This window comes from Acomys russatus, chromosome 3 (assembly GCF_903995435.1).
Source record: "Acomys russatus chromosome 3, mAcoRus1.1, whole genome shotgun sequence".
Lineage (NCBI taxonomy): Eukaryota > Metazoa > Chordata > Mammalia > Rodentia > Muridae > Acomys > Acomys russatus.
This window is the reverse complement of record NC_067139.1, coordinates 36,992,245-37,133,173: the sequence shown is the minus strand read 5'-3', so window position 1 is coordinate 37,133,173 and position 140,929 is coordinate 36,992,245. Positions and strand designations below refer to the sequence as shown.

Genomic DNA, 140,929 nt, shown 5'->3' with positions numbered 1-140,929 from the left:
TCCCCCTCAGCCCGCCTCGAAACCCAGGTGAGGCACAGGGATAGGGAGCGAACTGGGAGTCCAGAGGGAGGTAAGAACCGGGACGGAGACTGCCTTGGGGAGAAACGTGGGCACAGAGATGGAAAGCACTGAGCGGGCACGGGCAGGTGCACTGCAGGATGCGTTTGTCTGTCCCCTCTGATTGCTACAGTCTGGGTGGACGTGCGGACGTGTGTCCGTGCCCGTATGTCAGAGTGTCCATGCGCTTCTGAATTCCCGGTGTCCTGTGTGTGCACGTGAGCATGCCCATGGTGTGCGTTTGTATGCAGACTGTGTGACTGTCGTGTGTACAGACAGGCCCCGATGTTCGCTCCGAGCCTAGCTTCCGGTTCTGCGGGCCTGCAGGTTGCAGATCTCCGGATAACCGAGGTGGTGGCCCCTCCCGCGTCCCGGGGTTTCAAGGACGATAGGACTCACCGCAGCATGGCCCTGAGGCCTAGAGCTGGGGGTGGAATGAGTAGGAGGGGGCTCCAGGCCCAGAAGCGCGCCAACTCTCAGGGAGAAAGGGAGGGGGCACCAGGTCCCCCGGGAGGGCTGGAGTGAGGGTGCGTGGGGAACCAGCGCCCCGGCACTTGTGTATTCGCCCTCCCCAGGCCGCCAGGATGGACGTGTTCATGAAGGGCCTGTCCATGGCCAAGGAGGGCGTTGTGGCTGCAGCCGAGAAAACCAAGCAGGGGGTCACCGAGGCCGCAGAGAAGACCAAGGAGGGCGTCCTCTACGTTGGTGGGCAAGGGGCTGCAGGGCTGGGTGTCTTCTGAGGTACCAGGAAGTGTCCTTAGAGTGACTGAGGGGTCTGGGCATAAGAATATGAGTCAGCAGATGGGCGAGGTCAGTAGGGGTCACTGGGGACACAACCAGCCCATGGAACTGATTAAAAGGAGGTGAAAACATGGTGGGAGCTAGTGAAGATGATGTTCAAACTAAAGACCAGGGACCAGCATAGTGAGCTCACTGGTTTCTGTTTTCTCATCCTGTCATCACTGTTAATAGTGACCTGGTGGGGAACCTTTACTTGGGGCCAAGCGATGTGAAATGCCATAGCATCTAATACTCCTGGCCTATGCTACAGATCAGGGACACTGGGGGCCTCTCTTAACTACGCTGCCCAAGGTCACACAGCTGGTAAAGCCTGAAGCTCGGGGTATGAATCCAGCTGGAATGCCCCACCTTCCCTGGGTATTGGCGGGCTCTCTCCAGCTAACCAGTATCACACACACACACACACACACACACACACACACACACACACACACACACACCCTGTGGTTTTACCATGGCAGTCCCTCCAGTTCATCCTCCTGCCAGCTGCCAGCTGGTGTCAGGACAAAGGTCAGGCGGTTAATATCTCTCACCCAAAGCGTGAAAGGAGTTTGTAGGGTTATTTGCATAATAAGAGAAAAGGCTGGGAATGGAAGTTAGCCGACTTGTTTTGGTGCTCAGGTCGTGGGTCAGGACTTGCTCTTGTGGAAAAGATATAGAAGACCAGGATAGTTTGCCCAAGGTCATGGCAGATTTGGGTTGTGATAATTAAAAGCATCCCAAGTACCAAGCATTGTGTGGATGCTAAAGAGACAAAGCTGTGGTCTCCTGATGGTGAGAGATGGCATGTGACATCAAGCAGCAAGTGTGGGGATCACTTTGGGGGAAAGAGCAAAAAAAGGGGGGAGCTCCAGGCAAAGGTGATGTGTAGGATCAGCCCTGAACACTAAGGAGCCTGGGAAGGCAGGAAGTTGGGATGCAAAGAACATAGAATGGGCTGAAAAGCAGAGGGCAGGAGTCACGCTGGAAGAAGAGCTCAGATTGGTAGGCAAGGTCCGATCCATAAGAAGATGTTACATGCCAGGCTGAAATATTGTTAAAGTTGCCGTTAGAGGCTATAAGTGAGGGACAGGCATGATCTGACCAGTTCAGAATGGTCCCTCTGACCTTCGGGGACAGAGCAAATTGCAGAGGAGATAGGGCAGGAGGCATTGGCACCTGTGACAAGAGCAGTAGTGATTACACTCAGCAGAAGAGTGTCTTGATCCCACGTCAGCCTAGCTAAGGCCTGGCCTCCCTCCTCACCCCCGCACCCCCCTCCCCCGCCAGTCTCTTTCACTCCTTAAGCCCTGGAACCTCATTAATGTCTCTCTGCTAATGGGCTCTGCCTTTCCCAGCCATGAGGCCTTTCCTCTTAGAAGGTCTTCCTACCTCCTTCCCTTGCCCAGGAACCTCTGTGTCATGGCCTTGGCACCTATAGCCACCATGCCTACCTTAGCCTACATTTCCAGCACTGTTTTCACCCTACCCAATGCTCCTGGGACTCAGGTGGTGTCATGCCTGCCTGGCTCCATGCTTTTGGTTTCTCCTCCTTAATCTCCTTTTAGAATATCCATTTCTCAAGGCCCAGGCAGTGTCCGCCCACCTCTTGCAGTCCCTGGAATCTAAATATTTTTTCCCTACTACTCAAGGACAGACAGTGGGCCATTAGCCCAGGCCTTGAACGTAAAACGTGCAAACAGTTTGTTGGTGAGTGAATGAATAACCTGCAGCTTGACTCCTGCCCCCTCTGCATCCAAGCTCTGGCTGGCCTTAGCCTTAGGGTACACTTCATCCCACCCTGGCCTCACCGTTACCTCTGGCTATCTTCGCCTCATCCCCGCTGTAGAGGCCTTAGCCTAGGCTTACCAGCCTTTGGTTGTTAAGTCTTCACATAACAGCCCCGCCCCCCCACCCCCACCCGCACTGCCGCCCCAGTGCTTGGAGGATACACACCCTATGGTCAGAGTTTCTTGCCTCTCCCAGTGCCTTTCCAGCATCCTAGTGAAGACCCAGCCAATGTCGTGAGTGCCTCCTACAATCCGTACATCACCTTTAGATTCACTTGCACCTAACAATCTCCACTTTACTCAGAAGGAGGAGCTGGCCCCTTGTTTGGAGGAGTCAGGCTAGCAGAGATGCAGCAGGGGCAGTTCATGAGGCAAGGGCATGGCTCTGTTCCTTCCAGTGCCCCTGCCTCCCATCCTGGCTACATCGTAGCTGGAGCAGGAGTTTCAAGTCAGCCTTGAATGCTCATTCAACCACTAACTGACTGCAGGACCCTTACTGAGCTTCTCTCTTCCAGTTATGAAGAACGGACTACACCACCACCACTGCCCAAACTGTTAACCAGCTAAGAGCTTTGCACTGGTCCTCAGCCAGCCCCCACTGGGGAGGGTATGGGCTCTGGGACAGGAGACCTGAAAGCCTGTGGAAATAAGTCTAGGGACTGAGTGGAGTTAGCATGGGGGTGACAGTTAGGGGGTGTAGGGGTCCTGGGAGGCAGTTCAGGGGATCCATTGCTAACTTGGTTCTCTGCACAATGTGTAACCCCTGTGCTGGGTTGGAATCTGCTCCCTGCGCACAGACTCCTTAAATATGCTCCTCTTTCCTCCCATAGGAAGCAAGACCAAAGAGGGCGTGGTACAAGGCGTGGCCTCAGGTACCAGACCAGTCCTAGTGCTTTATGTGGGTGAAGGGGTGGGGGTCTCCTGAGGCTTCGGTGTGGGGTTGACCCTGGAGAGGGGAGGCTCTGGGACGCAATGTGGAGGCTTCTGGCACCGAGCCCCAACCCCACATCCCTTCCTGCTCTAGTGGCTGAGAAAACCAAGGAGCAAGCGTCACATCTGGGAGGAGCAGTGTTCTCAGGGGCTGGGAACATTGCAGCAGCCACAGGCCTGGTGAAGAAGGAGGAGTTCCCCACAGACCTGAAGGCAAGTGGTTCCCCCCACCACATATCACACATAGGGCGCCCACATATCTGCTGCCCTTCACTCCACCTCGACTCCCCCAGCCTGGGGCACAGGCTTGCTCACCTCCCTTCCTACAAGTCTGTGCTATACTTGGCTCAGGATGAAGCTGTGGGGAAGTGTGTATAGACGCCATGCTCCCTGTGAAGGGACCCAGAAGGGACTTTCAGTGCATAGGCCACTTACCAGCATGACCCCAGATATTCCTGGCCACGGCTGAACATGTCACTGCTTGATCATTCATTTCCTTTCATTGACTGGATGTCCATATCAGTGGAGATTTGTTCTTAGTGGCTCCACAGCTGCATTCATGCTACCGAGGCAGTGAGAAGACACAGTGCAAAGCCAGCCAGTGAGCATGATGATTTCAGACAGGGTATGTGTGTGCACTGTGATGGGATAGAACACTGTGAGAGAACTACTCAATCCAGGAGCGGTTTTTCCCCCCTGGGGAGATACCATTTGAGCTGACAGCCAAAGGATGAAGGCAAGACGACCCTGAGAAGAAGTCCTGGAACTGTAGTAGTTTTGAACAGTAAACACAAACATCCTGTGGCAGAAATGAGGAGTTAAAGTCCACAGGGGACTTTAGTGCTGCAACTCCAGAGACCACACCTTGAGAGCTACTGAGATAGAAAGTCTGGCCTGCAAACTGTGAATGCTGCATGAACAGGTCAACAATGAACACGGGGCCTGCCAGGGGTATAGATAGGACTGGAGAGATGGCTCAGCAGTCAAAAGCACTTGCTGCTCTTGCAAAGGTCCTGAGTTAGGTTCCCAGCATCCACAGTGTAGCTCACAGCCATCTGAAACTCAAGTTCTAAAGGACTCTGTGCTCTTGAATTCTCTGTAGGTACCAGGCATGCACATGGTACACAGACATATACACAGACAAGCACTCATACACATAAAATAAAAATAAATTTGAAGACTGCTTTAAACACAAACACACACACACAAACACACACGCGCGCGCGCGCACACACACACACACACACACACACACACACACACACACACACACACACTCCAAAAAGAAAGACATCTTAGAAAAGAGTCTCCCCAATGAAGCCAGAAGCCAGGTCAAGACACAAACCACCTCCAGAATTCCTGCACAATGCCGTCCTTAAAGTCCCTTATCCTTAGCCAGGCATACATGAGGCAGTGGGACATGCCTGGTTCACGGAGAGGATGTCTCCCAAGCACTTGCATCCTGTGTGCTCACTTAGCTCCCTTCTGTCCGGGCCCTGCCTACCCCCTTCCAACAGTGCCTGCTTCCTGACTGCCATCGCTACACACTGGTTGGGTGCCTTTTAATCTCATGTGCATGTATGCCATCATGAACAGCACATGTTCTTCTGTGTTGTTCTTTCTACTCCACAGTGTGACTTCTAAGCATGCTGCTGTTTGTGCCACCACTCTCCATTGCCGCTGAGCTGTGCTCCACTGTGGTTAGGCCACATGGCCAGAGCCATGCTATTGTCCTGCTGTATTCATTTCTAAGCAAAGGGCTCAAGTTGGGATTCGTTTGTGAACAGGAGTGCTGCAGATGGAGCCCAAGGCTTTTAGCATGCTAGACACACACGCTCCAGCAGGAAACTACCTTCAAGGCCTTGAGCTGGGTCTTTGAACATGGCATCACCTTTCCTAGGTTCTGATCACAGCTGGGTAACTTGGGACATTTTTTTAAAATCACTTTGGTCATCTCCACGAAGAGAGGAATGAGCCACCATCCTCATTGACAGGAGCTGTATACCCCTGTACCCACAGAAGCAGAGAAAGACAACACTCTAAGGGGCTAGGGCAAGTGAAAGTGCCAGCTTCTCAGTACCACAGCTCCAGGGTCCTGGTCCTAGAAATGTGCCAGCCCACATGTGGTCTTCCACAGCCACGCATATACCCCAAGTTATCATGTGTTTACATATATGTGTTCGTTTGCAGGTGGCCAGCCATGTGTCTAACAGACCTCTACATCCATGCTCATTGGTCTGTGCCCATCTGGGCAGCAGATGCAAGGGGGGAGGGGAGAGTCTTAGCTCACACATCCAAGCAACACCATGAGCTGTTGCTTCCAGCTTATCTTAAAATAGCTACAGTGAAGAAATCAGGCCAAGCTCAGCCCTGGGGGAGGGAGGGATGGGTGGAAGGCAGTGGCGGGAATGACAGAGAGCCCCTCTCCAGCCTCTAGTTCCCTTCTGCCCTGGAGGAAAGCTTCTAGAGCTCTCTCCTGGGTCCTATAGTGAGTCTAGCAGTTTGACTATGCCTAGGCAGGGACTGGTGTGCTATCTCGGGGGGGGGGGGGGGTAGAGGGGGTGTAGGGGGGACTGAGTAACACAGGGCACTCAGCCTTCTCTACACTCTTACCCGTCCTAAAGAGTGGGGTGGGAATTCACACCTCCATCTCACTTCTCAGACCTCCAAGTAAACACCTCACCTCAAAGCCTTCCTAGTCGGCCTCACTCTTTCAGGCAACCAGCAGCACCCTAGCCTGGGACTTTAAGGGGTGTCCAGCCACCCACATAGCCCTGCTCTTCTCTGTTCACAGCCAGAGGAGGTGGCCCAAGAGGCCGCTGAGGAGCCCCTGATTGAACCCCTGATGGAGCCTGAAGGGGAAAGTTATGAGGAGCCACCCCAGGTGAGTGGGCAGCAGGGCTGGGGGAGGGGCACCCCTGAAGAGTGAAGCCATCCCTAGCTTGGTGGGAAGTCTCTAGCATAATCAAGTTGGGCTGGGGGTGCGGGGCTTGTAAGTAAGGAGGGGAGGACAGAGAGGATAGATGGCGTTATGCCGGGCCCTAGGCACAACCGCCTAGGAATGTCTCAGCTGGCCCCAACTCCAGGTTTCTTCCTGCCCAGTGGGTGGGACAAACCTTGTTCCTTCTTGATGGGGAGGGATGTGGTAGACTACACTTGACCACTCAGTCTCCAACTCTTCCTTTGTGCTCTTCTCTGTCCCACCCCTCCCCTGATACAGGAGGAATATCAGGAATATGAGCCAGAGGCGTAAGGGTCCAGAAGGGCCCCCGCACCAGCAGCACAATTCCTTCCCTGCCCCTGTCCCTGCCACACCCCTCACCCCCAGAGCCAGGGCTGTCCTTATACCTTCCCCCCACCCCCACCCCCCGACCCTCACCCCAAACACGAGATCTTCCTTAGGCTCCGAGGCACCTCCTCTGGGCCTGTGTTAGTGTCTTCCCTGCCCTTCTGTCTGTCCTACCTGCCAGTGTTATTCCTTGAGGCGTGGACTGCAGTCGGGCAGAGGTCCGGCCGGGAGCCCCGCCCCATCAGTGTTGCCACTCACCCTCCATCTGGTCCAGTGTCTGCGCGGATGTAGCATGTTCTGTGTATTTTTAAACCAAGATGGGAAAGTTATGGCTCCTTCCCCATCCCAACAGAGGTTCTCCGAGGGGCCCCCGGGCAGCCCCACCTCGACCCCTAAAATGTTTTTTTTAACCCAAACCAGGAGCCAGGTCGTGCCATGCCCCCTCCCTTAGCCCGCTCGGTCCGAGAGCGGGCGTCGTGTGTTGTGATTGTGGCATGGAGAGCCCCCACCCACCGTGTGAGCGTGTCCGGGATGGGCAGGCCCAGCCGCCCCCCCCCCTGCGTGTCCATGAATAAAGCCAATCTGTCTGTAGCTGGCGCCGCCTGGGCAGGGATGGGATTTGGGGCCCCAGACTGCTCCTTTGATCCTTGGGCTCAGGCACACTCAGCCCAGGTACATCTCCTACTTCACGTCGGCCCACGACCCAGAGGGTGATTGTCCCCACCGCCACTCGCTCTGGGGTTGAAGTTGACTTGGAGGCGGGAAGTTAGCATTGGGCGCCACCTCCTGGCAGGAAAGGGGGTGCAGGGCCAAAAGAAGCAAGGACCGCACAGGCTCGGTGAATACTCATGCACGCGCTGCGGTCTCTACTCGCGAGCCCGGATGTCTGCACCAAAGCCAGAGCGCACGTGCAGACCTGCGCTCTCTGGCCGGGCTGCAGCTGTGCGGCAGAAAGACTTCACTAACCGTTGGCAGACCCCTCCCACTCCAGTCCACACACATCTACGCACACCTGCCCAACGCAAACAAACAAAACCTTTTGAGGCTTTAGCCCCGGAGAGGGCTGAGCTCCCGGCAGGCACCACTGAAAGTTCGAGATTTCAGTGCGAGTAAAAGAGGGTCTGCAGAAAACTGAGAAGCATGCCAGGCAACCTGGAGGAAACCAGGATCAGCACTAGGGGGCCCCCGCCGACTCAGATTAAGAAGGGAACCTCGATAAGACCCGCTTTGAGTGGAGGCAATGAAACGTAGCTTTTATTGGCACAGAGCGCCTGGCTCGAGGCTCCGCCCCCATCTGTGCGGAGCTTCCATTTGCAGTAGAAACGGTCCGGTCTGCGTCTGCGTACGCGCCGCAGGAGCCATACTCTGTTTACTGCAGAAAAGCCCCTTCAACATCACCTTGAAGCTTACTCTATTCAGTCCTCCTCTTTCCCCTTTTTGGCCTCTCCTCAGGAGGGAGAGGAAATGGCAAGTCTGAGAAGGCCGTTAACCCTGTGGGAGACCAATGTGTTCTGGTCACCAAGGCCTTCCTGTCTGGAAGCAAGAGCAGCTAACAGATGATGACCGCATGAAACAAACTGGTGGGCTTGGATGACTGAGAGTTCTAAGAGCTGGAAGTCCCTTCCGGTTCAATTTCCACGCTACTTACATCTCGCTGACTTCTGGAGAGAATGCAAGTGCATGGCCCTCCGGCTGAATTTTGGCTTCTAGATAGGGTTAATTTACCAGCACGACATATTTTTCTAAGTGTGAATACCTGTGGTTTATGCACACCTATTCCATCTGGGCACCAGCCCTGTCTGTCCTGATTTAATTACACCCAGCCTCTGTGCGTGTGTGTGTGTGTGTGTGTGTGTGTGTGTGTGTGTGTGTGTGTGTAAGAGAGAGAGAGAGAGAGAGAGAACCTTAAAGCCTTATATATTTATTGGCTCTACCTGTTATCTTCAGCCCCTGATCCGCATTTTTATATGTCAAAACCAAATTTACCATCTGGACTGTGAAGAGATTTATTTCCTTCTTCCCAAGTGCCAAACCCTACACCTGGCCCCGCTGAGAAGGGTTCTGCTTAGAGATCAGCATTCTCCCCTGCAGGGTTCACTTTAAATGTATTCCAGGCACAAATCCAGAAGTGTCCGCAGAGATGCCAGCCTATGTCTTATGGCTGTGTGTGTGTGTGTGTGTGTGTGTGTGTGTGTGTGTGTGTGTGTGTGTCCTGAGCTCCCACTGCATCCCCAGCATGTGGTGCTGATCTTTATTAGTCTCACTTGAACCCTACTCTCATTATTTCATGGCTACAACCTCAACCTACAGAGGAAAAACAGGAGCTGGAGAGGCAAAGCTACCTGCCAGGGCTGATGGCTGAGAAATGTCAAAAGCCACATTGAGGCCTAGGCCTGATTAAGATCTTTGGAATTTCCAAAACCTGTGTCCTCTGCCTTTGAAGAGAGACAAATGGAAAAATATGGATAACAGCCAAAAGTGGAAACAGAAATGTGGAAATAACAAACACTTGTGCAATGTCATGGAGAATGTAGTGACACTGTGTGCCTGTTGAGCCATGTGTGATTACTACATTCATGGTATGGCTGTGCATATATGCTGTGCTTGTATCTGTGCTCATGTGTGCTTAGGGTGCTTATGGTCCATATGTGTTGCATGCTCCATGCTCTGGTCTTTCAAGTGAGAGCTTTGCCGAAACCTCAATGTTGTGATAACTCAAATGCCAGATGTGGGGTTGAGCCAGGAGATCCATGTATTTGAGGCAAGACCATGACCTTCCAAAAAGAGAAGAAATGGAAAGAGGATAAAGATCGATTCAAGCTTTAAGGAAACATCAAAGGATGTGATAGGAAGTCTGAAAGGAATGGGTGCCTAGCAACATTAAAAGGTAGCCACTGCAAAGCCAGGCGTGGCGGCACACGCCTCTGATCCCAGCAGAGGCAGAGCCAGGCAGATAGCTGTAAGTTCAAGGCCAGCCTGGTCTATAAAGTGAGTCTAGGACAGCCAAGGCTACACAGAGGAAACCCTGTCTTGAAGAGCAGAAGGGGAACAAAGAAGAAGAAGAAGAAGAAGAAGAAGAAGAAGAAGAAGAAGAAGAAGAAGAAAGAGAAGAAGAAGGTAGCCACTGGGCAGTGAGATGACTCACCAGGTAAAGGGGCTTGCTGCCAGGCCTGATGACCTGAGTTTGATCCCTGGGACTCACATGGTAGAAGGAGGAAAAAACTAATTTTAGAAAACTGTTCTCTGGATGTGCCTTCCTACCCACAAATTAATAAGTGTGAGAAAATTATCATAAAATTTAAAAATAAGTTGGCCAGGTCAAGTGTTGAGGTGAGGTAGAGCTGAAACCGCTCCCCGCCCCCCCCCCCAAAAAAGGACACCAGGAGGCTATCTGGAGAGAGTAAATGTTCCAGGTAGGGTCTGCCTCTGTGTATGTAGGAGGCTGAAACCAGCCAGGCCTCCCAAGAGCCCCTGCTGAGCCTGGCTTTTTCTCCATTTGCCTGCCTTCTTTTCTCCTAAGCACCTGCTCTCGTCTCTACTCTGCTCAAATGAAACCCTTTCTTTTCTGAGATTCCCTATGGCTCTGAAGCCATTTCTTCTCAGTGCCTCATGATGCTTGTCCACATCAGCACCCTGGAGACTCCTGCTGAGCAGCTAGCTGGGAAACTGTCTTGCTCCCCCTGATGAAGGGTTAGGGGCTGTCCCCATGTCCTTCGCCTGTCTCCCCACCCCCAGCCCCAGGGATTTCTCTGGAACCTTATTTTTGTTTTCTCCCTTCCCTATTTATAGCTCTCTCCCCTCCGAACCATCTCTGCATCCATCCGGTTGCCTAGAAACAGGCTCCTGGGCTGAGGTTGGGGGAAGGCCAGATAGAGCCCAGGCAGGGGAAAGGAAGAGATGCCATCCATTCCCTGTTCAGCACCGCCCCCAAGCCTCCAAAAGCCCATTCTGCCCTCTGCCCAGCACCTATCCATGTTTGTTAAATGGCAAAGCAAAGTGTGAAAAATAGTAGCAGGCCTTTGTGGAGTCCCTCACAGCTGTGAAAGGGCAGGGTGCTGGTTTCACTCAAGCCTCCTAATAGCTTATCATAACAGGCCTGGAGTCATTTTTTTTTTTTTTTTAAATGAGGAAACTGAGGTATCCAGAAGCAAAGTCACCAAGATGAAAGCCTTTTCCAAAGAAACTCCATGCTCTCGATTTTTTGGTCTTGGAATATTGGTCTATGACAGTGAAAGATTTGAAGGCACAGAAATTCCACAATCCATTAGTTACAGGGAGGTTAAAAAAGTTATAACAATCTTGCATATACCATTCTCCACCAGCCACCACTACTCTGCTCCTGACCCAAGTATTCCACACCACACTGCCTCCCCACACACACCACAGTGCCCCCCACATACACTACAGTGCCCCCACATACACAACAGTGCCCCCCACATACACAACAGTGTTCCTTTGATGCCCCATCATGTCCTCTGGTGCTCCCTCCTCCCCAGTCTTTTCCATGGCTACATATCACCTCATATACCCACCCGCCATGTTTCCACCAGGTCATTTGCTCAGCCTCTTGGTGCTTCCCTTCCACAGGCCTGGACTTTTGCCCTGTGTCTGTCATCTCACCAGCTGTGGGATACTGGCCAGGGCATACAAGCTTTCAGAATATTGGTCTCCTCTGCTCCAGAGTGAGGGAGTTCATTTCCACCTCCAGTTAAACTGGTGCTTTATAAACTGCAGAGTGAGAGCAGTTAACTGGGAGTGAGCAATCAGAATAGGTAATGTTGTCAGCGTTGTTTCATTAGGACTATGAGGTGGGAGAAGGGAGCCAAAATGAGTTCTGGGACTAGCCAGTGAGCTCCCGTCCCATTTCCAAACAAAAGGGGCCACATTCCTGCATAAGGAATAGGCTTCCAGAGAGGCTCTTTTGCACTGTCTGTTTCTTAAGTACTCTGTCCCCTCCTGTTCCCCCATCTGCTCCCTGTTCCCCTACAACACCAAGGCCCACCCCTGCCTTCCAAATAGGCTCTCTGGGCAGAAGGGGGAGGGACTATCATGGAGCAGCTGGGCCATGATTCAGCCTGTCACCCATCCAAATCCTGGGCCACCCCAGCCTTCAGCTGCCGGGGGGGGGGGGGTGGGGGGGTGAGGAGGGGTCTGTGTGGGCATCAGATCGTGATATCACTCTCTCTCTCTCTCTCTCTCTCCTCTCCTCTCTCTCTCTCTCCTCTCTCTCTCTCTCTCTCTCTCTCTCTCTGTGTGTGTGTATGTGTGTGTGTGTGTGTGTGTGTGTGTGTGTGTCTTTGTCTCTCTCTTTGTGTCTCTGTCTCTCTCTCTCTGTTCTTTTTCAGTCCTGAGGATATAACCCAGGCAGGATCTTGCATATGCTAGGCAAGTATTCTATACCTTATACCTGCACTACAACCACAACCTGTTTTTGTGTTTACTTTTACACAGCCAGAATCTTGCTCAATTGCTGCTAGCCTAGAAGTCATCATAGTCCAGGCTAGCTTTGAGCTCTCAATCCTCCTGCCTCCCTGAACAGCTGGGATTACATGCCTGTGCCACCATGTCCAGCTGGTTGTGCTCAGGCCTAGGACTCTGATGACTCTTGGGGAGCATAGTGAGGCCTGGGAGCAATCATGTGAGGATGTCAGGAAGGCTTTGTCAGGTGTGAGTTATCTGGGCTAATGGGGGGTTGGGGAGGGAACATGCACATGGGTTCTGCAAGCATATGTGTCTGGCCACAGTACAGCTCCCAGCTGTGGGTCTAATAATTGTCCATCTCAGTTGGCTTTCCTTAAGAATTAAATAAAATATAAGCTAGGCATGGCAGTTCACGCCCAGCACTCAGGGAGGCAGAGGCAGGTGGATCTCTGTGAGTTCGAGGCCAGCCTGGTCTACAAAGTGAGTCCAGGACAACCAAGGCTACAAAGAAACAAGGGGAGGTGGATAAATAAAGTATGGTGACAACTATGGAACATTCAAGGAGCACTACCATCATCATGGGCAGGGGACATGGTGTGCAGGAGAGGCATGGAGCCTGAAGGAGTGTGTGGTCTGGGCACTTCTGGATGAGCTTGTGGACATGAGCTGTGTATGTCTCCCTGAAGCACACGACTATGTACAAGAATGGTGCCCAAAGATAGGCACACAATAATCCTAACTTCAACACACACACACACACACACACGTACAGACACACATGAACACATTCATACCACACATACATACATACACAGACACATACCATACACACCTAGAGACACACACACTCAGTCATGCACACACACACTCATACCACACACACACACATGTACACCACACACATACACACCTAGACACACACACACACCCATACACACACACACATACACCACCACTAGAGGTTGTGATTTGCTAAAAACTGAAGTTCAGCCTAGTTGGCAGCTAGTGCACAGGCAAGGGGGGACAGGAACTATGGATGTTATTAATTGACCATCTCAAAGCTTCTCCAAAGCCTTTAACTTCTAGCAAAACTGGAATGGGGTTATCTGGCTAGAGCCCAGGAGTGGGCAGTCTTGGGTGTGAAAGACAACTGTGTTTGAAATAGACATGAACATGATATGGACATGATGGAGAGAAAGGGGAACATGAGCTACACATTGGGCCTCTGGTGAGCATGTGTGTACAGCCACTCAGCGTGGCACTGGGGGCTGGCTGCTGTCTCTGCTCTAATACAGTCTGCTTGTCTCCATGGTGCCGGTTGCCACACACGCTCTCTTTTCAGAAAGTCACTGGGATTGTTTATTCCACCCCCGGCCTGGGCACCCGCCAAGGAGCTGCAGGCACTTGTTTATCTTCTGGTGCATACGAATGTGTATGGCTCCCCAGCCGCAGTCCAACCTGAGGCACAAGCACATGTGAGAGCGCGCACACACACACACACACACACACACACACACACACACACACACACACACACCCCACATGGGTGCAGGTGGCCACATAGGCTTATTACAAGGGAAGCCCAAGTCTCAGGCCTTGGGAGATTCTCCATAAAGGGACACAAATTGCTCTCCAGGAAGCTCTAGGTAGGCATGTCATTGATCTAGCAACACGTAAAATTTCAGAAGAGTATATGAGAGTAGCTTGCCCTGGGTCTGGTCACCTGCTCTCACCCCCATTCCCAGAAGGAATTACTGGGCAGCGGTTGGCCATATCTGGGTCACTACCCATGCCATATATGAATGTAGAAGTCATCCCCAAAGGGAAATGGAGGTGTCTCATGAAAAAAGACATCTGCATTAGGCTTACTGTTAACAGAGGTGCTCTCCATAAGAGCCATACTATCTATGCTGGGCACATGCAGGCCTCTGGAAGCCTAGAGTTACATACAACTCTGAGGTACAGAGACCTCGCAGTGAGTGGCAACGCCAACACTGAGCACACAGGAACTGCTTTCTTGCCCGTTTTCAGCTTCTCATCCGCTCTAGCAAGTGTTTGGTTGCCCAGTAATTTTAAATTATGTTTTTATTAACAAGTCTCTTTGGAACAGAAGCAGTCACAGGGCACGGCAGAGGACACAGATGCAAAGAGATTTTGACCATGACCCCATAGCAGACACAGCCACCAAGGGGTCTCTATCAAAGAGAAGCACTCACACTGCTGGAACCATTTTGCCTGAGGTGCCCAGGGAGATCCCCTAAGCAGAAGGATCTTACACTATATACACTTACTCCTGTTTCTAATATTTCCCTGCAGAACTAGGCTCCACTCATCCACCGAGGCAGCTGGCTTAGTAACCTCCTCTTGGCTGCTTCCCCTTCCTGGGTCACCCCCTCCCTCCCCTGCTGGTGTTCTAGCACCTCACAAGTGAGATGCATGCCTTTGTATCCATCTCAGGCATGCATCTCAGGCACCCCAGGGATCTATCTGCATCTCACTCCTCCCTCCAGACTCCTGCTCTCCCTTCCTGGTATTTTGTTGGTTCCTTCAGCCCCAGCCCCTCCCATTTCAACCCCAGCTGCCTCCGGGGAAGCTGTCACATTCATTTATGTTCTTTCTTCCTTTCTTTTTTTCTTTTTCCCCCACTCTATGACAAGATCTTTTTTTTTTTTTTTTTTTTTTTTTTTTTTTTTTCTTTCCGAGACAGGGTTTCTCTGTGTAGCCTTGGCTGTCCTGAACTCACTTTGTAGACCAGTCTGGCCTCACATTCACAGAGATCCACCTGCCTCCGCCCCCCACCCCCTGAGTGCTGGCATTACAGGCATGCACCACCGCACCTGGCTGTGACAGAACCTTATGTAGCTCAGGATGACTGTGAACCTCCTGATCCTCCTGCCTCTATGCCCTGAGTGCTGGCATTACAGACATGTGTCACTGTACCTCTTTTCTGTCTCAGGGTCCAGACATCTTAGGAAAGTTTTCTCCTTTCTCGTTGCCCTTCCTTCCTCTCATTTTCACAGCAGCCTGTGTTCCTTGAGTGTGGCTAGGGCCTCCATGTTTGTCTGTTTAATATGTTTCCTCTATATGCTGACCCCAACCCCAACCCCTGTGACCTCCACCATCAGTCGATGAGCTTCCTAGTGTGCCTCCAGCTGCCAAGCATGAGAGCTCAAGTCTGGACTCATCTCTTAGGGTAACCATCCCAGAAGCAAGTCTTTTCCCCAACACACATCCACCCACAAGATGGAAGGAATATCAGAGGACCAGCAGGAGCCTCTCTCAACATCCACCTCATGACCAAGGCCAGTTGGTTTCCTCCCGATAGTCACCTGCTCTGTGTCCCAGCAAAGGCTTCTGGGTTAGTTTGTCACCAGCCCCCACCGGAACCACTGCCACAGCCTCTTCTCAATATGCTTGGTTCTGCTCCAGCGACATTCTGCCTCTGGGGAGAGGGTTGTAAATCAAAGCGTGTTCTTGCCACATTCAGTGTCTCATGGACTTCCTGCCTCAGTTGCTTCCTCTGTGTCAGAGAGCAATTGTACTCACCTTGATGTGGCAGCCGGTGCGCGATGAAAAGGCGGATGAAGAACGGGGTTTGTAAATTCTGAAGCAACTACTTAAATGGGCAGTGGAAGAGCTGGGTTTTTTTTCACTACCAATTGTACAAGAGAGCGACTCTAGTTGCGCTGTCCGTGGTCCTGAAAACGGACCCGCTCTCTGTATTCACATCTGTATCGTGACTGTCATTGTTTTGAGGTTTTTTGGAAACAGTCTTGATTTTACTAGATCACTCTTGCCTAGGCTGATCTAGCACTCACTATGTAGCCAAGGCTGGCTCAGAACTCGGGGTTATTTACCTGCCTTAGACCCCTGAGTCCTGGAATTACAAGAGTGTCCCTACTCTTGGCTTTTCCCGTGGATCTTAAATTCTCCCTTGCCATCTAGATTTTTATTATGATTAAGGTAAGGAGATTAGATAAGTGATGGCTCCTAAGACATAAGCCCAAGCGTGGGGCTTCCGGAAATGATCTGTATGAATTTGCAATCCCAATTTGACCGACTAAGGAACGATGCGATCACAAACAAGAAACTTATCCGTATTTGAAAAACGTGGACAGAATATTCACTGCCCTGATTGGACATGGAAATCATTGACATCTATAAATCAAATTTTAGCTCTGTGTCTTTCCCTAAGAGCTTCATTTGCCTTAGTTATTTAGCAGGTGGCTTCACAGTTCAGGCACAATAATCTTTTATCACTTCCGAGATATCACAGAGGTCTCATCTGAGAAGTCGAAGGGGGAGGGTCTCACTCTTCTGCTCAAATGTAGAGGAAAATGGGCAGTGAGCCTTCAGCAGCTCACTCAAGTGGAAGGCCTGGACATCTACTTTAGGCATCTTCCTTTCTAAGACCGCTATGAGGCGACTTAATACTGGTCCCATTTAACAGACCAAACAACTGAGGGTTGAAAAGGTGAGATGACTTGTTGGAGGAAATCCAGGCGGAGGAGAACCGGGTATACCCCGACCAGAGAGGGTGGGCGGACTCCCCGTAGGGGAGGCTGCTGCAGGGAGGACGCAGAGCGCCTCCGAGCCCCGGGCTGCCGCTCGCCGGAGCGTGGGCAGCAGCTAGACAAAGGGCCGGGGGCGGGGCGGAGGGGGCAGAGGCCGGAAGTGCGGCCGAGGGGGAAGCGGGAAATTTTCTAGCTGAGGCAGCGGGCTGAGAGGGACGACCCGGGTTCCGGTGCCGCCACCGCCCGTGTGCCCGCGGTGCTCCCAGCCAAGCACTGGGAGGGAGCGCAGACCCCGGGCCGGGGCGGCGTCTGCCGGCCCTCGCGCGCCCCCGCGGCGCCCCCTCCCTGCTCCCGAGTGCGCTCAGCGCGCATGCCCGGGGCGGGGCGCCCGGCAGACCAGGGACGGCGCGGAGTCGGGTCCGCCCGCCAGCGCGGCCGGGAGCACCCGGGTGGTCTGCGCGGCACCAACGGGAGCTGCGGGGAGCCGGCGCGGGTAAGCTGCGAGCGCGGGTGGGGCCGCGGGGCGAGTAGGCTGGAGTCGCTGTCCAGGGTCCTGGGCCGCGCCGGGCTCGGGCTGTGGGGCGGGGGCGGCGGGGCGGGGCGCGGTGGGGCGGGGCCCCGGGGCACGGCCACGGCCTGTGGTGTGGGCAGGCCACCCCGCTTCCAGCCCCACACCGCTTTGTTCCGCACCGTCGTCCGGGAGGGGACGATTCCCGCCAAGGGGGGGGGGGAGGGGCTGTTTTCATTGATTCATCCCACCCCTCAAACACCCAGTGTGACACCCAGTCCTGGACGTGGTCACTCACGGCATTCATTCCTGGGGACCTCATTTTTGGACGAGGCTACACACACACACACACACACACACACACACACACACACACACACACACACACACACAACCATGGTCTTTGGTCATTCCATTAGAGTCACACATCCGGCCACCTGTGCACCCACCCAATGCTCCCAGTGGGGGCTGCGCCATCCATCCTGCATCCAAGTCAGCAATACTCTTATTGACATCCAGCCACCCTGCTCTGGCCCGCATGTGCTCATGCCCGTCCTGTACCCTGCACCCTGGGAGTAGGCTGTGACCCTGTGCACACACTTGCTTTGTCTCATAGCTTGCTGCTCTTCTTCAACCCACACTAGCACAAGACTGCACACCCTTGAACGTCCGTCCGTTCTTGCCCTTCTATGGATTGGTGGATGAACAAATGGACAGATGGTCTGGGGAATGTTTTTCAAAGAAGGCCTTTTGTTATAGACTCCTTCACCTTTGGCAGTTGGCAGGGGGCTTGTTGCTTTGTGGGGGCACTAGGAGATGAGGGGACAAGTGGCAGAAGACTGAGATTTTCAGTCATACTCACAGGCATACACAAGCCTTTGTCAGTCTTGTTACCATAGCAGGAGATGTTTGCAGGTGCCTGGCAGCTCTGGCCCTAACTGGGGATGTAGAGATGACTCCAGACTGGGAAGAAATCCTAGAGGGAAGGGAATGGCCAGGCTAGCCATGGATCTTTGCATTCGCAGGATTGCCTTGTCTATGAGCCAAACACAAGGAAGGGCCTATGCACACACCGAGGCTAGCTCTCCCAAGGTGAGACTGTAAAGGCCATGTGATGACAGATGCACATGCCCACAGGGTCCCAGTGGCCAACGGTCTACTTACTCATTTGCATACCAGGTGAGCTGGCTCATTCACCTAGATGCTCACCTCAGCCAGCTACCTATACTGGACGGCACACTCCAACTGTGAGGGGAGGAGAGAGAAGAATCAATAGAAACAGCCAGAAGACCTTGGGAGTCAAGGACTGGCACCCAGGGTTGCCCTTCAACTTCCACGTGTGTGTGAGAGTGCCCACCTTCACACATATACAAAGATTAAAGAAAAGAACCCAGAGTTAGTGCCTAGTTCTTGATTGATAGACTGGGAAGAAATCCAGGCTTTAAGCTCAGACTCAATGAATTTTGGGCCCCAGCCTTCCTGTCTTCAGCTTCATGCTGTTGTGGTCTTTCCTTCTGACTTTGGTGTCCTCGTCTGTGCTACAAAAATGATAAGGGACGCCGTTGCGAGGTTGTTGTGGATAGAGTGTAGACAACAAAACAGGCCTAGAGTGCTGGGGCCAGGGCTGAGCATGCAGTGGGATGGTCCTGGAGGTATGTTCTGGAGGCAGGGCCGAGGGAGAGGATGTGGGGCTCCAGGCCTGGGCTGCCTTACAGTAGTGACTGGAAGCTATGGAGTGTCCCTCCCAAACCAGGTAGGCTCAAGTAGACCTTTCGGAATTGTCTCTGGGCCATTGGAATGAGAGACTGAGGCTCCCAGAAAACCCCACACAAAGTCACAGAACAAGCGAGCAACTATGCTGGGGCTTTACCGGCATCTAGCTGAGCTGCCTGTTCGCTGTACTGGACGCAACCCCATCTCAGAAGCTGAGAGCTTGGAGCTGGGGACTGGTACACCAACCCCTTCCAGGTGGGCTTTGCAGAAGGGGCGTGCTAACATCTGGCCATGCCTGCCTGTCAGACTTTCTGCTTCCTTCTTGGAAAACAGGAGCACTGTCTCCTGCCTGACAGGTGTGTGGGCTTTATATGTAGGAAGCACTTGGGCAAAGTCACTTCCTGCTTTTATTGGCATGTGAGAAAAGTGTCAAAACTTAGAGGCTATGAAGCAGGAAGGTGACATACATGAGGGGCTGGTGATAATAAAAAAATTATCCACACTCAGTGATGGGTAGCAATGCACAGTTAGCTTGTGTGTCCAGGTCGCCATAGGGAGAGGTGGGCCTGTGGCTGCTGACCTCCTTCAGGCCACTCAGTTCAGCTCCAGCTGCTGTTGTTCCGCAGGAAGCGTGCTCAGCTTGCCACATTTTAGTCTGCCACAATAACCTGGGCATCAGATTTCCACATGAACTCTGTCAGTGTTCAGATGTTGGTGAGTTTGCTCCTTTAGTTAAAATTGGCAACGGACTAGAGAGAGTTGGTGCCCAAAACCCAGAGACCAGAAAGTCCTCTGAGCCTCACTGGGCAGCCAGCTTAGGAACTGCTTAGACCCAGGTCCCAGTGAGAGATCCTGTCTCAAAAACCAAGGTAGGCAGCTACTTAGGAACACCCCAAGTTGACCTTTATTGTCACACGCGTGCACGCACGCACACAGACACACACACACATACGCACACACACAGATTAAAAATAATAATAATTTGTTAGCATTGTAGGCCAAACAAGTGCATCCTAAAGGCAGATTTTGCTGAATTTTGTCACTGCTGCAACCATTTCAGACTCAACCCCCCACCCCCACCCCGCCCCCTCCTGGGAGCACAGCTGGGCTCTGACAGGCTGAGTAGATAAAAACAGGCTTTCCATGTACACAGCCTGGCCCTAACGCGAGCAGAACCATGCACACCCCTCATCTTCTCTAATTCTCACAACAAGCCTGATGGGGAAGGAGGAACTGAGCCGGTTTGGGGGGTGGGGTTAGTGAGAAGGACCCTGCCTGAGGTCCCGGTTGCTGAATGGTGAGGTGTTCTGCACAATCTGCCCAGGCCACACACAGGAGGCAGGAGCTGCTGTAGGGAGGCCCCTGGGGCTGGCTGGGTTACCAGTATGAGGTGAGAAGTGGTGGGGGCCCAAGAAACCCCCCTTTAGCCTTTTCTGACCCTTGCAGGCTGCTCTTCACTACTTGTGTAATTGCTGGGCAGTTGTTAAATTCCCGTGTTCCAACAGAGGAAACAGGCCTTAGTCTTCAGTGGAACTTGGATACTTTCTCTTGCCTGTCTGTCCTGTCCCAAGGACATGATAAGTCACAAAAATCAACCTATACAATTGTTTTGTTTGGTCTTCATTGTATGGGGGAAAAAAGAGCCACTATTTAAAATATTTTTTTTTAAATCTGTATTTGTGACTTTGCTCTGGGAATTAAGGGACCTGGCCACAGAATAGTCACATACACACACACACACACACACACACACACACACACACACACACACTTCCTGCTTAAAACACAGCAGTGTTTGCTTAGTACCCTTAGGATAAGTCCCTCACCACTCCCAACATGGTTGACTGCCACTGCCTCTCCCCACCATCCACTCCCTCTCTGATTCCAGCCTCTCTACCTTTTCATGGCTGGCTCAGATGTTAGGGGCCTTTCTTGACCAGGTATCCAGACCAGCTGCCCACTTCTCACGTGTCCTCACAGCATCTCATATCAGAAATGACATCATTTATTTGCTACTGGCTTATTGTGCTCCCCTCATTCTTTTTTTGGGGCTGGGGAGGGTTTCTCTGTGTAGCCTTGGCTGTTCTGGATTCACTTTGTAGACCAGACTGGCCTCGAACTCACAGAGATCTGCCTGCCTCTGCCTCCCAAGTGCTGGGATTACAGGCGTGCGCCACCACGCCCAGCTCTTCTCTCATTCTTATCTGTATCTGGAGGCCAGGGACCACACGTTCTGCATTGCTTGTCCCCAACACATGGGATGTGCATAGGTGTCCAGCAAGTGTTGCATGCATTCTCATTTGCCACAGTGGCAAGCACCGGGTGCTCTTACCTCGTTTCTAGTCTTGTCACAGTCCCCACCATGACTCCTTCCAGTCTCCCTTACTTGGGGGTGTTGGGATCTCTCTTGCTTCGAGATCTTTAGTCGGATCCCTTGCTGTATTCCAATATCACTATCAATGGACAAGAGAAATGAAGACAGAACCATCCATGCCATGCATGCCTACGCCTGTCTGATCCCTGCAGGCTGGTGACCTTCCACACCCCCATTTCTATGCTGATGAAAACCAGATCCAAGAATTCAACCAGACTGCTCCTATGCTGTAGACCTGTGTTCCACTTGACATTGTGCACTCCCTGGCTAAATCACAGAGGTACCCAGTGCAGCTCTCTAAAACCTGAGCCCTAAAGTCCTCAGCAGGACGGCCCTTCTGTGTGTCCATCCTCCCAAGCCTCAGACTTGAGTTATGGGGCATCCAGGGATGAGCAGTGCCAACAGAGACCTATCAGGAGCCTGATGTCTATTCACAAACTTAATGGACATCATTACGTTAAACGGACATGTGCAGAGTGACAGGAACCTGGCTGAGGCATAGGAAGAGGCCATAGAACCCCCGAGGAAGCTGGAAGGCAAAGGCTTCCTGGAGGAGGGAACAGTTAAGCTGAGAACTAAAACTTTAATAACACACAGTCAGTCTAGGAGCTAAAGATTCCCATAGGAGACGGTGTGTGGTGACTGAGACAGGAGAAAACTTTGTGTGTGTGTGTGTGTGTGTGTGTGTGTGTGTGTGTGTGTGTGTGTGTGTTTGTATGTAGGTATTGTCAATATATGTTTGTGAGTGTGTGTATGTATGTATGTGTGTACATTTATGTGGTGTGTGTATGTGTGTATCTGAGTATGTGTCTGTGTGTGCGTGTATGTAGTATATATGTAAGTGAGTATATGTGTCTGGGTGTATATGTGTGTGTATGAGTTTGTATGTGTGTTTGTATGTGTCTGTGTGTGTATATATGAGTGTGTATCTGTTTCTGTGTGTGTGTGTTTGTATGTAGGTGCTGTCAATATATGTATATGAGTATGTGCATTTATGTGGTGTGTGTATGTGTGTATCTGTGTGTGTGTGTATGTGTGTATCTGTGTGTGTGTATGTGTGTATCTGTGTGTGTGTGTGTATCTGTGTGTGTGTGTGTATGTGTGTATCTGTGTTCTGTGTGTGTATGTGTGTATCTGTGTTCTGTGTGTGTATGTGTGTATCTGTGTGTGTGTGTATGTGTGTATCTGTGTGTGTGTGTATGTGTGTATCTGTGTGTGTGTGTATGTGTGTATCTGTGTGTGTGTGTATGTGTGTATCTGTGTGTGTGTATGTGTGTATCTGTGTGTGTGTGTGTATCTGTGTGTGTGTGTATGTGTGTATCTGTGTTCTGTGTGTGTATGTGTGTATCTGTGTTCTGTGTGTGTGTGTGTATCTGTGTTCTGTGTGTGTATGTGTGTATCTGTGTTCTGTGTGTGTATGTGTGTATCTGTGTTCTGTGTGTGTATGTGTGTATCTGTGTGTGTGTGTATGTGTGTATCTGTGTGTGTGTATGTGTGTATCTGTGTGTGTGTGTGTATCTGTGTGTGTGTGTATGTGTGTATCTGTGTGTGTATGTGTGTATCTGTGTTCTGTGTGTGTATGTGTGTATCTGTGTGTGTGTATGTGTGTATCTGTGTGTGTGTGTATGTGTGTATCTGTGTGTGTGTGTGTATCTGTGTGTGTGTGTATGTGTGTATCTGTGTTCTGTGTGTGTATGTGTGTATCTGTGTTCTGTGTGTGTATGTGTGTATCTGTGTGTGTGTGTGTGTGTATCTGTGTGTGTGTGTGTATCTGTGTGTGTGTGTGTGTATGTGTGTATCTGTGTTCTGTGTGTGTATGTGTGTATCTGTGTTCTGTGTGTGTGTGTATCTGTGTTCTGTGTGTGTATGTGTGTATCTGTGTTCTGTGTGTGTATGTGTGTATCTGTGTTCTGTGTGTGTATGTGTGTATCTGTGTTCTGTGTGTGTATGTGTGTATCTGTGTTCTGTGTGTGTATGTGTGTATCTGTGTTCTGTGTGTGTATGTATGTATCTGTGTTCTCTGTGTGTGTGTGTGTATCTGTGTTCTGTGTGTGTATCTGTGTTCTGTGTGTGTGTGTGTATGTGTGTATCTGTGTTCTGTGTGTGTATGTGTGTATCTGTGTTCTGTGTGTGTATGTGCATGTATATATATGTGAGTGTGTGTATGTGTCTGGGTGTGGATGTGTGTATCTGTGTTCTGTGTGTGTATGTGTGTATCTGTGTTCTGTGTGTGTATGTGTGTATCTGTGTGTGTGTGTGTATCTGTGTTCTGTGTGTGTATGTGTGTATCTGTGTTCTGTGTGTGTATGTGTGTATCTGTGTTCTGTGTGTGGATGTGTGTATCTGTGTTCTGTGTGTGTATGTGTGTATCTGTGTTCTGTGTGTGTATGTGTGTATCTGTGTTCTGTGTGTGTATGTGTCTGGGTGTGGATGTGTGTATGAGTTTGTGTGTGTGTGTGTTGTATGTGTCTGGGTGTGGATGTGTGTGTATGAGTGTGTATCCATGTGTGTATATATGTGTATAAGGATGTGTCTGTGTGTGTGTGTGTGTGTGTGTGTGTGTGTGTGTGTGGTGTGTGGTATAGGAGTAGGTAACCAACAAAGAAAGAATGCATATGTAGGGCTGAGAACTGCATTGAGGCGATGGACTGGCCTTCACATAGAACCATTTCACTCTCCTAGTTTTCAAAAAGGTGCAGCCACGCAAACTAGAATGTGAGTCCCACCACCTCCTAAAGCCTCAGCACAAGCCTCTCCTCACCTGTTGTGGTGACGCTGGAATTAAGCAACCCATGGTGCTGCCAACCTGAGACACAGGACAATGCCCTGGGATGACACCTGACAGTGCCAACTGTCCAGGTTACTGGTTTAGGGGTCTATAGTATGATGGTGGTGTTTTGTTGTTCTCTTGTGGAGCTGAGATGGAACCCAGGGCTCTACCCCTGAGCCACATCCACAGCTCTTTATTGCTATTTCACAAATGAACTCTTTTTTTTTTTTTTTTTATAAAAAAGTACATATAGAGCTAGAGAGATGGCTCAGCAGTTAAGAACACTTACTGCTCTTGCAAAAGACTCCTGCTCAGCACCCATGTTATGATCACCTGCAATTCCAGCCTCAGGGAGATCTGATGCTTCTGGAAACTGCACATATGTGCACACACCTTTATGCAGAAAAATACCTACATGTAATTTAAAATAAGCTGTTTTTCTTGAGACATGGTTTCTCTGTCCTGGTCTTGCTTTGTAAACCAGGCTGGCCTCAAACTCACAGAGGTCCACGTGCCTCGGCCTCCCTGAGTGCTGGGATCATAGGCACATGCCACCACACTGGCTTAAAGTAAGCATTTTGAATTGATGATAACACCTGCAGCATCTCAAGTTCACTGCGTCCCCTTCCTGATTATATCAAGAGGCCACCGGGGAGTTGCTGACCAATACTGCTTAGCATTGTACTAAGCACACCACATGATATTCAGGCAACCACAAGATCATCAACAGCACACTTCTCAGGATGTGCATCCACTGTCACAGCACACGTGCTATGTTCACCTGCAACCCACATTCAGACACCACAAAGGGGCATACAAAGAAAAGGCTCTTCCAGCCTCAGACCCCTGGTCGCACTTTAAAGAGGACATCACACTGAAAGTTTCATGAGATTTTATCTTGGAGTTTTCTGCCTATACACAATCCCATGAGCTTGTGTGTGGTTTTCCTAGGCCACATGCTAGAACCCTGGTGGTTGTGCTGTGTGTCTGCTCGCTCTGTCTATCTCGGGCATCTCTCCTCATCACTCTGCATGTTCCGGTGCCTGTGTGGTGGTCCGTGTGGATGTCTCACATGCCCTCACCTCTTCCTGATGTTCTCACCACAGGTGCTCCCATGTACCCTGGTGTCATCAGTGTGTCTGCAGGAACATCCCTGGAAGGGGACTTCTTGGCTAAAACACCATGTGTCTTGTAAACATATGTAGAGATTGACCAATACCCTTCCTAAAAGATTGCAAGTGATGTAGTTTCCCAACAAGAATAAGGAGAGCCTGGGTCTAGGAGTATCATCACTAGATGTCAAAAGGCCGTTCAGTCTTTCACACAAGTATTAAGTACTGGGACTTTACTTCCTGTGTGCACGCCAGTCATTCTTGACTCTGATATGTGCATGAGAACAACAAAATCGCCATCGCTTAGAAGTGTGTGTGTGGTTTATGATTTATTTTGAGGTCTTACTATGGAGCCCAAGCTCCTGCTTTTGTTGCCAAACACTGGGGTAACAGGTGTGCCCCCACCACGGAGCCAGCATTCAGTGAACACATATCTATGACACATCAGGCAGTGAGAAGTATTCTAGATTTTAAAAATCCAATAAAACAAAGCTGGGTGTGGTGCCCTTAATCCCAGAACTGGGGGAGAGGCAGTCAAATCTCTGAGAATTTGAGGCTATCCTGGTCTACATATTGAGTTCAAAGCCAACCACACACAGTCTACACAATGACACGCTGTTTCAAAAAAACATTAGAGAAGGTAGATGGAGGGTGACAGGCAGAATTGGAGATGGCTATTTTATACTGGATGGACCAGGAAGAACCTCAGAGAATAGACCGTGGAGGTGCCTAGAGTGAAATGCCTAGAGGGCACTGTGTGTAGTGGAGGAACCAGGAGGTAGCCCACTGAGGCAATAGTAGCACACAGAGAAGGGAAGAAGGAGGAAGGATCAAAGGAGGCAACAGAACCAGCCAACATGGGTCTCAGAGCCAGATACTGGATGTATTTTGAAGACAGATTCATTTTATTTTGCTGATAGGTGATTCATGGCATATGAAAGCCAAGCAAGATTCTAGAGCAGGGGTTCTGAACCTTCCTAACCCTACGACCTTTTAACACAGTCCCTCCTGTTGTGGTGACACCTCCCCCCGCCATAACATTATTTTTGTTGCTACTTCATAGCTGTAATGTTGCTACTGTTATGAACTGTAATGTAAATATCTGACATGCAGGATAGCTGATGTGTGACCCCTGTGAAAGGGTCATTTGACCTCCCCTAAAGGGGTTTTTGACCCACAGATTGGGACCTGCTGCTCTAGCAGTTCTGGGTGAGCACAGTGGTCTGGGGACAGGTTAGGGCAATCACCAGTCAATGACAGTGTCTCCAAGGTCCGTCTACCTGCTGCACTCTCTTCCCAAATGTTTCCCAGGCATCACAAGTTCAGCTCATCCCAGACAGAGTTGCCCCTCTCCCCAGCTCTCCAGCCCAGCACTCCTGCCCAGCAATCCCCACCCTACCCAGTATTCTGCAGACTGTTCCCACCATCGCTCACTACAGCGAGCGTTATCTGCCAGCACCTCTTCAGATCTCATTTCTGCCTGAAGGGCCTTGAGGGTGTCTCCCACCCAAATCACTCGCTGTAGCTGGCCAGGGCCCATTGCATAGGAGGGGACAGTGAGAACAAACGATCTCTTGAATGAGAGGCTGGCTGGCCTCCTTCTGGGCCTTGGCCAGCTCCTCTCTCTTTTTTTTCCGGCCCAATTGCCAGGCTATCTCAGAGCAGTCTTTGAAAGCACATTACGATGTCCTTTCCTTGAGAGATCACTCACAGTTCCCCAGGGCCTACACAGACACAAACTGGTGGCCTTCAGACATGTTTTCTCTGGCCCACGTCGTGTTTGGGGGTTTTATTTAAATCTAGAATTAGTTAGCATATTTTACATCAAAGCCTGGGCTTCTCACTTTACCTAAGACACTGGAAGAGCTACAGTTCCCAGGTTTCATTTCTCCAGGACAGCATGAAATGCCACATCCCCTAGAATTTGTCACAGTTACACTACACTACACCCTCTTGTTTTATATGCAACCTGCTTCTCTCACTTCAATGACCCATCTGGCACAGTGAGATCAAAAGTTTGCAGCCACTGGCCTTGAAAACAAATGCATCACTTTTGGGAGCATGAGGTAAGGCTGACAAAGGTGGAGAAATGGCAGTGCAGTTAATAAGTCAGAGTGTAGTCAAGCTGTGAAGGGTCATTCTGTCAGTCTGTCTGTCTGCCTGCCTGTCTGTCGAAGTTTGGTCTTACTGTGTGGCCCAGCTTGGCCTCATACTGGAAATTCTCCTGCCTCAGTATCCCAGTGCTGGGAGTGCTGGCTCCTTGGACACTGCTGCATGTGATGAAGCACAGCAGGAAGAGGTTGGATTTATGTTTTCAGGTGAGGCTTTTTGTTTGTTTGCTTGTTCTTGTTTGAGACAGGGTCTCTCTGTGTTAGCCTTGGCTGTCCTGGACTAGCTTTGTAGACCAGGCTGGCCTCGAACTCACAGCCATCCGCCTGCCTCTGCCTCCCGAGTGCTGGGATTAAAGGAATGCGCCACCACACCCAGCCAGGAAAGGCCTTCTTGACCAGAGGACTAGACAGGGACAGAGAATCCATGAGGGGCCTGACAGAGCTGAGTCATTCCCCCCTGAAGTGTCTCCTAAGCCTGAGTCTGTTGTCTATGTTTCAGATCCAGACAGCTGTCTTGAGTTCAAACATGGCTATGAGGGTAGATGGTCAGTCCTGAAGACCTAGCCTGGCTCCAGCTGCTTCAGGAGATCTCCAGCACCCTCAAGACTCCTCTGCTCCCCACAGGATGGGAGCCCGGGCACTGGGGACCTGGTCATGAGGGACTGCTGCTCCTCCCCAAAGGCCAACCCTGCACCCCCAAGGCATACTCTTGACCAAAGCCTAGACATGGACTCCAGACACAGCAGTCCCAGTGGGGCTGGGGCTGGGGCCTCCTGCTCTGAAAGCCCTGCCTCAAGTTTGGCCTACCCCTCTGCTACCTGCAGCCCACTCCCAGAGACAGTGAAGGCACATGGAGCCTTGACCTCGGAGGCCTCTGAAATGACATTGGTTGGGAAGTCGGAGCCTATGTCCTCAGCAGAAGCTGCCCTCACAACCTCAGAGGACAGAAACCCCGTGTTCTTAGAGAAGATGGATTCCAACTCCTTGAAGCAGACAGATTCTACTTCTGTGGGAAAGGAAGAGGCTGGGTCCTCGAGGAAGGAAGGGTCTGTGTTGATGGGAGAGGCAGACCCTGTGACCTGTGGAAAGAGGGAGCCTGGGACTATGGGAAGAATGGATTGCATAGCTCCAAAGAAGGAAGACACTGGGTCCTTGGGAAGAGAAGATGCAGTGTGCTCTGGCAAAGTGGATACAGTGTCCCCAGGAGTGGAAGGTCCTGGGTCTTTAAGAAATGTAGAGCCTATATCCTCAGGCAAAGTGGACCCAAGAAAGGAGGACCCCATGTATTCCAGAAGAGAGCAACCTGGATCGACAGGTGAAAGAGATCATGTGCCTTTGGGGAAAAAAGATAAGGAACCCCCAGAAAAGGCAGATCCTATATCCACAAAAAAGGCAGATCCTGGGGCCTCGGGAAAGCTAAGTCCAGGATCACTAAGCAAGACAGAGCTTCTATCCTCAGGAACAGTGGCTCCCGGGACCTCCAAAAAGGTGAATCCTGTGTACTCTGGGAGGGCAGATCCTGTAGCTGTGGGGGAAACAGAGGCTTTGTCCTCAGCAAAAGAGGGCCCTCGGTTCCCTGGAAAGATAGACCCTGCCTCCTCAGGAGAGGGTGGTTCTGTGTCTGTGAAAAAGACGGAAACAGTATCTTCTGAGCAGCATGAAGGTGTGTTTCCAGAAAAGATGAATCCCACATCTGTGAATAGTACAGAGCCTTCAGGCAATGTGGACCCAGCTTCCTTAAAAAATGTAGAACTTGTATCCCCAGTGAAACCAGAACACTTGTCTTCTGGGCAGGCAGAACGTGTGTCCTTGGTAAAAACAGAAACCCTATCCTCAGGAAAAGAGGACCCAAGGTCCTCTAAAAGGGCGGATCACACTACTGTCACAGGAAACATAAAAACATCCCCAAAAGGGAATCCCGAGTCTTCAGGAAAGACAGACCCCGTGTCTTCAAGTTCAGGAGATGCCAGGCCTCTAGGGACTTGGGGGTCCCTGTCTGCGGCAAAAGCTGAGGCAGTGACCGAAGGGAAAGGAGACCCACAGTCCTTGGAGAAGAGTCCTACATCCCCTTCAGAGAAAGCTGATCCTCTCACTGTCAGCCAGGCGGTCTGTGCAAGCCAGGGAAAGGCAGAAACTGGAAAAGTGGTCCCAATAAGTTCAGGAAAAACAGCTTTGGTGTGCCCGGGGAAGGTGGATTTCATGGCCTTGGAAAGAGCAGAAGGCATTCCAGAGCCGAAGGCTCCAGAGAAAAGGAATCCTGGGAACTCAACAAGAGTGGACACCAGAGCCTCAGGCAGTGCTGAGCCCACATCTGAGGTCAAGGTGCCACAGCTTCCCAGTGCCACATCCCCGGGAAAGGTGGAGGCTCCGTCTTTGCAAAAAGAGCAGCCACAGTTGTCTGGGAAGATGGATCCCTCAGGAAAAGCCGACCCCACCGCGGCTGTGGAGCCAGTGTCCCTGGGGAAGGCAGACTCTGCATCTCCATCTTCTAGAAAAGCAGAGCCTCAGACCTCAGTAAAGACTGCCCCTCTGGCTCCGGAGAAGGTCGTGTCCTCTTTCAGGCAACCAGATGGTACACCCTGCAGCTCAGCCCAGCTTCGGGGAGATGGCAGGAGCGTAGGAGCCCTGCCAGAGCCAGAGCCCTCTGCCAGCACCAGCCAGAAAGACCTAGCGGCAGCGGCGGCTCAGAAGAGCCCCCGCGCGGAGGGTACAGCACCCCCGCCAGGGCCACGGACTCGCGACAACTTCACCAAGGCGCCGTCGTGGGACGCGGGAGCGCCACCGCCGCGCGAGGACGCCGGCACGCAGGCTGGCGCCCAGGCCTGCGTCTCGGTGGCGGTGAGCCCCATGTCTCCGCAGGACGGCGCGGGCGGCCCGGCCTTCAGCTTCCAGGCGGCGCCCCGCGCCCCCAGCCCCGCGCCCAGGCCGCCATCGCGCCGGGACGCAGGCCTGCAGGTGTCTCTGGGTGCCGCCGAGACGCGCTCGGTGGCCACCGGACCCATGACTCCGCAGACCGCAGCGCCGCCGGTCTTCCCCGAGGTGCGGGTGCGGCCCGGCTCGGTGTTGGCGGCTGCCATAGCGCCCCAGGAAGCGGCCGAGCCGGTACGCGACGTGAGCTGGGACGAGAAGGGCATGACATGGGAAGTGTACGGCGCCTCCATGGAAGTGGAGGTGCTGGGCATGGCCATCCAGAAGCATTTGGAGCGCCAGATAGAGGAGCACGGCCGCCAAGGGGCGCCGGCGCCGCCGCCCGCCGCCATTCGCGCGGGCCCAGGCCGTGCAGGCTCCGTGCGCACTGCGCCTGCCGAGGGCGCCGCCAAGCGCCCGCCCGGCCTCTTCCGCGCGCTGCTTCAGAGTGTGCGCCGGCCGCGGTGCTGCTCGCGGGCTGGACCCACTGCGGAGTGATCTATTCCCATTTTGTAGGCCCCGGTTTCCAACCTTCTCAGGCTCCCTACTTGATGTCAGGCTCTTGGAAGCTACGCCCCACCCCGCCACCCCCATGTGCGCCAGGCCTCTGAGGAGCAGCCAGCCTTCAGGGGCTTCTTTCCAGTCCCTTCCTTCCCTAACACTGATGAACCCCCCTTATCCGGCCCCATTGTGGCCATGAACCCACACACTCAGCCCTGATAACCCCACCCTGGTACCCTCACAGCCTTTCGCTCTGCTCCCTCGGGTAATACTAGGAGAGCACAAGGGCCTGTTCCCACCCCTCCACCCTAGAGCTGAGGCGGGCTCCAGACATAGCCAGACTGGTGCTTTGAGGCCTGCAGTGGGCCAGGTCCCTAGAACTGGGAAAGACTGCATGCAAATTTTTAAGTGTTCTTTCATGTGTGCCAGAATTGATGTAAGGCCACCAGAAAGGCAGGCTGGGAGGGAGGTGGGGTGGGGGGCAGTGAGTCTCTGAGCAGAGAGGGGTCTCCTCCTGGTGCTGGCCCCATGGCCAGGGCATCTGTTGCATGCTGTTGGTAGTCCTACCCCCATTCCTGCCTCTCCCCGCCTAGCCCAGTGCCCTAGCCCTATTTCCTCTCCTACCCAGTCACAATGCTAGGAGTGCACTGGGGCTCAGCTGAGAACGGAGACTCATGGGAAGGTCAGAGGCTCTCAGACAGGATTGTAGGTGATAGTAAGGTTTCTAGAAGGTCTCAGGCCAGCTGGGCGACAGCTGCTCTTGGATATTGGGAACAGGGTGGAGGGCCCACCTGACATCCACAGTTGTCTTTTAAAGGTCCCCCTCTTCTTCCTCTCCCCCTACCACAATGCTGTGAGCCCCAACAAGTTCCTTGTAACCACTCAGTGCCCTGGTCCCTATCCAACTAGCCTCAGTTTTTGGCTACTAACTGTCACAGTATACATTGGTAATAAAACCTTTCCCCAACTCTTGTCCATGAATGCAAGTCAGGGGTCAAGCAAGGCCATATGTTATATTTAGGGAAGGGCAGGCAGTGCAGTTTGAGCTTGAAGCATAAAGGTCGCTATCACAGATCTGTGGTGTCCAGGCCATGGTTGGTGAAGGACAGCTGCTGTCCGCTCCCGCCCGCCGGCCTTCCTGAGAGCACTGCACTCAGGGGCTCTGGGTCCGGTTCAGACGGGTTGTGTGGAAGCGTCTTCTGGAGGAACAGGAGGGAAGGGTGAAGATGGGGTTCTCTCCCCACACCCTAGGACAGCCAACAAGCCTTCAGACTCATCGCCAGATGGAGCTTCTCGTCCTCACTCCTGAGGCTTGGTGAGGCCTCTGTCACCTTGCTGTATCCCAGAGGCAGCCATGGCCCAGGGTGGTCCAGGTGGGGTGGCCCTAGAGAGTCATCTCTGGCTCTTCCCTAACCCCAAGAGAGCAGTGCCCGGCATGTGTTGGGCAAGGTCCTCAGTTCCCTGACATAGCGGTAGAACCCCTGCTGAGGGAGGTGGAAGCCTGGGACCATCCTAGCAGGAAGAGGTGGAGCAGGAGTTGGTCAACCTTTCTTGTGGGTATCTACAGTGCAACACTACATTCTGCTTGAGTTTGTCATCTCCTGTCTCTTTCAGAATGTCACCCAGCATTATACGTGTACCTTATCACACACATCTCTGTTGAACTTCTTCTCCCCGCCCCCATGTGACATCACACACACAGCCCACCACTCACACATTCCTCCTCACTATTGCTCACACTTTATATGCGGTGTTTAAGAGCCCTTATGGGTCATGTCAGTCAGAGATTGCTGGGAAAACCTCCCTATGTCCCCCAGCCAGAGCATTACATCCTTTCTCTAGACCCTTTTCTCAGAAGTCCTGTTCTTTCCCAGCCCACAAGGCAGTCGGGAGCCCTAACTCCATTCTTGGAGGGAGGGCGCCACATTGAGAGTCCATCTCTGTGAGACTTTGCATCATGATACATCTGGGCCCTTCTACAAGCCCAAGAAAAGCTTTGATTGACCTGATCTATCCGAGAAATAAGTCTTCTACTTGGTGGTGGTGCACACCTTTAATCCCAGCACTCATGAGGCAGAGGCAGGCAGATCTCTGAATTCAAGGCCAGCTTGTTATACAGAGAGAGTTTCAGGACAGCCAGGGCTACACAGATAAACCCTGCCTTGAAAAAAATTTTGAAGAGAGAGAGAGAGAATGAGAGAGGGAAGGGCTGGAGAGATGACTCAACAGTTGAGAACACTGCTCTTCCAGAGAACCCGAGTTCAGTTGCCAGCACCCACATGACAGCTCACAACTGTCTGCAACAGTCTCACACATACACATGCAGGCAAAATACCAATGCATGTGAAATTTAAAAAGAGAAAAGAAAAGAGTCCTCAAGAGAAAAATAAGGACGCCTACATGAGGGCAAGCTGGGTCCTGTCGGGGAAGGGTCCAAAGAACTGGGTGGTGTGACAGTGCAAACACCACTTCTTTACAAGAAAGGAATTATTGCAGCTAATGGACCCCAAAGATCTTCTCCCGTGGGAGGAGGGGGAGGGTCTCTAGAGTGACCATCCTCACTTCACTCAGTACTGATGATCCTTCATTCTACCTGGACATTGGAATTGCCTGAGAGTCAGGCAAGGCAACATGTACGTGCAATCCCACCACTTAAGAGACTGAAGCAGGAGAATAAAAATTTGAGGTTGGTCTAGGCTACATAGTAAGACCCCATCACAAAACAGAACCAAAGCTAAATCAGAAGAAGCCCAGTGGAGAAGCTGGAATACCCTGGGCCGTCAAGATCAGCTCCTCGGGCAATTCTGAAAAAGGAACCCATGCTGGGAGCTCTCAATCTCATCTGCCCAAGCAACCTAGTTAAACAATGGCGCTGCCGTGTATTGAGCTTCCTCTCTCCCTTTGCTCCCTTCGCTCATATGCAGATTTCTTCCTCAACTACTAGCATTTAGGTAAAGGTCAAAACAGGACAGAACCACGCCTTTAATCCCAGCTCTCGGGAGGCAGAGGCAGGTAGATCTCTGTGAGTTCAAGGCCAGCCTGGTCTACAAAGTGAGTCCAGGACAGCCAAGGCTACACAGAGAAACCTCATCTCAGAGGGGAAAACAAAAACAAAACAAAACAAAACAAAAAACCCAGAACCAGTTTCTGACTCTATGTTTTGGTCCAGGATTTTTTCTTTGCTCTTTCTTGTTGTTTTGGGTTTTGTTGGTGGTGCTGGAGACTGGCCCCAGAGCCCCAGCAAGCACTCTACCATTATGCTACGTGCTTGTTCTGACTTGCCCCACAACAGCCTTATCACCACTTTCAGATGAAAAAAACTGAGAGCCAAAAGCAGGGAGTAGTTCACCAAAGGTCACATCAGGGTCACAGCGTTGGGTCTCATTCATCCTGAGTTCCACCCCCTCAGAGAAGAGTCTCAAGTCAGGACCCCCAAGGACCAACTCATCCCACATCTTGCCTTCAATTCCTTACTGTCCTTGTCCAAGTCCACGGAGTTTTCGTCTAGGGAATTGAGGCTATGAGGAAAGTGACACAGCTTAGGTTGTTAGCAGGCTGACCCAGCCTTCCCAGTCTGTGGCACTGCCACAACCATCATCACCAACACTATTACCACCGACATCATTAGCATCACTGTCACTCTCATCAGCATCACCACCCACACCACTGCTGCTGTCACCAGCATCAGCACCGTTACCACTGCCATCCCTACCTTTGCCGTCACCAACATCAGCACTATCACCATTGCCGTTATCACTGTGACTACCACCATCACAAGTGTCATCACTGCCACCACCATTATCATCATCACTTCTGTCCCCTCTACCAACGACTAGTCCAGTAGTTAGAGATCTTCACCTGTTAGAGTCCAAGTCACTGGAGGAGAGGTACTCCAATCCAAGATCCTTGGTGGAGAGGTCCAGTACAGGGTTGGCCCTGGAAAGAAAATGTGGTCAAGCATCATAGCTCTCAGTCATTTTTACAAGGTTTCTTTCTTTTCTTTTCTCTTTTTTAAAAAAGATTTATTAGAGCCGGGCGTGGTGGCGCACGCCTTTAATCCCAGCACTCGGGAGGCAGAGGCAGGTGGATCGCTGTGAGTTCGAGGCCAGCCTGGTCTACAAAGTGAGTCCAGGATGGCCAAGGCTACACAGAGAAACCCTGTCTCGGGGAAAAAAAAAAAAAAGATTTATTATTTATACAGTATTCTGTCTGTATATGTGCCTGTATGCCAGAAGAGGGCAGCAGATCTCATTATAGATGGTTTTGAGCCACTCTGTGTTTGCTGGGAATTGAACCATTGGAAGAACAGCCCGTGCTCTTAACCTCTGAGCCATCTGTCCAGCCCCTTACAAAGTTTCTTGCTCCCTTTTGACTCCTGCTCACCGCTCAGTGTTGTACATGTTAGTTCCAGGGATAGCAGCAGTTGAAGTTGTTGCCTCTGTTGGTGTCTTCCGGGCCTCCTTGCCAGCCTTCATAGCTTGAAGCTTCCGGTGATAGCTGTTGAACCAGGAGGAAGTCACATTTTTAAAACTATATTCAACCAGTGCCTAAGGGGGCCTTTCAACTGTAGCTTTTACAAGGATCCTGGCTAGTGATCATCTTAACTGCATTTTGTGGGCAATGGAACTCCAGTAAAGCGAATGTGTTTCCAAAGGCCGCATAGACAGCCAGCAGTAATACTTAGAATAAAACTCAGGGGAGGCTACCAACTGTGTTCTGGGAAAGGGAAACAGCAACTGTTGGAAGGGTTCAGCATTTCCACCCTAAATTCATGAAGAAGAGATCTAGTGCCAAGCCCATTCTTCAGTTAAGGAGACCAGGTCGGGAAGGGAAGGTAACTCACCCACAACCTTGCACATGTACCCGATGCCTGACCCCAAGTTCTTTCTGCCCACCCCACACACATCGGGCAGCAGGGCCAGAAGAGAGCCGGAGACCCAGGGAGAAATGCAAACCATACCTCTTCCGCACACACAGGAGGGCCGTGGCCATAATCACGAGGACCAGCACCAAAGCCACTACCAGTCCTATGATGACACTGGTGAGCAGTTTCGGCTGATCAGACTCCTGGCTCTCCTGGGAGCTCTGGGGAAGAGGGAGGGTGAGGAGGCTGTGGGAGCTGTGTCCCTCCCCCACCTGTAATCTCTGTCCCCCCCCCCCCACACTCACCACCACCACCAGCCCTTGTTGCAGCAGCTGCTTCAGTGCATCCTGGTCTTTCCGGATCATCCTGCCACAGAGCCCTGCTTAGACCCAAGGGTCACTGACCTCCCTAGGGGGCTTCTTGTTCTGATTTCCCCCTGCCCACCCTTACAGGCAGCCCCACTCACATATTCAGTTCGTTAAGTGTCAGGGCTGACCCATTGGAGAAGACAAAGTAGGCATCCATGTAAGAGTGGACTTGGGCCCTGGAATAGACAAATAGCAGCCCAGGAATGCCATAAACTTCTCTAACCTCTGCTGTTTACCTCAGCCCAGCCACCGGGCCTGGGGACACTCACCGAGCCATAGAGTCTATGTTCTGGATCGTCACAACATAGACAGATGTCCTGGTCGCCTGGATAAGAGCCCTACAAAGAATGTAGGTATCACAGATATTAGCTGAGGACTGTGGCCAGGGGGGCATTGCAGTGGAATCAGGAGTTGTCTGGGTGGAAAGGGTGTCCTCACTAAGTGGCTGACACCTCTGCACACACTAGAAATGGAAATCCTTTCTTCTGGGCCCCTCGTTTCTCTCCAGGGCATGGCTTTCACAGCTGTACATGATAATGCTGTTCACTCCTCATTCTACCTTTGACTGAGCATGGGCTTCTGGGAGTATCAAAGATGGGGATAAGTTCAAGTATGGGTCAAGGACAGGGTAGAGAGGTATTTCATCTGGTTCTTCTCCAGGACCAGCCCCTTAGGCCCTGTTTTTCCCAGAGCTCCTTCTTGTACTTCCCAGACCTACGCCTTAATCTCCTCCACGTTGGCACCCACATCCACTTTGTCGGTGGAGAACTGCAGCCTGACGCGATAGCTCTGGTCCACAGTGAAGAGCTAGGGTAGAAGGGATGGGCAGAGGAGATGTCAGAAACATAGGGCAACTACAGGATCAACAGCACACTTCTCAGGATGTGCATCCACTGTCACAGCACACGTGCTATGTTCACCTGCAACCCACATTCAGACACCACAAAGGGGCATACAAAGAAAAGGCTCTTCCAGCCTCAGACCCCTGGTCGCACTTTAAAGAGGACATCACACTGAAAGTTTCATGAGATTTTATCTTGGAGTTTTCTGCCTATACACAATCCCATGAGCTTGTGTGTGGTTTTCCTAGGCCACATGCTAGAATCCTGGTGGTTGTGCTGTGTGTCTGCTCGCTCTGTCTATCTCGGGCATCTCTCCTCATCACTCTGCATGTTCCGGTGCCTGTGTGGTGGTCCGTGTGGATGTCTCACATGCCCTCACCTCTTCCTGATGTTCTCACCACAGGTGCTCCCATGTACCCTGGTGTCATCAGTGTGTCTGCAGGAACATCCCTGGAAGGGGACTTCTTGGCTAAAACACCATGTGTCTTGTAAACATATGTAGAGATTGACCAATACCCTTCCTAAAAGATTGCAAGTGATGTAGTTTCCCAACAAGAATAAGGAGAGCCTGGGTCTAGGAGTATCATCACTAGATGTCAAAAGGCCGTTCAGTCTTTCACACAAGTATTAAGTACTGGGACTTTACTTCCTATGTGCACGCCAGTCATTCTTGACTCTGATGTGTGAGAACAACCAAGTCCCCATGATTTAAAAGTGTGTGTGTGTGTGTGTGTGTGTGTGTGTGTGTGTGTGTGTGTGTGTGTGGTTTATGATGTTTTGAGTCCAGGTCTTGCTATATAGTCCAGGCTGGCCTTAAATTCAAGCTCCTCCTGCTTTTGTTCCCAAGTGATGTGATTACAGGTCCATCTGACAGTGACAAGTATTCTGGATAAACATTCAGTAAAACACTCCGTTAATCTCAGCACTCAGGAGCCAGAGGCAGGTGGATTTCTGTGAGTTCAAGCTCAAGAGCCTTGTCTATATAGGAGCTCCAGGCCAACCAGAACTACATTGTGAGAGTCTGTATTCCAACAACAACAAAATATAAAAAGAAAAGGAAAGCATGGGCTTAGCCTAGAGTGCAGGGCTGGAGACAGGAATGGAACTCACATTCAGGGTGGTCTGTGCTTCCAGTGCAGGATCTGCAGCAGGCTGGTCCTGGGCCTGGACTGTCACCTGGTATGTGCCTTGGATAGTGGAATCAAGGTTGGTCACCAGACTATAAGAGAAGGAAAGAGACAGCTTTATTCTGCAACTCAGTCTGGGTCCTTATAACCCTCTGGAAACCCACCTACACCCCTTCCAGCATGGAGACCCTGCCTGAGGTTTGTCATCCATGCCCCACCCAACCCTTCCAGACATCCATCGCCACATTACTAGATGCTGCCAATGAACAAGTCAGCTTCCATTGAGGACGTAATCTGGAAGGCCTGAACAGGGTTGATAGCCCCATCGTTGGAGACAAAATCTGCTTTCAGGATGGAGAATTTGATGTTCCCATTTTTTCCTGAGTCTTCATCTCTGGCCTGGGAGCAACAATGGATGTCTGAGGTGAGACCAGGAAAGGCCTCTCCATTCATTCCCACCATGATCAAAAGCTACAATGGCCACTCCAAATACGTATGTGCTTTTATATATATATCAGGGCATATATATATTTCAAGGCATATATAAGAATACACACACACACACACACACACACACACACACACACACACACACACACAGTCTCACTATTTAGTCCTGGCTGTTCTGGGATCCTCATGCCTCTATCTCAGAAGTGCTAGGACTACAGAAATGTCCATCACACTTCACTCGGGCTTTTTAAAGAAGAGGTTCACTGTACATCCACATTTGCCTAAGTCCTTTCTCATGTACCCCAATATAACAGATCACCACTCAAAGTCCTCCTACACTGAACCCTGCCTCACTTCCTACCCAGTTGCAAGCACATACATACCCACTCACAAACACAGCAACACTCAGCTTAAGTGTATCTATACTGTGCACCCTGCCTTTAAAGCCCTCATTTCAGGGTTGACTGATGTGAGCCTATGTTCCCTAACAAATCAGGAATAGCAAGGAGTAGGAACAAACATCTTGGTCCATTCCAGTGCCTTTAGTAAGAATTTAACAGGTCCACAGGGCTGCATGCTCAGGGTGAATGGTTAGGTTTCAGGTTGTAAAAAGGAGTTAAGTTTAAAGAGCACCAGTTCGGAACTTGGGTGGTGGTGGTGCACACCTTTGACCCCAGCACTTGGGAGGCAGAGGCAGGCAGATCTCTGTGAGTTTGAAGCCGGCCTGGAGTATAAAATGAGTTCCAGGACAGCCAGGGCTATTACATAAAACAACCCTGTCTTGAAAAAAGAAAACACCATACCAACCAACCAACCAACCAACCAAACAAACAAGCCCCTGTTTAGCCACGAAGAGCTCTTATTCAATAAAGTGCTTGTCATGCAGGCACAAGGCTCTGACCTGCATCTGGGTCCCAGAACCCACATAAGAAGACATGGTACAGTGGGAAGCACTTGTAATCCCCAGCGCTGAGGATGTGGGGACAAGCAGGTCCTGGTGCTTGTCAGCCTAGTAGGCAAGCTCCAGGCTCCTGAGAGATCCTGTCTCCATTTTAAAAAGAGAGGGTGAGAGGTAGCTCCTAAGGAACAATACCCTACATTGCTTTTATCATGCACGTGCGCGCGCCTGTGCACACACACACACACACACACACACACACACACACACACACACACACACACACACACGAGCCCACACACACATGTGTACCCGTGTACAATTTAAAAAAAAAATTCAAAGCCATGGCTAAATCAAGACATTCATACACAGTTAGTTGAGGATTGGAAATTAACCCCAGGAGAAGTCCTGTCCTGAGGACATAGGGAAGGCCAGGCCTCCAAGCCGAGTGCATACCGCTCATGTAATACCAGCCAGGAGCCACCAGCCTCTTGTCAAAGAGGGAAAGTGAGCTGTGCTCACGCCTTTAATGTCAGCACTGCAAGGGGATCTGAGGCAAGCCTAGTCTACGTAGTGAGTTCCAGAATAGCCAAGGCTACATATTTAGACCCTGTCTTAACACACACACACACACACACACACACACACACACACACACACACACACACGCACACGGGGGGCTTAGGGGGATGGACTTAATCCCAGAGAAACATGGTGGCTCCAGCCCCAGGACCCCGCCCCACATGGCCTAGCCACTTTCTAGTCACACACCAACATCCATCACCATAACAAATTGAAAGCATTGCTATAATTATGCTCAGGAAGCTATTTCAGTAAAAGAAACCCTTTTAATTTACAATTGGCTATGGGTTCTCGATTACACTCAAAATTTCTGGAGAATGTAGCCTACAAGTGGTGTTTCTGGTCATGAAATTTTTATGAATAGTAAATTGAACAATTAGCAGAATGGGAGCAAATTGATTGGGCAAGGGCCACTACAGCCCAGGCTCTGCATTAAAACGTCTCAGGGGCAGTTGAAAAGCCTGAAGCCCTTCGTTCTTTCCCCTGGGATTCGCTGGGCTGGATAACAGCTGGCGCCTAGGGGACTCACCCGGACAGAGGCCACCTGCTGGCGGGGCAACACAAGCTCTGGGATGATCACTACAAATGCAAGCAGGAAGAGGTCAGTACAGCTGGGACAGCAGTGGCACCCACCTGGCCCACCGCTGCCCGTACACTGAGTCCACTCCACAAGCCCATCCCTAATCCCTCTGCAAAGGCAACCCCGTTGCAGCTGTTCCTGAAGCTACAGTTGGCAAGGCATCCATCTCTCATTGTACAGATGCAGTAATGGAGGAAAGGCTTGCCTCCGAGCCAGCCATCAGCTCATATGGAGCTGCAATGAACACTCAGGTGTCCCCTATAGCTGCAACCTGGGGTAGAGGTGGGCTGGATCTCTCTGTGGCACAGAGAGGGTTCACAGGAGTGGGAGTGGGAGGGTGTCTGAGGGTATTCCCATGTTATGAGGTGTGTACGTGGACACAACAGGATGAAGGCAGGTTGCTATGCTCACTCACCAAAAGTCTGGTTGTCAGGCAGAAAATACGGAGCATTGTCATTCTTGTCCTCAATGTTGATGAGGAGGTTTCCTGGGTAATATAGGTCGTGTGGGTCAAAGCTCTGAGCAAAGTCCTCTCCCAAAGAGCCTGTTCTCACCAGACTTTCTGGAGCCTCCTCCCCTGCCCTCCCCATCCCGTGTCCGTCCCTGCTATGCCTGCCATGTGTTCATCCCTGCTCCTCAGCCCTGAGTCCTCAGTGTCCTCCAGAGTTCTTGGCTCTTAGTGTTGTTCCCACCCTCCCAGAAGGCAAATGGCTACTCAGAGCCATGCAAGAGAGGCCTGAGTCTGCCCCAGCTGCCCAGAGCATTCTATACATGGACGAGTGTCTTTCAGAGGCACCACACTTGGCTGGCACAAGCAAGATCCAGGGCTCTATTCTCAACACACCTGAAAGTGTGTGTGTGTGTGTGTGTGTGTAAATAAATAATATGAATGTCTGTCTATATTCATATATAAGAATGATGTATACTTTTTATGTCAGTTGGTCATTTAAACACTCACCCTGAGCCAGTAGTAGTAACAGACAACTGTAAATCTCAGTACTTGGGAAACTGAGGCAGAAGGATTATAAATTTGAGGCTCACTTGGGCCACAGAGTGAGACCCTGTTTCAAGAAAACAAAATCAAAAACTCCTACCCACTCTGTGCCTGGGCTTCCTCGTCTTTAAGTTGGGTGGCCGGCACTAGCTTATGAATTGTGCAGGAATAAAATGAGCAAATGCTTTAAGGTGGCCGGCCCAGTGCTATGCTCTGTTCGCTGTTAACACGGCACTGGTGCCTGTGCGGAGCGGGGATGAGGATGCAGTGGATGCTTCCAGGCATCCCACTAAAACACCGTGTACGCATGCGCTCACACTCTCCGCAGCCTACCCCCTGGCCAGTCCCCACTAGACAGGTGGAGAACAGAAGCCTCAAGGGGACATGGCCAGTGACATAGCTGACAAGGGCTGATGTGTGTGTCCCTGGACCCTAAGCTGCAGGCCTTGGTGGCCCTCTCACCGTTGCTGCTGTAAGCCTCAAAGCCAGGATCTGTGGTGAGGTCTTCTGCCCGCACCACCAGAGTGACCAGGTGACAAGCCTCATAGTCGATGGCCTCACTCTGATTGATGTACACAGAGCCGTTGGCAACCACAGAGAACCAGCCGTGGCACACGCTGCCCACATCAACACCATCCTTGGTGCAGATGACGCTCACTAGCTCTATCTTCAGCAAGGCTTTAGTATCCACGTCGTGGGCTATCACCTGAGCCACCTGGCCTTGCTGGGAGCCATTCTCGGCCACAGAGATGCGCTGGAGCGAGTCTGCATCTAGTGTAGGCGGTTCATCATTCACGTCCATCACAACCACAGTGATGTTTGCTGTGGAGCTGAGGCCCTGGGGGCCTGGGTTCTCAGCACTCACTACCAGATTGAGGAACCTCTGGGTCTCATAATCGAGGCTCACATCAGGGAGCAGCCAGAGGTGACCCTCTGCCCACCCCTGGTCCAGCACATCGCCTCGGAGCATGAAGTTGTTGACGCCAGTCCCAGACAGGCTGAAGCTGATCCGGTTGTTGGTTTCTGTCTGGTCAGCATCCCAGGCCTTCACTGTGCCCACCAATGCTCCTGTGGACAAGAGACAGAACTTGGAAGGATACCTATGCAGGCCCGAGGCACTCAAGGCTGGTCCTACAATGGGGCCCTTAGCATGGACCTTACTATTTGGTGTCAGAGATGGGATGTAGACATGCCTCTGCTTCAGTGTATCCTTCCCCAAGTGCTGCCTTACCAAAGGATGACACCAGCAGGGGCATCCTCATGTACCTGAGGTGCTAGGATACATATTTCCAGACACCCCCACCCATCTGCACAGCCAGCCTAGGTAGAGGGCCCGACCAGACAAGAGGGCACAAACCTGGATCCATCTCCTTCACTTGGAATTCGTAGGAGGACTGGTTGAATACAGGCAGGTTGTCATTGATGTCCTAAAGAAAGAGGCAGGTCTGAGTCCTAGGGACCCGAGCAGCCCCAGGTTTACCCTCCCTGGAGCCATCATAGAAGCCAGTAATATCTCTACACAGATAGAGCCATCGACTCTGTGTCCCTCAGACTGCACTGTCCGGTTTCCAGAGGTGCAGACAGCCTTCCAAAGAAGGCTGGGATTTCTGTTTGTCTGTCCTCAGCCTGGAACTACTCTAGTTCCGCTTTCTAGAATTGTTCCAGGTCCCTGTCTGTGTCCCCATATGGCTTATCCTGAGGTCCCATTTCTCAAGCCTGTGACACTGGCTCTGATCAGTCTGCACTGGATTCTGATGCCATTGGACCCCTGACGTTTTCTGCTCTTGCCCACGATGAAAAGCTGAAGCCCCGTCTTTCACACTCTCCACAGTGCTGAGATGTGCCTGGGGGGTGCCTTGAATGCCCTAGCCCCTCCCTATCTGGTGCTCAGATTTCTCTATGTAACCATAGAATGGAGACCTGGGAACAGAACTCTAGCCCCTCAGTAAGGTGTGTCTTCCCTATTCTTCCTTCCTTCCCTCTTTCCTTCTGTCTGTCCGTCCATCCATCCATCCTTCCTTCTCCTTTGCCTTTTTCTGAGGTATCTCATCGTGTCACCCATCTCCCGAGCTCAGGAAATCCTTCTTGAACTGCAGAGGGAGCCTCTGCTCGCTGCGGTGCATGGTGTGACAGTGACTCCTCAAGACAGGCATCACTGGATCCCTCCCCACCCCCACCCCCCTCGCCTCGCACAAGGCTGCTGAATTCTCATCGTCATCCTGACTCCCAAGAGAGTGGATGAGACACCAGCTCTAAGTCCGTTCCTGCCCTCCTCTCCTATGGCTCTGTCCTATTTGGGCTTCAGTCCCCTTATTTGGAAATAGGGTAGTCCCCAACACTTACAGCAAGAGTGTGAAAGTCACAGGGGCAAAGGGACCCCTCTAATACAGTAAGTATACATCTTCATTTCTCCTTTCGTATCATACCTTGTTTCCAGGATGCCAACAAGTCCTAAATCTCCTTCAATGTCTCGATTATCCCGTGAGGTCACAAAGTTTTCTATGTAGCCCAGGATGGCTTAAAACTCTCAATCACCCTGTCTCAGTCTCCCAAGTGTTGAGTTTAGAGGTGTGCACCACCATGCTTGGCCCCAGAGTTCCATCTCTTGGTGTGCAGGAAACACAACTGGAGAGCTTCGCCTGCCCTTGGCCTTTGCTTGCCAGCAGTCAGGATGGCTCCAGACAAGACTTAGTGCACGGCCATCAGAGCTAAGGCATCGTGCGCCCCACCCCCCTGGGTGACACTCTGTACAGAACTTTTCTACTCATTCATGCTGATTTCACCCCCAGTCTTTCTGACTTAAGGGCTAGGATTGCCAAGGGCTGCCCAGCTGAGTTCTCAGCCTCTCCTCTACCACGCATTACAAGGTAGGAAGTGTAACGTGCTAGAGCCAGGGAGCTAGGCTGTGCGAGAGTACCCTGCCTTACCTCCACAGTGATGGTGACATTGACTTCAGTGCTGAGGGAAGGCACACCGCAGTCGGCCACACACACAGTTAGTACGATGCGGCCCTCTAGAGCAGGGTCAATGGCCTCTCGGTCCAGGGGTTTCAGATTCCTGAGGAGCCCTGTGTCGGGGTCTAAGGAGAAGTTCTGGCTGTAGGGCCCAGGCAGCAGGCTGAAGAGCAGGCGGCTATTGTTAGTTTCTGGCTGGTCATCATCATGGGCCTGTGGACAGAGTTGGCCTCCAGTCAGGTATATAGGCCTCAGGCCCATCCCCTCCCTCCCATATTGGTCTAAATGGCCATTGGCTGGAATAGGGGGGATGTAGGGGGTGGGAGTAGCGGGGGAGGCAGGCCATGGCTTCCTGCTGAGATGTGGGACACAGCCAGCAGGAGCTCCAGATAACTGCTGGGAGCATCATGCAAATCTGGACCTGAGCTAGACCCTAAGGAGAGACCTGACTGGGGGTTCCCATAAAGCTGATACTACAGAAAAGGGTGTGGGAGAGGATAGACAGAGACTCAACAGGTTCTTTTGTTTGTTTTTTAATGTAAAGGTGTGAAAAAAAAGACTGATTTTCCCACAATTGCTACAGCCAGCATGCTCTCTGTTTCTGTCTTTTTCTATACACACACACACACACACACACACACACACACACAGAGAGAGAGAGAGAGAGAGAGAGAGAGAGAGAGAGAGAGAGAGAGAGAGAGAGAGAAAGGCAGGCATGGTAGGCTATTTATTTATTTAGAGACATGGTCTTATGTAGCCCAAACTAGCCTCAAATTCACTATGTAGCCAAGGATGACTTCAAACTTCTGATCCTCCTGCCTCCACCTCCAGAGGGCTAGGATCACGGGCACCCACCAATGCACCCTGTTTATGTGGTGTTGGGAGGAGAACACAGTGTTTTGTGCATGCTAGGCAAGCACTCTATCAACTAAATTACACTCCTCTCCCAGGACCACTTTAAAATTTTAAGGATTTTTTTATTTTATATGCTTGAGTGTTTTGATGCATGTAAGCGCGTGCATGTGTGTGTGTGTGTGTGTGTGTGTGTGTGTGTGTGTGTGTGTGTAGTGCCCACCAGAAGCCAGAAGAGGGCACTGTCCCCTGGAGTTAGAGACAGTTGTGAGCCACCATGTGAGGCTCTAGAAATCAAATCTGGGTCCTCTACAAGAGCAGACAATTCTCTAAATTTCTAGGACACCCCTCCACCCCACCCCAGCCCCCACCCCAAGTTTTTTTTTTTAAACAAGGTCTCATTATGTAGCCCTGGATGGCCTGGAATTCATAGAGATTTGCCTGCCTCTCTGCCTTTAAAAGGTAAAATCAAAGGTGTGCATCACCACATCCAGCTGTAGTGGTATACTTTTTTTTTTAAGATTTATTTATTATGTATACAATGTTCTGCCTGTATGTGTGCCTGCCAGCTAGAAGAGGACACCAGATCTTATTATAGATGGTTGGGAGCCACCATGTGGTTGCTGGGAATTGAACTCAGGACCTCTGGAAGAGCAGACAGTGCTCTTAACCTCTGAGCCATCCCTCCAGGCCATGCTATACTTTTAAACAGCTCATTCTTCACACGAAGTGTGTACGTGTGTACAAATGCATTCTTGTCTTGTCAGGGCCCCACACATGCTAGTCTGTGTTGGAATGAACCAGCACAAGGAGTGCATGTTCTTCCACGCCCCTAGCCTCCACCTGGGGCCTTCTGCCCGCCTCCTAGCCATGCTGTTACCCCTGGAGCTCCCTACAGCCATACTGCCTTTGATAGCACAGGTGACACCATCACTAAAGGTCTGTGACTTGCTTTAGTGGGAGCCCCCAGGAACAGGAGTCAGAGTGGCCTTCACCTCTGAGCACCGGGGTTCAGCAGAGGACATGGTGGGAAGCTGGTGCTCAGCTAGGTGCTGTGGCCGAAGCTCTTCTGTCTGTCCTCCCTGCTCACCCCACCATCTTTGCCTTCACTTCAGTCCTGCTGGGTCTCGCTCCTTAAAGGCATCCTTCATAAGCAGCCAGAGAAGGCTCTTCCAAAGGCAACGTCCACCCACAAAGGTGCTCTGCATTTACCCAATTATTTCGCCAAGCACTTCCCTGCATCCGTAAGAGTGCCACAGTTCTGACAAATCAGAAATGTTCCTCCTATGAGGATGTTAAAGACCAGCGCCAGACCACTGAAGAGATGGCTCAGAAGTTAAAAGCACTGGCTGCTCTGCCAGAGGACCTGAGTTCAATTCCCAGCACCCGCACGTGTATAGCTCTAGTTCTAAGGAATCTGACACCCTCACGTGGACACATGCAGGCAAAACAGCAACATATGCATGTGCGCGCGCATGTGCGCACGCACACGCACACACACACACACCCAGAAGGAGCAAACCCAGTGAGATCTGGAGCACAGCTCCACCACTGCTAGAAAAGCTTGAGCTTGGAACATCTGCAGGGAGCCTCAGGCCCTGAGGAATGAGTGACAGCCTTCTGAGGACCTGCAGGCCCTTTCTCGCAAGGTGTTCCTCTGGGTCAAGCCAAAAGGAGAGGTTCTCAGCTTCATGTTCTAACTGTACATTCTGGATTTTTTTTCTTTTTCTTTTCTTTTCTTTTCTTTTTTTATTTATTTTTATTTTATTTTATTTATTTATTTATTTTTGAGACAGGGTATCTCTGTGTTGTTTTGGATGTCCTGGACTTGCATTGTAGACCAGGCTGGCCTCGAACTCACAATGATCCGCCTGCCTCTGACTCCTGAGTGCTGGGACTGCAGGCGTGAGCCACCATGCCCAGCGCATACTGGATTTTAAGGCTACGCTGGCCCCTTTAATAACGCCTAGTAATGTTATTTGTTCTCTGTTTGGCTCTTCTTCTTTTTTTTTTTTTTTTTTTTTTTTTTTTTTTTTTCTTTTTCTCAAAACAAGTCCTCTCTGTATAGCCCTGACTATGTCAGAACTATCTCTGTAGACTGGGCTAGACTTAAACTCAGAGATCCCTCTACCTCTGCCTCTGTCTCCCGAGTGCTGGAATTAAAGGTGTGGCATCTTACTCTTTATGAAAGCCATGTCAGATCTTTTTGGAATGAGTTGGGAGTGTGCGTATTAAAGAGCGATTTGTTTGGGAAGGCCTGTTCCACACCAGGCCTGTGCAGAGTGCCATGGGTCCTTTATCTCATTACCCCCTGGGGACCCTGTGAGTAAGGACTATGACTCATCATTTCTAAGAGGAAACAGACGTCCAGAGAGACTGAGCAACTCCCTCAGATCCACGCTGTAGAGCTCAGACTTCGTACAGGGGTTAGCATGGTCCCCCTCCCCCACCTCCTGTTAAGTCCAGGGTGGCTCTCACCTGGATGGTCACAGAGACATTGCCATCCTCTTCTGGCACAAAGATGTTGTAGGAGCCTCGGACCACGGGTGGGTTGTCATTAATATCCTGTAGAGTGATCTGCAGTGTAGTGGTGGTCGACTGGTTCCCACCGTCAGTGGCCTGCAGCGTGAGGTAGTACATAGCCTGCTTCTCCCGGTCCAGCAGTGTGCCATTTTTCACTGTCACGTTCCCTGAGTTTGGATCCACCTCAAACAGGCCTTCTCTGCTCGGGGTGGCCAGATTTAGTCAATAAAACGACAGGATGTACACTTATGTTTGAATTTCAGACAAATGATAGCACAGACTTGAGTGAATTGTGTGCAGTATTTCCAGCATACTTGTAAACATGGACTGGTCGTGTTGTGAGCACTCTCAAGCCTCTAGGTGTTGGACACTTGAGCCAAAGTGTGTGATGATGTCAAGAGGTGCAGGGACCTCTGAGAGATGGAGCCTTTGGGGAAGTTGTCTCTAGTTTCCTATCTTGTCATGTGATCTCTCCATCTCATACATGGCCCTACCATGTGATTCAATATACTAGAAGTCCTCACAGGGCACAGTGAATAGCACCCCTTGCCTCTGAGCCTCCAAAAGTAAATAAACCTTTCTTTTTATAGAATACCCTGCCTCAGGTATTTTATTATAGTTACAGAAAAGCTAATTAAAAAAAATTTTTTTTCCTCTGGAATGGATACACAACTGAACACTTTGCCCCTTTGCAGGCTGCTCTTCTCTACCCCCAGCCCCATGGCAAGGCAGAGAAGCACACGCACCCGCATCCCCCCCCACCCCCCACCCACACACACCTTCAGAGCTTACCCATTTCCGGGAAGCAGACTATAGGTGATACGACCCCATTCACCCTCATCTAGGTCTGTAGCCTATGAGGCAAAGATAGCAGAACACTAGAAACAGAGCCATCGGTGGCATCACACAAGTCATTCGACAAGGTTGGGAAGTCGTGACTGCAAAGCTCACCACACTTTTGGATTCACACAGAGATGCTCCACACACCCAGTTATATCCATACATGTATGCACACTGGCAGCGACCCAGCGACCTCAAATGAAACAAACTCTGAAACAGCCTTCCATTGGCCCTTTTCAACACCTCTTTCCCAGCATGGTCCACCCTACATCACTTACATGGATGCTGTCCGTGACCAGATAACCTGCTGGACAGTGTTCTGGCACAGTGAGTTCATACAAGCTCTGAGAGAACATGGGCCTGTGGTCATTAATGTTTCTAAGATGGATAGTCACTAAGGCAACAGAGTTGTTCCCGCTGACTGAGTCCGTGGCCACAACCTGAGGACAGAAAACGTGTGGCAGTCCAGGAGCCTGGCTGTCCACACCCTCTGTATCATCAGCATCCTGGCACACCGTACCTGCACTGACATCACCTTTGCCTTCTCATAGTCCACCGTCTCTGAGTTTCTCACCACCACCTGCACATTGACCGACCCTGCCGCTCGCTCTGGGGACACACTGAAGGCTGCAGCATCTGGGCCATCCAGGGCCAGCAGGAAGATACTATTGTCGCCCTGTAAAAGAGAGTGGTATAGTAAGTAAGGGTGGATGCTGCCTGCAACTGCCTCCCTGCATCCCCCCTGCCCCATCTCCAAGCTCAGGCCTTCTGCAGAAGCCCTGGCCAGTGAGACCCACAGAGGGAGTCAGAGAAGACTGAGACAATAGCGCAGGCCCTAGGAAGTTAGGCTGGCTGCTCAGCTCTGCAACGGCAGCCTAGACAGTCAAGAGCATCTCTCAACATGATGGGTCGCCAGGTCTAGGAAAGGCAGAGCCACACTTACCTCATTTCCTTAAAATATTCCCAGTACCTTCCTTAGCGACTGCCACTCTGGACTCATGCCACCCTCAGTCTGTTCCCTCAAAGCTGCTCTTCCACACTACCAGCTTAGCACACGTGTCGCCATTGAGTACCCTCTCATCGAACTGTGGCCTTACCCACCACTTAGTACCATCCTCTACGGCGGTTCCTTCCCAGTTGACTTAACTCAGAGTGCTTTAAACACAATACTGGCCACTTTTCCCTGATGTTTTCTACTTCCCCCAACCACAGACTACCCAGGGCCAACAACCACTTACTGTTGCCTAGCACCTAGCGCCAGCCTCCATCCCACAAGGCTTCTACTCAGCACCACCCAGTAAACCCCCTCCCCCAAGATTGCCAAACAGTTCACAACAACCTCCATTTTGCACGACTCACATACTGGCGCCGCCATCGCTGCCTTCGTTCCCCGTGGACCCTGACTCACCATCCTGCCATGTACCCTACAATCCGTCGCCCAGCTCGACCTCAATGACCACCACTCTCTCTCCCTGCCTTCCTTCCCACTTCACTGCTCCCTTCTCCCATCTGTGGCCTCCCCCGCCCCTCCCCAGCCCTCCTCCATCACTGCCCTTTTCCCCTGCCGTGCACCTGCCTGATCTGGGTCATAGGCCACCATGGTCAGGTTGTCAATGGAGATTCGGGCTGAAGCATGCTCATCCACATAGCCTGTGAAGTTGACCTGGGCCTCTTGGGGGCTAAAGGAACATCCTGGGAGGGTGCAGTTGTAGAATTCTGGCTTGTTGTCATTGACATCAGTCACCCTTATTGTGACCCATATGCTCACATTGGCCTGCTGACCGTAGATGTTGAGACTCTCCTCAGTGGCCTGAGGTACAAAGCAGAAGCCAGAGGGCAGAGACCAGTGCTCAGAGAGAGTAAGAGCCAAGGCCAAGGGTTAGAGAAAGGGAGTGGCACTCACCGTGACCTGTATCTGTACTTCCTCATTATCCTTAGGCAGCTGCTCTCTGTCCAGAGGGGCGTCGACAATGATGACTCCATTTTCCATAATGTTGAACCACGTAGGCTTCGTGGAATCTGACAGGGAGGCACTTGCAGCAGCTGTTTCCAGGGGTTCTGACCACCCCACCCCACCCTTACCTAAGCCCTCTTCAGGGGACACCCGAGTTCTCACTGGAGATGCTGTAGGTCACATTGTCATTGATGCCTTTGTCGCCATCCACCGCCTCCACCTTCAGCACCGAGGTTCCCTGGGAGGAAGTTTGGTGAGCATGCGTTTGACCCTTTGCTCAGGCAGTCACCGCTACCCAGCACCCTCATCCCCGGCACATACCACAGCAGCGTCCTCAGCCACAGAGGCTGAGTAAAACTCCCTGACAAACTGGGGGTCCAGATCTGGCATGTCAATCACTGAGATGGACAGGAAGACTGGCTGGGAGCACTGGATGATGTAGCTGTTATTTAAAAGTCCTCCTGAGTCCTGCAGGGAGAGAAGGCGTTCGGTGAGCCAGCACCACAACTCTGAGCCCCCTAGCTCTGCCTACACCCCTACTCACACAGGCCTTCAGCTGCAACTGGTAGAAGGCGCTCTTGTTGTTATAGCTCAGACTGCCGTTTAACACGATGGAGCCGTTTTCCAGGATGTGGAAGAGAGTCTTGCTGTTGTCTGTGCTGGGGATGACCTGTGCCAGGGAACACTTGGGTGAGGCCTGAGTGACACCACTGCCCTTCACTCTTCATGAACCCTACTCTGAGAGACATAGGGTCAAATCCTGGCTCCACCATTGGCCAGAAACGCAAATGTTTCCGAGCCATGTAATCTCTCCGAGCCTTGGCTTCTCCTCTTGGCTGGTATAAATGCCTCTGTGAGTTGAAAGTAAGTTTTTAGTTGATGTTCCAAAAGTGGTGGGGTCACTAGCAAAGCTGCCTTCACAACACATACACATGTCTCAACACAGACACAACATGTCTGGATGAACTTGGGCAAGACCCAGGCCCTCTCTGGAGCCTTGATCGCTCCTAGGAGCTGTGAGTTTGCAGGAGGCCTTGACAGTGCTGGTGAAAGGGGTGAGATCCAGAAACTGGGCAAAGAGACTTCCGGGGGGGGGGGGAACCACGGAAGGGGGACGTGGAGAAGGGGTGATCAGAGAAAGGCTGAGGAAAGAGGACTATGGTTATCTGTGGGGATGCTGCCCCCTGGTGGACATAAGACACGGTAAGGCCAGCTCCCACCTGGGGTCTCAGGAACTCTCATACTCACATTATCTATGAAGTACTGCACTACACCGCCTGTCCCGGTGTCCTTGTCCTCAGCCAGCACAGAGAACACCACAGAGCCGACCGGCAGGGTCTGTAAGAAGGGATTTTCCATCTGTGTGTCCTTCCCACCCCAACCATGGGCTGGGCCTTCAGAGGAGGCATCAGATGGTCACAATGGGGCAGGCAGCATGAACCCCTTCCCACAGTGAGCATGCTCTGGAAAACTTTGCAAACACAGCTTCATACCCCAGAGCTGATTTGTACAGTCTCTCAAGACTATAAGAACATTCTAGAAGCCAGCCTGGCTGTGCCATGCCTCTGCTCAGATACTCCTGAGGGATCCTTATAGCCCACAGCCTGAGTAGGACTTCCTCACTCTTGGCTTCTGAGACTTCTCATTCTTCCCAGAACATGGTCCAAAACAGCTTCAGCGGTCCTCAGAAGTCAGTCTGATGCCTGTTCCCCCCCACCTCTATTTTATTTCATTATGTATACAGGGCTCTGCCTGCATGTATACCTGCAGGCCAGAAGAGGGCATCAGATCACATTATAGATGGATGTGAGGCACCTTGTGGTTGCTGAGAATTGAACTCATGACCTCTGGAAGAGCAGACAGTGGTGCTCTTAACTGCCAAGCCATCTCTCCAGCCTGATGCCTGCCTCTACCTCTCTTCACTCTCTCCCTTCCAGCCTCTGAGGCCAGTCTCATCACTGCCTGAGGACCTTTGCACATGCTACCCCCCCAACCTGGACCATCCCTTCCCTTGGCGATTTCCTGGCAGGCTTCTTGCTATTCAGGTCTCTTTTCTGATGTCACCCCTTCAGAGAAGCCAGAAACAGCCCCTTTCACGGGTGTTTTCTTCCGTTCTTCCCTGTCTTGTCATCTTTATAGAGTGTCACATCTCTGAACCATGCCTCACAGTTGGTTTTTCTGGTTACCATCTGAGGGCGAGACCATGAGACCTACAGCATCACACCCAGGGAGTCTTGCTCATCAGGTCATGTGAGGACCCAGGACTGTGCCTAAAACATGGGTGCTGGGTGGGGCCTGTCAGGTGGATCTTATACCTGACCCCACACAACCACATGGTCTTGGGGGACTTAGGGACAACGCCCTATTTGTTACTCAAACACAGCACTGGGGAACCTCCTCCCACTTGGTTACAGGAGTTAGAGTGGAGGTTCCCTCAGACTGAGGAAAGGGCCAGAGCACAGACCAGCCACTCCAGACCTCTGAACTGTCTCTGGGACGAACACATGGCCCAAAGTGAGCGGACGCAAGCAGGTCTGTGCATGCTGAAACCACAGAGAAATGACCAGTCTTTCTGCTTGAAGTTGCAGAGGGGTGAGATGCTAGCTCAGAGTCATGGCTGCTGGGCTCCACACCTCAGGACGGAGGCAGCAAGTGAAGCAGAGATGACAGGCACAGGTGACAGTCTGATCACTATGTCTAAATCAGCGTTCCTCCAACTTTTCAGAAACACGAGGAAACCAAGTTCCTCAGATTACTTTTCCTACCACAACTGAAAGAATCCTAATCTGAGGTGGTTGCTTGTTTAAAAAAAAAAAAAAGTGGCCCTATCGTTCATGGCTTTGCACCTCCCAAGGGCTTCCTGATCCCATGTTGCTGAGTGATGCTCTCAGGTGCCCTCCCCAGGCCCTGTCCCACAAAGGCTGGGGATACCTCGCTGATGGTGGCGGTGAATTCCGTGTTCAGGAAAACAGGTGCGTTGTCATTTCTGTCCTGCACAATCACGCGCAGGTCCTTCTGCACCTGCAGACGAGAAAGCCCAGGTAAGGACAGAAAAGGTGATTTAAGATGCCAAAAGAGTTCTGGGGACTCTACTTTTCCTCTAGCTGTAGTCCCCTTTTCCCCCTCCCTCTCCCTCCTTCATGAATATGCATACATCTGCACTAGCGTGTGTGTGTGTGTGTGTGTGTGTGTGTGTGTGTGTGTGTGTGTGTGTTCTAGGTTAGCTAAATGTGAAATTGCAGGAATTCATTTTTTAAAACCTAAAATGTGCTTGCTTCATAACAGAGGCACACCATTTAGCTTCTCTGTGTCCCCACCCCCACCCCCACCCCCACCCCCACCCCCACCCCTCACCCAGCATAAACTATGAACAGCCTGAGTGTCCATTAGAGGGGATCAGCTAAAGTATCCTAAGGTGTTCCCATGTGGGAAACAGACATTACAAAGATGAACAGGGGTCTCTGTCTTGTGCACGTGATGTTCTACTCAACCTTGTGATTGCCAGCAGGAAGTCCTTTGCAAGTTTTTTGTTTGTGGATTTTGTTTTTGTTTTTGTTGTTGTTGTTTTTCGAGACAGGGTCTCTCTGTGCAGCCTTGGCTGTCCTGGACTCACTTTGTAGACCAGGCTGGCCTCGAACTCACAGGAATCCACCTGCCTCTGCCTCTCAAGTGCTGGGACTAAAGGCGTGCACCATGATGCCCAGTTTTCTTTCTTTATTTAGACAGAGCCTCACCTATCCTAGGCTAGCCTAACATACTATGTGGCCAAAGACGGACTTGTACTATGGATCCTCCTACTTTCACCTCCCAAACACTGAGATTACAGACATGGGCCATCATGACTTGAAGGACAAGAGGAAGAAGGGGCTGGGGTGCCACTCAGTGAAAGAAAGAAAGAAAAATAGGGGCAGGTATAGAGATCTGGAAAGAACATCACGCTAGTCATCGCACAGACAGAGTGACTTTGAGACAATAGGCACGGGCGAGAGAGACAGCTGGGCAGTTACGCCCACTCTGCTGCTCTTCTAGAGGGCCAGGGATCAGTGTGCCATGCACACAGTGGCTAATGACTGACTGCGACTCCAGTCCCAGAGGATCCAACACCCCCTCTTCTGCCCTCTGCAGGCATCAGGCATGCACATGATATATACAAGTATGCATATGTGCAGCAAAGCACATGAATCATTTTGCCAGGTGTGGTGGTGGCACGCCTGTAATTCCAGCACTCAGGGAGGCAAGAGGCGGGCGGGTCTCTGTGAGTTCAAGGCCAGCCTGGTCTACAAAGGGAGTCCAGGACAGCCAAGGCTACACAGAGAAACCTCATCTCAGAAAGCCAAAGATAAATAAATAAATAAAATCATTTTAAAATCAGTATTTATATTAATATAAACCAACACTGTAATTTTATAAACAAAATATGTATATAGTCAATAAATATCAAACTCTTTGTCATATTGTATGACAAGGTGAGCACCTAAAATCAACACTCAAGTATTATCAACTGGGGTATCCTCTGCTTACCTAAAATAGACACATGATCAGGAGTGGTCACTTGGCACCCTGCTTGTCCCACCCCTGGTCACCCTCCCTCCCTTCTTTCAACTCACTGGATGGTAGTGACCGTCACTCACGGAGACGCTGACCTGGAAGTGACTGAGTGTCTGTAGCAGCAGGGAGAAGGAGGTCCTGTTCAGTGTGAGATCCCAGCCATGCTCCCAGGAGTCCCAGGGGCTCCAAAGGACACCCCTGCCTGTCCCCTCTCTCCAGGCTTTCCCTACCCCACCACTCTTTACCTCATAGTCCAAAGATCTGTTCAGCTTCACCTCCCCAGTGTTTGTGGTGACAGAGAAGAAGTAGGCATTGGGGCCACTAATCCCGTAGGTCAGCTGGTCATTATCACGGTCTGTAGCCACTATCCAGAAGGCCACAGCACCTGCAGATGAACAGGGATGACCCAGGTTCATGGCCACCTCTGTTAGGATGGTCTGACCCAGCTGCCCACAGGGCAAAGATGCAGATGTGACTTGAAATCTGGGATTCTGATCCTTCAACTACCACCCAGCCTCCTTTCCTGCCTCTGGGTTTTGGTGAGACTAGAAAAGGCTGCACAGAGGCAGGCGTGGTGGTGCACACCTTTAATCCCAGCACTCAGGAGACAGAGGCAGGCAGATCGCTGTGAGTTCGAGGCCAGCCTGGTCTGCAAAGGGAGTCCAGGACAGCCCTTGGCTGGAAGGTACACTGCCCATTTAATGACTGCTTTTAAACTTTATTTCTTTCTGGAGTAAGACAGACCAATGTTAAACGACTTCCCCATGATAAGAGAGGACACTTTTGATTCGAAGATACTAAGATGCCGGGCATGGTGGCACACGCCTTTAATCCCAGCAGAGGCAGGCAGATTGCTGTGAATTCAAAGGCAGCCTGGTCTACAATGCGAGTCCAGGACAGCCAAGGCTACACAGAGAAACCCTGTCTCGAAAAACAAAAACAAACAAAACAAAAAAAGACGCTAAGATGCGTGAAGACATGTTTCTCACGCCCAAGGAAACACGGGAGATAAAGCCAGTGAGTGGCGATCTTGTCTGAGGTGCTCTGTCCTCAAGCTGTGAACAGGAGTCCTGACTGAGGTCCTCTGTCCCCTCCTCCACAGCCTTGCAATCAACCAGTCACAAGTGGGTTAGCAAAAAGATTCAACATCCAGAGACACTGGTTTCCTGAGATGCTGAAATCGATCGGTGCAAGGGACCCTCGTGGAAAGTGATGGAGCATTTTGTGCGGAGCCCAAGCCTGTCTTCCCTGGCCTCAAATCCCCTCTAGATGGCTGTAACACGGAACTTGGTGGAAAAAGTTGGTTTATGAAGTGAGGACAAGAACAAACGTTATCACAAATCCCCAAACCCTCCCCCTTGGAGGCTGAATGTGAGATGTGAAACTGCCAATGCAGAGGGCTGACCTCGCATGTGGTCATCCAGGGGCTGCTCCTCAGACATGGGTGGGGGAGCCTGAGCCTATGTGACAACCTTCAGATAAACACTCACCTCTGTCCCAGCACAGGGACCATTACTCACCCACTGGTAAGTCCTCTGCCAGAGTCACTACTGACATATTGCTCCCAAATACTGGTGGTACATTGGCTGTCACTGTAGGGACACACAGCAAAGAAAAGCTGTACACACTGCATCCCCACACCAGCGGGTCCTTCGGATGCCCATTCTAACCCCTATAGCCAGCCTTCAGGCCAGTCACCCAAGATTCCTCTATAGTCCTCTCAGGGCCATTCAATCTTGGCATTAGCTAGTGAGGACTGGGTCCCACAACGTTCCGCTGGGGGGTCCCCAGTTTAATACCACTCTTGTAGGGGAGAGAGGTACTCACCAGAGACCATGAAGGCAGGAAGTATTGCACAGAGGAGCCACAGCCAAGCCATCTTGAAGGTACCTAAGAGAAGAGGTGTCAGGCAAAGGTGCTTGGGCACAGCCCTCCCTCCTAGCAAAGCCCACTTGCCTAGATCTGACCGCACACTATCAATGGCCTTCATTCTCTAGCTCTGCCAGAGCCTCTGCCACCCTTTGTCCATTTTCCACAGGGAAGTCTGGGGGGTAGGAAAGATACTTGAGCCTACCCTTAACCTTAGCACCTACTGAGTGCTGAGTGCTGTTCAAAGTACCCTGAGTGTGTGATTACCTTGTTTCTGTAAGTGCAGGGCAGCTGTTAAGCACTGGGCTGAGTCAGTAGCATGCCTGAGGCCACATAGATAACAGTGGGACAAGATGTGCTTTGAAAGCAGGTCTTTTGACTCCAGACTTCACATCCTTTCCCGCCACTCTACCTCCCCTGTCTCACACACAGAAATGGCACCAGTCAGAATCAAGGGTGGGGGAGAGAGAGTGAGGCAGGGGAGGGGACCTTCATGGCCGTGAAGCATGTCACTGATGTCCTCTATCACACACTCAGGGACTCACCCCTTCATCTCTCTGCTCTAGAACTGTCACATCCAATTTGTTCCTCCGCCGTTCGACTCCACTGTGCCACACTGGCCACCTTCCCCTCTCTGTTCAATGTTGTCAGTGTCTCCAGAGACTCCCTCTAGCTCAAACCCCACTCTCCAGCAATCTCATCATGACCCCTCGTCCCTTGCTTAAATCCCTGTGATGTCTCCTGGTTGTCAGAGGACAAATGCAAAACAGAGCTTGCTGAGACCCCCCAGTGGCCTCCCCAGTCTCACAGCTAACATCCCCGTGCCGTTCTTCCCAGCAATGTCTGTATTGCTCCTGCGTGCCACTCTGTCCTCTGCATACAAAGCACCTGCCTTCCCAGCCCCTCTCCTGCTAATCTCCTGGGCCACCTTCTGTGCACACACCTCAGTGCTTTCCAAAAGGATCTGAGTCCTCCTCCTGTCCTTACTGAAGTGAATGAATGATACCACTAATCCCAAGCTACCTACGGCTAACACAGGACACCTAGAGACTCAGCAGGGCTGTCTGTGCAAACCCTCTGACCCTGGCTCCCCTGCGGGGAAAGGCACACTGGCCTCTACACTGCAGTGCCAGCTCCCAGTAAGCATAGAATAAAGATTACTGATTACTACTATGGAAAGAAACTCATGTCTTGGTCCTTCGCAACTGGGTCTCTCCACTCCTGGTCCCTCACTTCCCTGAATTCTGCCATGGCTGGCTGGCTCCCTTGCACTCGATGTCCCCTCAACAGTCAAGTCTGGTTCCTACCTCTTTGTTGTCCACCTTCTCTGAAGCCCCAGTATAAGCCTTCTGCTTTGATTGAGATTGGTTTAGACACCATAGTTTCAGATATTTGCATGCTTAGTTACTAGGGAATGAAAATGTTTGAAAGGATTACAAGGATTAGGAGGTGTGGCCTTGTTGGAGTGGGTGTGGCCTTGTTGACAAAGTGGGCTTTGAGGTTTCAAAAACCCAAGCCAGGGCCAGTGTCTTTCTTTTTCTGCTGACTGTGGATCAGGATGTAGGACTCTCAGCTACTACTCCAGCACCACGTCTCCCTGCGTGCCACCATGCTCCCCACCATGATGATAATGGACTAAAACCTCTGAAACAGAAAGCAAGCCTTTTATAAGATTTTTCCAGGGTAGTGGTGTCCTTTCACAGCAACGAAACACTGACTGACTGAGACACTCAGTTTTCCACAACCTGATAGAAGACACTGAAGTGTCAGGAGCTGGGGGGGGAGGGGCTGGTCATTTTAAATGCCTGCTGCCATGTCCTGGGTGCCTGCTACATGGTGAGGGCCCGGACTTACTCTCCCAACAAGTACTGGCTACCATCTACCATATGCCAGACCTATTTCCGGCCCTGGTAGTACACAGTGAGCAGACAAGCAGGGGCTAGCCTTGGCCAGCTGGTGGCTGCTAAACGTTTGCTGCTTACCCATTATGAAGGAAGAGAAAATGGGGTGGGGGAGGGTGGGAGAGGGTGGGGTCTCCAATCAGGAACATAAAGAAGAGAAATTATTTTAGGTGGTATCACAGAAGAAGTAGTTTCGTTTTTTTTTTTGACATTTCCTTCCGTAAGAAATAGAGACAACATTGGCTTCCCTGTCACCCCGGCTAGCCTGGAATTTGGCCTGCAGAACAAGCTGGCTACAAATCTGCAGCAATCCTCTTGCCTCTGCATCCTGAGTCATTGTGGCTTTTTTTTTTTTTTTTTAAAGACAAGGTTTCTCTTTGTAGCCTTGGCTGTCCTGTACTCACTTTGTAGACCAGGCTGGCCTCGAACTCACAGAGATCTGCTTGCCTCTGCCTCACAAGTGCAGGGATTAAAGGAGTGCGCCTTCCATTGTGGCTTTTTATTTCCTGTATTTTATGATGCTCTGATGTGTTTTGGGTGTGGCTGGCTGGAGAACTAGTGGAGCTATTTCCAGAGATAGCAAACAAGACCTCCAGACACACCTTCCCTGTACAAACCAAACAACTCAGAGCCAGAGTGTAGCCACCCTTCCAAGTCTCACTCTCACACCAAATTCAGGGTCACGTACTATATAGCTGGGTGATTACATCTGCAGCCAGAGCACTCAGAGATTAGCCACATGCTCTGGCTTCTTTCCCACCTTTCTTTCCATGAAAGCACAAGAAAGCCCCCTATCATGGCCTCCCTCCTTCCCTCTGCTTTCTGGCCCACCTGGACTTCCTCACGTGGCAGACTCCTCCCTCTTGAAACAGAGAGTGGCCCATGTTTGCTCTCAACACTTTTAGTGTCTGTGTTGTCACTCAGTCCTCTCTTTACTGAGCCATTCACATCCCATACTGCCTAGTTTTTTTTTGTTTGTTTTTTTTTTTTTTTTTTTTTTGGTTTTTTTCGAGACAGGGTTTCTCTGTGTAGCCTTGACCATCCTGGACTCACTTTGTAGACCAGGCTGGCCTCGAACTCACAGCGATCCGCCTGCCTCTGCCTCCCGAGTGCTGGGATTAAAGGCGTGCGCCACCACGCCCGGCTCCGTACTGCCTAGTTTTATGTCAACTTGACACAGGCTAAAGTCATCAGAGAGGAGGGAACCTCAATAGAGAAAATGCCTCCATAAGATTGAGCTGTAGCACATTTCCTTAATTAGTGATTGACAGGGGAGGGCCCAGCCCATTGTGGGTGGGGCTATCCCTGAGCTGGTGGTCCTGGGTTCTATTAAGAAAACAGGCTGAGCAGGCCATGGGGAGCAAGCCAGTAAGTAGCACCCCTGAGGGCCCTCCTGCCCTGTTTGAGTTCCTGTCCTGACTTCCTTCAATGATGAGGAGTAATGTGGAAGTGTGAACCCAGCTTGATTTTGGTCACAGTGTTTTATCACAGCAACAGCAGCAACTCTGACTAGGACACATCCCGTGAGAACAGTGATGACATCAGACAAGAGTGATCATCAGAACGTGGCACCAAAGATGCCTTCTGCCAAGGCTACAAGACTGGTGGATTCCCCTTCTTGTCTTTTGAGCCAGGAATACAGGGCTGTGCTGGAAGAAAGCCTGAGCTGCCTCTGAATGGGTCGTCACAGAGTGGACAAGGCTCTGTGGGACAGGGAGGGACTGACCACTCAGGGCTCCTGTTTGATAGTCAATACTCAGTGGTCAGAGGCATGAGGAAGCCACCTGAAGCGAAGCATGTGCCTGGGGATGTGCCTGCCCAGACTCAGGCTTTTTAGACAGCATGATGGTGGTTGGGGTTTTGTTATTTTGTTCTTTGTTTTGATAGGCTCTGTCTCTAGCTCTGGATGACTTGGAATCCTCTATTTGGACCAAGCTAGCCTCGAACTCAGATCTACAGGCCTTTGCCCCACAAGTGCTGAGACTGAAAGTTGGTTTTTTTGTATGTTTTGTTTGGTTTTGGGTTTTGTTGTTGTTGACACAGGGTCTCTCTATGTAGCTCTGATGGTTCTAGAACTCTCTATGTAGTCCAGGCCTTGACGCCCTGCTGGCTCGTGTGTGTGTGTGTGTGTGTGTGTGTGTGTGTGTGTGTGTGTGTGTGTTTAACGGGAGTCTCACTATGCTTCCCAGGCTGGGACTCAAACTCCCAAGCTTGAGTGATCCTCCAGCCTCAACCTTCCAAGTGCTGAGGTCACAGGCATGGGTCATAACAAGTGGTCTTACCGCTATTGCTCTTTGCGGTGATAAGTCTTGCAGCCATGGCTAACCAGAACAGAAAAGGGAGCTCTCCTTTCTGAGGGGCAAGGGGAGGCCTGTGTGGGGAGCAGAAGAGCCTCCTGCTTCCTGGGGTGGTCCTGCTTTGGCTGCCACTCTTCTGCCACCCGTTGGGAACCCCAATGGAATGGCAGTAGGAAGCTAGTGAGCTGCTGGCACGGTGTCACCTTATCAAGCTGGTAACACGTGAAAACAGAGCAGAGGTAGCAGCGGAGTCCGCTGCAGGAAGAAGACTTAAACCCCAGCAAAGCTGGAAGTTCCAGACTTAGCTAGATTTAGCCATGGTCGCAGTAGTAGGGCAGTGGGAGAGCACAGCAGAGCACCTTTCCTCCCCAGACTCCGCAGCCACAGGCAGAGCTGCAAACTCAAGCTGCCAAGAGTGTAGAGAGACCAACTCTGAAGAAACACAAAACGCAAGAGACCCAGAAATTTATAATATCGGACACCCCCAGAGCAGTACAAGTGGCTCTATGAATACCAACATCCAAGAACAGAAACGTCTCAAAATGTGGAGGTTGCTACCAGCGTTTAGTACCTAGAGGTTAGAGATTGCCATGCAGGCCTTCTCCCAAGGATAGTCAGCAGTGCTGGGGCTATGAGGCCCCATGGCTGCCAAGCTGTGAGAGAGATGTGCTCATGTACCAACAACCTTGGCCCTAAAATGGATTTCAAACAGCCCTGTGTGACAAGAGCAGCGGCCCTTAACAAAAGAAAAATTGCCGAGCCAGGAGTGGTGGCGCACGCCTTTAATCCCAGCACTCCAGAGACAGAGGCAGGCAGATCGCTGTGAGTTCGAAGCCAGCCTGGTCTACAAAGTGAATCCAGGACAGCCAAGGCTACGCAGAGAAACCTGTCTTGAAAAACAAAAACAAAAACAAAACAAACAAACAAAAAAATGCAGGCGCTTCATCATTTAGTACAAGAACAACTGGAGCCTAAGCATATAGAAGAGTCTACCAGCCCTCAAAACTCCCCTGTGTTTGTGGTAAAGACGTCAGGCAGCTGGAGGACGATAGCAGATTTGAGAGCAGTAAATAAGATGACCCAACCAATGGGTCACTTACAGCCTGGGATTCCTTTACCTTCCCTGTTGCCTAAGTCTTGGCCTATAATAGTAAATAGATTTAATTAGCCAGGTTATAAGTGAGGTTTTCTCGGTTAATAAGTTCATAATAAAATATATTCGTTAGGAAAACTGAGCTTACAGAGGTACCTGTTCAGTCCATCACTAAATCCTAGCTGAAGCCCCCCACACTATGAGTAGAGTTGAGTATCTCTTGCTATATGTAATCTACATTCCTACAGAACCATGAACATTAATAATAATAGGTTGTTGGGGCTGGAGAGATGGATCAGTGGTTAAGGGCACTGACTGCTCTTTCAGGGGACCTGGGTTCAAATCCCAGCACCCACACGGCAGCTCACAACTGTCTGCAACTCCAAGATATGACACTCTCACACAGACATACAAGCAGGCAAAACACCACTGAACATAAAATAAAGGAAAATAAAAATTTTAAATAATAAGAGATTTTCAATTAGGCCGCTGTGCTCTGGAATATTTTATTATGCAGCAGTGAGCGAACAGAACACTATTTCTGCAAAATACTGAAAACAAATGATTTCCAACCTAGAATTCTGTCTATACTCACTACAACTATTGGTCACACAGTCTTAGACGGACCGAGCCCAAATTTTTACCTCTCATGAATATTTCCTTGGGAAGCCACCATAGGAGTAAGCCCAAGACAGGAAAGAGAAGTGGAGAGGTAGCTGATCATCAGGGGACCCTGATGACTAGGGGCTCCCGCATCCTGTGGGAGGCTTGCATCTCTGGTGACACTAAGCAAAAAACCAAGCAAACGAAACCAATGAAAGCGGGAGCGGAGATCCGCCCTGGTGGGTGACTCGCAGCCCTTCAGTGAGCCTGTGGTCTGCTCTGCTCTGCAGATGGCATGCCACCAGCCCACATGCCTGTAGCTCTCAGGTGCTCCACAGATTTGAATCCCTCCCTTATGTGCCAGAGCCTGCACCCTCACCTCACCTTTGCACTCTCACTGGAGTCACCACAGAGCCTGCCTGTTCCCTGGGATTCCATCACCCTCGCTCGCTCTGAAGCTGAATGGAGAGGTCATAGTATACCAAGCAGGGAGGGGCAAGGCACGCCACAAGTGAAGTCAAGGTCTGTGTTTGGGGTGATGGTGCGGGGTGGAGACGGTACTGAGTGAACGAGGGTAAGTCAGGGTGGAGCTAGTGGAAGTGGAGCTGGTGGTGGCAGGTGCATGAAAGTAGTGGGGAGCAGAGTGCTGCCGTGTGCCGTGTGAGGGAGGTCCTGGGGCTTTCTTGCTGGCTGGGCTGGCATATGATGACCTGACAGCTCCAGGGGGCTGTAGGTTTGAGCCTAACTCGCATGTCTCTTTTCTTCAATCCCTTTCCTCCTACTGGGAGTAAAGCAACAGTTGCAGGTTGGCCAGCCGATGGTGTGCATGCAATTCGTCCCCATCACAAAGTTTGTCTCGGCCGACCTCCCAGGAAGGAAGTTTCTCTACTCAGCTCACATTGGGAGAGGGAGCTGATGGTGAAGGGCTGGGCCTTTGCATGCCTTATCACGTTATTAGCAAAGAAGCTTGGAAGGAACCCATCACAGTCACTAATGGGACTCCAGTCCAAAGGCTGGCAGCCTGTCATGGCTTCAGAGGATTATGGTGGCGTGTGCCTGTAATCCTGGCTACCTGGAGGGTAAGGCAGGAAAGTTTAGAGTTCAAAGCTAGCCTGGAAACTTGAAATGACTACACCTCAAAATATATGTGTAAGCCGGACAGTGATGGCGCACGCCTTTGATCCCAGCATTTGGGAGGCAGGGGCAGGTGGATCACTGTGAGTTCGAGGCCAACCTGGTCTATAAAGCGAGTCCAGGACAGCAAGGCTACACAGAGAAATCCTGTCTTGAAAAAAACCAATGTGTATGTGTGTGTTTGTGTGTGTGTGTGTACACATATATTTTGGGTTTTCTTCTTTTCTTTCTTTCTTTCTTTCTTTCTTTCTTTTTTTTTTTTTCCAAGACAGGGTTCCTCTGTGTATCCTTGGCTGTCCTGGACTCACTTGTAGACCAGGCTGCCCTAGAACTCACAAAGATCCACCTGCCTCTGCCTCCCAAGTGCTTAAAGGCGTGTGCCACCACACCTGGCTATATTTTGGGTTTTCTTTTTTTTTCTTTTTGTTTTTGTTCTTTGTTGTTGTGTTTGTTTGTTTGTTTGTTTTTTAAGACAGGGTTTCTCTGTGTAACAGCTCTGGCTGTCCTGGAACTCACTCTAATCCAGGCTGGTCTCAAACTCACAGAGATCCACCTGCCTCTGCCTTCCAAGTGCTGGCCTTAAAGGTGTGTGCCACCACTGCCCAGCCTATTTTGGGTTTTCAAGACAAGGTTTCTCTGTGTAACACTGGCTGTCCTGGAACTCTCTGTAAATCAGGTTGGCCTTGAACTCAGAGATCCACCTACCTCTGCTTCCTGAGTGCTAGGATTAAAAGTGTGTTCCAGCACTGCCCAGCTCAAAGTAAAATTCAGAAGGCTTGGGGGCATATGTCAGGGGTAGAACACTGGCCTGGCATGCTCAGGGCCCTGGGTTCCATCCTCAGCATAGGACAAATCTTTTCAGGGCCTTCTCCTCTCTTCTTCCTCCTCTTCCTTATTCTTCCCACCCCCCCCCCCCCCACAGTCTCTTTCTTTCTCTCTGATGTGCCACATTCCCCCCCCCCCACCAGGTCACCCAGTAGCCCCAGAGAGATGAGGCTGAGGACAAAGAATCCAAACTGGGACCTTCGTTCCCCATGGCCTCCAAGGCCTCCGCTCACAGCCCCATTCCTGTTCACTGTCCCTTCCCACTCCCCCTCCCGTTCTCATGGCATGGTGACGCACACCTATAGACTCACGCTCATGTGCCATCTCCCCTGTTGAGTCACTAGCACCTGGAAGGGAGAGATTGCTTAGATGCTCCTTTTTGCATATTGGGGCCCTTAAGCCCTGGGAAGCTAGGTCTTCTGCTCAGCAGTCTACAGCGGTCACAGAGGCCATTCCTGACTCATACCCACACTCCTTTTGATCCTCCTTCCCCAAACTGCATACGTTGATCCTAAGTTTCACGGTCTTGTCCCCTTTGTCACCATGGCTTTTCACAAACATACTTATTGATCATAATGAGGCCAAAGTTCTGCAGGCGGCACCGTCATCTCCCAGTTTCCATCACTTAAGAAAAATGTGCTGTGAGATAGCAAAGTACTGGGCAATCCGCCTCACCTCAATGGCCATAGACACTCCCAAGACCAGGCCTGTCAAAGGCTCATCCTGGCTTTGGGACACGCTCCCCACCCTTGGCAAGCCAAGTCTTTATGGGCCCTGGGTCTCACGGGCCACAAGTGGCTCTCTTTCCTCCTCTTGTGGCATCCTGTCCAAAGTCCACACCCTGCATTCTCCTTACTCTAGATTTGCATGTGTCTCTACTGCCCCAAAGGCCCTCTTGTGTCCCTTGCCTGTGTGCAAATGCTCCCATATGTCCCCAGTCAGGACATAAGGGAGAAGAGAGAGAGGTGCCCATAGACTACGGCTAGGGAAATTCCCCCAGGTGCCCTTTTCTCCTTCGGAGGACCACAAATCAAGTGAGACACAACTGATGCCAGCCTCTGAGTCTGTACCTGGCACAGTTTGCTTTTCTGGGAGATGGGTAGCTGGGCCTGGAGCATAGCCAGTATCCCAGTACTCAGGAGGCAGGAGGCTCTCTAGTTCTACACTAGCCTGAGTTATATAGAAAGACCTGTAAAAAGAGAGAGACGCAGGGAGGAGGGGAGAAGGGGATGGAGACTATGGAGATAGAGGAGAGGAATAAACAGAACACATCTAGACCCTAGGTACCCCAGACCCTTGCTCCCAAGCTTCCACCCCACTTGTCTGGGGCTGGACAGGAGGCTCCATACCACAGCAGGGTAACTGCGAGGGGCAAGCCATGGAGTGTGGAAATGCTATGCTGTACTTCATCAATATGCTCGGTTACTTTGTGTTAGTTTAAAAATATATATATTATGCAAACACACACACACACACACAAAATATATAGCTATTCATGCTATTAAGTATCTGAGAAAAGGTCAGGGGCCTCAGGGGCTCTAGATCACTCTACAAACCCCCCCAGACCAGGCCATCTTCTGACACAGCAAAGGCTCCTTCCTCTCTGCTCCAAGGAAGCTTTGCCTACAGCTCACAAGACTCCAGGAAACCAAAAGCCTCTAGAGTTCAATCCACTGGGAGTGAGGACCCCAGGACTTTTGGGAGGGCCACACAAGAGGGGATTCCTCCTCTGCTAACAGCCCAGCCCTGGGCTCCCCGACTCCACAGCCACCCCACCCCGCCTCACAGTTCCCTAAGCCCTTTCTTTCACTTCCGCTTTCTCTCACTCCTTCCCACAGCTGCCTCCCAGGAAGCGCCTGTTGCTCATCACTGGAAGAAAATGGCAGTTCAGGGGGACATCCACAAACAAAGGATAGAGAGTGAAAACAAACAAACAAACAAAAAACAGCTGCAGGCAAGGCTGGAGCCAGGTGCCACTCTGCTGATCCCACAGGGATCGCTCCTTATCCCAGCAGTCCAGCCAAGTGGTCCAGCTGCAAAGACAGGGACCCACAGACATTTAAGGGATACCAAGCTTCCTGTAGCCAGAGATGGTGCTCACTGCCCCCTGCCAAGGCTGCTGCTTTTGGGAGCTAGGTATGCATTGGGCCCGGGTTTGGATTCACGTACTGGCTGTCCAGCACTAGGCAAGCCTTCTCCTTCAGCTTCGGTTTTCCTCTGAAGAATAAGGTGAGGATCAGGCTAGGGCCTATGCTGATCAGAAAAATCAGTGTTCTCTGAAATGCTGCCTCGAGCCAAGCAGTAAGTCCTGTCTGAACAAGGGCTGGCCTGGCTGAGTCTCCACCCCACGACCAGGACAAGGACTGAGCTAGGCTTGGGACCAGCACACCTAGTCCTCCCTGAGGGGGACCCAGCACTTGATTTCTGAGTCTGTGAGGGTCAGCCTCCATACCTCACCCTGCCTGCTTCACGAGTTTTCCAGGGGCTACTAGCACCGCCCACTCTATAGATGCAGACACTGAGGCCCCAAAGCCGTGAGCAGCCCACTGAAAGTCTGCCGGGAGTGGAAGGAAGACCTGAGCCCAGCAGAGTGGAACCAGCCTTTCCCCGGCAGGCTCACGGCCAGACTCACCCATCGTCCTCATCTCCTGGATAGCAGAGGAGGTGTTTAATTCACTTCCTAGGGGGACCCTCCTCCCCTTCACTCTTGAAATTCCCCCCGTGCCCCCCCAGACTTGGGAAGGCAGAGCAGGGGGCCGCCACTGCCTGGAGAGGAGGTCTTAGCCTACACTCTAGAAAAAGTTTGCTTCATAGGTAGCCTCACCAATTCAAGCCCAGCTCTGCCTGACCCAGTAGCCACTAGCTAGTGCCACAGCTAGCTCTGCCAACTGGTGTCCCCTCCACCCCACCCCAGATGCCAGAGTCGGAAAGATCTCAAAGCTTGCTTCAATCCCAAGGACCCCAGCTTACCCCAGGCTAAGAGCCTCCAAGGCAGCTGAGCTGGACAGCCCCTGGAAGGGGCACAGAGGCAGTGATGTGCACCAGGCACAGGTGGGCACCGTCTGGGGCCGGCAGAACACGGCAGCAGACTTTGGCACCATCTCCGCCTCCTCTGAGCAATCATTAACCATGGAGAGACCACACCTCCTCAGAAGACACAGGCTGCAGCTGGAGTAGGCAAGGCCCCGGTACTGGAAGACAGGCAGGACCATAGCCAAGGAAGAGCCTAGATACCCAGCCCAGGGTCCTGCTGCAAACTGGTGATGGAGATGGTGACGGTGAGATGGCACATCCGGACCTGCTATCCTTTCCTGGCTGCTCATCTTCAGTGGCGGGGACCTGTGGAGGAGGTGGGGTGGGGAGATGGGGTGGGATGAGGGCAGCTATCAAGCACTGAGCCTCCAGGCCAAACCCCTGAGCCTGGCATGAAGGGAGTACCCTGCAATTCAAACAAGGCCCTCCCAGCCTGCTGCCCCCTCTAAGCAGGCCTTCAAAAGGCAAGGCTAACACCATGCGTGGTGGCATCTACCCTTAATCCCAGCACTCAGAAGACAGAGGCAAGTGGGTCCCTGTGAGTTCCAGGCCATCCCTGGACCATATAACAGGTTCCAGACTAGACATGGTAAGATGCCATCTCCAAGAAACAAAAACAAAGAACAGAAAATCAAAAGGCAGGGTCGCTCCTCCAGGGACTCTACACACTCATAGCGTGGCCTCCCAGCGGGGGACAGGTCCCCAGATTGATCTTATCCTACCTCACAGTGGAAGGGGGCCCAAGCAGCAGAGATCACCAGCCGGTGTGCCTCTTCTGGCTGAGTGGCTTGGGGGAAGCTGCTGCACCCTCTGTGTACTGACGCAGCCCTTTGAGGTTCTGGTGTGCCGGGGCAAGTTCTCAGGGAATACCAGATCCACCAAAAGAGCTCAGGGTTCTCCAAAGTCCCCGTGAAAGCTGCCCTCATGTCTCGGGGGAGGAGCTAGAATCTGCATTTATTGAGCACCTACTGTATGCTCTACATTGTGCCTCACTGATGCTGGATTCCACCAGAATTAAGGACCATGCTTGAGGTACCCATGCCCCCAGAATGGATCCTGAGCCCACACCCACCTCCCTTGACAGCTGGTGGCTGAGGGAAGGCCACCTGATTGAGAGGACAGAAAGTGCTGCCCTGTCCTTCCTCATTACTTCCCTTGGGGGCCGTCCTCCATGCTTCTCCCTCACCACAAAGCATTCTCCGTCTCTATCATCGGTACCAACGTGCGGATGGCCCAGGAGCCCTTCTCCAGGTAATGGTCCTTTAGGTTATTCTAGGAAACTCAGATGCGTGGCTTTTCCAGTTCATGCTGGGCGTGTGGCTGAGGCCTAGCCAGTCAGACTTAGGGCTATGGCAAATAGACAGGTTGGGTTATAAGAATGAGAGGGCAGGCATGTGGCCTGTGCTTATAATCCCAGCACAAAGAAGGGACAGGCAGGAGAATGATGGGTTTAAGGTCAGCCTGGGCTCCATGGTATCATTTTGTTGGTTTGTTTGTTTGTTTTTTAATTCTTTTGAGACAGGGTTTCTCTTATACTCCTGGTTGTCCTGGACTCACTTTGTAGACCAGGCTGGCCTCCAACTCACAGAGATCTGCCGGCCTCTGCCTCCCAAGTGCTGGGATTACAGGTGTGCGCCCTCCCTGCTGTGCCCCCACCCCACCCCTACTGCTCCCGGATTTTTTGCTACATGGTGTCTTTAAAAAAAGAGACAGCCAGCCAGGCGTGGTGGTGCAAGCCTTTAATCCCAGCACTCCGGAGGCAGAGGCAGGCAGATCTCTGTGAGTTGGAGGCCAGCCTGGTCTACAAAGTGAGTACAGGACAGCCAAAGCACAATGTAGAGCATACAGTAGGTGCTCAATAAATGCAGATTCTAGCTCTTCCCCTGAGACATGAGGGCAGCTTTCACTGGGACTTTGAAGAACTATGGTAGTCTCATATAAAAGGCTTTATTTTAGGTGGTTGAAAGCAGGGATTTCTTCCTCCCTGCTTGCAGTCTAAACTGTAAGAAAGTGAGTGGGACATCTCACGGCTGTTCTAATGCCATGAAGGCAAATAACTGAGACAACCCAAGACTAAGTAAAATGGAGCTAAGAAACGGAAACACAGGTGTGGTGGCAGAAGCCTTTAATCTAGCTCGTGAACAACCATGCTTGAAGCCACCCTAAGATTCTTTACCTACACCAATATATGACGTTTCCTCTTGATTTTGTTGATTTCATTCCTGCTTTGACTGACTGCATTCCCCTTAGAGGTTAGAGTCCCTTGCCCTTCCAACATTCCACCAGAACTTGACTGTGCCTCGCCATCTCCCAGCTGCTAAGCCTCAGGGACACCTGTGCCTCCTGAGCCCCCTCAGCATAGCCTACATGAAACTGGGAAAGAAATCTTTTTTTTTTTCCCCTAGTTTTTCCAAACAGGGTTTATCTGTGTAACCCTGGCTGTCCTGAACTCACTTTGTAGACCAGGCTGGCCTCTAACTCAGAGATCTACCTGCCTCTGCCTCCTGGGTGCTGAGATAAAACACGTGTGTTGCCAATGACCAGCACTATATAGCATTCTTATGAAGACAGCACTGAAAAAGGGAAGCCAGGTAAAGGAGTCTGCCGCCAAGCCTGACGACTTGAATCCAATCCCTAGGACCCACATGAAGAAGACCACCCACCATCATTTGTCCTCTGTCCTCCACATATGAGCTGTGGCACATGTGTGTCCCCCTCGGATGTAAATAAGAATGTTTAGGGCCGGGCATGGTGGTGCATGCCTTTGATGCCAGCACTTGGGAGGCAGAGGTAGGCGGATCTTCATGAGTTTGGGGCCAGCCTGGTCTATAAAGTGAGCCCAGGACAGCCAAGGCTACACAGAGAAACCCTGTCTTGAAACAAACAAACAAACAATGTTTAAAAGACCAATGAACTAAGACAGCACTCCTGGAGGGGGGCCTGGAGGACAACACATACCCCCGCCTGCTACCACTCACTGGGCTCCCCCAGACTGACCCAGAGCTCCCTCTGGTCCACATTCTGTCTTGTTCCTATTATCAGGTAGCCTGCTGCTCATGGGCAGAGCCATGTCTGGTTCACACTCAATGGGTATGTGTCATAGATTCAATATAGATGGACATTTTGACAGGATAGTTTGAGCCCCAAACCCTCTCAAATTTAAAACAAATTCTTAAGATAGATAGAACTACTTATGCTGGCACACAACCTTTAATCCAAGCACTTGGATCTCTGAGTTCAAGGCTAGCATGGTCTACAGAGTGAGTTCCAGGATAGCCAGATTGACATGGAGAAAGCCAGTCTCAAAAATCAAATGAAGAAAAAGACACACACACACACACACACACACACACACACACACACACACACACACACACACACGAGAGGAGGGGGATCTATAATTGAGTCATATCCACAAAACATGTCCTGGTGTTTTGGGTAAAGAAAGTAACTTATGAGATTTCTGAGAGTTCTGCTAGGCAAGACAAAAAAAGAAAAAAAAGAAAAGAAACAAGATCCATCTACTTGAACACATATCTAAGGCCAGGCATGGTGGCATATGCCTTTAATTCCAACATTGAGAGATGGGAGCAGAGGCAGGTAAATCTCTGTGAGTCCCAGGTCAGCCTGGTCTACATAAGGAGTTCCAGGCCAACCAAGGCTACACTGTGAGACCATCTCAAATAAACAAAAACATGTCTAAGGCAGTAGTGGCGCAGTCCTAGGACTCAGCAGACAGAGGCAGGAGCATCTGGAGTTCAAGGTTAGCCCTGACTATTGTCTGCTCCACATAGGGAGAATCTATGGATGAGCTCTGGAGCTTTGCTGGGGTTTCCTCTCTGAAGTACTCCTGAGGACTGTGCAGGGCTGCACATGCCTAACAGGATCACTCCGTGTAAGAGCTAGAGATCAGGCTCAGGCGCCAGGGGTCCGTTTGGGTGAGGAAAGCTAAACAATCTGGTCTGAACTGTGGAAAATGTATGACACCTACCCACGTAGGCAGAAAGGATGACAGTAACGTCACATGTGACAACTGTCCTGAGTGTAGTGTATCCATGTCAAGGTCACAGTGAACACTGGCTTTTGTTGCGGGGCTCAGCCGGTTGTTGTGATATTGTTACAAATGCAATCTCTTCCCAACAACTCTGGGACAACCCTTTCTTTTATTATAGATGGAAAAACATACCCAAGGCCAGACTATCAGTCCGTGGTCACACATGCATGGTAAGTCTATCTGGGCAACTGTTCTTGCCTGATTCTCTGTCCACAGCTGGGAATTCTGCTCTGGGAATGAAAGGGACCAGTCCTGGGCTGTGGCACAGGGGGTGGGAGGAAAGGCAGGTGGCCTCACCAGAGGCTCCAGCCTTAGACCTTGGGTCCAAGTACACTAGACTGGTGTCTAGGTCCAGCCCAGCAGAGCAGGTGGACCCAGCACTACTCCCTTGCTCCATGGCAGGATCAACAGCTCTGAGTCACTACGGAGGCTGCCAGAAGGTGGACAAAGGCTGGACCACTGCACAACATCTGCATAGACCTGATATAGCTCGCATAACTGCCCACGGCATCCTGCCAATCTGCCACAAAGGCAGCCTGAGAATTTCACTGGGGGTCTGGGCTGTGTCGATCCAGGTCTGAGTCACCAATTCGTGTCCAATGTCAGTTTCAGGGACTAGGGAGTAGGAAGTGGGACTAAGAGCCGAGGATGACCAGGTCTAAAGGCCTTCCCACAACTTACCACCTTAGGTTTCTAAGGTCACCTCAAGTCCTGGCCTGTAAACTGCACATAAGGACAGGCTCTCTTTCATAGAAAGGTAGCAGGGACTAATCTTACAATGTTCGAGAGCACCAAATACGGCAAGCCATAGAGCACAGTTCGCATGGGTAACAACAAGCATACACACCAAGGTGTTAGTACGTGCTTTGAAAATCTTTGGCCAGGTGGTGCAGAGGCGTATGCGAGTCTGTGGCCAACGTGGTCTACACGAGTTCAAGGACAGACAAGGCTTTATAGAGACCGTCTCAAAACAGAATCAGAGAGGCTCTCTGTGGTCTGTCTCTGTTCTGTACACCCTCTGCGCCCAGAAACTGGTCAAGGTGAAATCTAGTGGCAACTTGCCTCTATGTCACTGGCTGTAGCCATTCTTCCTTTCATTACTGCCTCAGGAGTGAGCCGTAGAGTCACCGCTGACGGTGGAATGTGTTCACGCCTTCATTCCCTATCCTCCCAGACCGTTGCACTTTGCAGGTACAAAGTCCCTTAGGTGCCTGTATTGTTAGGGTACCAGCCTGGAAACAGGTCACCCCGAGGAGAATTAACTTTCCAACCGGCTCCTGGCCTCAGACCCTGGGCCCCTTCCAAGGAACATATTCCCTTTAAAGCACTCTTGTCAGGAGGAAGGCAACAAAAGAAGGCTTTAAAGCTCCAGTTAACGCAGAGGAGAAGCCACAGAGGAGTCAGCCAAGTAAGTATTCGGCTGAGATCTCGGAACCCGTCGGGGGCTCAGGCTATGGTCTGTAGGAACTACAACTTCCGGCAGGCTCGGCTGCGCGGGCCGCTGGGAGTTGTAGTCCTCAGCAATCCGCTTCCCGCGCGGCTAAGGAGTATTTACCCTGTCCTCACGAATCTGGGGCCTGTGTCCTCTGAGTTGTCCTTGAAGGGCCACAGAGTTGTATTTAACTTATTTTACAGAAGAAGAAATGGAGCCCGCACTCATGCCGGGTCACAGAGGCACTGAGAGCGCGAGAAGACCCCACCCGCCCCCAGGCGCTTCGTCCGCAGCTCTTGGGCGGCGCCGAAGGGGAAGAGTCCGGACGCCCCGCCCTACCCTTCCCGTATCCGCGATGGCGCGGTCCGATAGGCCCATTGTGCACCGCAGGGGGAGCCGACGTGCAGCCCGTGAGTTTCGCCCGCGCTGAGGGGGCGTGTCCAGATTCCGCAGCCCTAGTCATCCCGGGTTCCGCGTTGGAGAAGCCGGGGCCAGCCCATTGCTCACATCAAGAGGAGGGGGGAAATCTCTGAGGGGGCGTGTCCGGAAGCCCCGCCCATGTCTTCCCCCTAACCACGATGGTACGTCCCGACGGGCCCATTGCGAGCAGTGAGACGGGATGACAGTCAGCTCGGGCGCGTGGCCCCTGCGGTCCCAGGAAGGAAGCGGGCCCTGACGCTCCGCCCCCTATCACCCCCTCTCCATGTTGGTGCGGCCCGACAAGCCCAACGCGCGCACCAGGGAGGGGGAGGCTACGAGCGGAGTCGGCGCCCCTGGGACGTTCCACAGCGGGCGCAGGGGGAGGCCCGCGGCCGGCGGCTTGCGAGCCGCTGCCGGAGCCGGACCGGGCTGCCCCGGGAACAACGCGCCGCCGCCTAGTGGGGGTGGAGCCCAGCCGTGGCCCCAGGTAATGCCCGGGCGCGGGCCGCTGAGGACGCGGCGGGAGGTGCGGGAGCTTCGGTGAGGCCTCGCCGGCCTCAGTCGTCGCTTCGGCCGGTCCGCTCGGGCGCCGGGCTGGACGGGTTCCTGAGAGCTCTGCGCTCGGCTGGTGGGGCTCCAGCGAGGATCCTGTGGGTCTCGCACATTTCACCCCTCTGGCAAGCCAGAGTGGCTGGAGGTCCAGGGAACGGCACTAATACAGGGCCATCACTGCATTCGCGACGTCTGAACCCCGAGGGGATCGAGTGGGTTTGCATCAAAGCTTTTGCTGTCTGAGCCACACTAGGCTTGAGTGGACTTGGTGCTGGGGGCCAGGAAGGAAAGGAACTGGGGGGGGGTGGGGAGGGGAGGGGGTAGGTAAAATAAAGGAAGAGGGGTATTCATCCTTACAGGCACTGCGCTCTTGTAGCCCCCTAGTTTTCTTCTCGGTGGTATAGTGCTTCGCCTATCCCACTGCAAACTGAGCGATTCCAGTGGTGAGGTGTATGCAGTGTAGGGGGTGAATGAGGAACCCCCCCAAAACAGCAACAACAGCAAAAAACCCTCAGCATACACACAAGGTTCACACATCCCATGGCAGACACAGAGCTGGAATCACACCTATACACTGCCATCTGCCTATCCATTGAAAGCCACCTAAGGAGGTAGGGGACAGGTACTCTCATAGCCCTGGATAAACAGCCTCAGGGAGGTTAGGGAAGCCCTCAAGGTCACCGAGCTCCTGAGAGCCAAAGCATCTTGCATCTAACCGTTAGTGTATTTCTGTGTTAGTGGCATTCAGCGGGTGAACAGTGCCTCGATTATTAGTGTTGCCACTGACCCCGTTTTACAGATGAGAGCCTAAGGTGAAGAGAAGATAACCTCTCCAGTCTCAGCTGGACCCAGATTGGTGCTCTCACGAGTATAAGACCACCCCACCCCACCCCCGCACACATCTGCACATACCCACCCACATTCTCTGCTCCTTGCCCATCTGCACAAATGGTCAGTTATTTGGAGGGGTGAAACTTGTGGTTCATCCTTGCCCAAAGCAGAGAGGATGTAGAACGGACAAGGCCTGTTGATACTCTGCCTGGTATATGAGTCTCTGGACTCGTCGGATGCTTGGTAGTATTTTGAGAGGTCTGAGCCCTAAGCTGGCCAAGGTGTGCTGTGTGTCCTGAGGTTCCAGTTGCTACTGTATGGAGGAAGATTTGAGGGGCCAAGGAAGAAAGGAATGGAATACTCTTGGACTCAGAGAAGGGAGGCAGCCAGTTTTCAGGCTCTGATGGTAGGTGCGAACCCTGGCTGGGCAGGGCCCCATTGGGAAAGCTTGCTGGCACCTTCTTCCTGCCCCAGCTTGCCAGAGCCCTGCTCGTGTGCGGATGAGGCCGGGAGGAGCAAGCTGGAATGCAGCACCGAGTGCTTTGCACTTGGCTCCTGCTGGCCTCTCCAGCTCTGCTCTGCCCACGTGATCTCAAGCCACCTGCCAGGTCCTGAGCCTCTCTCTGCAGTCTTCTCTTCCCCCAGGAATGAACATCTGTGCTTTTTGATCCTTGTACAGTCTCAGAGATGTACACGGGTTATCTTTCACCTCAGTTGCCTCTTCTGTGAGGTGGGGTAAACACCAGCATCTTGCTCTTAGCTCACCCTGAGATAATAAGGGCAAGCAACCTGAGGACCTTGTGCAAACCTTTGCACTTGCTGGAACCAAGGCAGCAACCCCAGCTGTGCTTTCTGCAACCCACTGGGCTACCCTGCTGGGTTCTGTGGCGAAGGCTGTTACTTCCTCTCTTTGAGAGTAAACAGTACTATAAGAAGCACACAGTGGGTACAGGGGATGAGCTGCGATGAGGAAGAGGCACACCGAGGGCCACACTGGGATTCCAAAGAATAGGACTTTAAAGAACAGTCCAGATTTCTGGCTTCTGTTGAAAATTGAGGAAACTTAGCCAGGCATGTGAGTCCACACCTTGGGAGGCAGAAGCAGGTGGATCTCTGAGCTTAAGGCCAGCCTGGTGTACAAAGTGAGTTCCAAGACAGCCAGGCCTACACATAGAGAAACCTTGTCTTGAAAAACAAAACAAAAATTGGGAAAACCTGGTAAAATTCTCCTCCCTTCTGCCCAGAAAACTTCGCTTGTGGCCAGGAAAGATCTTCAGGTTTGGAGGTGGTTTTGGCATCTGCTCTTGGAGAGGGAGACTGAGGGCTTCCAAGGCCCAGCCCAGACTGGGGAGACCAACAAGGGGGCCATGTATGAGAAAAGATGGAGAAAGGATTGCCTGGCCAAGTAGGTACAACCCAGAGAGTCTTTGGGCATTTGTGGTCCAGTGGAACCCAGGTCCTAGATGAGTCTGGCCCCTGCTTAGGAGCTGCAGGGTGACCACATGGAGACAGCCCCTCCTATTGAGGCTCATCATGATCATGGTGCTTTGGGGTCTGGGAAGTCAGAGCAAACCTAACAGGCTGGGATAGCACGAGGGAGATGTCGGGTTTAGCCAAGAGCTTGACCAAGAATCTGTCAAAGGTAGGTAGGTGATGTTGAAGCCTTATTAGACAGAGAAAATGATACATGGGCCAGACTTGGACTTAAAAGCTCATAACTGGACCGTGGAGGGTGGTGTGTTTGAATTTTGTGGTCGCACGTGTGTACTGATGTGTGGAGGCAGGAGGTCAACCCTGGGTGTCATTCCTTAGGCAGTGTCCATCTTTTTTTAAAGGTGGTGGGTATGGAGCTCATCTAGGCTGGCTGGCTACCCAGGCCAGCCCCAGGGACCCACCTGACTCCATGTCTATTTTTGTGTGTGTTGTGGGGATTGAACTCAGGTCCTTAATCTTGTATGGCAAGCATTTTACTGGCCGCTATCTCCCTGGGTTTTCTGAGAGAAGAAATTAGTAATCTGTGCTTGGGCAAGTCACTTCACCTCTGTGGCCCTCAGACCCTCACCCATACACTGAGTGTGCATTAGCCATGGATGCTGGATTTCAGTGCACTCAAAGGGTGAAGCCCTTCCTTGGGGAGGGGGGAGGGACTGAGGGAGACTACAACTGTGGCAATGTTTTGTGTGATTAATTTGAAAAAAGTGAAGGTCAGGGTCCTATCAGCCCCCTGTAAACGGGGAGCTGGGAGTGGAACCTTGAACAGCAGGAAGAAGGAACTGACTTACGGAAAAAGAAAGGCTCCTCTGACAGAAGGGGCCAGGCACAGCTGGCCAAAGGGAACACGTTTGTGGTGCAGGAAAGGGTTAGAAGTAAGCCCAGAAGATTAACAGGGTGAGCATATTAAATGCACCTCGGTGGCAGTAAGGAGCCGCTGAAGGCGGGGTTTCTGGTGTGGGTACCTTTGAATGTGGGCAGGATTTCTAGGTGCTTAGAGTTGGTGAAGATGAGGTTTAGGAGACAAGGAAGAACATTGCCGTGCATGTCCACATGTAAGTTTACACACACTTGTGAATAAAGTGGCATTCCGAGTAACATCTGTGCCACTGCATCATTAACTTGAACTCTTGTTGCTCAGAGGTCTGCAAATTGCCCCCAGGTACCCCCTTATCATCATGTCGCTGGCTGTACATCCACAGTGCAACTAGTTGGTCTAAAGGACATTCTAAGCCAAAGGTTGTTCCCCAGTTTTTTTCTGGATTCTTTTCATTGGCTGCTTTTCCTGAGGAAAGATTTTCATTATAAGGGAAACTTTCTAATGCCTTAAAAGTGTGCTAAAATGACTGAGAGGTAGTTGAGCAGTTAAGAGCACTTGCTGCTCTTCGGAAGGACCAGGGTTCGATTCCCAGTACCAACATCTATTGACTCAACTACATGTAACTCCAGTTCCAAGGGGTCCAACAACCTCTCTGGCCCCTACAGGCACTGCATGCATATGTTGCACAAACATACAGTCAATCATGCACTCATACATACATGTAAAAAAAATCTTTAAAAAATAGGCTTAAGATAAATTCTTTTATGGATTTTGGCAATTTTTTTCAGTAGGTTGTACTGTCTAGATTTTATTTGTATTTGAAGACAGGGTCTGTGTAGCCCTAAATACCCTGGAACTCAGTCTGTAGAACAGGCTGGCCTCTAACTCAGAGACCACCTGCTCCTGTAACCCACTTTCCCTTTCTATAAGTCAATTCTTTCTGCTTTTCGAGGTTCCATTACCACCTCTGCTTTTACAAGGGGCTGATGGGACCCTGATCTTCACTTTTCTGGGGTTAATCATACAGAGGCATGGACCACTATGCCCAGCTCTGTCTAGAATTTTTAAAAGCAAATATACAGCTACCAAATTAAAAAATAAACCAGGAGTGGTGGTATATGCCTGTGCCCCAGCACGTGGGGGTGGAAGCAGGAGGCGCTGGAGTTTGACCAGCCCGAGATACAGATTGTTTATAAACAAACAAAAGCAATAAGCAAATACAAAGAAACTTAAACCTTCCCTGAGCAGGTGCACCCTAAATGACAATTCCTGTATCATTTCAGAAATACTGTATGCAGATACAATATCCAGTTGAAATTGACAATACTGTTACATCTTGTTCAGCTTTTTTTTTTTTTTAAGGTAATGAGATATAACAGCAAAGTACAGTGTCCCTCATCAGTAGCCTACCACAGAGGTTTAACAAATGTTGCCGTTTTGTACTGACGCCTTGTTCTAGGTTGGTGGGCGCTGGAGTCCAGTTACTACAGAACATCCGAGAGGACAGCAGTGCTTTCACTAATGGGGTCCTGCTCACATGATCGGCACAGACACTATACCCCACTTTGTATGTTTGCCTGGGAGACAGCCTAAGGAGACCGAGGCTCTGCTTCAGCTGGGGCTCATATCTCTGCTTCCTCCCCTGCCTCAGTCGTGTTACCTGGGTGTGTGAAGACAAGGTCTCTGTAGCTTTGGCTGTTCTGCAACTATGTAGACCAGACAAGGCTCAACCTCAGAGACCCGCCAGCCCTGGGTGTGTTATTCTCCTATCAGGTACAATGGGCTGCTTGTCATTATCCTTAGACTCACACGTGTTGGGGGGGGCATAGAAAACTAGGTGCAGAAACTTCGCTGGGCTTGCTGCAGGAGACGCCAGCTCTTTCGACATTAGCTGAACTGGCGCCTCCCCACCCCTTTCTCCCGGCCGCGCTGGGGGCGGGGTGGCAAAAATGTTTCTGTGACGTCAGCACGCGCAGGGCCAATCCCCCTGCCCGGGAGACGTTAAATCGTTTTCATGGGTCGTCAGTCATTGGTCTGTTGGGCCGTCTGGGCTGTACCAGCTTTTTAAAGGCGCCGCGTAACGGAACAGAAAGCTGGAGAGTCGAGGTGGGCTATGAGGTCATCGCTGGCCTGCAGGGCTTGGGAGTGACGTCATCTTTGGGAAGCGTGCGGGCCGGGCTGAGGGCGGTCCTCTCACCTTGGCTACGTGAGAGGCTGCGGGCCCCACAAAGGCCGCGGCCATAAGAAGGTAACCATGACATTTTAGTACGTGCCGTGACCCCACATCGGGCTGCCCTGCTCTTCGCTGTGGGCTGGCCGTGGGGGCTCTCAAGTATGAGGTAGGGACGAGGAGGCCTTTTTTTTTGACATGGCTTTCAAGATGGCGATCCGCTAGTCACGTGTCTCCGGCCGGCCGCGATTGGTTGACACCGCGGGGCGGGGCCTGCGGGGCGGGGCTGACGCTGGCTCCAGCCGCTACTGTTTGCTTGAGCGTCCTGGCGCGCCCCCGCGAGCCGCCCTTCGCGCTGCGCGCCCCCGCCGCTCCGAATGTTGTGAATCAAACGTGGGGCTGGTTCCATCCGGCCGCCGCGGACAGTTCTTAAAGGGCCAGCCTTCCGGAGCACAGCTTCGTCCTGCGCCGCCCTCTTCTCGGGTCCGGGCCGGGGAGGCGGAAGACTGAGCAGGCTCAGCAGGGAGCGAGCGCTCCACCGTCCGCACCCCACGTCGTGAACAAAGGAGCCCGCGTGTGGTTGGACGGCTGCCGGTGAGTCAGGCCAGGCCCCTAACTTCGGACCCGCAGTCCGGCACTGCGGCTTCCTCAGGGACTCCGTGGTTTGCGGGCTTCGTAGGCGTCGATCCTGGTGTGCCGGGCGGGCCGGCCACGGGGGTCCCCCGGCCAGATGCTGCCTGCGGCTTCCTGGTCCAGTCCGGGCTGCTGCTGTGCCTGGCCGAGCGCTGCGGTGGAGGGAAAGGAGCCACCCCCTCCCCCTGCAGCCGCCACTTCCTTTGTTGTTGCTTTTGTCTCACGCCGAGCACATGGTCCAGGATCCTCGGCTCTTAAAGTCACAGCGCTCTAGCCCAGCGCTGCTGCCTGGCCTCTTCCCTCAGTGTTCCTCCGAGTGCGGCAATACGGAGTAAGGGGACAACGGAGGCTCTCCTGGGACAGGTGTGCGAGCTTCGGTCCCGTCCCCAGGGAGGGGTGGCTTTGGAAGATTGCTGCTGGAGCTCCACTGCCTGCGTCTGGCCTGCTTTAGGGAGGAGCCTGATCCTCGGGGACTTGTTTCCTCCCTTATAATGTGAACACCCGCTTTCTTGTCTCTGTTTTTTAGAGGCGCCCTGGGGAGATTTCGATCCGGGCTTTAATTTGTTGCAACCGAAGCTTATCAGAAACTAAAGGAGTTCTTTAACCAAGGTCACCCAGGTAGTCTAAGCTGGCCAAGGTGTGGTGGTCCCACCCTCTACCGGCTCCGCGGTCTTAGTGGGAGTTCGGAAGCTCCTCTTTAGAGTGGGGGCAGGGTGAGCAAGTAGGGACGGAGAACTTGTCTTCCCGCCTAAGTCCTGGAGTCTAACTTTGTGAGAGGGAGTGTTCTTTTTCTGGAAACAGACCCAATGCCAGGGTCAGATACTTGCTTGGGACCCTGTACTTGACTGGCAGGGTTGTGGACCCAAGGGTGCAAGATCGGAGTTAGGGGAGTTTACACAAACTTCATAGAGAGTACAGAGGAGAAGGTGTGGGAAAGTGGTGTTTCTGGTTGACCTTGAGTGTGTCGCTAGGTCCAGCTCAGTCTCTCATGCACATCTCCTGTAAGGCCACTTACAGGTACTTAGAGATACTTGCCATCGCCTATATGTGGCTCCTGAGGGAATGTCTGGCTTTTCCTCAGACCACTGTCAGCGAGAGGTGTGGTGCTTTGGCCAATGGGCCTAGGGAAGTGGCCAGGACCAGCTCCGTTCCCTGTGGTCTAGAACACCTCCTCTTGGGGCTGCAGTATCTGAAATGGGTGTGTCCCCTCTTTACAACTTTTATTTCTGGTAGGTGTTACAGAATCACCTTTCCTTCCAGAGGTGCACAGCCAGGGTAGTGTGCTTCTGTATCCTTCAGTGTGGTGCCTTGTGTCCACCTAGGGTTGGTGTCACCCAGGACAGTAATGATCATTCACACTACAGCTGGCATTCACTTTAAGGTTGCCCCTTCTCTCAAGAGCATCCTTTGATGGGTCTCTGGGAGGCCATTGTTAGGTTGCTGCCATTTTTACTTAAGAGTTTGATGTTCAGAGCTGGAAAGCCATGGGCCTGAGGCCCTGGCAAGAAGTTGGGGGTGTTGTTTGTTTGGGGTGATGTGTTACTTTTGGCACCATTGCCCACCACTAGATGCCCTTCTATCTGCTGGTTTGGGGTGAGCCAGGAACCTTGTTTAAGGTATTTGGGGGTGCGTTTCTGAGTCTTCCCTGGCCCTCATTTGTGGCTGGTGTAGAATCAGGAAGTGGGAAGCTCTGTGTCAGGATATGTAATAGGGAAGAAAGCCCATGTGCAGGACGAGGAGGGCAAGTCCCACTCGTTCGCAAAGTCTTATTTCAGAGACTAGAGTTGGTGGGGGGGGGGTGTAATTAATTTATAATCTCCCAGTCTTCACACTGGCAACACCCTGTCATCGTTGCCAGACTATGCCTTTATGAATTGTGTGATGGTCTTCAGTGAATCCCACACCTGCTATGTGCCTGAACCCTTCAGTAACAGAAGTGAATCCAGCTGGTAGGCCACGCAGGTTGGATGATGTGGAGAACACATTCTCCTGTGCAGAGAGTCCTGGGCAGAGGACTCTGCTTCTGATGTTGGCAGGAATGGCTGAGGTGCTTAACTGGCCTCACTCCCTTGCTGTGTCAGCAGGGGGCAGCATTTGGAACTGGGTACCGAGCACACATAGGTTTATCAGCTAAGAAAGAATGGAAAGATCACCCTGTGGCAGTGATGGTAGACAGCTGGTCCAGTGCTGATGGTTTCAGAGTGTTGCTTGATTTGATAAGGCGTCATCGTCATCCTGACTGAGTAAGTGGGGTGAATGCCCAGAGTTGAATACCCTGCTTTCCCACCTGGTCCCTAAAGAGGAGACCATGTCCTGCTCAGCTTCCTCTGATTCAGTGAGAGAGAGAGAGAGCGAGAGAGCGTGTGTGTGTGTGTGTGTGTGTGTGTGCGCGCGCGCGCGCGCGCAGCGTTCTGCCTACGTGTACACCTCCAGGTCAGAAGAGGGCATCAGATCACATTATAGGTAGTTGTGAGCCACCATGTGGTTTCTGGGAATTGTACTCAGGACCCTTGGAAGAACAGCCAATGCTCTTACCCGCTGAGCCATCTCTCTAGATTCATCCTTTTTCAGAAGGCTCTACCTCCCACTTTAGGATCTGTGTGGGGCCACAAGACATGCGTCTAGCATGCTGCCAGATGCAGGCTTTTTTCCTAGTCCGTATGAAGTCTTGAGGTGACCTCTATGAACAGCAGGATGTAGAGATAGGCTTGCTAAAAGCGTTCCTTAGTAGATGGAGTCACACCTGAGTGGGCACTAAGGGAAAGGGCTACAGAGAGAGAATGGTGTCTAGCTTTAGACTGAAAATTTCCCGAAGAGTGGGAAGCAGGTCACATGGTCTTACCAAGCACTTAGAGAAGAGTTGAGTCCCAGGCCTTTTTGGAGTTCCTCTTCCACCACTCACATGCAAGGGGAACGTGGAGCTCCCCAAGAGCCTCAGCTCCCTAGAGGCCAAGATTTAGCCCCTGGCATGTACCAGAGGAAGAGCTTCCTCCAGCCTGAGCCGCACTGGAGCCAGCTGGCCCTGAAGCACACTGGTCTGGTCTCTGAGTTTACCACATTCTGTGATCTCATTTCACAGAACAAGAAGCTAAGGCTAGCCTGTCACACTGGACCCCAGGCTTCAGAGCAGGGCCTGACTAGGTTTCATCAGTCTCCCAATTCCTAATTGTACCGGCAACTGGATTTTTCTATCACTCATATGTTTCTCTACTTGCCTCCTAGGGTGTGAACCCTGGCCCAGCCCCTCTATCTCCCTGCCCCCCTGATGAGACCATGGGCCCTGGCAGTGACTAAGTGGCCACCCTCTGCCTCTGTGGGTCACTGGCAATTCGCTACAAGACCTAGCAGCAGTCCAGGCCAGCTCTGGGGAAGAAGGTAGGAAGAAGTCTGCATCCCTAGTTCAAGGGCAGCCAGCTTGGCTTGGGTTCAGGGGTAGAGGGGTGGGTCCCAAGACCCTGAGCTATCTTCTTAGTATGGGTTATGAACCTGGTTTCCCTCCATGAATTATAAATGAGTGGTGCCCCTCTGTCCTATTTGGGCTCCTCTGTGTGGTACAGCCTTGGCCACGAGGGGCCCCTAGCCAGCCCACCCGCCCAGGATGAGCACTTACCCTCCCAGCAGCTGTTGCCCCAACCATCACACTTCTCTGTAGAGGAGCACCGAGCCTCAGCTCCTGCCGGCAGGAGCCCCCGAATGCTGCACTCAACCACCCAGCAGAGCCCGTTCATGGTTGATCTCCACGAACAAGTAGGTAGAACAACTCCTACCCCACCCCCTGCTCCCAGCTTCATTCTTTCAAACTGGTCTAAGAAGCAGAGGCAGCAAAGCTGATTCTATCTTGGTGTATTTAGCATATGTTAGTCCCATGATACGGATGGGGAAGCTGGGTCCCAGAAAGAGGGAGGGCTTTCCTTGGGATGCTTGCTGTAAAGGATTCAGGAGTTCTTCCAATGGGACTGTTTTGTATTTTGAGATAGTGTCTTAACTATGTAGCCCTGGCTAGCCTGGAACTCCCTATATAGATCAGGCTGGCCTCATGGTCCAGAGATCTGCCTGGCCTCCCACAGAACTCTTTCTCTGAAGATTGCCCTCATAACTAGATTCCCTCCCAACACTTCACTGGTGTCTTTCCACAGGTGCACCAGGGACCTGTCCCTCTGTCCTACACAGTCACCACAGTGACCACCCAAGGCTTCCCCTTGCCTACAAGCCAACACATCCCTGGCTGCAGTACCCAGCAGCTCCCAGCATGCTCCGTGATGTTCAGTGGGCAGCACTACCCCCTCTGCTGCCTCCCACCTCCAGTGAGTGAGCTTTCTTCTCCTGCCCCAGGTGCATGCCACACTGTCTGTTCTAGCAGACATGGTCACAAGTATTCTTAGGAGCTGAGCTTGCAGGCGGCCAGTGCACTAACTTGGCTTTCTGGCCATGGCCCTTCCCAGAGCAACGTGTTTGTGTTCCCACACAGGTGTAAGTTCGAGGACCTTTCTGTAACCAAGTGCCTGCTGCGTACATTGGCAGAGGCACTGCAGTGGTGGCTGTGGTGGGGCATCCTGCCGAGGTGGCCTAGAGCAAGGGTGGACTTAGAGAGTTGCTGTAGCTCCTGGGTTTGTGTGTGTGTTCAACACCTTCGGCAGGACCTTCATGGCAAGCAAGGGCCCAGCTTCTTTGCTCTCTCTCAGCAGCTGATCCAGGCGTGTACCATGCAGCAGCTCCCTGTGCCCTATCCCACCTACCCCCACCTCATCTCCAGTGACCACTACATTCTTCACCCCCCACCGCCGGCCCCACCGCCCCAACCCACCCACATGGCACCGCTTGGGCAGTTTGTATCCCTGCAGACCCAGCACCCACGGATGGTGAGTTTGGGAAGGTGAGGGGGAGTGCAGAGTGGGACTTCTTGGAATCAGCTGCTGACCCATCCCTTCCTCCTCTAGCCCCTGCAGCGGCTGGATAGTGATCTGGACCTTCGAGGGGATCAGCACCCCTTAGGGAGCTTCACTTACTCCACCTCGGCCACTGGCCCAGCCTTGTCGCCCTCAGTGCCCCTTCACTACCTACCCCACGACCCACTACACCAGGAACTGTCCTTCGGTGTGGTAAGTGCCACCCCTGTCCTCCCAGCCAGGCTTAGGGCAGCGAGCAGACAGGCCTGCCTGTTGACCTGTGCCTGTTTGCTTGTTTGCAGCCATATTCCCACATGATGCCACGAAGACTGAGCACGCAGAGATACCGCCTGCAACAGCCGCTGCCACCTCCACCACCCCCACCACCGCCACCATCTTATTACCCAAGCTTCCTACCCTACTTCCTGTAAGTGCCATTTGGCCTTGTTCTCTAAGGGCCTCCACAGTTCTGGGCCCAGGCGCTTCGGTCATTTTGTGTCTTCAGCATACCTACACCCAGCAGTCATCATTGCCTCTCCTGCAGCAAATGCCAGGACCCTGAGTTTGAGCTGTTGACACTTATACTTAGCATCCAGGGAGAGAGAGGGTTACTTTGTACCCCTGCCTCTACTGACCTGCATGTTGGGACTCCCCTCCCTGTCCTCTAGTTCAATGCTGCCAATGTCACCAACCACCATGGGCCCCACCATCAGCCTGGATCTGGATGTGGATGACGTGGAGATGGAGAACTACGAGGTGTGTAGAGCCCGTGGGGGGTGGGGTGGGGTGGGGTGGGGTGAGGTGAGGGTCTCAAGTGCTGCTGACACTCCTTGCCTGGCTCTAGGCTCTCCTGAACCTGGCTGAGCGGCTGGGAGATGCCAAGCCCAGAGGCCTCAGCAAAGCAGACATAGAGCAGCTGCCCTCGTACCGCTTTAACCCTGACGGCCATCAGTCTGAGCAGACTCTGTGAGTGTCCCATTGAGACCCCCTGGGAGGGTACACAGCTGTCAGTGTGGGGTGACACTATCCTCCTCTTCAGGTGTGTGGTCTGCTTCAGTGACTTTGAGGTGCGGCAGCTCCTCCGAGTCCTTCCCTGCAACCACGAGTTCCATGCGAAGTGTGTTGACAAGTGGTTGAAGGTAAGGTGGCCTAAGCCAGCTCCCTGGTATCTCCGTGGGCGGTACAGAGAGTTTATCCAGGTCAAATGGCTGGGGCGGGGAGGTCAGGTAAGAATGGGGTCTGATGTGTGGCTGTTCCTCCCAGGCCAACCGGACCTGTCCCATTTGCCGGGCCGATGCCTCCGAGGTGCCCAGGGAGGCTGAGTGAGGCTCCACAGCCACCCACAAGAACCCTGCCCAAAGCTCCGGAAACGGGTGGGGGGGGGGGAGGCAGGGAGTGGCCCAGGGAGAACTTTAAGGGAGGGGCCCAGGCCTGTCGCAGCATTCCCACCTGCAACTCCAGAGCTGGTGCCAGGGTCACCCCTGGAGAAGCCCCTGCAATAAGCCCCTGCATTTGCCAAGCTCCAAAGACTTCTTCCCCAGTCTGCCTGCCTGCCTGCCTGCCCGCCATGGGGCTGCCTGAGTGTCCCCAGCTCAGTCTGCCTCCTACTTGCCCCTGGGTCTTTCTTCCTGCTGGCTCCCCAAGTGTGGTGGCTGGTGTGATTACCGCCCCCTCCAAAGGGGCAAAGGAGAAACCACCGTGGGTCAGCTGGTATCTTGTACTGAAGTGAAGTGTTCCTTCTTTGCCCAGGTGGTGCTGCCAGCTGTGTGGGCAGATAGCAACCAGAGACTATTTCCTAAGTCCCTGGTCTGAGTCCTCCTGTTGATTGCAGACAGACTTAGGCAGTCAGCTCTGCCTCTGCTGCTGTGCAGTGTGGGTCTGACTCCACAGGACCCTCACCCCAGGCACAGCATTCCAGCCCACCCCCAGGCTGGACAGTGTCCCAGCCAGGCTCCTCGAGCAAATGGGATGGGCCTCCAAGCTGGAGCAGGAACCAAGCCAAGATCTGGGCATGTCCTTGTGTTCCTGGTGCCCCTCCACCAGTGACAGTGTCAGACCCATGCTCGATCGTCTCCCTTCCTGTCGTTTGCATGAATGTGAGGAACAGCAGTTTTTGTTTATTCATTTGGCCCAAAATTGCGTGTAGGGGGTGTGGATATTTTAAAGGTGTTCAGTTTTGTTTGTTTTTTTTTTAATTATTATTTTGTTTTCCTTTTGGTTTAATAGGATTGGGTGGGGGCATAGGGACCAACCGGGACCAAATGCCCAGGAGGCAGAGTAGGGTCAGGTTGTGCTGCACCAGGCCTCCATATGAGTGTGCTGCTGGGACCGTGCTTGGTGGCTGGAAGTCCCAGGGCACAGTTAGGGGTGGGAGGGTGTCTGTGCTCAGCTGATAACTGCCATGCACTGTACTGCACATGTCCCTAGAGCCTGCCGGGACCGTTTGCTCTTCAGGGCATTTCCACTCCAGCCAGGGCCTGTTGCCCACCTGCCTGGGTGAGTCTTCTCCTGGGAATCCCATGAGGACAGGGATTAGGGAGGATGTGACCCTCCACCTCAGGGGGCCCCTCCTGGCCTGATCCCTACCCTCCAAGGTCTGGAGGAGGCTGATTCCCTACCTTCCTTTCAGGTCCTTTTCTTTTCCTTTCCTACCCACGACTGGGGTTGCTGCCCTGAGTGAACGAACTGCGTGTGGGGCCGGCACATCCTAGCAGGCAGCCTTTGGCGCCTGCTGCCTCAGGGATGCTCCAACCACCCTCGTTCTCACACAGCAGCCCTGGCTCCTGTCTCCCACCCCAGCCTGCCAGGGGCCCCATTGGCCTGGTCCCATCCCACAAGAACCCAAAGTCTTACTGTATATAACTCCAGGTGATGTTTCTATATTTATAGCAGTGTTGAAAATCCACGTGTTTTACACAGAGAACCACCTTCTCCAACCCCCTTCCCTTCCTCACCCCAAAAAGGTTTGCAAACCCTCGTGGTTCCTGGGGCATCAGGATTGGCTCATGGATTGTGTCAGCTGCAGTGATGATTCCAACAAGCAGCTACTGGGGGGGAAATACACCTTTTTTTTTTTAAATCATTTTAAAAAGATTTATGAAACAATTACTTAGGATATTTGTGATTTGCCGACCTTGCTGTAGATGCCATGTTACCTGTGATTTCCTGTGCTGGGGGCTTGGCATTGTTCACTCTTTCTTTACCAACTTCCGGCCTAGGCATGACAGTGGGCACCTTCCCCCGGCACTGCTGGGCCCAGCGCCTGTGTTTTGTGTTAGAAAGGGTTTTTTATATATATAATTACACACATATATATATATATAAACACATGTGATTTGGGGGCCCTGTTCCTTGCACATCTTACAGTTACCTCATTTTTCCCATGTATGTATTTGAGAAAATGCTAATATATAGAGAAAAATGGTTCTTAAAGCTTAAATGTGTGGTTTTTTCCATCCCACTGGACTCACATTGGTTTGTAGCATTTAACATAACTAGTATGTTGTATTATATATGTGTATACTGATTGAAATTTTTAACAGATTTGTACTTTTTTTAAAATGAAAGTTGCTAGTTCTGCTTGACCAAGTAGTGCAATCATTATTTTTTTTAATATTGTTGCTGATTTCAGAAGGCTATTCACTAATAAATGTATGATGTATACAAGTGCTGCCCAAGCTGCCCCTGGCTGTTTGTGTTCTTTTCATGAGAAGTAAAAAGTGGGGCCTGCCTCGGGGCTGGAGAAGTCAGCGCTCAGGTAGTCGCAGAAGTCGGCTGTTCCTTGCTCTGGATCAGTGAAGTTAGTCAGGACTGACCAGAACCAGTAGTTTCATATGAGCTTGGCTTCTGTTGGCAATCTTGACTAGTGTGAGGACAGATGTCCTTCAGTGGTCCTAACTTGCATTTTGCGTTTTTGAGGTGATTACATGCAGCTGGGGCTGGTCTTAGATTCGCTAGGTAACTGACGATGAACTTGAATCTTTTGGACTTCCCTGCTTCCATCTCCCAAGTCTGGGATTACAGGCATGTACTATCACATGGGCCTGACCCTGAGATTCTGATGTGGTGGGCTGTGTGTAGCTCAGCGGAGACGTGTGTTACCCTAGTGTGTGCCGAGTCCAGGGCCTCATCCATAGCAAAGTCGAAAGAAGATTAGACTGGGTCAGGTCTCAGTCCAGTTCTGGCATTTCTCCAAAGGGGAGGGCTGCTCTTGTTCTGGGGCTTCTGTCACTCACTGAACAAGCGCCGGTTGTGAACTCACCCTGAGCAATTTATTTCACTCAGTTCTTCAACAGCATGATTGGCCAGGGCACAAATAAGAGGATTTGTGCACTCCTCGCCTCGTCCCCTCCCTCAGATGGGGCTTCTTTTCTCTCCATGGAGGGCATGGGGTGCAGGAGTGAGCGAGCACGTCACACAGCACGCTCTGCCCTGCGGTGGCTTGTGTGGTGCCACTGACCAGAGCTCATATAGTCTTTGGATCCTTTCCAAGTTGGGGGTTAAGATAACTGATGTGTTCTCATAGTCCACTTGAGAAAACATCCATGAGAGCATTCTGGTTTATACAGGAGTAAGGACTCTGATAATACAATTTTAGTGAGTCCACATTGAAGGTGTCAGGAGTCTGCATGATGTGCCTATACTGGGCCTTGTGCAGATCTGTGCTGTAAATCTCTAGAATTGATTCTTAAGGTTGTGTGTCCTGTGTTTGCTTTGGCTGTAGCCGTGTACTGCTTGCAGCATTCTGGGATGTGGTAAATTATATATTGGCAGCAACTGAGTTCCCAGGCCTTAGAGCAATGAAATTCCAAAGTGGGGGAGTTTGTAAGCTCTTTGGGACTACAGAAAGCCCAAAAGGGGGCTGGAAAGATGGCTCAGAGGTTAAGAGCACTAACTGCTCTTCCTGAAGTCCCGAGTTCAATTCCCAGCAACTATATCGTGGCTCACAACCATCTATAATGTGATCTGATGCTCTCTTCTGGTGTGCAGTGTACATGCAGGCAGAGCATTGTATATATAATCTTTTTTAAAAGCCCAAAGGAAAACCCCAGATTATATCAAAATAATTAACCACCCACAAAAAAAGTCAGTGAGATGAGAAGGTAGCTTCAGCTTGTTTAGAAGTGTAAGCTAAACTCCACTTCATGAAAGCCTGGATGCCCCAAGAATCTTGTCACTGAGCAGCAGCAGGAAGTCACATGGAAGTGGACAAGAAAGGGAAATATCCTGGACTTGTAATTCAGCTAATGAAAGGTGGAGAAGACATGCCTGGAAACTTCCTGACAGTGGATTCAGCAGCCCAGGTACAAGGTCAGCACAATTGTGCAACCTGAGTGGTAGTTTGTGCCCATAGTTCCAGCCACTCCGGAGAGACGGACCGGTGATAATGCCTTGAGCCCAGCAACTAGAGGGCAAGCTGAGAGATGTCTGCAAAAAGAAAGGGAGGAGAGAGGAAAAAATGATCCTAGAAGCCAGCAATAAATAATTGAAAAGACAGCATCGCATGTATCCTGGGCCAGCCTCCAACTTGCTAGATAGCATAGCAGAGGTTGACCTTGAATTTTGTATCTTCCTGCCTCCGCCTCCCAAGTGCTAAGGTTATAGGCATATGCCACTACACTTGTTCTTTGAACATGGATCATGTTTGGGCACTCAACTGAGCCAACACTCCCAACCTGGACACATGAAAATACAGTTTAAAACCATACTATTTCTAATGAGTCACAATAAAAATTTGGGCCTGTAAAAATGACTCAACAGCTGAGAGGACTAGAGTGATTTCCAGCACCAAGTCAGGGCTCAAAGCCACCTGCAAGTCTAGCTTCAGAAGACCCCATGCAAGCACCTATATGTGTCATATACAGACACACACAAAATTCTAATCTTAAAGGAAACACGCTAGAACTAAAAGCTGCCTTACAGGCAAGTGTAGCTTGAAACAAAATAGGACCACATCTGGGTAAATGGGAAGTATCTTGGAATTAACTTACCAACATTTCAGGAAATTTTTCAGCCTCTTCTGAAATAGATAAAAAATAACCAAGGACCTAGAAAGAAGCTGGCTCATTTCTCAGATACATAAAAGCAAATGTTCAATACACAACAAAGAGGCCATTTTGTTGCTTATGAAAAAAATGTGCAATGCCATCAGCCATTACGGAATTCCAAATTAAAATATTAACGTTTACAAAACCAATGAGAATTAAAGGCTTCTGTCTCTCAGGCAGCAGCAGGGAAACACTTGAGCTGTAGACAGAAATGTGTTTGCAGCCTTCAGGATCCAGCACTCACAGACCTGCCGTTCTGGAAACCTGCAAGCCCCGTAACACCCCAACAGTTGTGCCAGCATTCTGGAGCTCTGTCCTACTGGAGTTGTCATTCCCTTATGTGGACCAGCTTTTCCTGTTTCTCCTGTTGATGGTCAGTAACCCCACATTAATACTGTGTCCTGCTTATACTTTGTTCTTGAAGAGAACAAAACAAGAACCTGGGTGGGAAAAAGAGACTGGTCTCCACAGACAAGTGAAGCCAGTGACACTCTATCTAACCCTGTCAAAATGATAGCATGGAAGAAACTACAAAGTAGTGTAAACGTGGCGTTAAGGAATAGGAACAAGGGTCTGGAGAGTTGGCTCAGTGGGTAGGAGCACTTGCTGCTGTTGGGAAGGATCCACCAGGTTCGGTTCCCAGCACCTACATGGAAGCTTACCAACTACTTCCTTAGGCATGCATGTAGCAAACAGACAGACATGCAGACAAAGCACTCATACATACATACGAAACAAAAAAACAATAGAAAAAAAAACAAAAAAACAAAAACAAAATACAAAAAACAAAAAAAAAATAGAACATGCTTTAAAAAGGAATAGGAAATGAGGACAACATGTAGGCAAAGCTCATGTACATAAAAAATAAATCTTAATAGAACATCTTATTTTTAAGGAATAGGAAATGAGGGCAACATGAAGTTTTTCATGGTGGCAGAACATGTTTGGGTAGATCTAAATGTAGCAAAGGGGAGGGAATAAAAACATGCATGTGTGTATGTACACAAGACTCATGTAAAACCTTTAGAGTCACAGACTGTACCCGTGTCAGGTTTTCTGGGTGGTTTGCTTTTGGTTTCTTGCACTTAAATACTCTCCCGACAAGCTGTGAGGCATCCCTAGCCTCTCAGCCTCTCAGATTCCATCGGAGAGGAGCGAGAGGTATACACAAGAGCTTTCAGAAATGTTTCTGCAATCTCTATAACTAAAGTTATTTTGAAATATAAAGTTTAAGAAAGCTGGGCATGTAGTTCACTCCTGCAGTGGGCTTGAGGCCAGGCTGGGCATCGTAATAGGTTTGGTCTCAAAACCAAAGAGCCTACAGAAAACTGAAGGCCCACTCCAACAGGACAGACTGGGCTGGAGTTACCACTTTGAGGTATGACGTGGGGTGGGAGTGGAAGGCTTTCAGTTGCTTCCTCACAGACGCTCTGCCTGCCTGCTAGCAACTCCGGCTGCGTCTGGCTCATAGTGAACATTCAGAGTTCTCAGCCCATAAGGACCATGTAAAAGCCTAGGCATTCTACAGGGGAAATGTGATTGTCCTGACTCCTGGGGGAGTCTGAGTGTCAAATAAGTTTATTCCCCCAAACTAGCTGGCTTCTGCTTCAGGCCAGCAGGTATAAGTCTCACCTCCAGAAGCAGAGGTTAAAACACCCAGGCAACAGCTGTTTCCAATGATCACTAGGGCCTTGAAAGTAGGCACCTGAGTGATGCCAAGGAGGTGCTGCAGGGCCAGGGGCTGTTAGCCTCCCTGTGGCTTCTGTTCCTCCACAGCCTAACAAGTGTATTACTTCCACCTGGAGAAACTGCCTGCCAGATAGCCAGTTCTAGGACTGACCAGGAATGAGGGCAGCCTTGTACCCCAGGCTTGATGAACAGAGGCCCTGGTTTGGTCGTCCTCTTTTCAGACTCCTCCACACATGAAGTAAGGAAGCCTTGGCATTTTGGAAAGCCTGGGGTGCATCAGCCTCTTCCTGAAGAAGAGACAATGATTTCAACTCTTTTTCAGAGAAAGGCTGAGAGGGAAGAATGTGGTGGCACCCTGGTGCTTCTCCAGCAACTAGTGCCTCTGCATGGTGCAGACCCTGGACGGCCAGCACCCTGACCACCCCCCCCCCTTCCTTTCCTAGCCCCTGCCTCTCCATCCCTACCCTACTCACAAATCCTAACTGTTCTGCTGAGGATGCTGCACCCCTGTGAGTGCCTGTAACACTGCCAGGGTACCCACCGTGGGCATGGGAGGGACCTTCTGTTTTTATTTTGTTCTCTGAAACTAAGTCTTGCTGTGTACTCCTGGCAAGCTTGATGCTGTGTTGCCAAGGTGGCTTCCAATTCTCAGCAACCCTGCCTGGGCCTTTCGAGTGCTGGAATTAGAGAGATGTGCCCCCGAGTCCATCTCTTCTCTTGACTGAAACCAGCCTGTCTTAAGTCCTGGCACAGAGAAAGGACGTTCAGTGGGGCATGGTGGCGCACACCTTTAATCTCAGCACTGGGGAAGTTAGAGGCAGGTGGATCACTGTTGAGTTCAAGGCCAGTCTGCAAAGTGAGTCTAGGACAGCCAAGACAACACAGAGAAACCCTGTCTCAGAAAACTAAAAAAATAAAAAGAGGCGGGGGGGGGGGGGTGACTTTTCAATTTGCCTAAGATTGCAGCCAACCAGAGGCCTAGGAGAGACTCCACCAAGGTCTTTCCCTAACACCAACTTACCACTTTGATGCCCTTCTTCCTAGTGCCCATGCACCTTCCAAAGTCAGTTCCAATGGCCTCTCCCTCCAGCCAGTCCTACTCATAATACACCTGCAGAGGGTTCTCCACCATGGCTCCTGCTGGCCCCTGGTACCTACGTTTACACCTAGAGCCATCACATTCACCGTAATACCAGACCTCTAGCAAAATGGAAAGGACAACGTAGACATTTTCAGAATATATGGATTGAATAAACAAGTGTTTTAAATGAGTAAACTGCCAGAGAGAAAGCATGTAAAAAGTTGACAGTGCCCCAGTACCTTTACATAGGCTCCACCTGCCCTCTTTCCTCACTGGCCCAAGTTGAGATGAGCAGTTGTTAATCCACTGGCAATTGTTTTATTTGGGGTATGATAATGTGGCAAGCTGGGATAAATCTCTGGTCTCTGCTGTTTCTATCCCAGATAAAGGCCCTGATAGAGAAGTGCATTCTGGGAAAGACCCTCAAAGGACAGCTGACCCACCAGGTGTGGTGGCACATGCCTTTAATCCCAGCACTCGGGAAGCAAAGGCAGGTGGATCTCTGGGTTCAAGGCCAGGCTGGTCTACAGAGTGAGTAGAGGACAACCAAGGCTGCACAGAGAAACCTTGTCTCAAATCCCCTGCCCCAAAAAGAGAGCTTGTTCCAGTCAGCACTCAGGGCAATAACAACAGCACCCACATGCATCTTGGCTACATGCTAGCTACATCTGCTGTGCAAAAACATACTTACTTTTGCATGTGTATAAATGTTTCCTGTGATATTTAATGACAGCATATCCTCAGGAAAAGAAGAGGAGGAAGAAGGAAGAATAGTGGAACAGGAGCCTGAAAGCTAGCCAGTAAGCAGCATTCCTCCAAGGTCTCTGCTTGAGCTCCTGCCTCCAGATTCCTCCCAGAGTGCCTGCCCTGACTTCCTTCAATAAAGGCTTGTGACTTGGAAGCCTAAACAGAAATAAACCTTTTCCTCCCCAAATTGCCCTTTTGTTTTGTTTTTGAGATAGGGTTTCTCTGTGTAGCTAGGCTGTCCTAGAACTAGCACTGTAGACCAGGCTGGCCTTGAACTCAGAGATCCATTGGACACCATGCCTGACGTTCCTAAACTGCTTGTGATCACAGCAATCACACTACAGCAAAGAGAAGGATGTAGAGATGATGCTGACAGACCAGAGACTGAGGGCACAGCACTGCTGTAGGAACACGACTTTCTGGATAGCAATTTTATTTTTATTTATTTATTTTTTCCTCTTGGTTTTCCAGACAGGGTTTCTCTGTGTAACTTGGCTGGACTCACTTTGTAGACCAGGCTGGCCTCAAACTCAGGGAGATCTGCCTGCCTCTGCCTCCTGAGTGCTGGGATTACAGGTGTGTGCCACCCACAGCCAGTTTATAAAATATTTTGATTAGTTTATACCTACTGAAGAGCTGTAGCTGTCTAAAAAGGCATCAAAGAGGTATCAGTAGTTAAAAGCACTTGATGCTCTTCCAGAGGACCCATATTCAGTTCCTAGACTCCAGCACCCACCCTGGGAGACATCTAGTGCCTGCTTTTGGTCTCTGAGGGTGTACCTGCACTCATGTAGCGCGCGCGCACACACACACACACTTTTTAAAAAATGATATAAGATTTATTGTTGAAGGAAGGGGCCCCCCAGAGAGACAAGAGAGAAAGAGACAGAGTAAGAGAAAGAGAAGAACAACACACACATATTAAAAATCTTTAAAATGGAGAGGTGGAGCTAGGTGTGGTGGTACACACCTTTAATCCTAGCAGTAGGGAGGCAGAGGCATGTTCTGCAAGTTCAAGGACACCCAGGACGACATAGTGAGACCCCCGTTTCAAAAAAGAAAATATAAAAGAAGAGAATGTGTAAGATTGAAGCGCATCTTTAATCCCAGCACTTGGAGGCAAAGGCAGGTGGATCGCTTGAATTTGAGGTGAGTCTGGTCTAAACAGTGAGTTCCAGGACAGCCAGGGCTACACAGAGAAACCGTCTTGAAAGAAATCTAGATAATATATTGGTTGTATCATTTCCATAGAAAAATTTTGGAGCAACAGAAATAGAGCCCACAGAGAACCAAGTCCTGAAAGTTCTTCTCTGCCTTCTGTGTGTGCATTTTGGCACAAACATGTACACACACACACACACCAATACTTGCTGGAGCTGGGGCTCAGTGCTGAAGAGCACTTAATACTCTTACACATTCCCATGACCCACACAGTAGCCTACAACCACTATCTCTCCAGTTCCAGGGGATCTGACTCGTCCTCTGACCTTCACAGGCACCAGGCATCTGTGTAGTGCACATGTACACATGTGGGCAAAACACTCATACACAATATATTAAATACATCTTCCCTTTTTTTCTTTTTTTGGTTTTTCGAGACAGGGTTTCTCTGTGTAGCCTTGGCTGTTCTGGACTCACTGTGGAGACCAGGCTGGCCTTGAATTCACAGCGATCCGCCTATCTCTGCCTGGTGTGCTGGGATTAACGGCATGCGCCACCACACCCAGCCTTAAGTACATCTTTCAAAGTTAAAAAGATAAATGTAATTTTTTGTTTGCTTGCTTGCTTGTTCTGTTTCTTGAGACAGGGTTTGTTTGTGTAGCCCTGGCTGTCCTGGAACTAGAAATGTATTTTTAAAGTTCTGTTTCATGTGTATGTTTTTGGCACTTGGGATGGACCCAGTACCATGTACACATCACTACCCAAAGCTTCCACCACTCAGCTATATAGTTTCAGGCTGAAAAAGTCTTTACAAGCAATAAACACTTCCCACAAGCCATATTCTGTGGCATGCACCTTCCTGTACACAAAATAAATGAAGTGCAATAAAATCAAATAGAATATTAATAATAGGCATCTTTGGTCAGTGTGGTAATTTTTTTTTTTTTTTTGAGACAGGTTCTATATACGCCACACTGGCCTCAAACTTGAGTTACTCTTGCCTTAGTTTTCCTTGAGACTGAAGTACTTGGAGCCAGGCATGTGCCTGGACTCACTTTGTAGACCAGGCTGGCCTTGAACTCATAGCAATCCACCTGCCTCTGCCCCCTAAGTGCTGAGATAAAGGCATGCATCATACCCGGCTCGAAAATAATATAGCTATTTTTAAAGCACACTAGCGTTCCAAAGGTACCACAAATGAGGTATGTCGGGGGCACTCACTATGTAGGGGCACCAAAGCCCACACCTAGGTGACATTTTGTTGTTTTGATGATTCTGGGGAGAGAACTCAGACCTCCACATACACTGGGCCAGTCTTCTGCTACTGAGCTACACCCTCCAGCCCACCCAGGCAAACCTTCACTGAGCAAACTATACATTTCTGAAAACATGATCAAGGGTATTTAGCAAACACCTGTTGTGCACAGCACTCAGCAATTCAGTAATGCTAAATTGCTGCAGCCAGGCCAGGCAAGGTGGGGCACACCTTCAATACCAGCACTTGTTGATCTAAGTTCAAGGCCAGCCTGGCCTACATAGCAAGTTTCAGATCAGCCAGAGCTACACAGACCCTCTCTCAAGAAATAAAATAAAGGGGCTGGAGAAATGGTTCAGCAGTTAAGAGCACTGGCTGCTCTTCCAAAGGTCCTGAGTTCAATTCCCACCAATGACATAGTGGCTCACAACCATCTATAATGAGATCTGGTGCCCTCTTCTGGCCTGTAGGTGTACATGCAAGCAGAGCACTGTATATACAATAAACAAACAAACAAATCTCCAGCACATGGAAGGCAGAGGCAAAGTGAGTCCAGGATAGCCAAGACTACACAGAGAGACCCCATCTCAACAAAACAAAAAACAAAACAAACCAGGAGCCCCCACCACCTTTAGAGATGCAGCAGAGCGGGCTGAGTGACAAGGCTCCAACGGATTCTCTGAGTTCTCTGTACCAGGAAAGGGCAAAGAAAGGCTGAGGCTTGAACAAAACCGAAGAAAGAAAATGCTGTCCCTTGAGGGGTTCTCCCAAGTTCCTTGATAGTTATTCCCATGAGCACAGCTCACTTTACAGGGACAGACACTACTCCTCCATGACAACGGTCCTTCAAAAGACAATCCCGTGGACAGGGGGGCAAACGTGTGCTGTTTGTGTTGGGTGTTCCTTATACACTTCATTTACTCTCCAAAATTCTAAAAGGCAAGGCAGTTGTTAGCCTCACATGCAACTGGGGCAACAGAAGCTGCTGAATTCACAAAGCTGATCATGACATCTGAAGCCTGATAGCACATCAGGCTTCTCTTCCTACACGGAGCTGGGGAGCTCTTTCTCACAGGGACACAGTGCTATCTGAGTAAGTCTGTTGTAACTTGCTGAACATTCTCCCTTGTCTCCTTCCCACATTACCTTTCACCCTTCCCGTCACATGGGGAAGTTTCTCGACAGAAAGACCCACAGCTGGTTGTATAATTTTTTGTTATAAAACGTTTAATGTTAACCTACAATACAATGTAAACCTTTATGAAAAAAATTTGAAGTACACTAGATTTCTTCTGGGAATTTTTAACCACTCAGGTGCAGCACAGGCGCACTGCATCTTCTGTGGATGGATTTTCTGTTGCTGTGTTCTTCACAAGTCATAACCTCCCCCCAGACAAACAGAAAAGCCAATCAGCTGAAAGGTAGAGGTCCCTGTTCAGCACCAGGCAATCCCTCTGATCATGTGGTCTGGGGGGGGCTACTGTGCTGCTCAGTCACTTTCTGACACTCTTGTTGGCCATGGCACCATTAACAATTTTCATAACTCATCAGCTGGAGATCCTAGTTTTTTAGCTTTTAAAGAGACAGGAATTCTCTTGCTGTCTCTTCTCTGCATCTCACAGTGGAAGCAAGCAAGGAGAAGCTAAACCAAACCAAACCCTACTGCCTCAAACAACCCCGCAGAGGAAAAAAAGACCAGACAGGACCCATTGAGGCTACAAAACAACTCTCTCGCTGCTTGGTCATACCCATGTCATTCAGCTGGGCTACTTTGGTGGCAAGTGAGGGACAGAGCATGAAACAAATGCTTCTATCACCCATGACTTGACCTTTGGAATAGCTGCTGGGGTATTTTGGAAGCAATTTAAATGGAAGCAAATACTCACAGGTCTCTTCAACCTCACAGGTCTTAGGGAGTCACAGACTGTACTGGCATGAGGGACAAAATATGAAGTCCACAGTTCACCTAGGAAGGAGGGAAATGGCACCCGGACCCCAAAACTAGGGGCAGCAAGAAAATGGAACTGTTTCACACCTACTGGAGAGCCTGGTGTGGTGACATGCACCCACAATCCTACCACAGGAGTGGGAAGTAAGAGGGTAGGAATTCAAGGCCAGCCTTGAGTATAGAGAGAATTTGAGGCCAGCTTGGGCCATCAAAACCCAATGCTGAGAGAAAACACTAAGGAAAGTGGAGAGATGACAGGAGGTGGGGAGGTCCTTCAGCAGAAGCCTCCAGGACATGAACAGGCTGCCCTCAAGAGTTGTAGCCACAGAGGGCTCTTGTTTTATTAGTCTAGCGTCTAGTATCTTTTTGCAGTTAACAAATGGCAAGAGGTATAAAATGTGTACATGACAGAATGGGAGGAAGAAGGGAAGGGAAATCAGAACCTGTTAACAAGATACTTTCACAGTAACCTGCCCATACGCCAGGCAGCCATCAGGGCCAACAAACTGGGAGGGAGGCTCTCCGTGGAGAAGTCCCTCTGCAGAGCTTCATCACAGGGCCATCTCATCCCTTCACTGCACTGTTGGCATCAAGATGTAGGCTCTCCCCCGCCCTGACAGACAGCTAGCAGAGCTAACATTTCCACAGGGCCAGTCTTGGGTTTTCCAAATGACTCCACAAGCCTGCCACACACAGTGCTCACTGTAACGGTGGAGAGCTGCAGAGAGTAGTACCACGTGACTACTAGGGTGCAGTGGCTTTAGTCAAGAGACGCTTCTGGAGGTGACCAACACAAGCAATGCTTCTCTGGCCTGGAATGCCCCGCCTCACGGTGTACTAGAGACTACAGTGACTTCAAAGGGCTGCAGTGTGTCAAGCCTGTAGCAGCCTAGCTAGTTCACACTGAAATACTCATCAGTGCACACTGGCGTGTGTCAAGGCATGGCTCAACCATGCACCCACACCAAAACTCAACCACAGAGGAGACAGTCAGAAAAAAGAGAAAAGCTCCTGCTGCTTCAGCACGTCAAGAGGAAGGCTGAAAACTGTCTGCTACACAGCCTCACCGGAATGTGCAATGTGCCTGCCAACAACGTGCAGAGGCTGCTAGCCCAAATTTCCTTTTAAAGGTTCTGGTTCAGTCCTTTCTTTGAGACAGGGTCTCACTATGTAGCCCTGTCTGGCCTGGAACTCACTGTTGACCAGGCTGTCCTAGAACTCAAGAGATCTGCCTGCCTCTGCCTCCCAGTGCTGGGACTACAGGTGTGCTCCGCCATGCCTGGTATGGTTCTATCCTTAAAACATCATTATCATACTTGCACTGGAACAGGACAACTATCCACAGGTGGAGCTGCGGGTCCCTCTCGTCTTTTGGGAAGGCACCAAGCGTGGCAAGTCAGGAAAGCTGGGAAGGGCAGCACGTGCGCTCCGAGGCGAGCCAGGAGGTGCCATCCTTTGGTTCAGGCCCCTTCACCATCACCTCGTACAGATGCCAAGGCAAAGCTGCAGTGTGTAAAAGGAGCACACATACTCCACACACAGGTGTAAACTGTACACACAGCCTTTGTGGCTCACAATTCCAGACTTCCATTCATTGTTTCAAATGAGATACACAAGTGGCAGGACTGTACCACAACAAATGACCTCTCTGGGAGGATGAGAGGAACAATGGCAGAAATAAGCGCAGATTAGCCCAGGGCACCTTTATTACACTGCCTGGGACTAAGGGGCCCAGGGCATTGGCTCTTTATCAAATAAATTTAAGGAAAAAAAAACCCACCTAAGTCAGCCTCATTCCTTCTGTCATTATCTTTACAAAGCAAACAGAAACAAAGTCATTCATAAACTGTGGGCAGTCTGTTCCGGACTCTTGCCTCTTCTTCCAGAAGTGGGAGAAGCGAGTCCTCAGGAGATGCTGCTGTAGCTGGTTGATGGAGGGTTTCATTTTTATTTTCTATAAAAGCAAGAATGAATGAGAAACCGTGGGAATGTCTCCTTCCCCACTCGGACAATGGATGGGCTGGAGGTGAAGAACCTCTTCACTGGGAAGGCATGTTCACTGCTGACCTTGCACACCACACAGGTCGTGACTCTTGCAGGCAGCATGGTTTCTGATCCTTTCATAGGATGCAGCAGTTTTTAAAAAAAATATTGTATTATAATAATAATATGAATTTCTCTCTTGTTCTCTGTTTTTGTTTTTCCATTTCTTTTAGGGATTGGGGTGGGAGGGAGGAGGCAGAAAACTGTCATTCGTCTGTCAGGTCCTGAACAAAGAGAACTTCTGTGTGGCCGAGTCCCGCCTCCTGCAGAGTGGGGGGGTTGGGCCATTCCTCTGAAGGGACACAGGGCAGTACCCGCCTTGGAAAATTGGCTTCAATCTGAAACTTTTCTGGGCTTTCCTTCAAGGAGAATAAGAAGTCATGGATGACCTGGAGATACCACACAGAGAAAGAATGCAGTGAGGAAAGATACACTGTAAAGCCAGATGTCCCCAACCTTTCCCAGGATGACCCAGGTATACAGCAGTCATATTACAATGAAATTCTACTTCAAGTATTTCTAGTTCCCTGGGAAAATATTGTGGTTGCTCTTTTAAAGAATTCATAAGGAGAGTGTGGTGGCGCATGCCTTTTAAAAAAATTTAAAAGACTGAGTAACCACACACCCTCATAGTTTCAGAGTATTTCCCTACAAACGGCCACCACTCAGGAGAGAGCTGGCAGGCACTACCTCTCAGGTAAGTGACATCACAGCAAGCCATCATAAACAGACGTGTATAGAACTGTCAGTTCATCAGGTGTAAGCACTTTAAATGGCTTTAAGGACACAGAAGAATGCATGATTCCAGCACTTTTGGAGGCAGAAACCGGTGATTTCAAGGGCAGCCTGGTCTACATAGTGAGTTCCAGAAGAGCCAGGGCAGCTGGGCGTGGTGGTACACACCTTTAATCCCAGCACTTGGGAGGCAGAGGCAGGTGGATCTCTGTGAGTTTGAGGCCAGCCTGGTCTACAGAGTGAGTTCCAGGACAGCTAGAGCTATACAGAGAAGCCCTGTCTCAAAAAATTAAAATAAAATAGAACATTGCCCTTTGAGTTAATTTTAAGTTGTCTGCCAACCTGCTATTCTATTACCCCAGAAGCCATTATTTATTTTGTTACACCTTAAATGACCTCAAAATCAGAAAACGTGATATATCACAAAAATTTATACACTCAACCTTCAATACCATGAGGGTTTCAGGATCCCTCCCCAAATCCCAAGGCATTCAGATATAACCCATGCATTCTTCTGTGTCCTTGTAAGTCATTTAAAGTGCTTATACCTGATGAACTGATAACACTGTATACATCTGTTTATGATGCTCACTGTGATGTCATTTAGCTCAGGTGGTACCTGCCAGGTTTCCCAGTGTAGGTTTCTCCTGAGTGGTGGTATTTGTATGAAGATATGTGGTTCCTCAATCTTTTAAATTTCTTTTTTCTTTTTAATTTACTTTTTGGTTTTTCGAGACAGGGTTTCTCTTGTGGTCCTGGCTGTCCTGGACTCACTTTGTAGACCAGGGTGGCCTCAAACTCACAGAGATCCACCTGCCTCTGCCTCCCAGGTTCTGGGATTAAAGGCGTGGGCTACCACCACCCAGTTTGTTCTAGGTTTCCTAAGCTAATGTTTTCTTTCTACTGATCCAGCCCCAGAATTAGCTATTTCCATAGATAACTGTTTGTTTTTAATTTTCTTTGTTTTCTTTTTTTTGTTTTTTGAAACAGGGTTTCTCTGTGTAGTCTTGGCTGTCCTGGACTCACTTTGTAGACCAGGCTGGCCTTGAATTTACAGGAATCCACCTGCCTCTGCCTCCCGAGTGCTGGGATTAAAGCCACCACGCCCAGCTTCTTTGTTTTCTTAAGACAGGGTTTCTTTGTGTAGTCCTGGATGTACTGGAACTTGCTCTGTAGACCAGGCTGGTCTCAAACTCAGAGATCCACCTGCCTCTGCCTCCCCAGTGGTAGAACTGAATGCATGTGCCACCACACAACCAAGCATGTAGTCCACAGGCATACATGCAGGCAAAACACCCATATAAATAAAATAATAAATAAAACAAATAAAAATAAATTAATAAAGGAAGGGTGCTGGGCATGGTGGTGAGCCCTTGTAATCTCAGCAAAGCCAGGCAGGATGACACAAGTCTATAGTCTCAGCACTCAGGAGGCAGAAGTGGACAGATCTCTGAGCTCAAGTCTAGGCAGGTTGGGCCGGAGTGTGGTGGCGCGTGCCTTTAATCCCAGCACTCAGGAGGCAGAGGCAGGCGGATCATGTGAGTGCGAGGCCAACTTGGTCTACAAAGTCTAGGACAACTAAGGCTACACAGAGAAACTGTGTCTTGAAAAACAAACACACACACACACACACACACACACACCAAGGCTACACAGAGAAACTGTGTCTTGAAAAACAAAACACACCACACACCACACACACACACACACACACACACACACACACACACACACACACACACACACACAGCCCAAATCTACCAATGCCACATGGCATAGGCAGCCCTTACTGTCAGAGACTGGGAGGGATGGAACCGCCGCTCTACTCGGGAATCATTGGGTAACTTGAAAATTATCTTGACACTTTCAGGGTCGTCGGGGGATGGCTCCGGGGGCAGGCATTCCAACTTCCTTTCCTTTTCCTCCTGTAGGTTCTAGAGAGACACAAAACAGAGGTAAAGCTATGGCTCACGCAGGGAAATGAGAAACCCAGAATACAATGGCCAGGTAGGTGTGTGGAAGAGTCATGAGCAATCAGCAGGTATTGGTGCTTGGCCCCTGAAGGTACAAGCTGAACCAAGACCTGAGTTCTGAGTTCTATCCTCAGAAACCATATTAAGGGTGGAGGGAGAAGAACTAACTCCCTGAAGTTGTCTTCTTACCTTCACACAAGCACTGTGTGTGTGTGGGGGGGGGGGGTGCCAGCACTCACACATCAGATACACAGAGAATAGATAAAATCTCATCTATTGATTGGCTGAAGCAAGGTCTCACTATGTAGCCTTGGCTGGCCTAGAACTTGACATGCAGGTCAGGCTGGCTTCAAACTGACAGAGATCCACCTGTCTCTGCCTTCTGAGCGATGGGATTGAAGGCGTGCACCACTACACCTGGCTGGATGAAAATTTTATAAAAGTAACCCCTAAAAAAACAAAACAAAAGTTTCTTGGGAATGGAGAAATGGCTCAGTGGTTAAGAGCACTGGCTGCTCTTCCAGAGGACCTAAGTTCAATTCTCAGCACCCACAAAGCAGCTCTCAACTATCAGTAAACTCTAGTTCCAGGAGATCCAACACCCTCACAGAGCCAAATGCAGGCAAAACACCAGTGCACATAAAATGAAAACAGAAACTCTCTTGGCAGCCAGATCTCTATGCATCCAAGGTCAGCCTGGTCCACAGGGTAAGTTCCAGGACAACTAGAGTTACACAGAGAAAGCCTGTCTCAAAAAACAACATCAAAACCCCCAAAACAAAACAAAACTCACTCTGGGCAAGAAACAATGAAAAGTTCTCGTGCACTGTATGTACTGCTGACTACGTGTAAGCACTGAGGAGTGGTAAAGGCTATGTCCTGGCTGTAAGCAAGCAGCAATACATAGTAAAACACCACCATGGGTGAAATGCCAGCTTGCTAACACTGATATCAAGGACAAGTAAGGCAAGACACAAACTATCCACAATCCCAACACACTCTGCCTTCACACACAAAGCCTTGAGTGACAAGATGTCAGCACGCTGGGAACAGCACGGGACAGGCAGGCGTGGCTCACCTGCCGCCTTCTTTCCTCTGCCAGCTTCTGCTGCTGCACCTCCTCCTCCTTCCGGCGTTTCTGTTCCCGCTCCTCTCTTTTCTTCCTCTCTTTCTCCTGGTCTGCCCTGAGCGAAGCCAGGTAGGCTTCATCCTGCTGCTGTCTCAGCACTTGGGTCTGGTTCCTTTCTTCCCTGTGAACAGATCGAAAGCATACAAACGAAAGACTGATTTGACAACACTGCTTTCCTAGCTGTCTTCCTCCTCCCTCTCAGGCCTCCCTCTCTAGCGCCGACCTCACGCCAGGTGCATGCGTGTCTGGACTGTGTTTCACGCCTTGTCTTGAGGGTCAGCCCCTAGCCCGAGCTCCTGCTTCAGCCTCTCACAAACTATAAGCAACATGCTCACCATGCCCAGCTCCTGGCTTCTAGTTTACTAAAAAAACATTTTTTCCCCCTGAGACTGTCCTGGTTGTTATTATTTACTTATTTGTCAACCTGAAACAAACTAGAGTTGCCTAAGAGAGAACCACAACTGAGCACGCCTGGCTGGTAGGCAAGCCTGTGCGGGCATTCTGTTAAACAGTGATTGATGTGAGACAGCCCTGTCTACTGTGGGCAGGGCCACCCTAGACAGGTGGTCCAGGATGGTATAAAAACAGGCTGAGCCAAGCACGAGGAGGCTCCATGGCTTCAACTCCATTTAGTTCACGTCCTGACTTCTCTCAGGACTGCTGTGGCTGTTCTATGTCAACTTGCCACAACATAGTCTTCTGAGAGGAACGACTCTCAACTAGAAAATACATGCTTCTATAAGACCAAGCTGTGGACAAGCCTGTAGGGCATTTTCTTAATTAGTGGTTGATGTGGGAGGGCCGAGCCCACTGTGGTGGGGCACCCCTGGGCTGAGCAGGCAGACAGGCAGTGCATCTGCTGCATCAGCTCCCGGCTCCAGATTCCTGTCCTGAGTTCCTGCTCTGACTTCCTTGAAGGATGAGCTGTGATGTGGAACTATAAGCAAAGTGAGTCCTCTCCTCCCCAAATTGCTTTTGGTCATGGTGTTTCACCACAGCAACAGAAACCCTAACTAAGACACAGGATCTTACCCATGTCAGGCTGCTCTCAAAACTCACAATGTAGTCAAGGATGACCCTGAACTTCTGGCCCCCTTCCCAAATTAGGAACTCAACTACATGCCCAGATTGTTTTCTCTTATACTGAAGATTCGGGGGCAGGGTAGAAATGCTGGTCCATGAAGGCATTTCAAAAGCAGAGCAGAACAGGTGTGAGCTACTTCCCGCAGGGGCAAGCTTATGTGGGGTTTCGGGTTAAGATCTGGGTGTCAGACTTTGTACAGTGCCTTTGCCACTGAGCTGTCACGCTCTCCACTGTCTGACAACTTCATGCATTTACACAACAAACTTCCCTCCTTCCACTGTAGCCTTCTCAACAAGTCCTCCTCTGACTATCTCTGTATGTGGCCACTGAGTGTAGCTTCTTGCCAGAGGGTAACATGCCAACCGCTTCCCCAACAACCACGGACTGCCAACAGTCCCTCGGGGAAACACTGATAGGCCCAATCTTGGGCAGGTCTTGTGCGGATGACACAGCTGCAGTGAGCTGAGGAGTGCAGAGCCTATGTTGTGTTGAGATGACATCCTCTGGCCTTTATTCCCTTTCTGCTCCTACTTCCCTGATAGTCTCTGAGCAGTGGACAGAGAGTTATAGCTGCTCCACTTAGAGCCCAACACGTCATCATTTATTCTCCACACTTTGGCCAGTTATAGGCTTCAGCCTTTATTTATCCATATATGGTGCTGGGGCAGGAGCCCGTTTGCCGCACATAACCCTGGAGGTCAGAGGACACCTTGTGGGAGTCAGTACTTTCCTTCCACCATGTGGGTCCTAAGGATTCAGGTTTGAAAACAGGTAACATCTTGTTGGCCCTTAATCTTTTTTTCTTTCTTCTTCTTCTTTTTTTTTTTTCTCCTGGTTTTTTGAGACAGGGTTTCTCTGTGTAGCCTGGGCTGTCCTGGAACTCACAGTGATCTACCTGCCTCTACCTCCTGAGTGCTGGGACTAAAAGAGTGCGCTACCATGCCCAGCTGGCCCTCAATCTTTTAAAAAAGATTTATTCTTATTTTTTAAATTGTGTGTGTGTATGTGTGTCTACACAAGTGCCGATGAAGGAGTTGGGTCTCCTACAGCTGGAGTTATGAACTGCCCGTCTTGAGTGCTAGGAACTGACCTGGCCTCTCTGTAAGAGAAGAACATGGTCTAACTGATGAGCCGTTGCTCCAGCTGCTCTTTAGTGTTTCTTCTTCTTCATTACTATTATTACTTTTTCCTGTTTTTCGAGACAGGTTTTCTCTGTGTAGCATTGGCTGTCCTTGAACTCACAGAGATCCGCCTGCCTCTGCCTCCTGAGTGCTGGGATTAAAGGCCTGCGCCACCATCACCCAGCCTCACATTACTTTTTAAGACAGGGTCTCTCAGTGAACAGGAAGCTTGCTCACTGGCTAGATCCTCCTGCTTCCCCTCTGTGCAGGGATTACAGCTGCATGCAGCTGTACCTGGCTTTTATGTGGGTGCAGGAACCTGAACTTAGGTCCTAACTGTCTGGACAGTCGTCATCTCAGCACCTGTGAAGGCTGTTTATGCTTTCGTCAGGCTCAAACAATGAAGTCTGCACTAGATCCTGGAAAAACGTAATGTAAACAACTTCCTTAGAGTTGAAACAAGCTAAGCTAAATGCTCCCTCAAGTTTGCTAAACTGCTTGAGCCAAATCATCACAGTACAAGCTGTGGGAGCCTTGATTTATGGCTCTAAAACTACATGCAAAAAGAAAAGAAAGAGAAATAATGCAAGGGTTGCGATTGGCACCTAATGTGAAAAAGGTAAAAGGTCACTGAGGGACTTGGGGCTGCAGCTCTCAACCTATGTAATTTGATACCATCTCCAGATACCACTGGGTGTGGTGGTTTATGTCTTTAACCCCAGCACTCTACAAAGTGAGTGTAGGACAGCCAAGGCTACACAGAGAAACCCTGTCTCAAAAAACCAAGAAAAGAAAAAAACAAAAAACAGATAGAGGGTCGGAACTGAAGTAAGTAGAAACCTAGTTGTTGTCCACTGCTGCAAAACTAACTGCTTCTTGGTGTGTGGAAAAACCATCTACACACCTGGTGCCAAAAGTGGCCTGTGTTGAGTATGACAAGAGAAACGGACCTTTTGTTTCCTTTTCCTGTCTTCAGAGCAAGCAGGCAGATGCATGCTTTAAGTGTCTACAAAATTAGAAGTACCCTAGAATCATAACCGCTTTTAAATTTCTTCTGTGACTTTCCCACTTCAAATTTTCTATAATTATTGTACATAATTGTTCATGTAATAGGGAGGAGTTATAACCAGTCCATCTTTTTCACATTAGGTTCTTTCTCTGATGTTCAGCATTCTAAGCTATTCAACATGAAGCAAAGGTTTTTGAAGTGCCGAAGAGAAAGGAAAGAAGTTTGTGGAGCCCAAGTCAGTCCTCCAAGCACACCATTTGTCTCTTTTCAGAAAGGCATTCCCAGGGGCTGGAGGGATGGCTCAGAGGTTAAGAGCACTGTCTGTTCTTCCAAGGGTCCTGAGTTCAATTCCCAGCAACCACATGGTGGCTCATGACCATCTACAGTGAGATCTGGTGCCCTCTTCTGGCGTGTAGGCATACATGCAGGCTGAATACTGCATAATAAATAAATACATCTTAGAAAAAAAAGGAAAAAGAAAGGAACTCCCTAGTACCTTTCTAGGCGTTCTGACACCAGGTAAGTCTGGTTTGCATCCATAATAAATGTCAGCTGGTTGATGAGGTCGTCAGGTTGGATGAGGCCTTCTAGCCGTCCCACCACAGTCATGCGGCGATCCTTCAACATAATCATAGCCAGAAATGGATAGGTGTTCTCTCGTAAGGCCTGCGAGACTGACAGAAAGACCCAAGAGATGAAGGTTAAGACTTGGGGATAAAACAGGTCAATCCTCAGATGTTGCACGCTGAGAGAATGCTTTAATTTTGGCTGGGAAGAAGGGAAGGCGCCATTTCTTCTCTGTCTACCTTTTTTTCAACTAGTTTTCTTTTTTTGTAAGAGGCCACTAGAAATACACTTTAATAAAACGGATTTACTTTTGTTTTATGTAAATTAGTGTTTGTCTCCATGTATACCTGCGCACCACATGCATGTATGGTGCCTGTGAATGCCAAAAGAGGTGCCACATCCTCTGGAACTGGAATTACAGTTGTGGGCTGCCATGTGGGTGCTGGGAACTGAGCCTGGCCGTGCTCTCTAGCCCCTCTACTGCTTTTTTGTGTTTGTTGTGTTTTTGTTTTTCTCTCTACAGGTGTGTGCAGAGATTAGATTCTGGGGTTGATTGTCTTTCTACCACGTAGAATAATCAAACTCAGATGATCACACTTGCTGGCAAGTACCTTTACCAATCTCCTATCTCACCAGCTTCACCTGGTTTCTAATTCTTTTTTTTTTTTTTTTTTCCTGTCATGTGTTTGTATTCCTAAACTGAAGTGAGTCCTTAGAATAGACAATCCTTTTTGGTGAATTGTTGTCCTGCTGGGAAAGGTGGGAAGGTTCTAAGATAAAGTCTGTTAGATGGAAGGAGAAGGCTCTACAAAGAACCAGGTTATTGCTTAAGTATAATTTCTCCAAATGTGAAGAGTTGAAGTCAAAAGGAGAGCAGGCTGCAATCCCCAGGTGCACGCTGCTGTTGGCTATGATCGCCACATGCCACACATGCTCCCGCCTCCTCCTCCTCATCTAACGCCTTCCTTACCTCATTCTCCTAATCTTTTCTCTCCCCTTAATAAGGCTAGTTTTTCTGCTCCAAATGAAGAAAGTTGGTCTGTAAACAACCAAAATTTTACAATAATGCAATAATGTTATGAAAGAAGTTGTTTTTATAACTTTCTATAAAAAATATCCTTTGTGTCATTTATCTGTTAGCCCCACAGAGCCATATTAGAATGACAAAACACAGGCTGCAGGAACGTGCCAAATATCTATAAGTCAATTAGAAGTAAAGAGTAAGAACTAAAATTCGAGCCGGGTGGTGGTGGCGCACGCCTTTAATCCCAGCACTCAGGAGGCAGAGGCAGGTGGACTGCTCTGTGTTCGAGGCCAGTGTGGTCTACAAAGCAAGTCCAGGACAGCCAAGGCTACACAGAGAAACTCTGTCTTGAAAAAAACTAAAAAACAAAAACAACAACAAAAAAAAACTTAATAAAAAAAAAAAAAAAGGAAAGAAAGAACTAAAATGTAGGGGCTGGAGAGATGGCTCAGAGGTTAAAAGCACTGTCTGTTCTTCCAAAGGTCCTGAGTTCAATTCCCAGCAACCACATCGTGGTTCACAACTATCTAGAATGAAATCTGGTGCCCTCTTCTGGCAAGCAGGCATAGGTGCAGGCAAAACACTACCTATGTAATAAATAAATATTTATTAGGAAAAAAAAAAAAAGAACTTAGATGCAGCCAAGTATGGTAGCATATGCCTTTAATCCCAGTATTGCGGGGAGGTGGAGGGGGGCATGGCAGAGGCAGACAGATCTCTGTGAATTCAAGGCTTGGTCTACAGGATGAGTTCAGGGATAGCCAAGGATACACAGAGAAACCCTGTCTTACAATGCCCCCTCCCACCCTCCCCTCAAAAAGAACTAAGATACAGGAGAAAAAGCTGAAGCATATCTGGTTTTGAACACCAGGCACACTGCCTAGGTGTTCCTTTGTAGAGGTTGCTGGACAAAAAAGCTACAAAATGACTGCATTTTCTTCACTGGGTATCTTTGTATCTTCTGTGATTTCTAAAAATACTTATCTCTTAATTAAGAGTTACTGCCGGAAAGCACTGAACTCCCTGCACCCACTGTCAGCACTCCAGCACTCGAACAACAGACTCCTTAAGCTCTGCTGAAGCCATGGACAGAAGACAAATGCAAAGTAAAAGACCTTGCTAAGATTAGCAGCGAGCTGCTGGGCAGGACTGATTTAAAACCCAAGCCTCTAGTGATGGCTAACTGTGAAGAATGGGCCTTAAAGTCTGTCAGTCCCGATGACACTCCAGCTGTACGCCAACCGTACGTGCTTGTATCTGTCTGAACGTTTCTGAGATTGTTTCATAAATCTCAAAGTAGAAACAATACAACCTTCATCTCTCGGGACTGCTCACAAAACTAAATGATATGAATCAAAACTCCAACTAGCATTATGTCTACACAGAACCACCACCCAAGAAATGGCACGGCAGTTTCCCAGACTTCCCCAAGGATATTCTGACATTCTCAGCAAGGCAAAAGAAACACAACTTACCCCTGTACCCCTCGGGTTTGTTGGTAGAACAAGCCCAAAAAAGCATTCTGCTGTTTATTAGTGAGACAACTTCAGGTGCACAGAGAGTATTGCTACGGAATAGGATAAAAACAATGTAAGAACAATTCACTAACTGTAAATTGCCAGCAAAAAAGTCAGAAAATGGCTCAGGTACTCACCGACAGAACTCATCAGAGTCCTGGTGGTCATCTCCATGAAGATAAACCAGAAGAAATCGAAGTTCCCGCTTGGCATCATTAAGTGCCTGGGAGAGACAAGAAGACCACCACTCACTACTAAGATCCTGAAGTGCTAGTGAGGCTCAGGGTCCAGGTGGATAGAACTACGTATTAATCAACATTAGCAACCAGAGAGCGGGGAAGGGAAATGAGGGGAAAGGAAAGCAAGACACTAAGTACTTCCCAGGCTTCTACTTTTACGGTCACTCTTGGCATCTTTCTCCCTATAAAGTCCAAGCCAAGAGGCTTTAATGGAAAGGGTTTAGTGTTGTTACAATTTATGCTGCATCAGGCACATGAGGACAGACATGGTGACACAAATGAGCCCTAACAAATCAGAGAAAGTTGGCTGCTTTCATGGCTTAAGGGTTAAAAATAGGAAGCTGGCACCAGGTAAAAGCTACTTTGCAGCTACAAAATTCTGATCAGTAAAAAAGAGCTGCAAAGATCTAGCAGGAACACAAGCAAGCAAGAAAGACCAGGGCACTTAAACAGGGCATTCTAAAGAGCACAGGGTTTAGCAGACCATCTTAAACACAGCAAGTGTCCACAAATCTTGTGTGTGTCACTGATAACATGCTATACTCCCGAGTAACTGCCTGTAACTTCCTGGTTGGCTAATGGTAGTCTGCCCTCAAGATCATGCAAAGTTGTGCTTGTCTTCCTCACCCTTGCTATCTGCAGCCCTGAGCAGGGGGCCTACACCCTGTGAAGCAGACGAAGAATGTGTGTGGAGTGGGGTAGCACCAGCTAGCAAGAAGACCAACTGTGAGAAAAAGCAGATGTGGGGAAAAGCAGAAGCAGGTAAGAATCAGGAATCCTGGACACTCCACAACAGAGTCAGCTTTTAACCTATGTCCATGGTGTTTTTTTTTATTTTTCTCTGGCAAACTATATATGCCTAATACCCAGTTTTCCTCCCTGAAATGAGAAGGTGAAAAGTCTCTGTGGCTTAGTTTGAATGAAGCGAGCCACCTTTGAGCCTATGGTTTAAATCCTATTCAGTTCTGTAAAGGATCAAAACAAATTCAGATTTTGCCTTCAAGGTGTGTACAGTCTGGTAACAGAGCAAAGATGTGAACACAAATCGCTGTAAGTAGGAATCTAAAATTGCTATAAATTTAAAAATCGAGGGATAAAAAACAAAAGGGAAGACCAGTGCTTTAGAAAGCAAGGTAGGGCAAGATAGGGCACAAATGGAATGGTTAGGAGAGGACAGCATGGGCTGGTGTGAAGGACGGGCAAAGTGTCCATTTCAGAAGCAGCACTAGGCAGGCACCAAGGTGGGGTGTGTTCAGGGAAGGGTAGAGTTGGATCCTAGGGAATAAGTAAACAAGTTATGCAGGAAAGACATCAAAAGAAGATTGGTATTGGATCAAGGAAAGCCTAGATAAAAGGTTTGGCCTGTCTTGTTTTTTATTTTTTTGTTTTAAATTTCATTTCTCCTACAGGCAATGAAGAGCTATTTAAGTCTTTTGAGTTAAGAGCAACATGATCAGGGCTAAGCTACACTTTCCTTTGAATCATAGGTAATCATATTGGTAAGTTGGCATCTATTTGGTTTGTGGCACTGACCTGGCTGTACGTTCCCTGGTAGAAGACAGGGTGTGCCCTCCCATATTTCTCTTCAAAAGAGTGCATAAATGAAACAATGTCGCCAACAGGGTCAGTGACCCGGCTGCGAGGGTCAGGCCGTATAAAACGAAGAGCAAACCTGGGGAGGAAGGAATAAGTATCACATCAATTGTCTTACTGCAGTGCATATGGAGTGGGCCAGTTTGTTCAGGCTTTATAACAGAGCCAGTGGCGTGGCAGCAAAGGGAGATGAATGATCAGTGAGTGGCCATTAAACCTCAAGGTAGAGCTTGGCTCAAAAGCCACACAACTGCCGAGTGTTCCCCTGTCTGCTCAAGAAGAACACACACTACTAGGACTATGACATTCCAATGCTGGCCTAACCCATCCTGAGTGGTTTCTGTAGAAAAACAGGACTAGAAGGGCTGGGTAGGGAAGAACAAAATCCTAGACACTGTCTAACAAGGCAGCCACTAACTATGGCTGTTTTAAATGCATTAAGTACAATTAAAATTCAGTGCCTCTGTCACACCTACCATGTTTCAAGTGCTCAACAGACAAATGTGGTCAGTGACTTGCATACTAAACTATACAGACAAAGAATGTGTCTAAATAAAAAAGTGCACTGGGTAAACACTGCTCTAGAATAGACACCTTTCTGGAGCTCCTACTTGCAGTTTCCTCTCCTTTATGTTCTTCTGGGATTCTGATTTTTCTCAAGCTACTCAAATCGTCAACAGGGACTTTAAATATGAACTTAGTCACAGATTATTTGTTCTTCAAAAGGGCAGGTAAATTTGCTTGATGTGTTTTCACTGATGGCATCCACAGAAGGAATCACAAATCTGATCTAGGTGTGGAGTCCTGGTGGCTACTTCAGATGTAGGATGCAGTGCCCAGTGGCCCATACATCTATTCCTGAAGAGCCCATCCTACCGTACTGCCCCATACCCTTTCTTTATGCCCTGGGTTTCCATAGAAGGTTGTGGGGTGGAGGATAATGTGGTACACTTCACATAAAGTTGCCTGGATGACAACACTGCATTAAAATTAGTAAAACATGCCATGCATATTTTCCCAAGGAAAGCAAACAATATTTATTTACTTGAATTTTTAGCATAGGAAAAAAGATGAGTAAAAACTCTGATAACTTTATGATTTTTTTTTTTTTTTTGGTTTTTTGAGATAGAGTTTCTCTGTGTAGCCTTGGCTGTCCTGGACTCGCTTTGTAGACCAGGCTAGCCTCGAACTCACAGTGATCCACCTGCTTCTGCCTCCCGAGTGCTGGCATTAAAGGTATGCGCCACCATACCCAGTTACTTTATGAATTCTTAAGCCTATTCTTTTTGGGGGGCAGGGGGTCAAGACAGGGTCTCATTGTGTAACCCTGGCTGTCCTAGAACTTGATATATAGACCAGGCTATTTTTAAACTCCCAGAGCCCCACCAGCCTCTCCCTCCCCAGTGCTGGGATTAAAGGCATGTGCTACAACACCTACTCTTTTTTTTGGGGGGGGGGTTTCGAGACAGGGGTTCACTGTGTAATTCTGGCTGTCCTGGCCTCACTGCTGTAAACCAGGCTAGCCTCGAACTCACAGAGATCCACCTGCCTCTGCCTCCTTTGGAGTGCTGGGATTATAGGTGTGTGCCATCACACCTGTCTGTTCTTAATGCTTTAGCAGATTTCCCATAAGTATTATCTTTCCTGAGTCATCAAACTAAATTCACCAATATAAACATTCCAAGAAATGTAAAGACATAAGACTTAGTTTAATAAGTCGGGAAGTAGTTAGGAGTACTTCAAAAGGCTAGTGCTTTGACAATTTTCTCTGAAAAGATTACTTATTGGATACTATTTCTTTAAGTATACAAATTCTAGGAAGGGGTAAGTAAAGGTTTTAAGTCTACTGTTTCCCAATATAATTTATTTCCGCAGCCAACATAATTTAAGACAGATGTGTCAACTCAGTTTATGCTGCGATTTTCAAAATTTGTATGGTTCCAAATGCCCATTCCTGAATAAAACAGAGATCGGAAAGCCATAAAACATAGCCATAAGAAATTTGCAATGAGCCAGACGTGGTGGTGCACACCTTTAATCCCAGCACTTAGGAGGCAGAGGCAGGAGGATCTCTGTAACTTCGAGACCAGCCTGGTCTACAAAGCAAGTCCAGGACAGCCAAGGCTACATAGAGAAACTCTGTCTCAAAAAACCAAAAAAAAAAATAAAAAAAAGAAAGAAAGAAATTTGCAGTGGTTAGGTAGGTGGTGGCAACGGCAGTGGTACTGCCTTTAATCACAGCACTCAGGAGGCAGAGGCAGGTGGATCTCTGAGTTCCAGGACAGCCTGGTCTACAGAGCAAGTTCCAGGACAGTCAGGACTACAAAAGAAAGAGAAACCCTGTCTTCAAACAAACAAACAAAATCCCAACCAAATAAACAATTAAAACAAAACAACAACAAATTTTGCTACAGCAAGGATGCACTGAGGAGGAGACCGAGGGGAAACAGTTATCCAGGCCCCGAGTCTGTGCAGTTGCTGGGTTCTTACTTCCAGCCTCTGCTACTGACAGCGGAGCAAAAGTCACCTGAATTTCCGAGGGGCACTTTGTGCACATTCTATTTCTAGCTCCATCTGCTGGCCTGAACCTCATGCTCACTCATTCACACTCTCCCCACTCCTTTCCAAACCCCAAATCCTCTTACCTCATGCTCAACTGGATTATAGATACACACAATCATGCCTAGCCTCCAATAAACATTTCAGTTTTTCAGAAAGCCTGAGTATAGCTCCAGATCACACTCTGTGCTAAGCCTGATCTGCCAGGAAATCAGGTTACATTCAACATTCCCTAGCTCTGGACACTGTAGCTTCCAAAGATATGTTCTTTGAATGGTGCATAAAGAAAGCTAGATGGTCAAGGTATGAAATAAGTCATACAAAAGGGTTCCAGTGTCGGCAACCTAAGCACAGCCAGGGCAGAGGGAAATGTACAATATGCTGCCTAGAAAGACGCCAACTACCTATGGCAAAATGGGTAGTCTCAGAGCAAGAAAATCTACTGGGTTTGTGAATAGTCAGAAACAGGAGAGGTAGTATAGGGCAAGAGTTCCCGGAGTATGAAGCTAAGGGACAGACAGTGGTGGTTAGAAAGGAAAAGGCATGGCAGTTAACTGGGGGATGTAGCAGTGACAGACACGGTGCGGGGATGGGACCGAATGGATCCTTACAAACAGCAGCTAGGACTAACTAAAGCCATTCATGACACCTTCCACTAGGCAACAGTTTAAAATACGTTAAAAAAATAAATAAATAAATAATAAAAAATAAATATAGTAAAAGAGGTGCAGGAAGAATATTTAATCTGACAACAAATTGGCTAGTCAAAAATGACTGAGCATCAAGCTTACTCTAGCCTAAGTTTCAGCTTCAAAGCCCACCCTGTTGTTAGTAATGTATAAACACAGAGGTACGTACCTAAATATATCAAGTATCGTGTAATAGGTAAACCGGAATGGAAGCATTATCAAGTAGTAACCCCATCCAAGCAGGCCCTGGAATTCCAAAAACAAAATTAGAGGCCCCACTCTCTTGCTGCTCAATCCTTTAAGAAACGGGGGGTTGCCGGGCGTGGTGGCGCATGCCTTTAATCCCAGCACTCGGGAGGCAGAGGCAGGCGGATTGCTGTGAGTTCGAAGCCAGCCTGGTCTACAAAGTGAGTCCAGGATGGCCAAGGCTACACGGAGAAACCCTGTCTCGAAAAACCAAAAAAAAAAAAAAGAAACGGGGGGGGGGGGGGGGGGGGGGGGGGAGGCTAATTCATGTCCTCCCCACCCCACCCCACTATGGTGACCCCTCCTTGTGTGACATAGGTCTGCTTCCTAGCAGTCTCATCCTTAAATGCTACTGTTTTTGGTATGATTTCATCTTTTGGTATCATTTCATCTAAGACAAAACTTTTGTCTTAAATCTTCCTAGCACTCTCCAGCAGCTATTCATAGTCACTGTCAACTTCAGGTCTCTCCCCATAGCAAACTCTCATCCTTTCCATCTTATACTTAAACATCAATATATGGCACATAGAAATAGCAAGAGATTATTATTGCTTTGGACACTTGTATACAACAACAAGACTAGCCCCACAAGGACAAATCTCATGTAGCTACACATCTCAGTAAGAACACTAATTAGCCTATGTTATTGCCACTGTATACAAACAGTATACAGCCAATGTCAGACTGTCAACATATCCCCTGTGATCATTGGAGTGAGCTCTAAAGCTAAATGGGGATCAGGGTCTCAAGCACAAAGTGAGGGCCAGTTCAAGCTGAGGAAACACTGGCATACAGAGAACTACTCCAGTTAGGTATAAATCTGTTTTTTGTTTGTTTCTTTGAGACAGGGTCTCTCTTAATAGTCCTGGTTGTCCCAGAACTATTGTGGCCCAGGCTAGCCTGCCTCGGGAATTTCAGGTAGGTACCCTCACTTGGCAGATCTGTACTCATATACTTTAATTTTTCTTCCCTTTATTTGTGGCTTTTTTTCCCCCCAGTCACCTCAGTCAACTGGGGTCTGAAAAATACTAAGTGGAAAATTAAAAAACTAAACTTATAAGTTTTAAACTGCAATTGAGTAGTGTGGTGTGACCGTGTGCCACGCAGCTCAGCCCCGTTCATGATGAGTCTCTTCATCCAGCACCTGCATGACACCTGCCTATTAAGTTTCTTAGTAGCCATCCTGGTTAGGAGATGGCTCAGGGCACTGCTTGTGTACAAGTAATCTTTGTTTTACTTAAAAAATGGCTCCTACTAGGCATGGTGGTACTCACTTTAGATGTCTGCACTGGAGAGAAGAGGCAAATCAAGCTCTGTGAGTCTGAGACAGCTACTAAGTGGGGCCCCATCTCAAAACACAACAAAATAGCCCCAAAGCGGTGATGTTGGAACTGCTATGACAAAGGAAAACCATGAAGTGACCCCTTTATGTAAGGCTTGAGAAGTCATGTGGTGAGATTGCTAAGATCTACTTTTATTCATACTCTTTTATTCATAAAGTTGTGAAGGAAGAGAAATGGGTGCTGCTAGCTTTGCTGCTGTACCTTACACAGCAAATGCTTGATGAAGATGGAAGGGCACTAATAATAACACTCAGTAGTACTAGGAGTTCAGGGCATCTACTGAGGACCTTGCAAGTGTGTCCTCTATAGAAAAGGGTATAATTACGCTCCACATTTATCAGAGGACACAGCCACACTATGTTGCCCAGGCTGCCCTCAAAACTTATTATCCGCTTGCCTTATCACTCTCTTTTTGCTTGCCTGCTTTTAATTTTAACTGTATGTGTATGGGTGTGTCTTGCCAGCATGATGTATATGTACTATGTGTGTGCCTGATACTTGTGGAGGCTGGAAGAGGGTGCTGGATCCCCTGGGACTAGCCTACAGACAGTTGTGAGCTGGCATGTGGGTGCTGGGAATCCAACCCAGGTCCTCTGTAAGAGTAGCCAGTGCTCTTGACTGCTAAGCCATCTCTGAGGCCCAGCTATTTTTCTCCCTGAGATAGTGTCTCATGATAGAGCCTAGGCAGTCCTTGAACTAGAGATCCTCCCATCTCAGCCTCCCTAGGGCTAGGATTACAGGCATGCACCATGTCTAGTCTAAAGTCATTTTTCAAACATTAAGTACTCCAAACACACATATGAAAAAGTATGATAATGGAGTACTTTTAATTGCTCTAGGATTGAATGAAGTGCTTAAAGTTTTTTGTTGTTGTTTAATTCTAAATGCATGTGTAAGCGGTGGGTGTCCTCACTCATAGATATGAATGAAAAGCTTCAGAAAAGAGCATGTCTCCAGAGGCAGGCGCACGCCTTTAATCCCGCACTCAGGAGGCAGAGGCAGGCAGATCGCTCCGAGTTTGAGGCCAGCCTGGTCTACAAAGTGAGTCTAGGACAGCCAAGGCTGCACAGAGGGCATATCCCCAAACAAACAAACAAACAAAAAACACATATGGGGGGGGGGGGGCAGGGGCTTGAAAGACGGCTCAGCAGTCAAGAGCACTTACTGCTCTTATAAAAGACCGAGGTGTGGTTCCTAGCACCCAGGTGGTGGCTCACAAAAGCCTATCTCCAGTCTCCAGGGGTGCAGTGCTCTCTGCAGGCTTCTGTGGGCTCATCTAGGTATGTGGGGCACGGACATGTGCTCAGAAGCTCTATCAGCCTGCAGCAGACATTTCAAAAGCAAGCTTCTCAAAATGAGGTACAGAAAACACTTCCTCAGTAAAGAGCAGAAAAATAATTCTATAGCTATTCATTAAAAAAAAAAAAAAAAAACAAGGCAAACAGATGAACCCGTTAAGTCTTCTATACTGTGAACATTTCTTTTGTTCTATCATACAAAGATAACAAACCCAAAGGGGTGAAATCATTAAAAAGAGGGATATTCTAGCTACAAAACTTGCCCTTGGTTGTGGTCTTGAGACAACATAGCTGTAGATCCTGTGATCAGCTGTATTAACCTGTAGGGGTCGGGATGGAGGTGGATTGAAAACACTCGGTACACCCTCTTGCTCATTCAGTCTGTCCTGGACTGCAGCCTGAGAAGGAAAACAGAAAAGCAGAACTTCAGTGATGCTCAAATCTACCCAAAAGAAAACTTCTACTTGGTGTCTCAAAGCAAGGTGAACATTCCATGACCGTCACTTGATGAGTACATGCCAAGGGACCTTTTTCCTGCTATATTATGGGGCAATGAGAATTCTCACATGGTAAAAAAGAACAGGGAACTTGTCTTGAAACCACATTACAGAGCAAGCACATCATTAGTATTAGTATGTGTTATTCAGAATGGCTAAAATAGAATGTGCTTTACCACACCATCCCAGGAAGAGCAGTGCCCAGAATACAGGATGGACAGCACCTGCAGGGCTGTGCAATGGGCAGCACTGAGTGTTAGTATCACACCGACAGTTTTGACAAAGAGAATGTAGTCTGAATACAGCTTCACAGGCCAGAAAGACTAACTTACACGCCTTATATTCCTTATGTGCAAAAAGAAAAGAAACTTAGTGCTTAGAATCTAGAAATACTTTTTTTTTTTTAAGTAGACACAGATTTATTAAGAAAAATGAGGGCTGGAGAGATGGCTCAGAGGTTAAGAGCGCTGTCTGTTCTTCCAAAGGTGCTGAGTTCAATTCCCAGCAACCACATGGTGGCTCACAACCATCTATAGTGAGATCTGGTGCCCTCTTCTGGCCTGCAGACACACATGTGGGCAGAATGCTATATATAAATAATAAATAAATCTTTTTAAAAAAGAGAGCGAAAGAACCTTCAAAATAGAGGAATCCGAAGGGAGGGTCAACTTAGTCTGAAAATCTGAATCCTCAGGGGTGGGATGTTGGGCACAGTTAAGTGTTTGTAGAAACCATTACTTTAATCCCAGAACTCAGGAGGTAGAGGGAAGAGGATCAGAGTTTGTGGTTATCCTAGGCTATTGAAGGGAGTTCAAGTACAGCCTTGGCTAGAGACTATCCCCAAAAGAGAACGAAACAAAACTACCAAGAAAAAAATCTTGAATATTCATGTTAAAAAACAAACAAAAAAGACCTTCATTCTCTCTCTAAATTTTAAATTCTGTCTCTGAAAATGGTTTTCTGTCCCAGTTTTGTGACACAATTGGCCATACCCTAGAGATGCCTGGCCTCCTCTTCTCCATGATCTCACACCTGAAGGGAGCACCGTCTTGTCACTATTCTTGGGATTGCTCCATCTAACAGTGTTAGGGGAAAATGTAACAATGCCAGAAAGACCAGCAATGTGATTTAGGGTGGGGACTTTGGGTAGCTAGGGATCTGCCAATTGAGTTCAACCATATGGGCAGCCAATCAAATTAACTATGCCTAGATAATGAAGATAAACAATAAAAAGCAAAAAACAGCAAAAAGACCAAAACCAAAAGCCACTCTGGACACTTCAGCTCAGCTGAAGTTTATGCACAGTGACTCAGAAGAAAACAGGTAAACAGATTTCCTATTTGAGAAGCCTTTGAAATCTTGTTCCAAGTCTCTTAGCTGGTTTTAACCTGCATTAGTATACCAAAACCTGTCGTCAGGAATACAGAACTGTTTGCAGTGTGTTTCTAGGTAACTATCAAGCCTGCGGGTCATTTTGTCATTCAGTTGAACTTGCGGTTTGTGTCAGAAGGGTCCTTGGGAGGGCTGTATCATCTAAACTTGGTAAGTAGACTTAACCTTTACGGTTTGACTAATTTCAGGGAGTCATATCATACTCAGTGGAAAAATAATAACCTTTGGGCTGGCATGCTGGCTCAGTGGGTATCCTAATTAGATTCTGATTCAAGCTAGTATCTGGGAAGAGGGAACTGTGACTGAGAAAATGCCTCCACAAGACTGGCCTGAAGGGCTGGGCAGTGGTAGCACAACGCCTCTAATCCTGGGCAGAGGCAGGTGGATCTGAGTTCGAGTCCAGCCTGGTTCTACAGAGTTCCAGGACAGCCAGGGCTACAGAGAGAAACCCGGTCAGGAAAAATCACAAAGACTGGCCTGAAGATAAATCTGTGGTGCATGTTCTTGATTAGTGACTGATATGCAGGGGAGCCAGCTCACTCTGGGTGATGCCATCCCTGGGCAGGTGGTCCTGGGTGGCACAGGAAAGCAGGCTGAGCAAGCTAGTAAGCAGCATTCCTCCACAGCCTCTGCTTTGGCTCCTGCCTTGAGTTCCTGGCCTGACTTTGCTCAGTGATGTTCTATGATATGGCACCGTGAGCTGAAAGAAACGTTTCTTCCAAGTTTCTTTGGTCATGGAATTTTATCCCAGATATAGAAACTGTTTAACTAAGCCAGTAGGTAAAAGTGCTTGCCACCAAGCTTTGTTAAATGCCTGTCAACAGGGGTGTTATCCCTAGAAAAAAAGGAAAAGGGGAGCTAGAGAGGACTTGCAAAACTGCCCGTTTTATCCACAGCTGATGAGTGGAAATGTGAAACTGTATTGTAGAACACTTTAGGGTCAGGAGCTGAAAGGTGGGCACATGTCTGTTCTGCTCACACCCATCTACCCCCACTCTTTCTCTGAGACGGTTTTGGGGGAAAAAAGTCCCTTTAAAACCTGCCTGGTGTGGCTGCCTATGCGTAATCCCAGCACTCAGGAGGCAGAGGCAGGCAGAGCTCTGTGAGTTTAAAGTCCATTTTAGTCTCCCAAGTGCTGGGATTGCAGGCGGTGTCACCATGCCTTGCTTATCTCTCTCCCAAGTACACTTGTTTTTCTGTTTGAAACATTTTATTTATAGATTTATGATGTCAACAGAAAATTAGAGACCAAAACAGATGCCTAAATGAAGTAAAATGAAAAGATTAGTATGAAAAGGATAAACCAAAAAGAAAAAAAAATATAAATATACATGTTTCTGCACTAGTGGAGGAAGAGGCAGGGAGATCTCTGTGAGTTCAAGACCAGCTTGGTCTACAAATCACGACTAGGACAGCCAGGCTACACAGGAAAACCCTGTCTCAAAGAAACAAAACAACAAAAAATACAAGTGCCATGCTGAGAGCAATTAACAAAACTAAAATGAGAGTCCTGTTTTCACAGGGCTTCTGCTCTAGTTATATTCTAGCAGAGCTGCCCAGAGTGACTGACGTTTCAGATGGTAATGACGCCACGAGCATGGCAATGAGGGCACGTGATGCTAGCAGGGCATGAGAGGCACAACATCACTGCAATTCCACATGTGTGTCTCAAACACAAGCCATAATTCTGAAACCAAAATAAAAGCAGACCGCCCAGTGGGGGCTGCAGCAGCAGCAGGAGCAGAGCTTCGCTCTGAGAGTGGGAGGCATGGGTGCCCCTACCTCCATGTTCCAGTTATGCTGCTCCAAGGCAAGGCGACACTGCTCCATGGATTCTATGCCAGTCAGATCCTGCAAAGAAGGTAAAGCACAAGGTCACTATGGGGCTGGGGCGCTAGTCTACTTCAGCATGCATAGAGCCCTGGGTTCCATCTCCCATACTGTACAGACCAGGTATGGAGCACACGCATGTATTAGCAACTGGGAGGTATAGAAAGAAGGGTCATTCTTGGCAGCATGAAACATTTTGTAAGGTGCCAAGGACCCGAGGTTAACTAACCTCCAGAGCCTATGCAAACATGGGACATGGAGCCTCTGCACAGTAAGGATAGCCGGGTCTCTAAGCTCCTTTCTCACCACTTCCCTTCATCTGTCCAATACCCAGCAAATCTCACAGTTCGTATGCTTATCACATGCGTAAAATTTCCAGTGCTAGGCCCTTCAACACAGTACAGAAGCCACATTCTTCCCTTCACTCACGGGCCTTCATATACCAAATGCTCACTCTGCGTATTGTACAAAGGTGAGTTAAGGCAGTTTGCACTGTCCAGTCTCACTGGCAACCACAGGAACAGAGTGCCTTATCAAGCAGACTGATGAGCCAAACAGGTTCTTAGCTTGACTGGGCACTCTGTACCCAAGGACAAGATCTCTCATTCTGGAATTCGGTTTCCTTTATGTACAATGTTTAATCTGGACAAGATATCCTTTCCAACCTTTTCGCAACAACTATTTTTGTGTATGAGTGTTATGCCTGTATTTTGTGCAACACATGTGCAATTGTGCCCTTGGAGGCCAGAAGAGGATGTCAGATACCCTAGAACTGGAAACAGCATCTGGTCCTGTGGTGCTGGGAATATAACTTGGGTCCTCTGAGAGAGCAGGGAGTTTGGTTTTTTGTTTTGTTTTTCAAGACACAGTTTCTGTACCTAAAACTCACTTTGTAGACCAGGCTGGCCTTGAACTCTTATCAACCTGCCTCTACCTCCAAGTACTGGGATTAAAGGCTAGCACCACCTCCAAGCTAAGCAGGCAGTTCTTTTAACCCCTTAGCCACCTCCAGTCCTCTTTCTAAATGTAACAAACAAAACAACATTTGGTTTCATCCATTTCCACCTTCACTATTTATTTATTTTTGGTTGTTTTAAGATAGGGTTTCTCTGTGTAATATTGGCTGTTCTGAAATTCTCTCTGTAGACCAGGTTAGCTTCAAACTTAGAGCTCTACCTGCTTCTGCCTCCAACTGCTTGGGTTAAAGGTGTGCACCACCATCCTCCTGGCAAATAAGTACAGTTGATCATTCGTTCGTTTACTGAGTCTCACTGTGCAGCCCTGGCTGTCTTAGAACTTGATAGGTAGACCAGGCTATCCTTAAACTTCCAGGGACCCAGCAGCCTCCGCCTCCCACCTCTATTTTCTAAGACAAGTCTCAATGAACCTAAAGCTCCGACTGTGCTTGGCTCCACTAAAGCTGCCATCACCCACTGACTTCTAATATGGATTCTGGGGGATCTGAACTCAGGTCCTCACGCTTGTGCCAGAGGTTCTTGAACCAACTGAGTCACCTCCTTATCACTATTTTGTTGTTGTTTGTTTGTTTTTCAAGACAGAGTTTCTCTGTGTAGCCTTGGCTGTCCTGACTCACTTTGTAGACCGCACTGGCCTTGCACTCGGAGATCCACCTGCCTCTGCCTCCCGAGTGCAGGGATTAAAGGCGCCACTATACCAGGCTTCCTTATCACTATTAATAAAGATGTCTGAAATACTAAAAACAAATCACTGGCCTAGCAGGTTATGTTTGTTATCCCAGCACTCTGACACAGGAAGATTTCAAGTTTGAGGCCAGCCTGAGCTATATGAGAGACTCTCCTGCCCACCCTGCCTCCCTCTCTCTCCCTCCTTCCCCCCCCCCAAATACAAATAAATCTTAAAATACATATATGTTTTTCCCTTAGGCTGAACCAGTGACTCAATGGTTATATGAGTTCAGTTCCCAGCTTCTGGGAAATTCAGTGCCTCTGTACTCCATGGACACCTACACTCACATGCATACGCACATCATTAAAAACAAAAATAATCTTTTTACAGTTATGAAGAAGCAATGGTTGGGGGTTGTTGAGACGGGGTTTCTCTGTGTAGTCTTGGCTATCCTGGACAGCTCTGTAGACCAGGCTGGCCTCGAGCTCACAGCAATCCTCTTGCCTCTGCCTCCCTAAGTGCTAGAATTAAAGGCATGTGCCACCACGCCTGGCTGAAAATAATTTTATGGTTGAGTGTCACTTGCACTTTGTAGCTTTACTTGCTCCAGCTCCTCTCCTGATGTTTCTTAGACCTCTGCTCAATCCCCTGGCTGCATCTCCTAACTCCTCCTCTCTTTGCAGGCAGGAAGTCCTGCCCTATTCTCTCCCCTGCTCAGCAATTAGCTGTAAGCTGCTTTACTGACATACCAGGAGACAATTAGGGAGCAGAGTTTACACAACATTGGACAGGAGATTCTCAGAACAAGGATTGCAACCAGACAAGGCGGTACAGAACTCAGCATCTGAATTACACAGTAGCCTTGTACCTACAAGGTAGCCATACTGCGTTCACTAGCAGGAAGAAGATACACAGTCTGCTCGGCGTTTCTTTTCCTCTATTCAGCACAGGAAGTGGTGCTGCTCACATTTAGAGAGGCCTTTCCATCTCTGTTAACACAATCCAGGCAAGCCCAGAACATTGTTTCCATGATGATCTCATCAAGTCAGGGCTGGAGATGGCTCAGAGTTTAAGAGCACTGGCTGCTCTTCCAGAGGTCCTGAGTTCAATTCCCAGCAATCAGATGGTGGCTCACAACCATCTATAATGTGATCTGATGCCCTCTTCTGGCCTGTGGGTGTACATGCAGGCAGAGCATTGTATACATAATAAGAAACCTATAAAAAGAAAGAAAACCTTTATATAATGTGATCTAGTGCCCTCTTCTGGTGTGCAGATATACATGCAGGCAGAGCCCTGTATACATATTAAATAAGCCAGGCGGTGGTGGTGCACGCCTTTAATCCCAGCACTCGGGAGGCAGAGGCAGGTGGATCGCTATGAGTTTGAGGCCAGCCTGGTCTACAAAGTGAGTCCAGGATAGTCAAGGCTACCCAGAGAAACCCTGTCTCGAAAAATAAACAAAAACAAAACATATTAAATAATTTTTTTTAATCTCAGCAAGTTGACAGTCAAGAAGAGCCACTATGGAAGGAGGACAGAAACAAGTAATCTCAGGCGTAATAACCTCAGAGAGTCCCGGTTCCATTTAAAACTCAGCAGATGATGCCTCGGCCTATCTTTTTTGTTTTGGGGTCTTTTTGTTTTTGTTTTTTTCTTTTGTTTGAGACAGCGTTTCTCTGTGTAGCCTTGGCTGTCCTAGACTCCCTTTGTAGACTAGGCTGGCCTGGAACTCAAGTGATCTTCCTGCCTCTGCTTCCTTAGTGCTGGGATTAAAGGCATGTACCACCATGCCCAGCTTTTTTTTTAAACAATATATTTAGTGTGTTGGAGGTTGAATCCAGGGCCTTGCACAGGCTCAGTAAATCTACAGCCTGTCCCACTAATCATATATTATAAATGCATGATTCAGCCTGGTGGTGGTGGCATGCGCCTTTAATCCCAGGACTGCAGAGGCAGGTGGATCTGAGTTTGAGGCCAGCCTGGTCTACAGAGTGAGTTCCAGGACAGCCAGGGCTACACAGAGAAACCCTGTCTTAAAAAACTAAACTGGGCTGGGCAGTGGTGGCATATGCCTTTAGTCCCAGCACTTGGGAGGCAGAGGCAGGTGGATCTCCGTAAACTCGAGGCCAGCCTGGTCTACAAAGCAAGTTCCAAGACAGCCAGAGCTGTTACACAGAGAAACCCTGTTTCCAAACAAAAACAAAACAAAAAAAAAACCCAAAAAACACTAAACTAAACTAAAATTAATGGGGCTGGAGAAACGGTTAAGGTTAAGAGCATTAGCTGGCAAGGCGCATGCCTTTAATCTCAGCACTTAGGAGGCAGAGGCAGGGGGATCTCTGAGTTCGAGGCCAGCCTGGTCTACAAAGCAACAGGACAGCCAAGGCTGGGTGGGGGAGCGGGGAGAAAGAACACTGGCTGTTCTTCCAAAGGTTCTGAGTTCAATTCCCAGCAACCACATGGTGGCTCCATAATGAGGTCTGGTGCCTTTTTTCCGATGAGCAGGAACACACGCTGGCAGAATACTATACAAATAATAAATAAAAAAGGAAAGAAAGAAAGAAGAAAAGAGTTTTATTCTACCCTGCCAACTTTTTTGTTTTGTTTCGAGACAGGGTTTCTCTGTGTAGCCCTGGCTGTCCTAGACTCAGTTGTAGACCCGGCTGGCCTTGAACTCACAGAGATCTGCCTGCGTCTGCCTCCTGAGTGCTGGGATTAAAGGAGTGCGCTACCACCAACGGGCTGCAACTTATTTCTTTCCATATTCTCATTCTCTCTCTCTCTGCTCACATATGTGCAGGTGTGTGTGTGTGTGTACACAGACACACACATACACAGACCACACACACACACACACACACACACAGACAACACACATGCCTATGGAGCAGGCCACCTCAGGTTTATTTATCAGGGACCACCCACCTTTTGTTTTTTGAGACAAGGTCTCTTACTGGCCTTGAACTCACCAAGCAGGCTAGGCCAGCCAGCCAGTGAGACTCCACAGTCTGAGAATAGAAATATGTCCACCATGCTCAGCCTTTTTTTTTTTTTTTTTAAATGGCTTCTGGGTATGGAACCAGTTACTCAAGGTCTTCACCAAGGAGCTACCTCCCCACCTGTTCCCGCCTGCCACTGTTCTAGTTTCGCGTCTCTTGGGTCGGAAGCTAGCTTAGCTATATTCACTATGTTGAGCAATTTTATGAGAACAGCATTACCATCATGCCCACCGTGAGTGAGAAAGGCACACTGATTTTGGGTATAAAGTCAGTGAACAATAAAATCAAAATCTGCAGTTCCTAACTGGGTTGCTCTTCAGCGTAAACCTGGCTTCTATTCAGACCCATTGACACCCAATGTGACTAGAGACAACACTGGGACAAACAGCTGCAATTGGAATAAAGGCTAGCTTGTAACTACGGCTCCTTCTTCTAATCTCTCTTGCCCTAACTCAAATGTCAGCAGCTGTGGCCACACCCCCTCCCAGGCAGTGAGTGTGTCTCACTCCCTTACTCTCTGATAATCTCCTCCCATGAATTGGCCTCTCAATGATTTAGGAGCTGCATTTAGATATAGTCATTTACACAAAAGCATTATTGATGACAACATTAGGGAGATACTTATTGTTGCGGTCCAAAATATCCCTGAATGCCAATCACTCTCAGGTGCTGTGTAAAAAGATATTGGGAGAGTGGGAACTACTTCCCTCAAAGCTGTCCTAACTTCTATCTTCAGAAGCTGAGAGGATGAATTTGAAAAACAAACAGTGACTATTAGATTCCTGATCTAGCCCTTGGGAGAGTGTAATTCAAAGAGACAATCACAACAGGCTGGGTGTTTAACAATGTAACCAGATAGTTAACCAACTATGTGGACAGGGATTGGGAAACCAGGCTTTACTAAGTGTTTCTCTTTCCACATCTCAAGTGTTCTATGCTTCAATTGGCTTGCTGAGGCTTGTATTTTAAGTTATTCCCAGAGTAAAACTTGGCAAACACCAGGCAACCTCCGTTTTCTCCCTCCCACCAAACAAGACAGCTTTGGTTACTCAGGAGAAAATGGAATTCAAAGTCCATTCAGAAAGTGATGACCACTAGGCTTTGACCTGTAACTAAAGCTCTTATAGAAGAATGTTGTTTACCCTTAAATTCTGATCTCCCAAATTAAACAGCAGCAACTGCCACTTACTAAGCACCTACACTAGGTAACAAGCACTGTGTATGTAAAAGCCTCATTTCAACAGTGAGAGTTAGGTACCCACAGGCTATACCACCTGGCCAGCGACACTCGGTAACAGGGAAGCAGAGTGGGCAGTGAAAACTTGAAAACTGCCAATGTCCAGGTTCTCTTATGCAACAATGCCTCCTATTATTTGATAAAATCATGTTTGAAAACAAGCTCCCAATTCTTTTTTTTTTTTTTTTTTTTTACTTTTTAAAAAAGATATATTTATTTACTTATTATGTATACAGTGCTTTGCCTGCATGGACACCTGCAAACCAGAAGAGGGCATCAGATCACATTATAGGCGGTCTCAAGCCACCATGTGGTTGCTGGGAATTGAACTCAGGACCTCTGAAGGAGCAGTCAGTGCCCTTAACCTCTGAGCCATCTCTCCAGCCCTTAACTTTCTTCTTTTTTTGTTTTGTTTTGGTTTTGGTCTTTCGAGATAGGGTCTTTCTGTGTTAGCCTTGGCTGTCTTGGACTTGCTTTGTAGACCAGGCTGGCCTCGAACTCACAGCGATTCACCTGCCTCTGCCTCTCGAGTGCTGGGATTAAAGGCTACCACGCCCGGCTCTTTTTCTTTTTTTAAAGACTTATTTATTATTTATACAGTATTTCGGCCCGCATGTGTGTCTGCACTCCAGAAGAGGGCACCAGATCTCATTATAGATGGTTGTGAGCCACCATGTGGTTGCTGGGAATTGAACTCAGGACCTCTGAAAGAGCAGACAGTGCTCTTAATCTCTGAGCCATCTCTCCAGCCCAAGCTCCCTATTCTTAATTCAGAAAATTTAAATGTTTATTTAAAATATGGTAATTTGACTGGGCAGTGATGGTGTAAGCCTTTAATCCCAGCACAGGCAGCTGGATCTCTGAGAGTAAGACTCTGCCTCAAAAACAAACCCTTAACACCCCTTGATGAAGTTTTCATTTAGAGTCAGATTGGAAATCACTGGTTAGCCCTTTAGATGTTAAGCTAAATGCCTTATGCCAACCAAGAGACACCTGTATGTATTCATGTAGTGGCTTCTTAAATATTTGATATTTCAGTGAACTCAAATGTTACAAACAGGCAAATATCTGAACCTACTTAAAAATACCACAAAAATACTGGGGATATAGCTCAGTCACAGCTTGTATGAGATCACACACACACACAGGCGAGTGCCTGTACAACTGCTCTTATTCAAGCAATTCAAAATAGGTGGAATAAGTGGATAAATTCTTGCTAGGAAGTTAGGGGACAACAGAGTCCTCAACAATTCAAGCATTTGCTCACCATCCACTAAACTGATAACTATAGGCCACTTACTTAGGCGCAGTTTCCTCATTGGCAACGTGAGCTCTTGGATTTTTTTTTTTTTTTTTTAAGATTTATTTATTTTATGTATACAGTGCTCTATCTGCATGTACACCTGCAGGCCAGAAGAGGGCATCAGATCCCATTACAGTTGGTTGTGAGCCACCATGTGGTTGCTGGGAATTGAACTCAGGACCTCTAGGAACAGCAGACAGTGCTCCTAACCTCTGAGTCATTATTTCCAGCCCATGCTCTTGGATTTTATGTCATCTCAATAGTTTTAACAATGATGAAAATGAAGTAATAACATTTGTAAAGTGTTGTGAAATGAGCCTAAACTTCCTTAAAATGTGAAGTACTACAGTTAAATTTTGGGGAAATTCAAATAAAATGATCTCTCACAGAACCCTACTCTAGTGCCCATCCTTTCATTTGAGGTGTCTCACTAAAGCCCTGTGACCTTGGCCAGAGTCCTCTAAATTTGAGTCTTCTGCTCAGAAGCAAGGTTAGTGTAAGTGCCCAACCAACTTCCCTATTTTCCAACCTCTCCCCTCTGGGAAAAGTCTGCTTCTCTATGTTTCAAAATAAGATTTTAAAATTTAAGTGAAAAAACAAACCACAAATTGCAAACAAAACAAAACACTTTAGCCTTTATTTTTAAGTATACAGGTGCCTTCCCTGCATGTCTGTCTGTGCACCATGTCTATGCAATGCCCATTAGGGTGGTAAGAGGGTCTCAAATCCCCAAGGACTGGAGTTGTGAACTACCTATGGATGATGGAAATTAAAACCAGGTCCTCAGCCGGGCGTGGTGGTGCACGCCTTTAATCCCAGCACTCGGGAGGCAGAGGCAGGCGGATCACTGTGAGTTCGAGGCCAGCCTGGTCTACAAAGCGAGTCCAGGACAGCCAAGGCTACACAGAGAAACCCTGTCTCGAAAAACCAAAAAATAAAATAAAACTAGGTCCTCTGGAAGGCATCAATGTTCTTAACCACTGAGCTGTCTCTCCAGACCCAAGACATTAATCCTCAAATACTTTCAATCCTCAAATTGAGTTTAATTCTACACATGTGAAAAATATAAGGTACATGTTTGTGTTAGTTACCTTCTTGTTGCTCTGACCAAACACCAGACAGAAAACAAGCAGTGGTTTAGTATGGCTCATGGTTTGAGGGGCCACTGTCCGTCATGCAAAGAAAGTGCACTGCATCTGCAGTCAGAGAAAGGCAAACGCTGATGCTCAAGTGATTTTCTCTTTCTCTTTTTACTCAGCCTGGGACCCATCGTCTCTGGAAGTGACCTCATAGACACACTTTGGAGGCTTGTTTCCCAGGTGATTCCAAATCTACTCAAAATTATAATAATAACACTCACAAGTCCATTCCCTGTCAACCTGACACCCAAACACATTACTTTAAATAACAACATTTACCTCAGTCCCCAACATGTCATGTTCACCTCTAATGCAAACAACTTAGGGAACTGGACAGGTGGCTCAGCAGTTTAAAGTCCTTACTGCCCTTGTAGAGGACCGGAGCTCTGTACCAGCACCTACATGACAGCTCTTAATCATATGTGGCTCTAATTTCACAGGATCTAATGTCCTCCAAGGGCACAGGCACACAACTGGTATACAGATATACATGCACACAAAATATCCATACACATAAAATATTTTTAATTATAAAATGAATTTAATTCATCTATCCTCCAAATCAGCCATGAACAGTGGTGTACACCTTTAATCCCAGCACTTGAAAGGCAGAAGCAGGTGGATCTCTATGAGTTCCAAGATGGCCAGGGCTGTTAAACAGAGACGCCGTCTTGAAAAACAAATCCTCCAAATATTAACAGTTTTAACATTGTTCAAAAACCAAGTATCCAAATTCTATTGTGAGACACTAGGCAATCTCTTAACTGTGAGTCTCTGCATAATAAAAAGAAATAAAAATAAAAGTTACGTATTTCCAATATATAATGGCACAGGAAAAACAATCCATTTGAAAAAGGAAAATTGATGGTATAAGAAAGAAAGATCAGGCCAAAAGCAAGATCCAAAGAAACCCTGCATCTCTATGTCTCAGATGGGTGTCCTGGCCTGTGCTCCATGGCCCAGTACATGCCTACCTCTTTAGTTCCACAGCTGTGGCACACGAAGCCTCTCTTGGGCCAGCCCCACTCTTTCTGCAGCTTTCCTTGGCAGAAATCCCATGGTACTGCAATCTTCAACATCACAGGGTCTCCACTGTAACTTAGGATTCATCCTTAAAGCTAAACTGAGTGGGTCTTAAGTAGTCCAGGCTGTCTTTGAACTTGCTAAGTAAAAAAGGCTGACGTTAACTCCCTCCTCATCCTCTTTCCTTTACCTCCAAGTACTGGACTTATAGGTACGTGCCTTTCTTTCATATTCATTCACTCTCTCCCTGCCCCTCTGTTTTTTGACACAGGGTTTCTCTGTGTAGGCTTGGCTGTCTTGGACTTGATTTGTAGACCAAGTTGGCTTCGAACTCAGAGATCCATCTGCCTCTGCCTTCCGAGGGCTGGGATTACAGTTGTGTGCCATCATGCCTGTCTAGGCCTTTCAGGCTTGGACTTCCTAGCTCCCAGAAGTGTAAGAAACAAATCTCTGTTTCTTATAAATTATGCAGCCTTGGGCGTTCTGTTGTAAGCACCACGACGTACAGTGCATCATAAGTCTCTTGGGGTTAGTTTAGTAACATGTCATTTTGCCCTTGGCTTCTCTGAATGTTTCATTCACCCTTTTGCTTTAACTAAAACTTCCTTCTCCTTGCTTGAAGCCTTTCACATTTTCCCCAGCCTGTGGACATGAACTGAGGTGACTGTCTTGTTACTCTCCTCTCCCTCCTTTTAAGTCTATCTTCAGGAAGAGGTGAGGAGGAGAATGAGAACCAGTTTTGCACCCTGTGGTACTTTCCTTTTTTTTTTTTTGGTTTTTCGAGACAGGGTTTCTCTGTGTAGCCTTGGCCATCCTGGACTCACTTTGTAGACCAGGCTGGCCTCGAACTCACAATGATCCGTCTGCCTCTGCCTCTCGAGTGCTGGGATTAAAGGCGTGCGCCACCACGCCCGGCTGGTACTTTCCTTCTTAAAGCTGCCACCCAGGGCTTGTTAAGGGCATGGCTCAGTGGCGAAGCATTTGCCTGGTACAGTGCTTCCACACTCAGCATTGGGGGGACAAACACCCCCAAAACACCAAACCCAAACCCACCACATAGCTAATAGCCCTACTTATCTGAACTTTAAAACACATTAGCATGGAGGCAGAAAGGTGGTGCCAGTGACAGGAGAGGCAGGAATAGAGCAAGACTTCCAGGTCAAACCTCGGTTACCTACCAATCCAGCCAACTAAGCAGTAACAGAACTTATCTTGTTTATTTGGAATCTTGGTCAAAGTAAATTAAATGCTGAAGCAACATCTTATTACGCTTTTGAATTTCAAGGTATAATCAGAATGCATTAGTCATTAGTTAATACACTAGTTATTTACTCCAAATCACTGCCTTTAATTCTCTAAAACTTTAGTTCACAGATCCCTCTCACTCTCTCCAACACTACTGTGATTTTAGGATTTTCCTTTTCGGATAATTACTCTAATATAGTCTGCATTCTGCAACCACAAATTTAACCAGATCAAAACATCTAGAAGCCAGGTGTAGTGGCATGCATCTGTAATCCCACACTCACCTGGGAAGTACAGAAGCAGAAAATTTTCCAGATGGAAGCCAGCCTGGGCTATACAGCAAGACCTTGTTTCAAGGGGTGAGAGGCTGGGGGTGTGAGGCACAGGGCAGACAACTAACACTGAACCTCCACCCCAAAACCAAAAAAAAACCATACCAACCATGTACAGGTAGACAGTCTGGCTCATTATTTCTTAACCAGTACAACTATTTCCAAAACAGTTACATTTTACTAGATATTATAAGGTATATAGGAAGATGTGTGTAGATGACATACAAACACTACTATTTTCTATATGGAACTTGAGCATCTTTAAAGCTTGGTATCAGTAGGAACTCTTGAAACCTCCCTACCACCGCCAAGATACTAATGGACACCTGTCTACAACTTCTCCACTGACCTCTGGCTAGAGACCAGCTAGTCACTTCTAGGGTCAAACCACCACAAAGCCTGTCACAATCCAAGTGAGAAATTCCCTTAAATGAAAGCTCTTCCTCAACCCTATCTCATTTTTCCATCGTGCTAAATGCCTAACGTTCGTTCCGTTTTGTTTGCTGACTTTAGCCTGCCTGTCTCTTCACACTAGAGTCAGCACCACCAGGGTAGAGCTGTGCTGACTTACTATTGAATCCAGTGCCTAGGACTTTAGCTGGATTTACTGAGAGTGGGATGAGCCTCTACGTGCGGGATCACACTGCAGCATTATTCATGGTAAAAAAAAAAAAAAACCCTAATTGTCTATAAATGTCATGGTGGTGTGTGCAGCACTGGGAGGTAGTGGCAGGCAGATCTCTGTGAGTCCAGGTGAAAGCTTATCTCAAATTAATTAAAAATAATGATTAACATTCAAGTATTTAGGGCTGGAGAGTTGGCTCAGTGGTTAAGAGCACTATCTGCTCTTCCAAAGGTCCCGAGTTCACTTCCCAGCACCCACATGTCAGCTCACAACTGTCTGTAACTCCAAGATCTGACACCCTCACTCCAATGCACATAAATTACAATTAAATAAAAATATTTTTTAAAATTCAGGTATTTAGTATTTGCCAACACTTCAGTTACATTAACATGTAAACCCTAAAGCAACCCTGTGAGGTAGATAATATTATAGTCCACCAAGAAACTATGCCTTGGAGGACAAATGAAAAGCTGAAAGTCAGTAACTGAAGAAGGCAGAGTTCGAATCCAGGCAGCCCTATTCCAGAATCAGTCTTTACAAGCGCTTATACACTGCTGACTTCCAAGTATGTACATGTCCCTGTTAGAGAAGGGCATTCTCTTGCCCAGTGAGGATGGAACCTATAACCAGCTGACTAACTGGAAGTCCACTGAGGGAATCAAGTGTGCCTCTTTTCACAAGCACAGGCAAGAGGCAGCAATCCTCTGATAAACAGGAACAAGCCTACTGGCATTCCTACATGTCTAGCAAAAGCATACTGGATTTCTCTTACGGGGAATGCAGCCCTTTTGTCTGCCAAACACGAAGTGTATAATCCCTTATCTCAGTGACTGTCCTCAGTCATTTAGTTGTCTTCTAACTGAATACCAACTTCCCCCCAAGTAACGTGTCCCTATGGAGCCTTTCCAAAGCATGTAAGGTAATTTCATATAAGCAAAACAGTTTTTGTAGATATTTTACTCACTCATATGACAGTTAAATTTATATGACAAATCCCAGTACACAGTGGTTCAGTAGCAAACACAACTACCTCTGGTCGACAGTACAGCCGTTGACTGGCTGTGTAGCTCAGTGAAGGGCACTGCTGCCATGCATGAGGCCCTGGCTTCTCTCCTCACTACCATCTTCCCCCTAAACACAACTGAACTTGTAAGAGCAGAAATACTTAGGCAAGGCCATGAGACGGTTCAGTGGGCTGAGGTTCCTGCCACACAAGCCTGATGTTCAATCCCTGAAACCCATGTAAAGGTAGGAGAGAAAGTTATCCTGTGATCTCCATACATATCATGGCATAAACAACAATAATAAAGTTTAAAGAGAGAAATTAGTGAGTGTATTAAAACTTTACTTGGAGCTGGGCATACTGGTATACACCTGTAATCCCAGTACTCGTGGAGACAGAGACAGGTGGATCTCTGTAAGTTCTACAAAGGACAGGGCTACACATAGAAACCCTGTCTCAGGAAAAAAAAAAACCAAAAAGCCCTATACTTGGGCTGAGAAGATGGTGCCGTAGTTAAAGCATTGCCACCCACGTGTGAGGACTGGCATGTGGATCCCAAGAAACCCACATAATGCCAGGTGGGCACAGAAGCCACTGTGACTCTCGCCCTGGAAGGCATAGGCAAGGATTCCTAGAGCAAGCAGGTGAATGAGGCCGTGTCTTCTAGCTCTGGGTTTCACGGTGTGACCCTGCAACAATGAAGAAGGCAGAAGAACAACGCTTGATGACTCCCACCATCAGCCCCGGGCCTCCACATGCACTCCCACATACATACAAAGGGACACTAGGAGAGATGCTGGAAAGGCGGTCAGTTGTTAAGAGCACTTGTTCTTGCAGAGGACCTGGGTTCAGTTCCCAGCATCCACATGGTAGCTCACAATTACCCATCACTCCAGTTCCAAAATGCAGACACATATGTGAGCCACTTGTACACATAAAATTTAAACTTCGGGCCTGGAGAGATGGCTCAGAAGAGCACTGGCTGCTCTTCCAAAAGTCCTGAGTTCAATTCTCAGCAACTACACTGTGGCTCACAACCATCTATAATGAGATCTGATGCTCTCTTCTGACATGAAGGCGTACAGGCAAAACACTGTATACTTAAATAAATATATATTTTAAAAAATTAAAAATCAAAGATAACATTTTTAAAAAATAGATAAAAACTAAATAAAGGCACAGACCTTTAATTCCTGCACTCAGGGAGGCAGAGGCAGGCTGGTCTATAAAGTGAATCCAGAACAGCCAAGGCTACACAGAGAATCCTGTCTTTCCCAGCAACTATACAGCAGCCCACAACTGTCTGTAACTCCAACTTCAGGAGACCTGCTGCCCTTTTCCAGTCTCCTTGGGTACCGGGAGGCATACAACAGTGTGTGTACATACATGTAGATAAAACATTTATACACAGAAAATAAAAATAAATCTTTAAAAGAAGGAAGGAAGGAAAGAAAAGAAAATCTCAGTAACTGGCACAGGATACCCTTTACAAGTTATTTATTGGTCAGGAGGCCCTGAAGGCCCCAAACAACACGCCGGGCTACCGTAACTAAATGGTAAGACCCTATTGCTGAAGACACAACACACTTTGATTACAGGACACAGAAAAATGAACTTGGCCAGATGGCATCCTCCTTACCAGCTGGCTTCCAGAGAGCCAGAAGATGCTATACATCCCTGAAGTGGATGAGTTACCAATGACCCATCACTCAGCTCAGCACTGCGTCCTCTGTGCTACGACACTCATTTGCCAGGGGAGGTATGTCCACGGATATAATTGAGGCATGACTGTAAAGGTAACCAACCACTTCCTGACTAGATGTGAGACCTCCTCCACAGGAGGAGACTAATGCCTGCTACTGTAAGCCTGGTCACAGCCCACGGTTCAGGAGATCGTTGGCTCTCGGTGTGCTGCTAAATGGCATGCTGTCCACTGCCTTCTAAATGTCTGTGTTCATATCCATGGGTTAGCACTCTCTCAGACTTGGCCCGGGAAGCTTCTTTCTGAAATGGGCATCAGTTAAATCAAGATCCACAACTGTCAAAGGGCGGAGACTAAGTGACTATTGAGTGCTCAGCTCTAAGTAGGACACTTCTATCTACTCCCACCCTCCCACAAGGCTCAGGAAACATTGTAGAAGAGGGAGTAGAAAGAATGTTAGGGCCTGGTGTGGTGGTACACGCCTTTAATCCCAGCACTCGGGAGGCAGAGGCAGGAGGATCACTGTGAGTTCAAGGCCAGCCTGGTCTACAAAGTGAGTCCAGGACAGCCAAGGCCAACATAGAGACCCTGTCTCAAAAACAAACAAACAAAAAGGATTGTTAAAAGCTGAGGGGTGAGCCAGGTGGTGGTGGCACAAGCCTTTAGTCCCAGCACTCGGGAGGCCAGCCTGGTCTACAAAGTGAGTCCAGGACAGCCAAGGCTACACAGAGAAACCCTGTCTCAAAAAACAAGAGAAAAGAAAGAAAAAAAGGAAAAAATAAATAAATAAAAGCTGAAGGATGGCAAAGAGCGTATGAAACGCTGTCTTCTGAATATGACAATATGACATGGTCCTTAGACTCAAGATACATTGTATGTGCCAGCACTCAGGAGGCAAAGGCAGGGATCTGAGCCTAAGGTCAGCCTAGTTTACATAGTCCAGGACAGCCAGTGCTACACAGAGACCCTGTCTCAAAAGAACACTGTATACATGTATCAAACCCAGGCTGTCCTTGAACCTACAGCATTCTTAACTGAACCTCTCAAGTGCTGGCACTGGGACTATAGATGTGAACCACCATGCCTGGCTCACTGAAAACTGTCAGCAGTGCCACTCTGTTCTATTCTGACACCCGTGGAGCGCCTAAGCACACGCCTCATATTGTTAGAGAAGCAAACCCCAACCCTGGTGTTGTTACTCCCTAATTAGAAAACTCTCATGACTGTGCCCAGAGAACTGAGCACAGCATCGATAAAGCTGGCTCTAGTGTCCCCCGTCACCCCCCAAGTCTCTATTTATTACAACAGACATACCCACACTTTTCTCCATCTCCATATGTGAGCACACATCTTCTCAGCTTTGGACACCCCCTGCCCACCATCTGCTGGAATGCTATTCCTTCTTCACAGCTGAAAGGCACTGTGCTAAGAGCTTAGCCTTCCAGGCCAGACCCAGACCCACTAGAATTCCAAGAAGAGCTTCAGTACCTTGAGCAAATAAATCAACAAATCTGTTTTTTCAGCAGATGTGACAGCGGGCATGCCACCATTTGTACTTTATAAGGTAACCCAGTGGATGAAGCATATGGCTATAAATTATCTAACAACATACATAAGGCACAGTAGGTAAGAAATAGTAACTTCTAAGCAGTCCTTCCTTCCCCCTTCAACATCAACAAGTTTACAAAGACAAAGACAGACAGACACATCATCACAGCAGTAACACAGCACGCATACACACACTGTGTAGCAGAGACACTAAAGACCCAGGAAAGGCTCGGGAAAGGCTCTGCTTTCACTGGACACCACCATTTATTAGCTGTGTAACCTAAGCACGGAAAAGGCTGGCCTCAAACTCAGAATCCTTCTGAGTCTCTTAAGATTACAGTCTCAGGCCACACTCACTGGTGCGACTTCGTACAGTTCACACCCACCTATGAGATAAGGCCTGTCACAGTATGAACCCCATAGGGGTTGTGCGTTACGTGTTGGTCAGGTCCTCACATCATAAATACTTAGTGGGCGGTATTCTAACTGGCAGTGTCTGGCACTAAGGTTTTTTAATAAAAACTGCTGAAAATGAATACTCAGCCCATTTCCTAATAGGAAGTGAGTTTTATTAACTTTGATTTATCAGAAAAATGATGACTGATAGCCGCAACTGTTTAGGCACATTTTACTGTTTACAAAGTCCTTTTAATTCCTTGTAACACAGCCGGGCGTGGTGGCGCACGCCTTTAATCCCAGCACTCGGGAGGCAGAGGCAGGCGGATCGCTGTGAGTTCAAAGCCAGCCTGGTCTACAAAGTGAGTCCAGGATGGCCAAGGCTACACAGAGAAACCCTGTCTCGAAAAACCAAAAAAAAAAAAAAAAAAAAAAAAAAAAAAAAAAAAAAAAAAAAAAATTCCTTGTAACATCCATAAACTCAAGTTTACCTCCAAAACATCCTCAAGGGAATAGACATTTTGAAGCAGGAAACTGGTTAATGCCATGGTCGCTACCATGGTGGTCTCCTCTAACCAGATCCTCCACCTCAGTTAGGTGCTTAGTGCCATTAAAAACAAAAACGTAACATCCACTAATAGGAGGCCGAATCCTGCAAGTTGCCACCCTCCTCAAGGATAGTCAGCAGTTCAGGAGAAAGCCGAAGGTTAAAACAAAAAAACACAAAATCCAGTCAGAAGCCATCCATGATACTTAACGTTGCATTGTTTCCGCAAGTGGCGTCCTCCCACATTTCTAAGGCAGGTGCCAGGTCTGTGTGCAGGTGCTTCCTTCCCCACCAAAGCTCCCAACACAGGACCTAGTAACCAGAGACCCTCAGCAAGTGTCGGTGAATTGCACGGGACGGTGGTTGGCGGTCCAGCGCCGCGAGCTGACACCAACTCTGCGATGGGGATTTAGTATCTCTAGCACATCAACAGTCGATGGGGCGGAGAGGGTCTGGCAGGTTAATCAGGCTGGCAAGGACTGAGAACCGGCGCCGCTAAGGGAAACTAAGGCAGCTTGACCCACTGTGGTCCAGCCTGGCTGGCAGCGATGGCTGGAGGGCTGGGTACCGACAGAGGTTGGGGGCCGGGGAAATCCGGGCAGTTGGCGTCTGAGGGGGAGGGGGCTGCCTGCCGCTCTGAAAATGGTCCCAAGCCCAACCTGAGGATGGTTTTGCGCTCCTCTAGGGTCCCACTCCCCATCCCGCGGCGGCCTTTGCTGCACCGAGAACTCGCTGCTACCTGAAACTGCAGCAGCTTCTCGGTCTGCTCCTGAGTTAGATCCTGCTCCTCAGGCGCCGCCATTTTGCCGCCGCCTCTACGCTCCTGACCCGTCCGCACCGTCACCCGCCGGAAGTGATCTCAGGTGCAACCACGTCCGGTCTGAACCGTCGTCGCCGGTAGTCAACTGCGTCTGCGCGCGCTAGCTCGTATACCCCTCCCCCTTCCGAATCCTGCCGCCAGAGGGCGACATCCTCGAGTCTATGCCGAACAATTCCGGAAACAGCCGAGGTAGTGAATCTACCGAAAGATCTAAAATTGCTAAAAAGATGACAGAACCCAGAGGTCAGTATACCTCCAGAAGCCCCGAAAAGCCCCGCAATCTGGCTGCTCCTTAACCATTTTCCAATTATTTACCATATTCTTGATGCTTTCTCAGGAAACTATTG

At 49.4% G+C, this 140,929-nt stretch overlaps 5 protein-coding genes across 14 annotated transcripts in view; 3 read left to right on the top strand and 2 right to left on the bottom strand.

Moving 5' to 3' along the window:
• Sncb (synuclein beta) overlaps positions 1-7,249 on the top strand; it is a 7,485-nt gene extending 236 nt beyond the window's left edge. The window contains exons 1-6 of the mRNA XM_051171773.1: positions 1-27; positions 633-762; positions 3,458-3,499; positions 3,652-3,770; positions 6,352-6,441; positions 6,778-7,249. The exon at positions 1-27 is cut by the window's left edge and continues 236 nt beyond it. Coding sequence (XP_051027730.1) covers positions 642-762; positions 3,458-3,499; positions 3,652-3,770; positions 6,352-6,441; positions 6,778-6,810 — 405 coding nt within the window. The 5' untranslated portion in view covers positions 1-27; positions 633-641 and the 3' untranslated portion in view covers positions 6,811-7,249. The remainder of the gene's footprint in view (positions 28-632; positions 763-3,457; positions 3,500-3,651; positions 3,771-6,351; positions 6,442-6,777) is intronic.
• A 9,912-nt stretch (positions 7,250-17,161) lies between these two features.
• Gprin1 (G protein regulated inducer of neurite outgrowth 1) lies at positions 17,162-30,863 on the top strand. Its single transcript, XM_051171762.1, has 2 exons — positions 17,162-17,274; positions 27,869-30,863. Exon 2 carries the CDS (start codon positions 28,024-28,026, stop codon positions 30,772-30,774), a length of 2,751 nt encoding a protein of 916 aa, XP_051027719.1. The 5' UTR covers positions 17,162-17,274; positions 27,869-28,023; the 3' UTR covers positions 30,775-30,863.
• A 973-nt stretch (positions 30,864-31,836) lies between these two features.
• On the bottom strand, positions 31,837-68,156 carry Cdhr2 (cadherin related family member 2). Its single transcript, XM_051171740.1, has 32 exons — positions 67,846-68,156; positions 56,981-57,043; positions 56,674-56,745; positions 55,399-55,538; positions 55,213-55,266; positions 53,537-53,626; positions 51,854-51,943; positions 51,150-51,275; positions 50,927-51,073; positions 50,768-50,843; positions 50,555-50,670; positions 50,228-50,461; positions 49,172-49,327; positions 48,930-49,091; positions 48,604-48,665; positions 47,767-48,010; positions 44,410-44,649; positions 42,840-42,909; positions 41,945-42,550; positions 40,904-40,975; positions 40,438-40,487; positions 38,229-38,377; positions 37,962-38,070; positions 36,728-36,816; positions 36,279-36,347; positions 36,108-36,185; positions 35,947-36,007; positions 35,738-35,862; positions 35,161-35,274; positions 34,636-34,713; positions 34,238-34,295; positions 31,837-31,976 (listed from the first exon to the last, which is right to left on the bottom strand). The coding sequence occupies exons 1-32, from the start codon at positions 67,997-67,999 to the stop codon at positions 31,845-31,847; spliced, it is 4,086 nt and encodes a 1,361-aa protein (XP_051027697.1). The 5' UTR covers positions 68,000-68,156; the 3' UTR covers positions 31,837-31,844.
• A 5,951-nt stretch (positions 68,157-74,107) lies between these two features.
• Positions 74,108-88,476, top strand: Rnf44 (ring finger protein 44). Of its 9 annotated transcripts, XM_051171664.1 has the most exons (12): positions 80,299-80,674; positions 80,838-80,929; positions 83,534-83,686; positions 83,869-84,058; positions 84,448-84,615; positions 84,994-85,170; positions 85,249-85,410; positions 85,500-85,624; positions 85,866-85,953; positions 86,042-86,163; positions 86,237-86,336; positions 86,461-88,476. In XM_051171664.1, the coding sequence occupies exons 3-12, from the start codon at positions 83,577-83,579 to the stop codon at positions 86,521-86,523; spliced, it is 1,305 nt and encodes a 434-aa protein (XP_051027621.1). In that variant the 5' UTR covers positions 80,299-80,674; positions 80,838-80,929; positions 83,534-83,576; the 3' UTR covers positions 86,524-88,476. The 9 variants fall into 9 exon arrangements, with proteins under 9 accessions (XP_051027639.1, XP_051027592.1, XP_051027615.1 ...); XM_051171682.1 differs by lacking the exons at positions 80,299-80,674; positions 80,838-80,929 and adding an exon at positions 74,108-74,301 and having other exon boundaries at positions 84,997-85,170; XM_051171635.1 differs by lacking the exons at positions 80,299-80,674; positions 80,838-80,929 and adding an exon at positions 74,108-74,301.
• A 12,821-nt stretch (positions 88,477-101,297) lies between these two features.
• Faf2 (Fas associated factor family member 2) lies at positions 101,298-140,610 on the bottom strand. Of its 2 annotated transcripts, none has more exons than XM_051171614.1 (11): positions 140,502-140,610; positions 122,966-123,034; positions 119,558-119,692; positions 116,577-116,653; positions 113,100-113,238; positions 111,465-111,550; positions 111,286-111,377; positions 108,716-108,893; positions 104,955-105,126; positions 103,694-103,837; positions 101,298-101,557 (listed from the first exon to the last, which is right to left on the bottom strand). In XM_051171614.1, the coding sequence occupies exons 1-11, from the start codon at positions 140,562-140,564 to the stop codon at positions 101,375-101,377; spliced, it is 1,338 nt and encodes a 445-aa protein (XP_051027571.1). In that variant the 5' UTR covers positions 140,565-140,610; the 3' UTR covers positions 101,298-101,374. The 2 variants fall into 2 exon arrangements, with proteins under 2 accessions (XP_051027571.1, XP_051027580.1); XM_051171623.1 differs by having other exon boundaries at positions 119,615-119,692.
• Positions 140,611-140,929: the final 319 nt, after the last annotated feature.

Coding starts and splice junctions, on each gene's coding strand:
- Gprin1 (XM_051171762.1), top strand. CDS start 28,024: ATGAGGGACTGCTGCTCCTCCCCAAAGGCCAACCCTGCACCCCCAAGG.
- Cdhr2 (XM_051171740.1), bottom strand. CDS start 67,999: ATGATTGCTCAGAGGAGGCGGAGATGGTGCCAAAGTCTGCTGCCGTGT. Junction 36,008..36,107: donor ACACTTAACGAACTGAATAT/GTGAGTGGGGCT, acceptor GCTCTGTGGCAG/GATGATCCGGAAAGACCAGG. Junction 35,275..35,737: donor CTCCTGTGTGTGCGGAAGAG/GTATGGTTTGCA, acceptor CTGGTTCAACAG/CTATCACCGGAAGCTTCAAG.
- Rnf44 (XM_051171635.1), top strand. CDS start 83,577: ATGAGACCATGGGCCCTGGCAGTGACTAAGTGGCCACCCTCTGCCTCT. Junction 84,616..84,993: donor TCTGCTGCCTCCCACCTCCA/GTGAGTGAGCTT, acceptor GCTCTCTCTCAG/CAGCTGATCCAGGCGTGTAC. Junction 86,337..86,460: donor GTGTTGACAAGTGGTTGAAG/GTAAGGTGGCCT, acceptor TGTTCCTCCCAG/GCCAACCGGACCTGTCCCAT.
- Faf2 (XM_051171614.1), bottom strand. CDS start 140,564: ATGGCGGCGCCTGAGGAGCAGGATCTAACTCAGGAGCAGACCGAGAAG. Junction 111,378..111,464: donor GACTCTGATGAGTTCTGTCG/GTGAGTACCTGA, acceptor CCTATTCCGTAG/CAATACTCTCTGTGCACCTG. Junction 101,558..103,693: donor ATCCCTCCCAGTCTCTGACA/GTAAGGGCTGCC, acceptor TGGTATCTCCAG/GTCATCCATGACTTCTTATT.